Source organism: Larus michahellis, chromosome 9 (genome assembly GCF_964199755.1).
Source record: "Larus michahellis chromosome 9, bLarMic1.1, whole genome shotgun sequence".
In the NCBI taxonomy this organism is placed as follows: domain Eukaryota; kingdom Metazoa; phylum Chordata; class Aves; order Charadriiformes; family Laridae; genus Larus; species Larus michahellis.
This window is the reverse complement of record NC_133904.1, coordinates 16,451,857-16,587,445: the sequence shown is the minus strand read 5'-3', so window position 1 is coordinate 16,587,445 and position 135,589 is coordinate 16,451,857. Positions and strand designations below refer to the sequence as shown.

General features: G+C 39.8%; 3 protein-coding genes across 8 annotated transcripts; 1 reads left to right on the top strand and 2 right to left on the bottom strand.

Annotated features, from left to right (window-relative positions):
* Positions 1 to 11,044: 11,044 nt before the first annotated feature.
* FAM81A (family with sequence similarity 81 member A) lies at positions 11,045 to 38,336 on the bottom strand. 4 transcript variants are annotated; one of them, XM_074601017.1, is made up of 10 exons: positions 33,300 to 33,529; positions 30,720 to 30,743; positions 29,298 to 29,365; positions 27,764 to 28,037; positions 26,867 to 26,985; positions 20,940 to 21,069; positions 19,597 to 19,703; positions 18,320 to 18,455; positions 17,743 to 17,938; positions 11,045 to 17,327 (listed from the first exon to the last, which is right to left on the bottom strand). In XM_074601017.1, exons 3-10 carry the CDS (start codon positions 29,342 to 29,344, stop codon positions 17,188 to 17,190), a joined length of 1,149 nt encoding a protein of 382 aa, XP_074457118.1. In that variant the 5' UTR covers positions 29,345 to 29,365; positions 30,720 to 30,743; positions 33,300 to 33,529; the 3' UTR covers positions 11,045 to 17,187. The 4 variants fall into 4 exon arrangements, with proteins under 4 accessions (XP_074457118.1, XP_074457120.1, XP_074457117.1 ...); XM_074601019.1 differs by lacking the exons at positions 30,720 to 30,743; positions 33,300 to 33,529 and adding an exon at positions 38,314 to 38,336; XM_074601016.1 differs by lacking the exon at positions 30,720 to 30,743 and having other exon boundaries at positions 33,300 to 33,554.
* Positions 38,337 to 40,235: 1,899 nt separating this feature from the next.
* On the top strand, positions 40,236 to 128,474 carry MYO1E (myosin IE). Of its 2 annotated transcripts, XR_012588933.1 has the most exons (29): positions 40,236 to 40,510; positions 73,233 to 73,376; positions 76,089 to 76,178; positions 77,096 to 77,190; positions 84,759 to 84,846; positions 85,753 to 85,842; positions 86,809 to 86,940; positions 88,411 to 88,545; positions 89,768 to 89,900; positions 93,395 to 93,591; positions 94,619 to 94,699; positions 95,081 to 95,167; positions 96,453 to 96,539; positions 97,714 to 97,881; positions 98,642 to 98,727; positions 99,328 to 99,409; positions 100,214 to 100,320; positions 104,191 to 104,289; positions 108,075 to 108,219; positions 111,248 to 111,362; positions 112,067 to 112,236; positions 112,689 to 112,834; positions 117,378 to 117,524; positions 119,135 to 119,292; positions 120,125 to 120,217; positions 123,048 to 123,252; positions 126,076 to 126,281; positions 126,697 to 126,866; positions 127,400 to 128,474. XR_012588933.1 is itself a non-coding variant. In XM_074599633.1 (28 exons), exons 1-28 carry the CDS (start codon positions 40,508 to 40,510, stop codon positions 127,474 to 127,476), a joined length of 3,330 nt encoding a protein of 1,109 aa, XP_074455734.1. In that variant the 5' UTR covers positions 40,236 to 40,507; the 3' UTR covers positions 127,477 to 128,474. The 2 variants fall into 2 exon arrangements, 1 of the variants encoding a protein (XP_074455734.1); XM_074599633.1 differs by lacking the exon at positions 126,076 to 126,281.
* On the bottom strand, positions 121,107 to 135,069 carry CCNB2 (cyclin B2). 2 transcript variants are annotated; one of them, XM_074599635.1, is made up of 9 exons: positions 134,951 to 135,069; positions 133,908 to 134,036; positions 133,701 to 133,823; positions 133,169 to 133,339; positions 132,936 to 133,094; positions 132,364 to 132,600; positions 131,332 to 131,472; positions 130,625 to 130,735; positions 121,107 to 121,450 (listed from the first exon to the last, which is right to left on the bottom strand). In XM_074599635.1, the coding sequence occupies exons 1-9, from the start codon at positions 134,975 to 134,977 to the stop codon at positions 121,430 to 121,432; spliced, it is 1,119 nt and encodes a 372-aa protein (XP_074455736.1). In that variant the 5' UTR covers positions 134,978 to 135,069; the 3' UTR covers positions 121,107 to 121,429. The 2 variants fall into 2 exon arrangements, with proteins under 2 accessions (XP_074455736.1, XP_074455735.1); XM_074599634.1 differs by lacking the exon at positions 121,107 to 121,450 and adding an exon at positions 130,005 to 130,289.
* Positions 135,070 to 135,589: the final 520 nt, after the last annotated feature.

The window sequence follows — 135,589 nt, the reverse complement described above, 5'->3', positions numbered from 1 at the left end:
CATATCAGTTTGTTTCTCATATACATTGGATGTAATTACACACGGCCAATTCTGTGTCTGTCTATTTGTGAATACCCAATATATTCATGGAGATAACAATACGCACAAATCATATATCTTCACATGAAGGTCAGGCATAAGAAAATGTTTGTGGTAATAGGATGTATCTAATATCAGCATGCTGTCTACTGTTCCTTTTTCTGGTAAGCAAAGAAGATAGCCTTGTCCAAAAGGCAGAAGTCCTCATTCAAGTACTATTTCAGATGTATTTTAAGAGTCTGAGGCACAGACCTATTGGAGAAACAGCTACAGGATTCTGAATTAGTGAGTCTATTGAAAAGACCCTCATCATAATTGTAAGATGTTTGTTTATACCCAAAGAGTATCTTCCTGGTTTCATTTATAAAACTAATCTCATACATTGGTCAGTTAAAAGAACCAAGGACTGAAGAACATTCAGAATGGCTTGTGCAGACATTACAAGACATTGCAGTTGTCCAGGGGTTATAATATCCTGGAGTGTGAGGAATAGCCTCTTTTTCTCTTTGCATGGATTTACACATGAGCAAAAGCATGCACCTTCCTAATGTGACAGAAGGTGATAAGATAGCCCTGAGATTAGGCTGACAGTGAAGAAGTGACCATGTTATACTATATGCAACTAAAGCGACTGCAGCGCTTTGTTTGTGGCAACAAACTGACTTTGTTCTGACTTTCTGACTTTGATCTAATTATCGTGCAACTGCAATGACCCGGGACTTCCATATCAGAAAAAAAATCTGCTTTTCCTTCTTTTTAGAGAAGAAGGTAGAATAGGCTAGGATTTTAAATGGTAACTTCCAGCATATGTCAGATGAGACATACCCACATTTATTTGAATGTTATTTGAATTAAATTACCTCTTTAATTGTTACCTTTTTTTTAAATTTTAGGTAGCGTTAGAAATTGCATCTCATGCTATTAGTTGTTTATTTTGCACAACTAGTAGTCTCAGTAGAATGTATATGTGATGACCTTGATTTTTTCTGTAAAATGGCCTGAAACAATATATTGCGTCTTCCTTGCCAAGAGATAGCAAGTAGTTTTTATGTTGAGTTTTCTATTAAAGGACAAATTAGTGATCTGAAATCTGGTTAATTTTGTAGTTAAACTTTATATTCTATACATCCAATCTTGAACAGAGGTTCACAAAGACAATCTCTTCCCGAATTCTTAGCTCCTACACCAGTAAGTGATTTCCAGAAAATGATCCATTCCCCAAATGGCCTTTTGTTGGGAAGAATAAAAAAAAGCACAAACTATTCTGTTGTTTAAAATTAATAAAGCTGCTGCCCTCACACTTTGTAAAAAGTAACTACAGAGAGAGCATTTCTGAACAGTGCTCAGATGTGAAGAACAAGGATTTGTAAAATTTGCCTAATGAACTTGCGTAACTAACGAATAGGGCCCACGGTCATTTCTAGAATGCCAACATCTTTCAAAATTCATTCTTGCCTTTTATTACTGCTAGCATACACTCACGTTAAAGTGTGAGCATAGTTATTAAATGACAGCAGCACCACCACTGTGGTCTTGTGAATGAAATATCTCAACTGAAATAACTGCAGAGATTTCTCAGTGTATCTGCCCTACAGATGCTTTTCTCTGTCAAAAGGTATCACAGGTTTTCATTGACGTCATGCGTAGCACATTTACACTTTGCTTTCTGTATAAGGAATTAACTCGTTCCTTCATTCCAGCCTCTGTTGGGTCCTTCTGAGTCATTTTGTAATTCCAGGGCTTGGCATTGGTTTCTCACCGACACAGAATTCACAGCATTACAGAGTCACTTTGCCATCTCTTTGCATGAGTGTGAACAACAGAAACTTGGCAAAACTGCTTTTCTTCACCCTGGTTAATTTTAAATAACTACATAATTTAGGGGTCTCAGAAGCTAATTAAAGTTGACAAGAAATCTGCATTTTAGGCCTGCAGCTTTAACAGATCCTCATCTATAAGCATCTGAAGATCAACGTTATTTATCTTGTCCTAAAGCAACCCACTAGAAATTTTTCTTTGCTGAAAAAATTACCATCTGCTACAATTTAAATAACTAACATGAATTCCACAAAAATGGTCATTTGGTCTGTAAAGACCGTGTTAATAAGGGGTTTGACCATAAAGCTAAGCTCTAATTCTTTCAAAGACAGAAATGTTTGAAATGTGACTTTTTTTCCTGGCAATGCTAAATAATGTTGTATCAAATCTGAGGGCAAATTCATTTGAACTTCGGAGTTATATCTGAGGCAGGGAATATGAAACAGGTCAGTCTTACAAAGCCAAATTTCTACAGATAAGATTTCTAAAAAGAAAAGTAGTCAGGGTGCGCTCTTCTGCTGGAGGATACTGAATTTTGTCCTTTAGAATTCCAACGGTTAAGTTTCAGTTCATCAAGTACATACATTTTTAATATGGCTAAGGGGAGAAAGAATATTTTTTTTTTCACATCTCTGCATTTTGTCTTGGAATGCGTGGATTGCAAATTTACAGCTGTACTTCTTACATTGCATAAACCCGGCATTCCCTAATATTCCCTCCCAGCTTCTCCTGCAGAGTCTCAGTGTCACTCCTAAAGTCAATCAGTGCAGGCCATGTATGATTTATTTTAACTAATAACTGGTGAAGGTGAAGCTGATGTTTTCCAAGCATACGGAACAACAAACATGATGTATCATCTTCTATTTTAAATTAGATCTTGTCCTCTCTCTGTAATTGCATCCTTTATACTAGCACAGCGTGCTGATGACAACAGCAGGCTGCAAGGGGGCAAATGCCACGGTGAGCCACTGGAGACAGGAGAGGAGCCCATCACTCTCGGCTCTGTAGAATGGCAGCCGTGGCTCAGAAAAAAATGCTGTTTGTCTCTAAACGGCTGGTGACAACTCCTTCAAGGAAAGTGTTGCAAACAGTAGCTTTCAGAGAATGGAAACAAAAATGAATATTTTTTGTTGTCAGAATACAGCATATCTGGAGGCTGTGGATCCTTCAGAGACAGGGAGATTTTCAAAATGCGATTCCTCACTGGACCCAAAGGAACTCTCAGAGCAGCTACAGGATTGTTTCACCGATGAGGAGCTGCGGACCTCCCGAAGGAGGAACTGAAACTACTTTAAATACAAGTTTTGATGGAAAATTCACTACAAATAATTCAAACCTCTAAATGTGATCTATTTTATCTGGATCCCTCACACAGAGAAATTCATACTTAGGTATTGTGTGTCCAAAGTGCTGCAGAAGGCCGGTTGTGGTTTTGCCGTGTTTAGGAACACCAGCCAGGTGTTTCCGCACGGCCCTGGGCAGCCCCTGCTCTGCTTCCAAACGTGGCAAGCAAAAGTGCTGGCTGGCTCCCAGGCTTGCTGAAACGGCCAAGTGCGGGGGAGTAGCGGCTCCCTCTTCCAGCTGGACTGCTGTTCTTGTTTGTGACTGAGTGGGGCTGTTCCCTGCTCATTCCTGGCTTAAAAGATGACCAGCCAGTCTATTCCTTACATCGCCTGCAAAGCCAGTGACCGTAGGTGGGTGTACGAAATGTCAGCCGCATAAATCCTGAAGCAAGGAGTGCACACGAGCAGCTCTGGCTGTTGTAAATGAAGGTGAAAAAGACAGTCTAAAACCAGGTGGCCAAGAAGGCCAACAGCATCCTGGCCTGTATCAGGAGCAGTGTGGCCAGCAGGACTAGGGCAGAGATCGTCCCCCTGTACTCGGCACTGGTGAGGCCCCACCTCGAGCGCTGTGTCCAGTTTTGGGCCCCTCACCACAAAAAAGACATTGAGGTGCTGCAGCGGGTCCAGAGAAGGGCAACGGAGCTGGTGAGGGGTCTGGAGCACAAGTCTCATGAGCAGCGGCTGAGGGAGCTGGGGGTGTTGATCCTGGAGAAGAGGAGGCTGAGGGGAGACCTTCTCGCTCTCTACAGCTCCCTGAAAGGAGGGTGTAGTGGTGGGGGTCGGTCTCATCTCTCAAGTAACAGGCAACAGGACGAGAGGAAACGGCCTCAAGTTGCGCCAGGGGAGGTTTAGGATGAATATTAGGAAAAATTTCTTCACTGAAAGGGTTGTCAAGCACTGGAACAGGCTGCCCAGGGGAGTGGTGGAATCACCATCCCTGGAGGTATTTAAAAGATGGGTAGACGTGGTACTGAGGGACATGATTTAATGGTAACTTGGCAGTGCTGGTTTAATGGTTGGACTCAATGATTGAAAAAGGTCTTTTCCAACCAAACTGATTCTATGATTCTGTGAATCTATGAATCTATTCTAAACCCTGTGTATCTGCCCCCAGCACTTGGCGCTTGACTAAACAGAGCCCCTGCTGAACAGCTCGTGACAGAGAGCTGGGCTGATCACCAGAGTGGGGATGTGTATTCGTATGAACGGGTGTCTTACAATCAGATAATTAAGTAATACATAGAAAATGTAGCCCTCAGTCATATGTGACTCACCTCCTCAGCACTGAAGAACGTGACAGAACAAATAACTGACTAATGGTCCCACGTAGGTATCAGAAGTAACCGTTTTATGAGCAAGCTGTGTGGTAGCAATGAAAATTGACACATGCACAGAGGGAAGACTTTTCCAGTAATAAACCTGCCTTTGATTTCAGTGATAGTTAGTTCTCAGAATAAAACTTCCCTGTTTTCCAGTAACATCAAAAGGGTTTTTTTGTTACGAGTGAATGCAAATTGCTTTCAGTGTGTTTTTCTTGAACTAGATTTAAAAGACCGCAGTTAGTTCATACAGTTATTATGGACATTTTTTTCTAAAACTTCCTTTTAATATGACAAAGAGGATGAAAAAAAGGGAGAATGGGGCCATAAAGTACAGAGAGGAGGGAACTGCCTGGGTTTTTTAGTGATTTTAATTAGGTTGAAGGATTTTTGAAGCTTGGATAAGCTTTCAGGTATCTCCTTTGGCATTTGTTTTGCAGGAGGAAACTTAGACCACTGGTTGTTTTAATGACTAATTATGAAATAAAAGATATGATAAAAATAAAGTAAAAACCTGACCTAAAATTTGTCTATCAATTAGACCAACATACGTGGAAGGTCTTCTTACATTCAGAGATAATCTTCCTTCACACAGCTCTGGGACTTTCTTCTTCTGCACGTCTTGCTAGCGCAGATACAAGAAGCCAAATCTCTCATTTTATAACTCCATTGGTATTGAATTTGATCCATTTGGTATGTTACTAGAGCATGAGAAAAATTATCACGGCTACCTGAGCCAGGCAAATAAAGCGAGAAATGTACAGGAGCTTTTTGAAAGCTTTTTCTTTTCATATTTCAAGTTGATTTTTTAACCAGAGATGTTTGGATACCCAGACTTTTTTTAATGAAACTAAACCTTCAGAGATTTGTCTATTTTTGCTCTATATACAATGTCTACCTAACTAAAACTGTTTTCCCGCTTTTGCTAATTTACATAAGTGAATCGTAATTTTTAATTGAAGCTATTGCTCCTAATAAATCCCCTGGGATGCCTAAGTAAAAATGCCAGTGGATCTCTGTAATGGCTGTAATTCAAGGCTATCTTTATATCACAGTCAGAATTATTATTCTGGATTCCCACTTAATTATGAAGGTAATGCAATGTGGCAGGTCAGAGGCAACAATGACATTGCTAATGCCAGGCTGCAAGGATAGCTTGTAAGTAGCTGAGATGGCTTGAATATTTTAAGTAAGAATTTAATTTATCAGTTTGCTGATGCATTGTCTGTGGTACTGATTTTTATAACCCAAACATTTCAATGTTTTCACATGATGATGGTCAGAAGATAGAATATGTTAATAGTACAGTTTTCAAAAGCACTGCCATGATTTAGAGTCTATGTCTTTTAAAGAGATTCTGATCACCTGGGAGCTTAAGTCTGATGGGAACCAAATGAGTTTATATGCCTAAGAGTGGGTTTTCTAAGCAGGCAGCTGCATTTTATTGTTAGGAATAAAATAAATATTAAATCACCAGAATGTTTTTGAAAATTTTACCCTATTATTTGTTTTAATTTTAGAATTTAGAGTTTAAATATTGTGTAAAAAAATCTTTTAAACTGTTGATTTTGAAAACTGTGAATGTCAAAGCACAGAAATCCCCAATTAAATGTGTTGCAAGAACACGGTTTCCCCAGATTTCTCTCTCAGAAGGGAGATCAGCTGAAGGTGTCTTACAGAAGCCAAGCACAGGTGCTGGCTCCCTGCGGATCGCTCCAGGGTGTTTTGTGGCAGAGGGCTGGTGACTAACTTGTCAACGTGATCCTGAGAGTTCACTGAACAGCGGTTTGGCAGTCACACATTTTTATTCACTGTTGACCTGGTTTGAAGTTGAGTCGCTCCGGTAAATCATTCTGTTTCTCTAATAGGTTCTGGGCTGGCCTGGGCTTTCTGCTGCTTCTTTATCCCTGTGTAGCAGTTCGTTTGATTTGTGCATTATATTGCTGGATTCAGCCCCAAATTCCAGTTTTATTATATCATTTTTCTAGTTTTTAGGAGGAAGTGGCAGGATTCCTTTGAGGAGAAGGAAATAGAATTGTTTTGTGAATGTGGAAGTGCCCAGGTGATAAAGAGCGGGATGTGATAAGATTCCCACCTGAGAAAGACTGACTGGGTTGTAGGATTAAGGACAGGAGCAGGAGAGAGGGGTGCTGTCTTGAGGGTGTTGGCTTTATTAGAGGGGTATTAGTGGTATTTCTCTCTCTCTCTTTTTATATATATATTTTTATATATATATATTTATATATATATGTGGCTTTCCCCCCAACCCCCTCCTTTTGAAATTAACTGGTATCTGCTTAGCCAATATGATTTAGCTTTAGTGGAAGGATTACCTGAATTTTTGATGAGATTTTAATATGACATTTGCTTTGTTAAGAAAGTGAATAGTTGTAAAACTGCTGGATTCAGGTTTTTTTTCTCTTTACTTTTTAATGAAGCCTGGGGATTCATAGAACATTTTGTTGGTTGTGCTAGCACGCATTCAGGTTAGCTATTTCATAAATGTGCTTCTGTAATTCATAATCTAGTGAGGATTATTGAGATATTCAATGCACCCATTTTCTTCAACAGGGACTGCATAGACCATGAAGAAAAGAATATTGTTGTTGAACTGATGAGGCTGAGACACAGAGCAAGTTAGAAGATAACAGCCAGGTAAGTTTTGCATTTTTCTCTTTGAACATTGTGCTAGAGCCACATGATTCTAAGACAGTTTTCCTTTAGGAAAATTCCACTAAATTCTAACAAAATAGGATTAAAATGAAGTATGGTAAAATATTCAGCAGAGCTCTGCTGCTGAATCTCTGTTTTCTTAGGCCCACAAAGCTTAACTGTGTTGTTCCGATGTTACCTTGAGCTATGTAGTTTAACTGAAAGTCCATTGCTTTAATGACCAGGAGCTAACAAAAGGAACCCAGGTTAATAGAAAGCTGTGGTACTAACCTGCAAGGTCCCCAGTTTCATTCAGGTGCCTGTAGGTACATGTGGAAAACTTGGAGCGGGCTCTGTGAAGAGCAGTATGTGGGCAGAGAGCTGGCCAAGGCAAAGCGGGGAAGAAATACTGGGAATATACACAGGGCTTAAATGTGTTTCTCTCTCTCCATGTGTGCTAAAGGCTTCCATGTTCTATCTGTCTGCAGTACCTTATAGAAAAGAATTCAAAATCCATTAGGAAACATGAGTATGATCGTTTAAATTGATGCTTGTATTACTGGTGGAATAGAGTCTTAATTACAAGGCATGTTTATGTGTATGACATGAACCATCACTAGTTAAAGTAAGTTGTGCCATTACTAAAGCAGTATTGTCTTTTGTGTTATTTTAAACTGCAGATTATCCTATGTAGAATAATTTTCCTGACATTTCTGAGGGACTACTATAAGGTTTAGGTATCCCTTCCTGAATACATTTTTTGTAAAACAAACCAAAGAACCTGTTCTTTCAAAAGGTAAAAAAATAACAGTTACTGTCTTTGAAACAATTATTTCCCCTGGGAGCCAGAAGATTTTCTTGTCATAAGTTCCTCTTTTTTCTTTTTTTTAACATAGTGCTATTTATAAAAATTCTTGAAGTGAATCACTGAATTCTGAGCTTTGAAATTCTTTGCAAATAGCAGCAATGAAACTTGCCTAAAGTGTAAATGAGCAGCAATTTAAATATTAACTATCAGTTGATATTTCACAATGCTTCCCACATAGTCACTTATAAAACACTCTAGCTGCAAGCTTTGTATAAATAGCATTTATTTACTGCCATGGTATTATTGAAAGTTTGATTTTTGAGGGAGGTTAACGCTGGTAAGCGGGAGTCAGTAAGGACTGTTACATACTTGCTGTGTGATAGCTTTGCCGTGTAATCTCGAAAGATGACTTTAATGGTGTGCCATTTCCTCTAACTTGAATTGTGATAATCCCTGTCTAACAAGGATATTGTAAAACTGATCATTATCTTATTTTACAAAAAAATGGTATTGGTGTGCTTAGACATAACTAATGTGCAGCAAGAACATCTGTTTACAAAGCGTCCTTCAGCTTCTGGAAATATGAAACCATCAGGTTCAGTACTTAAGGATGATAGATAGCCAGGGTCCATTAATATATTAATTTAACTGCCTTGAATGAAGGAAAAAAAAGTCAGCACAGAAAGGCCATTACTTGTCTGGAACACTATCTTGCAATGGTTTTGTTTTCTATCAGTACCGGACTAGGAGCTCAAATTGGTCACAGTTTACAAGAGCTAAACTGCTGCATCTTTCTCTTGCACTAACTCACTCCATTAATGCTTATGTACATTTTATTATTTTTTTTTTTGTACCTCACATAAAGACAGTGATTTGGCTGATAGTAGACTGTCACAAGAAGCCTTAGCATGAGCACAAACTGTTCTGGGACTATGGGGTATTAGCTAATAGTATAACTGAAACCACAGTCACGGAAAGATGTCCCACGTGAGCCAAGCATTTAAAATACATCTTGTACTCATGTGAAAACTAGGTTCATCATGCATGAAGCTGAAGATTTGTTTAGATGCAAAATGTAAGATGTATTTTAGATGCCGCATATGTAGATATTTCAGTATTAACTGCTACATGCTTCTGTAAGCAAGAGTACAAATAACAATTAACCCTGTTTATCATTTGCAATTAATCATGGCCTTGAGCTGAGAAGACTCTGAGAGCCAGATCCTCTGCCACTGTTCCAACAGGCCCCTCCTTGTTTCTCTGACCACTCATGAAGCGAAAGGCTCTCAAATGAGCATAGATGCGCATTTGGTTTGTTTCTCCTTCTTAAACTTCTGAATGATGATTAAAATACCTTCTTAGTGATAACCTTGCTGTTCTGTTTTTAATACTATAGTATTCCATTGCCCTTTGCAGATGGAAACACAGATGATTACCTTGCTGTAGTAGAGAGAACTCCATTCCTCTCCCCCTTTTTTTTAAATCTTGCCTTGAATCCTTAGTTGTTCCCCTATCAGCTCAACAAGGACTCTTTCCAGAGCCAATGACAAGCTCCATAGTCATCATGAAATGTATGAGGTTCTTGGTCTCTGCTTGGGCTTAGATTTTGTGTGTCAGACAACTGTCATCTTATTTACAGAGTTTCTCCTACTTTATTACACTTTATTGGGAACCAAGCTGTAGTAGTGCAAGTGGAGGAGGGCTCGTTCCCCTGATGTGGTGTTTGCCCCGTGGAGTTCCTGCCTGTTTGTGTGGCCCAGGGGTCAGGCAATCCCAGTCTAGCCCCAGCAGACTGCAATGAGACTCACACTTAAGTGAATATCTGAATTTCCCTTGGTTGGTGGATTTGTCTTAACAACCGACCTCCATACGGCATGTTCTTTCAACTTACTGAAATAATTTGTATGACTTTGCTTAGAGATGCTTCCCTGGGTGCTCTGCTGTGAAGACAGGCTGAAAGAGTTGGTGTTGTTCAGCCTGGAGAAGAGGAGGCTCTGGGGAGACCTTATAGCCCCTTCCAGTACCTAAAGGGGGCCTACAGGAAAGATGGGGAGGGACTCTTTATCAGGGAGTGGAGAGATAGGACAACAGCTAGTAGTTTTAAACTGAAAGAGGGGAAATTTAGATTAAATATTAGGAAGAGATTCTTGACTGTGAGGGTGGTGAGACACTGGCCCAGGGTGCCCAGAGAAGTTGTGGATGCCCCATCCCTGGAGGTGTTCAAGGCCACTTTGGACAGGGCTTTGAGCGACCTGGTCTAGCAGGAGGTGTCCCTGCCCAGGGCAGGGGGCTGGAACTGGATGATCTTTAAGGTTCCTTCCAACCCAAACCATTCTGTGATTAGTGCTTCCTACCTGCTGAAATCCTTTCCAGAGCTGACAGTTCCTGCAGACACACAGCCTGACTGCCTCCCTTTACCTGACAAGAATAGTGACATCAGGTGGCAGCAGGGCCTCAGGGACAGAATAATACTCAATTCCTTCCTCACTTGTTCCTCATTATTTGTTAAATTTAACATGGTATGGGAGTTACTACAGCCAGGGCAACCTAATGAATGTAAATAATCCATTTACCACTACGTAGTTTACTGAAATGAAGGGCACAAAGCTATAAATAATGGCCCCAAACTAGCCAAGATCAATGAGGAGGTCCAGTATCCCCCCCCGCTGTGCTCTGTCTTGTGGTGTCAGTATTATTTGGATTTTCCTAGTCTCCCCTTACTCTGGAAAATGGAGACACATTGCTACAAATAAACAGTGATAATACTACACTATTCATTTTTTGTCTTATTTGTTTATGATGTTAAGTAATCGTTGATATCTTGCTATTAACGTGAGAAGACACCGGGAGACCATACCAGAGACCAGCAATGCCTTTCGTTTTGCAACATAAAACATTATACATGCAAAGAGGTAAGCAAGCAATTTACTATATGCTGTGAGCTGCCACGTCCATTTTAGAGAGATTCATCTCACGAAGGAAAGCATATGTGGAATTGGGTCACAGCGCTTCACATATTTAAACTTGTGTAAGATACAAAGTGATCAATCCCCATAAGATCTTGGTAAAGTAAATAAGATTTATTATTTATAGTAGTAAACAGGTTAGCATTTATCTTTTCAAAGCACGGCAGTAGCATAAAATATGTCTTAACTTCTATTGTTTTCAGTTATTTGCATTTTAAAAGCTCTACTTTGAGTTGTTACACCTTCCTAGAATTTCATGGTTTATATAAGATAAGATACTTGCAATGTACTGAAATTACAATTCTCAAAGCTAGTGAAGAAGAAAAGAGCATGGCACAACATGGAAATTCAGTGTTATATACGCAGACATATATATTCTAATATGCAATTATTGAACCCTTTAAGCTGTTCTTAATGGAGATAGCAAGATCACAAAGGCCACCTAGCAAAGTGGATGCCTGCTGTCATCAGGAAATGGTAGCACAAGAATGAAACAGCACAGTCAGTAAAATCTGTCTTCATTTATAGTCTGCTTCAACTTCAGTTGCCTCTAATGGAATCCTGTTTACTGCAGTGGCATTTGAAAATGACCCTTAGCAGAAAGTTGGGTTTAATGAGCATAGCTGTTTGGAGTGCGTGCAGCAGTGCATGAGGTGTGTTATTTTCATTCCTGCCACTCTACTAGAAGCAAATCTCCTTTCTCCTCTCATGCGATTTCTACTCATCCTCTCATGCAGTTCAGGCTTTTTGTAATACAGCAATTACTACTTCAGTTTTCTTCTTAAACTAGGTCCTGGGTTGGTATACATCACTGATGCCCTTCTGAGCTCAACACGTTTTTTCACTGATCTATGTCAGCAAAAGTTATGGCTCTCCTGCATATGTTCCAATGTTTGAGGCTATTCTACTGTATTATTTACCGAGATAATCTTTGCATGGATTGAGAGGAGCTTTTTGTGCTAGGCCCAGGGCTTCACCTGGTAGGACCTGTTCAGGCTATCTTGTGGTCTTTCAGCCATAGTCATTCTTGGAGGGGGAGGCAGTGCTGGGAGAGGAACCTCTTCTGCGTGTCTGCACCAGCTCCTGGGACGATCAACGTGAAATGCACGTTGCTCCTTGAGCTTTGTTTGATTTAAGATCCTATGCTTTAGAAGGACTGCCCCTGAGTTTTTTCTGGGTTTGGAAGTTTGGGTTTTTTTATGTTTCGTGTTGACCAAAGTTCTGCTGACAGAAAAGGTGGCAGAGAGCTTTGGTCCCCACTCAGCATTCCTCGCACATTGCCTGAATGACCATCGCAGTCACCCTCAGAGAATTTTGCTTATCTAAACATCTGCCTCTATTGAGATTTTACAGAGCAATGTCATTAGAATGTTTTTTGGTTTTATTTTCTTTTGCCAAAATGCATAATATTGTTGAATACTTCCAGAGCCATGGCAGTGGTATTGCAGCACTTATGGATCACACAGATAGGAGAATCTTCCCTTACTTGTCAAGAGTAACAGTGACACCCTGTGGCAAATTCAGTAGAGGACTTGCATCAAATTTCCAGAATTGTTTTCTTTCAAATTCGCCTCTGAATTTCTTACATTGTGGGGAGTATCACAGGAGGAATCTCTTCTCTAGACATAGAAGAGCTTCATTGATTTGTCATGTGTCTCTTGTTAGACATTTACATTATCGGAATACATGTCTAATGAGCGCTTTAATTCTAAGATACAGAGAACACTTTCTGATCCTGATGGCTAAATACTTGAGAAGGTAGAACAGGAAATGTAGAAATTGAGACAAGAAGAAAAAATTACATTTCAGTTTAAATTGGTGTTACAGCAGTATCCTGCTGTTCGTTATCTTTCATATCATCTTTCTCTAATGTGGAAACTGCCCACTGAACTGTGTCGGTACATAATGACAAAATATCCACGGTGTAAAAATGTACTACACAAACAACTAGATGTTGAAGTCAGGATCATCCTTTTAACTTCTTACTTGCATCATTACTTTGGTTTGCTTAATGAGTCTAAATAACCCAGTTGCTGTGTAACTACTGACATAATTCTGTTTCCAGTGAAGTCCTTCACTGCACAGTACGATAGTTCTACTGTGTTATCACATGCTAATGTAAAAGGCACGTACTCCAGTTAAAAATTTTGTAATGAGTTTATCCTTTGACACTTGCTATGTCATTCAGGCAACATAGCTGACTGAGTACTATGGTCTGCACACTGCAAGTGGTTCAAGCCTCATGCGTGCTAAATAGCTGACAAAAGAAAGTTTTTAAAACTTCCTGAGAAGAAGTGGTCTGCTTTTGGCTGGTTTTGGTGGTGGTGGTTTTGGGTGGTTTTTTTTGTTTGTTTTTGGTTTGTTTTTGGGTTTTTTTAAGAGGAATAGGAAGGAGAAAAAAGTTTAAGAAATATTGGGCAAAGATCCCTGTGAAACTTCATCTCAATCCTCTGTAAAATACAGGTTGCTTTAAAAAATTAATGGACATGCAGGAAAGAATGTAATAAATTACATTTTGTGTCCTCTGCACTTGAAATTTTAGTCCATTATGTCTTGTCCTATCAAGAGTCCGTTTAGGTTAGGTGTTTGGGTGGCAGGGCAATGTTCTTTAAGCATTGGAATAGAGTGCATTAGTCAACAATTTATGCTTGAAAGACTTTTGTAAGCAGGTTAGACGAGTGTCTATGACAAATGTTTTGGATAGAGTTGGCCCTGTCCTGAAGCGGAGAGAAGGAGCAAATGGCTTCTCAAGGCTTCTCCCTGTCCTTCCTTCAGTGAGTTTATGGTTATGTCAGTGTGCTTTGTGTTCTAAATAGTAATTTGTGCATATTCAGTATTCTACTTTCCCAAATAGACTAAGTCTCATTCTGTTTGCTTGAGTGTCATCCAGAAGGACACTGTCTCTCCTCACTTTCAGGCTCTGGCACCCTGCGTTTGGTGCCCTACAGACAGTTACTCATAGCGTGAGTACTTATGTTGAGCAAAGAAAGCACATCACTGCCGCCATCAGAAGCCCTCTCTGTCTCTGAAGGACTGGCACACGGGAATGCCACCGGAGACCAGCACGGAAAGGAAAGATGAAGGGGCAGCTCCGCTTTCTAGCACAGCTATTTAGGTTTTATGGGATCTCTGCAGGTCAGTTTTTCAGAATTAGTTTCCGCTTTGAAAAATCAAGCTTACATAGACTGTTGTGTCTGTAATGCTGTGCTCCCAGCGTCACGGTTATCCCTCTGGGCACGTGCTGTTCCTGAGGAGAGGATTTTGCCATATGACTACTTTAAGACGATTGAAAGATAGAGGGACTCTAATTCTCCCTTGACTCGGCTGTTACTTATCAGACATGAGGACTCCCTGACAGTCTACGCAGACAAGACATTGTTGACCTATTTTTGCAGAAAACTTTAAAAAAAAAAAAAAACAACAAAAAAAACCAACCAAACAAGCAACCCCAAACCAAAACAAAAAGGAAAGTAACTGAAGGGAAAACAAACAAAAATAATTTATTTTTCCAATTGTTTGAGCAGAGTAAAATGCAGCAGAGGAGTAAGGAGCATGAATTGTGACAAATCAATCAATGTGCCCATCCTTGTGGGTTCTGTGTTTTGTATTAAATATATTATTGTTTGTAACTTTCAGCTCTTCCTAAAGTCTTCAGACCTGTTCTGCACTTCACCAGCAGATAGCTACTCTTCCTTGCCTCTGCCCCTGCTGCTACTGTTCCATCGCGCCACTTCACTGGATTGCTCTCTTGCCCTGTCACTTCTCCAGATTTTTCAGTCTTTCTTCATATTACTTTTTCCCATTCTGGCATTTCCTCAATTTTTCTGTAGAACCCTCTTGGTCTGGAACATGTGACTTCTTCCACAGCTGCCCAGTTAGAGCACGGGGTGGGAAGGCTGGATGCTGGGCAGGCTGCGCTTGTGTGTGTCCACCTAGAACTGGCTCCCCATTTCTGCTCTCTCCTCCCAGCATACCAGTCCCATAACCTGTGCTTCCCTCCACACAGCACTGGATATAGCTTGAAGGTGCTGCTTGACAATAGCTCATGTTTCAATATTTGAGCTTTTTAGTTATTTGTTTTAGCTGGGATTTAGGAAAAAATATTTTCAAAACAGCAAAAGTAAAGTTGGGTAGGGTTTTTATGTGTTGTTTTGTATCTGGATGAATCACACAAGATTTTTAGAAGAGAAACATTTTATTAAAGTCCTATATAAATTGTTTCTCTGATTTCTTGTATGGTCTTCGTATCATACCAGATTCTCTCAGCTACAGATTTCTAATTACAGAAGAAAAAAAAAATGTTGGGTTTTTGTGCTGTCTCTTTTTGCTTCTTTCTCTGTTCTTTTCCTTTTTTTTTATAAAACACCAGTGATAGCTTTTTCACTGCACATGGCTAAATATCGAAGAATAGATAAGAACACAGACAAGAAGAAAGAATGAATTTTTAAGACGATTCTTAAGAAATATCTGCAAGCATTTCGTTGTCTCCCTTTACTGAACTGGGCTTTCTCCTTAGCTGCCATTGTAAATATCTTTTACAGCACATGGATAATACAAAACAGGAGTAACAGAGGCAGTTTTGTTACCAGAGAGCATTGGGTGCCAGAGTTGCAAAAACTTCATGTATCTTTCATACATTAAATTACTTTCAACTATCTAGGAAGTGAAAATAAACTTAGGTGGTCATCCTGTAAAGATGATTTTCTTGATTTTTACACACTACACTGTTCTACCAAAGTTAATGAGTTTAAGTTTTTGGAGCAAATATTTTTTTTTATTTTTTTTATTTTTTTTTTTTTAGTATGGTGACTGTGGGCCAAACCCTCTTTCATGGAAGTGATGAGAAATTGGCCACTGATTTTCCAAATAGGAATACAGTTTTGCAATACTGGCCGAAAGAAAGGTCCATTAAAGACAGTGCAGAGACATCCTATTAATTTATTTGCTTTAACAGTAATGCTTGTGTAAATTAACTGTATTTTTGTATATGAATTACTGTTAATAATATAAATTAATAGGATACTGGATGAAGTCTCTTATTCTTCATGAGTGCTTAATCCTGCAGGATTTACAAACATGAGGAGCAATATCAAGCTATGAATGAAGATATAAAATCAACATATATCTTTTCCTGTCTAGATTAATATGCCATATGGGTGCTGATTTTTCATTATGTACTCTGTTCTGGGAATGGAAATAAGCACCATTATTATTGGGAAATACTGTTGACGCAATTAGCAATTTGAATCCACTAAATTATTAAAGTCGTCTTAAACTGGAGGAATCAGGTTTTTTACTTCTATAAAAATTTTGAAACAGATCATAAACTGCATTTTATTTTACATTACATTCTCCAGACTATATTAGATTATCACCTTCTCTTCTGTTTTGAAACCTTTGAAAGTTTTTACCAATACAATGAAACAAGTCACAGGAACACATGCCCAGTTATAAAATACTCTATATACATCTTTTACCTTGTCTCAGCTCCACTTGGTTATTAATTTAAAAAGGTCACAAGACTGAAGACCACGCGAGTTAAGTTTCTTATGTTGTTCATGAATCATCTTAGTCTACAACTACATTTGATAACACTACTTAGTTTACGCACGCACACAGAGGATATTTGCAAAACTAAATGAAGATGTTCTGATGGTATCTAGGTTTTGAAAATTGGCCTGTCTAGTACCAATTCTGTCTCCCCAGGAAGTCAGTAGTAGAGAAAGTCACTGTAAAAATGTCCGTTTACTTCAGTTAAGTAATTTGTATCAAGGTGGAGAACCTTGCCAAACTGATGTTAAACAAATGATATCGACTTCTTTGTTGGTTTGGTTGTTTGGTTTTGTTTTTTTTTTAAAAAAAGTGGGTGTGTGCAGGTGCTTTTTTATATATATATATATACACACCTGCCTGATCAAGCCTGCAAAACTGGGGAGCACTGGAATGCCTTTAGTGAATTAGGTGCCAGCTTCACCAAATTATTACTCCAATTTTACACGGTGCTTAATCTCCTGAGAGCAACTGGAGTAGTGTAGTGGCAAAGCAGCACCTCAGCCCATAAGAGCTTGTTGTGGGTTGGTCTGTGAAGAGCTTGCGTTTACTGCTTTGAGCAATCACACGGGCCTGTGCAACAGCTGCATGTCATTTGGTACATGCATTTAATTTGGATTACAGACTGGAACAAGATTTCAGTCTGCCTGTTTAGCCAGGTAAACGTTAATCTCTCAGACCAAATCTTGTAGTCACGGTCCAGCCTCTCCCCACGTTGGAACCTCCTGCTTCATTTGGTGGATCTGCTTCTGTAGTTCATCTCTGTCCAGCTTCATTTTCGCTTCTAGAACTTGCCGTAGAGACCCAATGCTCTCATAGATAGCTGCAAACCCTGATTGCAGGTGAGAATTAAATTAGTTCATGATCAAAAGCAAGAGTATCGCATAATTAGTATCAGAATGCAGTTCCTACCGTAACACTCTGCTCTACGCTAGGAAGACAGCAAAAGTTCTGAAGACAAATAGGACTCTAATTGTGTGCTGATGGCAAAACCGGCCCCGATGGCAGCCAAGCTGTGCCTATGTGTGCTCTGGGGAGAGCACTCCCAAGCTAGTAAGATGTCACCTCTTGTTGCTGTGAATTTCACACTTAGTGAAAATCCTTCTTAATGCCACAGGTGCAGCCATTACATCTGGCCCAAAAGTCTTTAAACTGCTTTGATACAAGCAAAGGCATTTTGCATGTTATTATAGGTTGATCATTGTTACCACAATTCAGAATAAAGAACTTGATAACTATGGTCCTACCAGCATTAACTTCAGCTTTCATTTCTTTTATATCTTCATTTATCTCATTTTGAAGTTTTCCAATGCGAATATTTATCTTTTCTTCAGTCTGTTTTGCTTCATGTGCTTCCATGGTTATCTTCTGTATTTCTTCTATTTTGTCAATTTTCTCTGCCATTTGGTTGAATTTCATCTCTATAGCTCTTTCACTGATTTCCTAGAGCAGGGAAAAAGAATTGTAATGATTTAGTCTCCATATGAAATTACGGTGGTCTTTCCCAAACATGCAACAAATATTGATTGATCATCTTTTATGTGGAATTCAAAAGTGTAAGAAATTATAATTTTTTTATAAAATGGTTTAAACTGACTTGATTACTGTAGGCTAAAATACCGATCTATTTAGAAGTGATCACATTTATTTGAAGACTCTCAGGCTGTGGGGATGTTATACTTGACATCAATGAAAAGTTATACAAATATTGAGGAGGTCTGAAAATCTCACTCAAATAGTATCTCAGTTACATCATCTTGGTTATTACTAATGCTTTTGAATACTTCCAGCGAAGTATTATTAGGACCTTTTAACGAAACTTACAGTGTTTTCCTTAAAAGTCAATGAGAGTTGGTCAATTTTTTGCACAAGCTCTTTTTCAGTCCTTTCATGTTCCTGTTCCAACCAGCTACGTGCAGACAAAATCTGGCTGCTGAGTTCCTCAATAGCATTTTTTAATCTAAGAGCATAATAGAAATTAGCAGATACAAAAGAGCAGAACTTTTGGTCATTCAGCAGTGACTTTTTTTATGAACATGTTCATAAAAAAAATAATGACAATTTAATACATTCTTGACACTTACAATGAATCTTTGAACTTTAAGGCTACTAGACTGGATAAGGCAACATTGTTTTAGAAAACAAAGATGAAAGAGCACAACAAAACAGGAGTTATTTATACGGAACACAGTATGGCATTTTGAGGCATAGTAGATGCAAAATCTTTGCAGCATTGAGAACAGAATATGGTCATCCATTCAGATTATAACCCTTGTGTCCATAGGTCTTGAATCTGAGCACAGATTTGGTACCTGTTTATTTTAGTGGCAATGCTGGTTCATAAACCCTGCTTATGTTGCCTATACCCACCTCAAGTTTACGCTAACTGAAATTGTTTTCTTTGGGCAGTCTTTTTTCCAGTCAATATTTGACATCTGGATCTATTCTTCCATCTGGTTTGCAAACAGTTTCACTGATTTAAGTGATGGGATTGCGTGAGGATAGCAATAAGCAGTAAGGACGTGGGTGGCGTAAGCCAGGACTGCCACCGAGTGAAGTGCCTGGAGAGGAGTTAATATCAGAATTGAATATATCCCCATATGGTGTCTAGTAGGAGCACAGTAGCTTATCATTAATAATTTAGGTATTTGACTTATATATTCAATATTCGAAGCCAATTAAAAGCAGTAGCACTTTGTGAATGCTGTGCCTTGCTTGCTGGTTGCTTGAGTTGAACTTTTTGCTCTGCTTTTGACAGTCACCTCCAGCATTCGTTGCTTCCTGCAGTTCTTCCAAAAAGGTGCCAAGCCACTCTTATGAAGATCCTTAGTTGTAGTCTTTAACATAAATTCTACCTGAATATTTAATTAGGGACTTAAAGGGCTTTTAAAAATTATCTAACCACATTAGGGGCAGAATTCTTGTTGAAAGTGAGTCCCACTTGACAGACCGTTGTGCTTTTGTAATACCTATTGTGCACACATACGTATTTAAACAGGTTCATGCTTTTGTAGGCCTGAAGATTACAACAGTCAAACTTGGAAAATTAAGGCCCTGTCTTCCGAGGCACATGGCAGCAGCAGGGTTTCCCGGGCACTCACTTCGTATCCAGAAGATGGAGCTGTTGGTTGCTCTCTTTGTAGGCAATCTTCAGCTTAGCTTCTTGTTGCATTATTGATTGCTCTACTCTGCTCAGAAGATGAGAAATCTGAAACAAAATTCAGAATTTACTATTTCTCAACAGCATTTCATCACAGCCTCATTTGGGATGTTTTCATAACAGTAGAGAAGATCTTAAAGAAGGGCCATTTTTGCTGACACTTGAAAAATTACTGAATTTGTACATTTTACTTAATCATGAAAAATATAACATTTCACAAGATGAAAATACCCACATTGTGAAAACTGTAATTTTTCAGACATAAATAATTTCAACAGTCTTGCCTTGAGAGTGTCTGCCTGCTTGCCCCCCACCCCTCCTTGAGAAAGCTCTATTTACATGATCCATACATCCCCCTGTTGCCACATAAGCAGAGTAAACAAATGGCAAAGCACTCCATCAATACTGAGTGATATTCTTCATCACTTCATGTATCATGACTATTGCAGTGATAAAAGTGCTGGATTTAACTGGGGATAGGTCATTACTAACAAAATATTTCTCACCGAAACAATTGTCTCAGTTTTACAAAACATACTGTTCTGTTTTACAAGATTCATGACAACATGCTCCTTGCATGCTGGCATGCTAATATACTGTACTGAGTCTTCTGAGAAAGGTAAAGTGGATTTTAACCTTTACCTACCGCAAAATGAAGAAGTAAAATACTTTTGTTGCCCAAGAAAATGGGAAGGCCGTGAGATGGAGGTATGAAGAATCCTTTTCCTTAATGTCATAAGTCTCTGCTTGTATGTAGTCTCACTTCCATTCTCATACCCAATGGAAGAGAAACCTGACGGACAGATTAATGGATTCACAGAACCCAAAACCAGTTTTGTTTTGCAGACCTTCAAAAATTGTGTTCAAATACATATAAAGTCATCCTGGGAAGGCCAAAACATACAGGGAGAGACACTGATGCTTGCACTGCGTGGCAGTTTTGTAGAGCGTCTATGTCATGTTCACATTCCAACCTCAAGAAGCCATTAAGGCCAGTAATCACTGACTTTTATTCTTTCTTGGAGTCCGTTCAGGTGCCCATAAGTACTAGCCCCTTCTAGGTGGCATGCTAAAGGCAGCAAATTAAGGACCTTTTTTTCAGTTAGACCAGTGCAATACTGAAGCTAGGTACCAATATTCAATCTAATAAGGACTGTGAGCAGATACACCTCTCCATTTGTAAATCTGTGACCTCCCAGGATAATAATTAACAGTAATGGAGTCTGTGTGAATTAGACTATAACTCTTACCCATACGTGGATCGCTTTGGTCCAAATACCATACCTGTATTTCTGCCTCTTTGATTTTGGATTCCAAGATCAGCTTGGAAGTGTGTTGGTCTTTACTTAGGCTCTGAAGTCTTTCATATGTAATTTTATGCTCTGCAGACAGTCGGGCTAACCCAGCATCACACCTGTTTGAATAAATAAATACCAAAGCAACAGCTGAATAGAATACGAAGTACAAGCTTTTTAAAGTATTCATTTTAGACTGGGCATTTCTGTGAAATTGCTGGCTGTCTAGCGAAACAATGTCTTATGAGACTGTATGAATGGAGATATAACTCACAGTATTCAGCAAACTGCTCACAAATGGGACTAGAAGTCAAATAGTCTGACATATACATTCCTGTTTTCTTGGTACTGACATAATATGTGTAGACTGTGTTGTTATCAGTCAGGGAAATCACATTAGAAATGCAAAGATGCAGAATTTCAATAGCTCGTATTTTTGTCATACTCCAAAAGACATCTGTTAAGGTGTGTGTGATTTCACCTACATGATTAAAAGCCTAAATAATTGAGGACTATTTTTTCATTATTATAGCTGTGTTCCTCTGAGTCTTACATTCTTATTTTTATTTGTGAAATAGCAGTATACAATTAATATGTGTAGTAAACAATGTGGGGCAAATTTTACAGTTATTAGTCTTTATTTACGTAAAACTATCATTGAAAGCAACAGAAATTTTGCCTCACAAAAGACTATGAAATGCAGTTCTGCAACATAATAATTATTGTTTCCTTTCTTCACATTGGAACTTTTCTTGATGCTGTAACATTTTCAAGATACATGTGCTATAGAATATGTGCATTTTCTACCACGTTTCAAAAATACTTTTGTCAGGTGGGTTTCACCTACAGTAATACAATAGGGACATTAACTGAGCTGTAAAAATGTAAATGCTGTAATTTCAGGAGAAAGACCTCTGTGAAGTATGAGTCACGTATATTTTTTTGCTAAGGGAAATATGTAATTGGCAACGTTACCAAATTTGATCTATGAAACTGATGGAGAACAGACAGCAGTTACAATTTGAGGAAGAAAAAGAGCGAAATGGAACAAGTTAAGGCACGTTAAGTCATTACCTAAACCAACGACACGTTTTAACCTCTTTTTAGTCACATTTCAGTTTGAAGGTTTTCATTTCAGCATGCATTTTCATCACCTCGGTTACAGTAAGTACCATTATCATTAAGTATGAAGGGAAAGTAACAGCTAAAATGACAGAGCATCTGCTTAGTGTTACAGTACAATTTCAATACGAAAATAATCAGTAATGGAAAATAACACAAAGAAATTATAAAAGTTGTAGAAATTCATTTATAGTTTAGCAGTTCATCGTTGTGAGAACAATTAGTAATGCCTGTAGGAAGACCAGCTAAGGTTTACATAGCAGTGAACCATACTTGTAGGTCCTACAATCAGGCAGTTTCTGTAGAAAGATGAGAGAAGCCAAATCTCTCCGTGTTGTTAGGATCAATCAGAGGAATGAAATCATCTTGCTACTAGTCACTAAAAACCTAGGGACTCAAAAATTGCTTAGTTTTGTTTCTCTGAGGCACGACAGAAAATATAAAAAGCAATAGCTTTGAAACTACTGTAGCAAATGCAAATGGCAGGCATCTGTAATTGTTTTTAAAGCAAATTAGTGTTTTGGGTTTAATCACAGTGCATCACTTCTTTGTGGAACGCACTTCTGTGATCAAAGAGGTCATACAGTTGCATGGGAACTGAAATATTAAAATTCTGACTTATGCTAATTTAGTGTCAGCATGGTATGTATTAATCAGATTATTTCATTTTTCTACAGGGATACTGTAATTGGCACCCTTTTAAACAAAGTCGGAATAAAGTTTAAATTCCATTGTCTGTAGTTATGGAGTATTTATCCTCCTATGTTGTTGGGGTTTTTTTAAACAGTATTCCATATATTGAAGTGGCCAAAGAGAAGTCTCTTTGCTAAATATATTGTACTCACTCACAAACACCTGATTAGTTTTGACCTGGAAAAAAACATTAGTGTTCTGTAGACACAGAATAAGACAGAAGTTAAACAATTTTTGAGATTTGGTCATCTTAAAAGCAGAAGCAAAAATGAGATATAGATTAAGATTTCTAGGAAGAATACTAGCTTAAAAATATAAGAGCTCTATATAAAACCACTTTGTGGCAAACAAAGAAATGCACAGTAAATAATTCACATCTGAAATGCTGAAGCTGGCCATACAAACAACCCAGTGCAGTTTTTATGTGCAGTTGCACACATGCTCTGTTGAAATTTGGGCCAAAGATGCACTAGAATGTGTGCCTTTTACTACTGTTGCATTTTGGAGGACATTTTCTGAAAGTTCTGATTACCAACCTGTGTGCTTATCTGAAATTAGTAAATGGAGAATAAATGGAGAGATTTCATAGTGCCAAGTGTTATTCTCAGATTCAGAATACAGTATAACTTTAGAAACCAGTAATGTTTAATATAAACAGGGAAATTATCAAACAACCACCTTCCAAGTCATAGTAAGCGAAAGCAAAAGTTATTTTTCTGGCACACTGGAGGATATTTTTGTTGTCTTTGATCTCTAAGAAATTGAAACACAATGGTTGCTCTATTCAATATCACCAAGGACTAGATAAAGCTGAGAACTACACCACTACTCTGCAACAGGTTGCTACATAAATATGCTATAATGGTACATACAGATTTTTAATGTTCCTGTTTTATTAGAACAGGAGATGTTTCAGTGAAAGGCAAGTTGAGACGTCCGGGGGCTGCACTGGGCAAGGAGAGCCGAGCTGGTAGATTCCGTGTAGGCTGGAGGAGGGAGCCCGGGGCAGGCTCCCCGAGTGCCCTTCCTGCATGGCAAGTAGCCACAGGGCAGCAGATTTATTGTACTTAGGAACTTCATAAATGCAGTGCATCCCAGATGCATCCAACTCATCTTCTGTGAGGTGTAGGAAAATCTGCCTACGTGTAATGAGTCCAGAGTGTCTGAAATGAATCAGATCTATAATGTATATAAAAATCATCTATATATGCAAAGTAGGCCCAGTTTGAACATGCATAGTTGCCATTTCTCCGGATGTTTCAGCTGTCAGGAAGCTTCTAGAGACAGCTACTGCTATGGTTCTGACCAGGCTGCTGCATTTAAACTTTCCAGATAAATGATCATAGTGCATACGTTATTCTGTAAACAAATGATAAGGCACTACTCGTGAGTTTTATGATCTAATATAATGAGAAATAAATCTGATAAATCTCTGTTTGTTTTGATAAATCAAATTGCCAACATCAGCGACAGCTGGCTGGAGTAATGGATCTATAGGCACATATCTAATTTTCTGCTGAACATATCACTGAATTTAATAGAGGTAATATTTTTCTTAAAGTTAATAATAATGCTGAGTCTTCGGAAAATGTACAGCGTCATTCATGATGAACATTGCATTGATGCGTTACAAATTCATCAATAACTTTTGCTTAATGAGAAATGGCCCAGAGATATGAGCTGTAATGTATACTCAGTCTTCTCCTGCTGGGGAATTTGGTTGATTTTGTGAGGCAGGTGAGCTCAACTGTGAGGTCTGTCTGAACCTCGCTCCCGTGGGTGGCGTGGGTTTGGAGCTGTATGTGCGTGTAGGGATCCCTGTTCTTGCCATTAAAAGCAGCAGCCCTCAAGAAATAAGGAGACAGTTGTTCAATGATATATTGACACGTTACAGAACAGTTGGTGTTAGGAAATAAACACCGCTCTCTCCAATATTGAAGTTGAATAGGATGTAATATAATGCATGTAATTACGGCAACTGAAATTTGGCCAGAATCCTGAGTTTGACACTGAAATTTTTACAGGCCCAAAAGGCTCAGACTTAAGTGATTTCCTATTACGTGGCGTGTATAAACTAATTCACACTGATTGTCCATCTGCACACTTCTAGCCTAGAGCAAATGTGATGTACTTGGAGTTAAATTCGCCTACCGTGACTGCAGCCCGAGCCATACGTAGCACCCTGCCTGTGGCTGAGAGCTGATGTACAGCAAATTGGTAACCCACGGTAACTCGGGCATGTTTCTAAGGTTTCCCTCTTTGAACTCATCTGACAGCTAGCAGGACTAGATGTAAAAGTAAAATTACATTAGGTGAGTTTGGCTCATTTTATATAAGGAATATTGCTAGAGTGATCAGAAAGCGTTTATCCCAGCAAAAGTTTCTGGTAAGTATCTGTATAGTGCCAACAGTGTAACAGACAGGCATCTTGACTGCAATCTCCGGATATTACTATAATCATTATTCACAGGAAAACTCATTTTCAAAGCAGAATATGTCTGTAAATAAAGGCAACTAGCTTTCTCCCATGGAACATTGCTTTAACTTGATTTCTGATAAAGGGAAGCTTATTTTCTTCCTTATTCAGGGAAAATAAATGTTTATGTAGAGAGCATAATGCTGAATAGAAGGTTACAGTTAAAAGACAATAAACTGATTCTCTTACGGTAATGAATACAAATATACAACATTCATTGCATAGCCTGACATAAGGCAGATTAGAATAATCTCACGCAATTATCAGATAAATTGCAACCCCAGCCCAGTACGAGGGTGTTGCCTTAAGTAAATAACAGAAGAAATCCTGGCAGAGCCCACCACTGATCCCCTTACCAACCCCTCAGCCAGGCAAGGGCCCCCTTGCAATGCTTCATTCACTTCGGTTTTGTTATTGGTAGCAAAGGCGCTATATTTTGCTTCACAAGGTGCCAGTAACTGTGTTGCTTCAAATACGGACCTCTGTCAGGATGTAGTATGACCTCAGAGTGGACTTTTTATATAAAGAAGCAGGAAGATCCAGGCATGTACATTGCTCAGGGATTTCTCAGTTGGACAGCTATATATGTGTGTGTATATATTTCTCCCTTTCTATATATTTCGATCGATTTTCTGATTTGACGAAACAAACTTGCCTAGTTTATTCCTGTTTACTAAAGGATAGTGCATAACTTAAAAAAAAAAAAAAAGTATGTAAAACCTCTCTAAAGCATTCTTTACAAAATGGGCTGTGAAAGTTACAGTGGAAACGTCAAATAATCAAATAATTGATGAGAAAACTTTAGTTCAAGGAAAATCCCTCCCTGATTATTTTTGTAGGGTGTTGAGGTTATCACTAAATCAGTTGAAATACAAAAAAAAAGAAAAATCTTCTGGGAAATATAGACAGTAGGTCAAATTCAGGACAAGTATAATTCCAGCAAAGTTGTTAGCCAAACTGCTTCAGGCCAGATTAGGTCTTTTTTCTATAGGTGTACATATCCTTTGTCTTCTGTGTTCTAGTTCACAGACACTTAAGCAAGTGTTGTGGTCCTGGGGTTTGTAAACATGTCATTGATGGCGCAACCTGGAGTCTGTGTGGTTGCACAATTGGAACCGGGAGTTCAAGCAGCCTGTAAAACCTCTACTATTTTATAGTTTTCTGTTCCTGACGTGTCAGGTAGCCTATGTAGTTTTTAATATGGCTAACCAATAACTGAATGCACAGATTTTTACTTCTAAAACATATGCAAAAATGTGCAACTATTCTGTTCTTTTACAAGTGCAGATTGTTCCATGCTGCCTTTATAATTGTGCTAATTAATTTGTTTCAAAGATAGACCAGTCTACCCATAGTACTTTTAAAAGCTGAACCAAATCCAAATTCCTAAGAAATTTGAGGTAATTTGTTAAAAACTGGTTTCAGAAATTAAGGGTGATATTGTTAGGTTTAATTTGTAATACTGGAATGCACAGGATTATTATTCATTTCCTTGAAAACACCGAGCAAAACTATCCTGGGAATTTTGCCAAGGTGGAATTTAGCCTATTATCATTAACATTCATACTTCAAGATTGAAACAACGTTAGCAGGTCCCGAAAATATCCCTCTGTGTTGACTTTTACCTTGCAACTCTTCCCCGAAGATCTCCTAACCCAGAAAGCTGCCGCATTTCCAGACTCTTCAGGGTAGAATTTGTTCCATAGCTGAGATTGTCTCTGACACGTATCTGTTCCTGCAGCATCTACAAAACATTCATATGCAAATATAAACTCAGTATGTCACATTTATGTACGCTTAAAATGTCACTCATTATTTTCCAGTCTTTCAGTAACATCAGATAGCATTTCATTATTACTTTAGTAAAAGCTTTGCCTTGTTTCGCACTAAACCAGGTACCTTTTAGGTCATTTATTATTTCTTATTCTTAGTGTCCAGTCTGCACATAAATAGCATAATATGTATAAAGTATAACTTGACAATGGAATGGAGACAGAAATACTAATTTTTGCCCTCTCGTTTTCCCCACCACGCCCCTGTTGCTCGTTGCAGCAGAGGGCAGATGTGAAGTCACGTATCTGCATACGGTTAGGTCATAAAAATGAGCAGTTGGGTTTGGCTACTTGGTGTCGTCAGTTAGTCGGAAGTGAAGGAAAGTTTATTATAGAGCTAAGGCATTTCCTGGTGTTTATACAGCACAGCCTTTGGGCTGCCGTTGAGCTGGGTATTAGTGTCGCGTTAATTCATTTTTTCAAGGTTTTCCAGTGCGGCCTTTGAAAGCAAGCTTATTAGTACCACAAAAGTTTCTGTGTTTATATGCTAAGATCCTGTGCTGTTTTCATAGCCACCGAAAGAATTTTGTAATTTGCAAACAGTTTTTCAAGTTATAAAAACAATTTACAAGGTTACAGGATCTTCAGACCTTGTCTGACCTTTAGTTGTCCTGCGGTAAACTTTCTTACTAAGTTAGAAGGAATAAGAGGCTGAGATGGCATTAGTCCTGTGAAAAATTCTTAACATACCTCAATGTCCCGATTAAGCTGCCTCACTATTGCCGTTATGTTTCGGATATGTTCCTCCAAGAGTTGCCTAGCCAACCGGTCGCCCCCCCCTTTGTTCTGCATTCTGTGCAGAGTGGAAACAATGTCCTCCTTAATGCGAAAAGCGTGTTCCACAAGAGCCGCCGTTGTTTTCTCATGGCTTAGGATTCTGTCTTCCAGCTGATCCACCAGGCTTGCAGATGCCAACGGGACCGCTGTCAACGCCTGGCTGTGCAGCGCTATGTTTCGAACCCGTCTAGTGAAGAAGAATATCCAGATATTGTTAAGTTCTCACACAAAACTCTGCAACGTCTTTCCGCTGGAGACAGTGCGATCCTATCTTAGTAGCGACACGGGGAGAAGCACCAAAGTACTCGCAGAGAGGGAGCCCACTGCTATAAATAAGTGGGTGCTGTGTTGGCTACTGTGTGTATCTTGTGCAAAGGCAGGTCAGGCTCTTTTTCCTGCTCTTTGAAGAAGCTTACAAAAGCATAGGATCTTAAGAATAGGACATTAGCATTACAAAAGTAGTTACAATTCAGAACTATAATTTGATTAAGAATCCAAGTTTAAAACCCCTTTACCGAGTTTCAAAAGTAGTGCTATTTGTCTCTACAGTTTTCAGGCTTAATCAAAGCAGTAACTGTAGAAGGTAGATACTGCAAATTAAATGGAAACAGACAGAGATTAAAAAGGAGTAGCTTGTGTCCATTCCTTTTTTCAGTCTCTACAGCTATGCTGTAATACCATACAGAAGCTTGTCCCCCCATGAACTGGGCAGGAGCATATGTAGCGGTAGAAACCGAGGAGAGACCAGAATTATGACAAGCTTTTCATAGTCTTAGAAGTCAAATTTTCCCCCCAGAACAGCTTACATTTGGGTTCCTTGAATAATTGTCTAGATTTTTCAAGAGAGCTCTGCTCTGCATAGCTTTCATGGAAAGTGGCAGAGCTCATGGGTGCTCAAAGTAAAAAAATTAGGCTGCTAATGCATGCAATCTTTTCCTGCCTCTATATGTTGTAAAGAATAAAGAAAATTTTCAGAAGCATAAGTGGAAGATACAAGTTCAACCCCACTTTGAAAAAGGAGATCTTTTTCTCAGAACTCTGTTATTTACTGTGTGTTCTCCATGTCATTTCCTGGTAATGAGCCAAATTACCGGTTTACTTTCACCATGATGATATTGATAGAGATGTATGAGGGCTCCAACATAGGTCACTTCTGGCTCTGAGTTTTTACACTTATTCCATGCTATCAGAAGACTGGCTAAAGTATAGTATTCTTGGACTTCTACTCAGTTACAGTTTAAACTATTTAATTTCTTTGGGAAAGGGTTAAGTAAAAGCTGAGTAAGGAATTGCTTTAGGCCATGATTTGAATGAGTCTGCAGTATTTCACTTTGCTTTGCATCCTAATGCCAAAGTCCCAAGTCACAGCATTACTACAGGTAGGGAATTGAGACACACATAATACTTTGCAAGATGAAGATTTTATTTTTTACAATCCGAACTGTACCTTTCAGAAGGGGCAAGAGTTGGGAAGATTGGGCTTCGCTGGGCCATTCTCTGGTCAATAATTTATGTCTGTTGAAAAAGTACACATTGAATTATTCAATAGTTTATATCTGGCACTGAAATGATTTAATGCTTCTGCTTTATGTGAACCTTTAAGTAAAGTTTAAGATTACGCTGACAGCTCTGATCTTGGAGTTCAAATATTGCTTATGGAATAAATGCAAATAAAAATCAATACAAAAGAACAAAAGAATGAAAACCAAAAACTGCTAAAAAGCTTTTCATAGTGAAAACGATACTCTTGGAAAAAGGCAAGGTTGACAGCCTTGAAATGAAATCTGCTGTTGACCCACAGAATTGGTTTGGCAGGACAGAGGGAAACAAACTTCTTGTCCCCAGTCTGCCTACTGATCTCAGACATCATCAATCAGTGAATAACAAAGTAAAATCTACAGGATTATCATAAAGCTTAAGAAAGTATTGGCTAGAGAAGGAAATAAAAATATTTCATGACAGCAGATGATTAGGGTTAAGGTGTTTTTCAGGTAAAAGCATTGGCAGACAGAAACCCAAATAAAATGTGATGGACATCAGCATAGTTTAGCAAAACTTAGTTTTATATTAATTTGTCTTCAAATCTAAATGACCACACTTTATGTTGTAAGTAAATTCTTCTCTGGTAAGAATATAGATTCTGTTTTTAATTTTTAGACATAGCCAGACAGACTGTAACAGACGTTGCAGCCGGGTAGCTCTGTTAAATAGCTTCAGAAAGACATTTTAGATATCTTACTGTGAGACCAGTATCTGGCTCAGTAGCTTTGTCCACTGGCAGAAACTAAATTAATGAAAAAGATGGTAGCCTAAATCAAATCCAAATATTCCACCCTATATAAAACAAATAAACATTTTTAACCATAAAGAGAATGAGCATGGCCTGAGTCTGAATTCCTGGGGAACCTAAAATCCTCGCTGAAAACTAAAGGCTGATGTATGAAAAGAATTTTGCAATGGCTGATGAAATCCAGTGCAATATGCTATACAAACAGAGAAAATTAGGGCTATTGAAACAAAATAGTCAAATATAAATTGTAAAGAGGTGATCGGACTATCGTCCGAGATCTCAAAATGCAAAGCATGTTTGTGCTTTAGAAACGTATGAAAGCACTGCCTAAAAGCAGAGAGCAAACATTGTCACAGTATGTGAGTTCTATTTATAGTACGGTGCTTCAGAAACTACAAATTAGAAAAAAATAGTTTTAAGAGAAGCTGGGTTGCTGAGCAGCAATGACACTAGACTGGAATTCAGAAGGTCTGATTTTAATTCCTTGCTCAGTCTCTGATCCTGATGACTTTGGACAAGTTATTTCCATGCCTAATGACTCAATTTGGCTATTTGGAGGACAGAGATAATGATACCTACCTCCTTGTTTAAGTTCTTACATGCCTGTAAGTAAAAAGCGCAGTATAAGAGCTGGGTATCATTATGATGACTTTGCATTCAAAAATCCTGTGCAGACACTGAATGTCCAGTCCTGCAATCTGTTCCTCACACTTGTAGTTTTTCCCAGTTGTTTTTTTTAGACAATGCCACCGCTCTGCGGGGCGACCCTCCTGGCTGTACCGCACAGTTAGACAGTAACTGGGCACCCAGTTCTCAGTAGCTCTGAGCTCATTTACTCTTACTCCTCTGGGCCATAACACATTTTAATGATCTTGATGCCGTGATGCATTTAAAAACAATTTAACTATAAACATGGGAATATCCCATTGGTTTAAGGAGAGCTATGTGTATCACAGCAGCAAAGCACTGGATGCTACCTAGAAAAATGAAGAACAAATATTAAAGTCTGTACGTCTAGCAGTTTCTCAGTGAAATACACCTTATAAAAACCAGCCAAACAGAAAAATCCTCAACTCAAGTCTTTTAATCTCATGGCTTTCAGTATCCATTTAATTGAAACAAATGTTTGCAGCAGAGTAAGCATAGGATTGCTTGAAGTGTTTGCTTTTTCTGCCAGACTACCATTAGCCATGCAGCTAAATGCAAATGTCTGGAGAAATTGTGCGCACAAAAAAAATGTTACACAGATGGACTTCTCATTCATTTGTTATTGCTTCCTTAAGCACATCACTTGGTATGCAGGGAGATATCAATTTTCAGGTTTCTTGACTGATCCAACATCCAGAAAGGACGCATTAAGATGTTGTTCAGCAGTTGTACAAAACTTTTCTGCAGTTTGTAGGTATTTGCAGCAAACAATAACAGACAGCTGTGAGAACTAATGACAAATTTCCTCTCTATGACTGTGTGTAATACTGATGTAGACTAATAAATATAAAACAAAAGAAAAAATAAGATGTTCTGATGACTAGATTCAGAGGAATGTAATTTCACATAGCTACAATTTTAACAGCAGTAAACTGGGATCAACTTAGATAGCAGTTGAAATACTGGCTTCAGGCGCTTAATTTTTTTTCTTAATGTTGTTGCCTTCTGTTGATACTACTATAGCCATTTAAATGATTATATATTAACCCAGTAAATTTTGGTTTATTGATTTCATCTATTGAATATTACAAACGTACTTGTCACACGGATGAGATAAAGATTTTTCCCAGTTGTAAATGGTATGCCTGATTGCCAAAAATAACAGTTCACTTCATCGGTGAAGGCAGCTTTTCCATACAAACAGGGGTACTTCTTTATTGTTTCTTTAAGTTACTGACATCAGACATGTAAAAGCTTGGAAAAAAAATCATACGTGGGACATGTTGAAGAAACACTTTTAGCGATGCAAAGTTCACTCCTTGTTATTTGTACTGTGGCATCCCTTCCCCACTTCAGCAGACTGCCTTGCGTGTTTATTTTCTGCAGGTTCTCCATTTCTCCTGTTTTGAAGGATAATCACATCTGTAGTGTTCTTCATCTTCCATTATAACCTATGTCTAATACTTGCTGTAATGTCTGTACAGCTCAGAGCATTTTTCACATTCATTCTCACAATATGCCTGTGGGTTAGGAAAGCATTATTATCCCTGAAAATATTATTTTCCTTACGTAGGGAAGTGAAGCACAGGGGAGGGGGGGCTATGTGACTTGCCACAAGTCACATGGGAATCAAAGCAGACTGAAATACCTGCCTAGGCAAACACTTTAATCACTCTTTTCTTCTTAAAATAGAAACCGCTTTGGTTGCTGTACAAGGAGCATATGACAGCACCGCCCCGGGAGCCGCACGATCCCGGTGTGACTCTGAAGCGCTTCGGGGCAACATTTTGGAGTAAGTGGAAAAGTCCCTGTGTTGCAACTCAGCAAAAAGATTGGTCAAAACCTGACTGTGTCAGTGAGTCACAGGAAACAAACCATTGCATACCCCCTCTGCACTGCTATGACATTTTGTGAACATGGATGAACGTGGAGTGCAGGGAGAGAGGTGGGGGAGAGGTGACCATGGGAGAGGGGTGACTGTGGGCGAGGGGTGACCATGGGGGAGAGATGACCATGGGCGAGGGGTAACCGTGGGAGAGGGGTGACCATGGGGGAAAGGGGTGAACATGAGGGAGAGGTGACCATGGGAGAGGGATGACCATGGGCAAGAGGTGACCATGGGCGAGGGGTGACCATGGGGGAGGGATGACCATGGGCAAGAGGTGACCATGGGCGAGGGGTGACCATGCTGGCACGGCTCAGAGCCCAGGCCAAGGGTTCTCTCGAGACATAGGTCTGGTTGCTCAGGTGCTGGGTTTTGCCAGTGCAGCTCTGCAGCGCTGGGGTCCGTGCCGGTGCCATGCCGTGCGGGTGGCCCGACCCGGCCCACGGCTCTGCTGTGCAGGCCGGCCCCGAGGGGCCCGCAGCGCTCCTCCGTGGAAAGGCCACCGGCACGCGCGGTGATGGCTGTGGAGACACGGGGTGCGCGACAGCCGACAGGACAGGACAGGACGGCGCAGACGCCGCTCGATGGCCATGCAACACGGAGGGACAGCGCTGGGACAGACTCACCAGTGCTGGCTGCGGGCAGGACGGGGCTGCCCCTCTCTCCCCCGCATCCCGGCTGCGCCCGCTCTCAGCGCGCTGCCGCCGCCACGGCAGCCGCTTGCCGAGCGCCGGGACCTCCTTTCTGCGCCCGTCCGTCCGTCGGTGGGCCGTTCGTTCCGTGGGTCGGCGGCGGCGCGGCGGCCTCCGGCGGCGGGGAGCGGGGCGGCCGCAGGCCGGGCTGCGGGAGCGGTTGCCAGGACGCCGTCACCATGGCAACGCGCAGGGCGGGGGGCGGGGATACTCCCCCCCCCTTCCCCGTTAATCCCCGCGCCCCGCAGGTATTGCGGGGGTTGGGGGGGGGGGCGGGGGAGGAGGACCCGCACCGGCCCCCCGGGTGCTGCAGTGCGGGGGGGACGGACGGAGCCGCCCCGGCAAACCGCGGCGTCCGGGCGGGAAAGTTCGGCGGTGGCCAAGGCGGCCGCTCGGGATTGCGGGTGGCGGAAGGGCTGCGAGCGTGGCTCAGAGCACGGGCTTTCCCTGAGCAGATAGCAAATGCCGGCGGAATGCAAGACTGTTAAAATCAACGGCAAATAATAGTCTTGTTTGTAAGATTTCCAGGTTATATTTTCAGACAAGAGCTAAAGCTAACACGTAGCTTCAGTAAAAAACATCATCTATCGCAGAAAAGATGATCTGTCCGTTTGCACAGCAGAGGCGCGTGAGCTAAGAGAAAGTATGACTGGCAGAGCAAAGTCCACAGAGGGTGTGTCTGCCGTCGCTTTTGTTTCCTGCTTGTGTCATTCTTTGGACTTTGGTACAACCACCTTGGGTAAACAAAGGGTAAGTGAAATCGGAGGCAAACTTACTGCATCAGCTCACTCTGAAATAGCAGATTGTCTCTGACTTTGGTTAAAATATATACAACATCCCCTACTGTTGTACAGGCAAAACAGTTGCAGGACTGGGTATCTGGCAGATGCGAAGGCTGAAAGTGTTATTGTGTGTACATGCTATTGTAAAAAGCAAGACAGGGTCTGAATCCACACTCTGACCTGTTTATTTTAAATAATTCCTACATCAAAGGATCGGGACAGAAAAAAAACATGCCATAGGTGCTTTCAAAATAGGATGGTAACCAACTGAGAGTCACAGCATTGTGGAATAATTCAGGTTAGAATGGATCTCAGGAGGACACTTGGCCAACCTCCTGGTCCAAGCAAGGTCATGGATTAGGCCAAACGCAGTTGCTGAGTGTTTTCCTCAGCCTGCTCGTGAGAACCATCAAGGATGGAGAGTGCACACCCCTCTGGGCAGCCTGCTCCCATGCTTGACTGGCCGCCAGGGCAAGGACCTTTTCCTTATACCTCGTCTGAACCTCTCTCATTTGCATTTATCTTGTTGCCTTCCCACCATGCGCCACTGTGATGGCTTTGCCATCTCGATGACTTCCTCATAAGGGGGGATCCTGTTAGGCCCCCCAGAGTCTGCTCTCATCGGGCGGAGCAGGCCCTGCTCCCCCAGCCTCCCCTCAGTATTTTTGTACTTACTTCCTTGATGTTTCTAACTAAAGCAGTACTAAACTGTTGTGTTTTATATAATTACATCTTCAGTATAATTGATAACGAACACGTAGATTCATTTTCTTAAAGGCAAATTCAGATCACTTTCCTTATCAAGGCACACCTTCAACAATAACGTTAATTTATTCTGGAGCGTTCAACTGTCTCACTCATGAATGAAGCCCCCTTTTAACTAACCACAGAATTACAGAAAGGAGCAATTTAGGCTGGAAGGGACCTCAGAAGGGAATCTGGTCCAACTCCCCGCTCAAAACAGGGCTACTGTTGATGTTAGATCAGGTTGCTCACCATAATATAAAGTTGTGATCTTAAAAGCTTGTGTAATGTTTCAAAAAATCTCCCTCTGAGGGAAAAAAAAATGCGATCCTTGTACTTTGGTTGATGTGAGCCTACAGAACTTAACTGAAGTCAGTCACAGGAACACAGGAGGCAAAACTTCTCAGTTACCAAGTCCTCGTGGACTTCTTCCAGATTTATACCAGCCTTGCAAATAACAACATTATTCATACATTTTGGTTTGCAGTTGGAGAAAAATTCAACTCCATGAATTCTGAGTATCTCCTACGTCTGAGGCTTCACTTAGTCAGATCCAGAGTAAAAAAAGCCACATGCTATTTTTGCTCAAAAAAAACCCCAACCCCAAAGCAGTGGGTGAAAAAGGGTTGTTGACGTTGTTACTGTAGTTTTTACTGTAATGATATTTTGATGCAAAAGTTGAACATGTTAATAAGCATGTTTCCTGAACAGGTACGCTTCTCTAATTTAAGGCCAACAAAAGAGAGGAAAGAAGGAAGATACTGTATTAGGTACAGAGAAAGGCAGTGAAAGAAAACTAAAATGATTATACTGTTTTCCAACATGGAAATCTGTCCTAATCATTGACGTGGTTTCATCACATTTTAAGTCATAAACTTCTGCCTTTGTTTTGTACGTGCCATTTTGTTTCTCCCTACGTTTCACACGAAGAAATTGCCGAATCCGTTTCTTGTTTTCTGGAAGTAGAATTCTACATTTGCCGAGTGTAACTGAAGGCAGAATGTAACCATCTGCATTTTAGCAGAAAACATTAAGATTATAAAGTGTCTGTTTATTCTTTGAAAGCAGATACAACAGAAATTGCATTGAATTTTTAAAGTTTCCTTATTTTATAGCATTTGTTTTTCTATGACACAAATTCTTTGTCTTTCTAAGAAATGCCAGCTTGTGTGGTTTCCTAACTAAATGTATGATGTCTTGTTAGGGGTATTAAGCCTTATTTTAGTAGCTTTCAGGCATTAATTAAATTATTAATTAAATTATTCTGATCAACAGAAGACAAATATGTGGCTTATAAAACTTATTCTAAATATATTTTGTAAGCATGAGAAAAGCAGTAATGCCTTTTTTTCCCTTTGCTCGCAGTTTTAACCAATTAGAAAGCAGTCAGAGCAGTGCTTATTTCATTCAAATTTCTAATCTTTTCCAGATTCATGGACTTCTCGTAAGAGTTAATTCTTTCTGAAGCCACAATAATGTTTTTGGAATGGAGGGCAAGGGAAAGTTGTATTCTGTGGTGTTTCCAAAGGTAAGGGCCATGTTCTTTTTTCAGATGGTTTAGTCTTTACACATTTCAGCCCCGGCCCAGCGCTGGGTCGGTGCTGGCACCCAGTGCCACCCGGGCAGTGGGTACCTGGAAACACACGCAGGCGTTACCAGCCACAACATCTCTCTTGTGGCACTGCCCGGCGCGGGGTGGCTCCAAATCGGGGGATGGCAGAGAGGCTGCAGTCACTCCCGTCCACCCTGAGCCTGTCCCCCGCTCTGAAATGAGCCCTGGATGCTAAGGCAATAAACCTCCTTGGGCACTGAAGCGAAGCTTGTCCTTGGATGTTTTCCTGAAGCTTAGCACTGGTGATCAATGTCGGGAGGACCAAGCGTGGCAACTGCTCGCAGCCAGAAAATATCCTCAAATTAATTCTTGATGTCAGCACTTCTGTGCATGAGCCGGTACGTGTTACTAACCAAACACAACCCTGTCAGACAATACACGCACTGAAAAAAATGATGGAAGTTCTCGACGCAGGGGATTTTTCTTAAAGCTTTTCAAGGTAGATCTTTTGAAGGTGACCTGTCCATATGAATTTTATGACAGATGTGTCACCACCTCTAAGTTTTGTGTGTCATTTGAAAGTACAGAGATTCCTTTTTACTCTGCTGGAGCTCTTCAGGATGAAAATGTGGGTTCTGCCTTTCCCAGAGATGACTATTACACATTATTGGCTGGAGGAGCCCAGGCATGCCGACCGTTCAGGCACACCACCACTGATGTTCGAAGGGAAATGCCTTCCCCTGCTTCTGAGCATGGATGTTGAATAAGTGTCATTCACTTAATATAGTCAGCTTGGGAATTAGATGTTTATCGTTAAAATAAGCAGAATTAAATGACTATGTTTAAAAGCATGAAAAGAGTTCATTGTGAATTAGACTGTGCTTGGTACACACAGTGCTGAGCAAAGGTTTGTGCAGATGCAGAGCACTGATGCCTTCAGCCCTAAATTTTTTGTGGAAAGTCTTCTAGTCCACCTGGAGTAGGTGGACCCTGTAGCACATGTAAAATGCTGTGAATTCAGGACTAGTTTCTCAGTTAGCTAGCTATCCAGCGTGAATGCACTTTCTTACTCTTCTTCTGCAACCTCGTTTCTCTACTTTTTTCATAATTTGTTATAAAGATGTAAACACACATACATACAAATACATATGTCTTAAGAAAATGAACCTGGACATTAAAAAATACATACACCCATAGAATCATAGAATTGTTGAGGTTGGAAGGGACCTTTAAGATCATCGAGTCCAACCTTTAGCCTACCCTGACAAGAGCCACTTCTAAACCATGTCCCTCAGTGCCCCATCTACCCTTTTTTTAAACACCTCCAGGGATGGTGAATCCACCACCTCCCTGGGCAGCCTATTCCAATGTTTAATAACCCTTTCAGTGAAAAAATGTTTCCTAATATCTAATCTAAACCTCCCCTGACGTAACTTGAACCCGTTTCCCCTCGTCCTATCACTTGTCACCAGGAAGAAGAGGTCAGCCCCCATCTCTCTACACCCTCCTTTCAGGTAGTTGTAGAGGGTGATAAGGTCTCCCCTCAGCCTCCTCTTCTCCAGGCTAAACAACCCCAGCTCCCTCAGTCGTTCTACCCCAGCTCCCTCAGTCGTTCTTCATAAGGTTTGTCCTCCAGACCCCTCACCAGCTTTGTAGCCCTGGTGTAGCATCCAAAGCAAACAGAAAAACCTACAAAACCTGTATAGAGTCTTTCTTTTGTCGGCCCTGTATACGCTCTCTGGATTCTTACAGGGTTTTTTTTTCACCGCTTTTTATCACAGTCTCATAAATTTATGTAACATTTCCATGTTCAAATGAAATACTAGGCAAACTATTTTTGTCCTATTTCCACAAAACTACCGTTACTCACCTTCTGCTGGGAACCGAAGTGTGAAACTCGTCTCCTGTGGAAGTTCTGCTCACTTTTAGCACTATCAGATATATTTTTTGCTTTAATAGCTATTGCAGCTCATATTTACCACCCAGCTACTTTCTCAATGAAAATACTTCCTACCCCTCGTATCGATGTCAGTTGACATCCCAGCAGCCCACTGTGGAGATCCCAAGCTTCGCATGATCAGTGATGATACAGCGTAAACCCAGCTGAGATGAGGAAGTGTTTTGATATTCTTCAAAACCAAGGATGACACGTGCCCAAGGGGCCGTTGTGTTTCATCCAAACCACCAAAGTTTGTGCGACCTAAGAGGGGGTCAGGTGAATAGTCAGAGTTTTGTCCCATTTCTGTCTTGACTGCATCAGGGTGGTTTGAATTTGTAACACTTTATTGGCTGAGGTAAACTAAAAACCAGTAGTACTTAATGATGAGAAACAGGAACTGTATCTCTTGAGAGTGCTTTTCAAGGTAGTTTGGAAGGAGTGTTCACATATGACGCGGGGTCTGGCTGTTATTATGATTAGGTTGTTTCCATTTTAATTATATTCTAGCTTAGACGTGGTGGTTAGAAATCCATTAGAGTCAACGCAGGGCTTCAAGCGCCAGGAGCAGCGTTTGCTCGCTGGACGGCAGTCCTCAGCTGTGGGCGTGTTAATTATTTGGTGCCTTAGAAAAGAGAGTCCCATGAAGTTGTACTGACCATGTTCTGGTTAGAGCCATATGGGCAGCGTGGCACAGATGCCAGCTGCCAGGCCAGCGCTGCATTTGGATTTTTTGCATTTGTGGTTATTTTCAGTACCCATTTTCAGCATTTTGGAATCACAGAATTGTCTAGGTCAGAAGGGACCTTTCAGATCATCCAGTCCAACCATCAATCCAACACTGCCAAAACCACCACCAAACCATGTCCCTCAGTACCACATCTACCCATCTTTTCAATACCTCCAGGGATGGTGATTCCACCACTCCCCTGGGCAGCCTGTTCCAATGCTTGACAACCCTTTCAGTGAAGAAATTTTTCCTAATATCCATCCTAAACCTCCCCTGGCGCAACTTGAGGCCGTTTCCTCTTGTCCTGTTGCCTGTTACTTGAGAGATGAGACCGACCCCCACCACTACACCCTCCTTTCAGGGAGCTGTAGAGAGCGAGAAGGTCTCCCCTCAGCCTCCTCTTCTCCAGGATCAACACCCCCAGCTCCCTCAGCCGCTGCTCATGAGACTTGTGCTCCAGACCCCTCACCAGCTCCGTTGCCCTTCTCTGGACCCGCTGCAGCACCTCAATGTCTTTTTTTGTGGTGAGGGTCCCAAAACTGGACACAGCGCTCGAGGTGGGGCCTCACCAGTGCCGAGTACAGGGGGACGATCTCCGCCCTAGTCCTGCTGGCCACACTGTTCCTGATACAGGCCAGGATGCTGTTGGCCTTCTTGGCCAGCTGGGCACACTGCTGGCTCACATTCAGCCAGCTGTCGACAACACCTCCAGGTCCTTTTCCACCGGGCAGCTCTCCAGCCACTCTGCCCCAATCCTGTAGCGTTCATGGGGTTGTTGTGACCCAAGTGCAGGACCCAGCACTTGGCCTTGTTGAACCTCACACCATTGGCCTCGGCCCGTCGATCCGGCCCGTCCAGTCCTCGCACTCCCGCCCAGCTCGGTGTCATGTGCGAACTGACCGAGGGTGCCCCCGGTCCTCTGGCGCCGGTGGTTGGTAAGGACATCAGAGAGGCCCGGCACGCTCGGTGTCCCCTCGGGATCCAGGCGCGTCGTCTTTGCCGCTGTCGCCGGGGCCGAAGCGCCTCGGTGCGGCGGGGGCGGGGCGCGGCTCGGGGCGGTGCCGGCCCCGCGCCGCTCTCGCGCGTCACGGGTGGCGGGTGCCCGTTCCGCCGGCGGGGCGCGCGCGCGGGGATTCCCCCCGGGGGGATGACGGTGCCGGTGGCGCGCGCGGTCATTGGCTGCGCGGGCGGCCGAGTTTCGCCATTTATGGACACATCGCCCGCGCGGCCGGGCGCGGGACAGCCGCTGCCGCGAGCCCCAGCCCTCGCAGAGCCGCCCCGCCCTGGCGGCTGGCTGCGCGCGCGGGGAGGGCGGGCCCGCACCCTCCCTCCTCCCCCTTCCCTGGGCGGCGGGCGCCGGCCTGTCTGAGGAGAGCGGCGGAGCGTCGGGGAGCCGCGATGGTAGGCGCGGGGCCGGGGGGGGTCCTGCCGGCCGTGTTTGCTCACTCGTCGCCGGGAAGGGGCCGTGGCGACGGGGCCGTTGTGTTACCGGAGCCGGTGTGTGTGTGGGGAGGTGTGGAGCAGGCCCGGTGGGCTCCGCCGGTGGGGCACGGCGGCTTCGCTCCTCAGCCGCGTCTCGGGGCCGCCCGTCCTCTCGCCGGCCGGCGTCTAAGGAGGTCTGGCCTGTTGGTGTCCTCCAGCGGGAAAAATCCTGTGGGAAGGGGAGGCGGCGGCGTTGGGCAAGAGGTGCGGGATCTCCGCCGCAGAGGGGCTTCTCCGGGGGTTTCTGTGTGGTGGTCCCTGGCACCGTGTCCGAGCGTCGGTGTCGGGCGCGGGTGGCCCGGTGGCGGGCGGCGGGGGCAGCCGAGCCGTGTGCGGCCAGCGCAGCTCCCGAGCCCGGGTCCCGGGGCGCTGCGGCCGCCGGGTGCGTGTGACGCCCGGGGGGACGGGGGATGTGGTGTCGGTGCTGGGTTGGGGAAAAAACTGAGGTTTAGCAGTTGAACCTGGTCTGTCTTTAGTGATTGGCTCCTGACGATTGATTATAGCTTTCATCCTGGAGTAACCCAAATAATGGTTATGACTACCTGTTACACAAGAACTTAAGAGTAAGTGGGGAAAAATCTTATGTGGTAATAAACTAGGCTAAAATTCATAACCTTTAAACCAAGTTATTTATTAAAAACTGTCCTGAAGTGAAGTGCTGCAGAGTTAAGATACTTGGAAAACTTTTGCATTATTCCTACTAAAGCTTAACTAAGGTGAAGTTTTAAAGACTGACCAACCTGGTCCTTGTGTATTCAGAGCTTTACTGACTTATGTGGGTTGTTAGGTTGGGCCCTTTGCTCCCAATATCTTTTAAAGGATGCCTTTCCCATTACCAGTGGCTGTGCTTTGACTTTCTGAGGCAAGTGCACTTGTGCCTGCTTATGCCTATGTTGAGCACAAGCCTTTACTTTAAATAAAGTATTGCAGAGGTTAGGAACCTGAAATTTCGGTCACACTCAGGGATAGTGATACCACCAGCTGATCCAGTCCTGTTGTTGGTAAGGAGCTTTGAGTAAGATATGTACCTGTGTTGTTCTCTATGAGTTGATTGTTTAGCCAGGTGGCTCAAATTAACTCTTTAACCATAACCTTTGCACCTTAGTGTTTGCTAGTTCACAGACACCTGTGGCAGTTACGGACTTCTGCTAGAGATTACGTATTGTTGCCTAGGCTGCTGACATGTTAAATGGGATTGTAAGTCCTTGGTGCAGGTCCTTCAGAGATGCCTACCTGTTAACAGTAATACTTTGAGATCAGTGAGTCTGTTAGTTGATCTGCTGTGGGCTCCATTAATTCCTTTTTAATGAAAAGTTTTAGTCAAAATATAGTTCTTCTACAGACACATAACTAATTGTTAACATAGTTGATGAGTTTTGCTTTATCAAACTAAGACAACTAGCTTCTTTCACACAATATCCTTTTCAGGGAACTGTTCAGGCAGTTATTCTTCAGCTTTTAATTTGATACTGAAGTAGTCTTGAATTAATCTTTTCACTGTGAGATCTCAAACTAATGTGAAGTGTGTTTTTAAGATTGTCCATAAGTAATGATTACAAGCAAACCAGAAAGGCTTGTTTTTAAAAGCACTGCTCTTCTTGAAGACTTATGCCCAAACAGTTGTTTGATAATCATTAGAATGTAGTCTTTTGTAACTTAAAAAGCTGGCAGAAGGATTGCCTGTCAGGACTTAAAATGATTGCTTACGAACATGAATCATGCTAGTAATATCCTGAATCTTTATATTCATTCTGTGTGCTGTATTAAAAAATTCACATTATTTCCCTTATTTTTGTCTTGGCAATTTTGATTTCTTTGGAGGAGGAGAAAAGGCTGAATGTCATAGGACTGCTTTCTGTTCTTTAAAGTCTTCTCTGACATATCGTTTCTGTAGACCTTAGAGTGAACTTGTCCTGTTCTGGCAGGGTCCACGGTGCTGAGTTACCACTGACATGAGTGGTGGTAGTTTCATGCTTCTCAGGCAGTCGGATACAGCAGAGTGTGTAAAGGTGATGCTGGTGTAAATGTGCTGCCTTCTCTAGCCTCAGTGCTGTGGTGCGTTGCGCTGCTCAGGTCTGCTGGCAAGATTGTGCAGCTTGGTGCAACTTAGCAATATGCTTGTACTTTTTTGCTGGTTTATTTTTAATCCAGATCAATATCTGTATCCAGTTAACAGTGTGGTTTCAGGAGGAGATCTGCAAATGTGGAATGGGTGAGCTATTTTGTGGCTGTATGCGGCAGTACAAGGTGGGAATGAGCAACAGTGGGGCAAAGCTGCACTAAAGCTGATAGGTTTAAGGAACATATGGCAGCTGTTGAAATTTTTCTCTTGAAATGCATCCATTTTGTTAACTTTGTGTTTTGATATTTTAAATTCAAAATAAACTAGAACCTCTAACAGCTTAGCTGCAACTTATAAATCTTCACAAATGTGTATTATGTAAGTGTAAAGTAGTCCCACTCCAGTGAAGGACTGGATCCTTAATGTTCAGGAAAGCTCTCAGCAGCACTAAGCTGAAACTTGCTTGAAATGAAATGTAAGGTCAGGTGAACTTTATGCAACTTTTGCTTTTATACTGTGAGTTTGAACCTTCATCAGGTAGTGATGCATTACAGGATCTTATCTGGAGATGGATGGAGAATCTGTGTTAGGTTACAAAATTAGTCTTGTCATGTTAATATGACAATCTGATCTTGAACTTTTCATTTAAAGTAGCTCTGTAGTCTTCAGGGAAAGATTGTTCCCCTGAGTACTATCAGCTGGCTTTGACTCTCTTATGGATAAAACATTGAACACTAATCAGCAAACTTAATACTGTTTCTAAGACATAAACTGCTACCATATTCATTAAAAAAAAAAAGCCCTAAACACAAACCAAAAGAAACACACCAGCATCAACCCATCAGTAATCAGTTTAGCCTGCTTTTGCATAATCTCTGTTCTAGATTACTTCTGCTGAAGTTTCGTACCACTTAGTTAGTGAGACTGAGAAGCGAAGGCTCCAAGAGGAAGCAGGTTCAGTAGTATCTGAAGTAACTCACAAATTGTCGAGGAAGTTGGGCTTGTCTAATTCACTTATGTTAAAGGCAACACACAAGCTTTTTTTTTTCCTTAACCAGCTTTTCAATGCTAAGCATTTTTCTGTAGCACTGCAGTCAGTATGTGCATTTTATCTGGGCATATTTGGTGTCTTCCTGTTTCCACCTCTTCCACAAAGACGGAAGGAGAACCAGTTGATTCTTAAAAAGGAACCTTTTTATAGCAGTTCAACATAGCTTGACATCAGTAGAGGTCAGATACTTGTAGCCCAGTCCAGTGAGGTGCTGGGGATGTCTTGATTACATATAGTGCCTACGAAAGTCTGCAGAAATGAAAATGACTCAATTAGCCTGAAAAGACTTGCTGACCTTTAGGATTTGGTCCTCAGATAGCTTATGTGTGATATGAGTTGGGACCTTATACTGTCTTAAAGTCTTTTTTCCTGCAGGAAAGTCACAAACAAGACACTGATGCTTCTGCATTTGAAGGGTGCTTTTCTGTCTGGTGCTGCAGACAGTAGCATAAGCTCAAACCTTGCTCTCTGCCAAATGTGGAATAGTAGAGAGGGTAACAGCATGTGCTTTGCATTATGTCTAGAGGTGCATTAATGGAAAAATCTTCCAGCTATATGGTGTTTCTGTCTGGCAGATACATAAAATATAATAAAACACAGTAGCATGTTCCATAGCAAATCTAGTCATTCATACTTGGTGTGTTTTGTTTAGGTTTACATTGTGTGCATGCTTGTCTCTGTTTCTTTCAAGTTTAGACCTCTAGAATGGTTTATGGATATATTATGTATGTTAGCACACTTTTTCAGAAAATACTGATGTATGCAGAATGTTACCCAAATGCAGCTGAAAATATGATTGTGTATATATGTACATCTTAAGCATTTTTCTCATAGTTTCTTTTGCCTTCCAGGATTGCTTTTTTTCCCTTCTCCATACATAACTAGCTTGTAGTGAAGGAAATGGGGTGACAATGCTATTAGTAGTTTAAGTAAACTATTTGCAGCCACTTCTTAACTTGAAGGGATAACTTGCCCCAGTCTTACTGCCTCATCTTAAAGCATTCCTGCATATGTGGCATAGGGGAAGTTAAAACAGGCCTTTGACAGCTAGCCAGTGAAGTGTTGTCAAGCTTTTACTGAGTTCTCAGCAAAATCTTAGTAATATTCTCATCTGAACGTGAAAAGTATATTTCCTTGCTTGAAACACTGAGAAGTTATGCATCTCTCTTGAGAAGTCTTCTCACCTCCTTTTGTAATAGTTTTAAATATTTTTCCTTCATAAATACCAGTTTAATCTATTCCCAGTTTTAAGAGTTAGTGTAAAAGTGACATCCATCTAAATGGCCATGTACTGCTCTATCCAAGTTATATCAAAGAATAAATGTTTTTGTACTTTTCCAATTCCTTATGCTGAAATTAGGAATAGAAATGCCTGCATGTTTAGATTTGCCTTTTAATATAGTATGTGTGTATTGCTAACGCATAGACAGAGAACACATAAATAGACATCCTCACAGCTACAAAAGCATCCTATATATCAATAAAACCTAGTTAGTTTTAGTTGCTGCATCTGATGAGGAAAGGAACAAAAAGGTAGGAGGCAATCTTTCCTCCGAAGCTCCTAGCTCTTGCACTTACTTTGCCAGGGACCCTGGGTAGCCCTCGGAGTGAGCTGACTGGAGCTGCAGGGAGAGTTCTGACAGGGACTAACCTGTGATCTGGCTCACTGTATTGGCCTGCAAATTGTCAGGTTTTTGCTTACCCTTTGCTTCTGGTTGCTGCCACAGTGCATGGCTTATAACTGACAAATTGATCTGCTTCCCTTTTCAGTTTTCTAAAACGCTATTGTAATGCAGTACTTCAGTTTGCTTTTTTTAGGAAGCTGGATTCTGGATCTAGGAGGTGTGTGGGCACTGGAAAGCACAAGAGTGATGTTAGAAAGGGATTTTGTACCTAATTAAAACAGGTTTTGTTCTAGGAGTTAACAGTGCAAGACTAGGAGTAAAATCAAAGTAGTAGTTCTTAGAACTGGGAAGAGTGTGTGTGTGTATGTTTTGTTTTAAAAAAAAAAATAAAATAAAAATAAGGATTTGGAAAATAGTTCAGTCCTTCCGCAAACACAGAAATCACCAGGCACAGGCTTTGGCAAGAAAGGGTTGGCTTGCACTATTGTTAACTTCCTGAATGAAGCCACTTTGTACTATCTAAAATCTCACCTTGAATATGAGCAGCAAAGGTTTACATCAGTATAGAAGACTAAACCTTTTGGGAAAAATAATATAAAGGCTCTCTTACCCATTTTTCTCATCTGTTAGAGATCATTAATTTCCTTGCTATCCTACTGTCTGCCAAGGAGCTTTTTCTGGTCACTAGCGAATGACCAGCATTCCTATTACTCCTGTGGAAGTGTCTTTTTGTACTGCGTGTGTATGGATAAGTACTACAGGTGTATGGTCTGCTTACTAATTTTTGAAACCGCTGTAGCCAAAGGACTCTGTTAGCTGTTGTATGTTGTTTGGCTTTTCTTATTTCTACTACATGGGTGTAAAAGCATTTAAAATACCAGAGAAACATAGCAGGAAGTAAACAAAAAATTTCTCCCTATCTTAAGATCAGAACCGAGAGCTGTCTCTTACTCTGACAAGTTGTTTAGACCTTTGCCTCACCTGATGGTTATGACACTTGTGCAATCATCGCCTGCTGTTGCACTCCTGGGGGAGCTTGGGTGTGAGGTCTTATCCAGACCTACCTGGGCTCAATCAGTCTTTCCCTTAGCCTGTTCCCTTCTCCCACGTTCCTGAGATGCCGATCACTGTCCTGCCCAGGAAGTACGGCTATCGCTCATCTCCTGACTCATGCTCACCTTCCAGCTTTCCTGTCCTCCGCTTACTGATTTCCTCCCCTTCTCCTACCCTCACTTCTTCAAAAATGTGAATACCCCTTGGGGAGACCAGGTGTGCAGTCATGTCCTGGCAGTGCATCAATCCCTTCTCTCTGCTTGACTGTCATTACTGTGGTAGGAAGAGGTTTCTTAAAGCATTTCCACATGCTGAACCTTACAGGTGTGTTCTGCCTATTTTATTAAATGTGCTTCATACAAATGTGTAAATGGCTTCAGAGTTTGACTGCTTTGTTTACAACAGCAAGCACATCTAAGCTCAAGATTACTTAATGCAAATAGCCTAGAAAGGGGCTGTGTGGTCAAGGATCTTTTTCCAAAGACATAGTGGCATTTAATTGGCATTAAAACCATTGGTGGATTGGATTCATAAACTGTAAAGTGTATTTCTAAAAAACACTTCTGAATTTAATTTTTTTAATTTAAACTGAAAAGGCTTTTTTTTAAACAAAGCCAATGGGAAAGTTGACAAGGAAAGCAGTATTGGTAATTGGAGCATGAGTCAATTATCATAAGTAATGCTTATTGGGAAGCATACTTCAGAGGAGCTTTTAAGTATGAAGAATTATCTACTGACATAAATTCAACAACTAGATGTGAACTTTAAAGCCAGATGTTATCAGGTCTTCAGCATGCTTCAAGATCAACACCATTCTGTAAGTGTAAAAAGGACTCTCCTGTCATCTGGGTGATTCTTCAGCTGCCAGAAGCATCTCCGGTGAAAGCCACTTCTGCCTCACAGGGGAACAATGCGAAAGGCAACAGCTTTATATTCTTGGTGTGGGATGATGATAGATCTCTTTCTTTAGCCTGCTTTGTCAAAAAAAGGAACATAAATGGTTTATGCAAAAGCATGTGTTTCTAGAAGCTATTTTGATGCCCTGTTCAGCAATCTGAAGTCTAAATGAGAGGGTTTTGTTGGCATCCTTCAAACCGGGCTAGCTGTCTTGCAGTGACTAGCTACACTTGTCCCTGTACAGGAAGCATGAGGGTTTTTTCCTTGCCAGCTCAGAACCACTTGCTGAATCACCTTCATCAGCTGAGCCTGAGTCTGTAACCAGTTCTCGGTCAGTCTTGTCTAATTTAAGTGTTGAAGTCATATTCAAGTCTGAACAATGCAGCCTGATATCCTTTATAAAACATGTCCTATGTTCTTAACGCTCAGGATTTTAAATCTTTCATGCTTGTGTCTTATGAAGTAATATGCTGCCAGATGTTTGATCCTGCACCTAGGACAGTCTTCTGTTTTCAATCTGACATTCCACAACATTTGTGAGGTTTTAAATTCTAGGCGGTTTACCAGTGTATGCTGTTATCTTTTGCAGTGATTTATGTCTCTTCCTGTGCTTTGAGTTGTATATTGCTAATAGCAGAAATGCAGAAAGATGAAACTTGGGACCTCTTGTCAGTAATATATTTGCAGTGCCAAGCAGTAGTCAAGAATTTGTCTCATCTTGTTTTGGTTTTTTTCCTGCCTTGAAGGATACAAGTCTGCACAAATGGCTAAGTTGCTTCCAAATTTGCTTTTGCAGTAACTCTTAACCCTATGTTATTCCCAACTTTGTAAAGAAGGATGCTGATACAAAGTGTATTTGAATTTCTTCTAACAAATGCTGCCAACACATTTGAAGTGCATTGGGTTGTGACCCCTGTACACTCAGATAGCTCATTTGGTATGAAAATATTACTGGTCTGGAGGGTTAGTAGGAAGATTTCAAGGACAAAAGTTTACCTAGGTATATGTACAGCATTAGCATTCTCTTAGCTGTTGGGCTTTGAGCTATTGTGGTGGTGGTTCTGGCATGAACTGAACACCTTTTAGATCACTCAGGTTTTGGACTTACTGCAGATGTTTTGGTATATGAGCTGGAAAATATTTCATTTACTAAGTGAAAAAAGCAGTGTTCTTGAGGCCATATTGAAGGAGTACTTTCATTAAACCTAATCTTAAAGGCCACTTCATGGTACTCAAAAACAAGTGCATACTTTTGAGTATTTGCCTTTTCTTTCAGTATTTGAGAAGAGTTTGATTTGTCTGTTTATCAATAATGAAAGAATTTGTTTTCCTGTACTGCATCCCCAACTGTACTCAGTACATACCTAAAGAAAGGGAAATGTGCAAAAGTGTTTTTAACAGTAATTGAAAACAGTCATACTTACAGTACATCTATACTTAATTTAAGTGCGGCATTTTGGATTTGGTGAGGTTCATTCCAGAAAGGATATAAAGCTACAAAGTCACTCATCCTTGCTTTCTGAGCACAGAGGTACTAGGTGTCTACATAGTCTGAATTAATAAGTGATTCTATAAATATCTTCTGGTAAAGCCAATGAAACATGGATTTTGCATAAATACTTCTGCTGTCTTGGTATTGGCACTTATAATTTGCTGTCTAAATATAGGTCAAGAAATCTGATGTTTTTGAGGAAACTAGTGATAGGATGCCATCATATAGAGAAAAAACTACTTAGTCACAGGAATCCATCATTTTATTAGATTCTTGTATCATTTAGTTCTATAATTTTTGTTGATTCTTGATAGTACAGTTTTTATGGAAGCAAGTTAGACTGATACAGTATTCCTGCTTGGAAATTTCTGATATCTTTCCTACCATAATTTGAATTAAGAATTTGGATACTGTGGAAACGGATGTATTACAAAGCATTATTTTTTATGTATAGCTTCTATACCATATAATATCCTGCTGACACAGTTCTTCTGTAAACTTGTTTAGTTCCTGAATTCTGAATTGCTTTAATCCACGAAAAAAAATATTTGACTTTACTGATTAAAATACAGTAGTTCCACTAAGAACAGAATTAGTTCAGCTACACTTTTTTTTTCTCTCCACTTAAAAAACTGTGCCTTATGCACGGTCGTGTTTCCAGGACTTGATGCTGTATTGTTGGTAGTCTTCAAAGCCTTTTTCAGTGCTTCCCCTCAACTTTAAATATATGCTGGGAACTACTATATTGGTCAATAATTGCTAGATTCAGGAAACCGAAGGTTCCTACAAAAACATCCTGGTCTCTGCAGTGGAAAAGTCAAAATACCCTCAAAAACTGAAATTGTCTAAATTGTCCTACTCTGAGGAGTTATCCTGGCTGTTCTTTGTGTAACCTGCAAGACTTGAATCAACTGGAGTAAGGTGACTTTCTGGAATTGATTGGCCCTGGTGGAAGGGGAATTGTAGGCCTATTGCTGCTGAGCAGCAGCTTAAACCTGCTGAGATATCTATGGCAAAAGAGCTGCAGCTGCATAAATCTATCCTGAATTGTATCCAAACTGTTGTCTGTTTACTTGCTCTGCAGTGACTGTTGGCTTTGCAAAGCATCTCTTCCCCTTCTTCCTCAGGTAGCCAAGAGTTCCTAATTACAGATGCTTAAAGCCCACATTTGCTTGTTGCGCTTGGAAGGGGTGGCATTAGCATGCAGTGCTTGTGTGAGGAGGAACGTTTTTCTTCCAGCTAAGTGATGGGACTAGGTGGGCCCCTCAGGGTTTCATACTTGATGGCCAGTGACACATTCCACTTACCAGCGATTGAAGGCAAAGTCCCTGCAGGAAGAGTGTTTCAGAGCCCTGTAAGGACCCAGGTCCCATTCTGTTGGTGATTCTCGTTTGTAGGAATAGACTATTGGCAAATAGACTTTGCTCTTAAAGTTGGAGTTGCAGTAACTTCTACATACTATGCTATTGTTGTTTTTTAAGATGTGTTAGGCTTGACACAGGGGAAACAGTGAACTTGAATGTTGCTTGTAACAAATGGAGGTCCTGTTATGACATTGTTTACGTCTATAGAGGTATGCTTTGAGATTTGGCCTTTAATGAGCAAAAACTTGAGTTCCATTTAAAGCAGAGTTGTGTGGGGGAAAGGGAGAATGACTTCATTGTAGGAGGGGCCACTGCTTTTGCTATTTTGCTGTGTTTCACCTGCTTTTTTTGTCTCAACGTTGGATTGCAACCATAGAGTTCATTTTCAGATAGGGGGATAGGGGCAGGTCTTGAGCAGAACAAGACAGATTAGAAGTGTGCCTAAGCAAGTGAAAGAGGACTTGACAATGCCTGAGTATCGAATATGGGGAACTCAAGATATATGTTGAGTACCTGTTTCTAGCAACGAAATCAGGTTTCTTAAGCAGCTTAGATATTTGTCTGTAACTGTCGCGCTTGTCTTACAGCACTATGTAATAATGTACATCTGCATGGCAATAAAGGACTAGATCCAAGGTACTGGAGAAAATAAAAAATTTGCCCAGTTTGATACTTGCTTTAGATAGCAATTAAATCGGCATATATGATGCTATGTGGTTAACAAAACTTATGTTTGATACAGCTGAAATGGGTTCTGTTGTAGTTTAAAAAAGAACACACAACAACAGAGATTAATCTGTTCTATCTAAAGCCTTCAAACACACAGAAAATGTATTCTCTACAGAACTTGCTACAGTCACCACTCACTTTGTCCTCAGTCTCGGGAATGTGTTTAACAAAGTGCATGGGCCTCTTATGAGGCTATAAAGTGGTTAAACTTCAGTGCACCATAGTAGAGAATGGGTTATTTAATGTAGATAGTACTACTGTTAACTGTCAGTTTTAATATTGAAAGGAATACTTAGTTTACCAGTTCCTAGTGCTGGTTACCCAGCTGACTTCTCCAGAAGTCTTAAAGCTGTTCCCATGAGTGCTACTTTTTAAAGCTTTTTCTAGTGGTAAATAGGAATTCTTGTTCCAGGGCTCTTAATGCCTGAAATACCAGCACACCCAGTCCATAGAGACCTGATCTCAATATGCTGATTAAGTTCATGACCAGCAGTGGTTTCTTCCTGTAGTTTACTTTGTGTTTTTATTCTTGGTTCATTCTAGGAACGCTTGAGAGGAAACTGAAAAACAGTGGCTACTTATTCCCATATTTGGTATTGTTCTAGGCAAAATGAACAGTCTTCCTCATTAAAAGAGAGGGGTGGTACAGTGTTTCTGGATAATCTAACCTTCCTCAAGCCATGGGTTAATCTTGGCAGGGTCTGTTTTCTTTGTAGCTGTGTACAGTGCAGTTTTCTATGCAGAGTTATAGTGATGTTAAGCAGTTAGGTGGCACTAATGGGATGGATTAAGGTAAGTGGGCCTGCATCTTTACAATGCTAAAAGTTTGTCTTTACATAGTTACAAGTGCTTGTTCTACAGCAGAGCTTCCAGTGGTCTATACATCAGTAGTGGTGTGTCTTAAATTATAAAGAATTGGAATTAGTGGAGGTTGCAAAGTACTTCTAGCAAAATGAACACTCAGCCTTTAGTTGGTGATAGTGGAAGAGGAAAGAATAATTAGAACATCAATGTCAGTTGCATCTCCTAACTTGCTCCTTGGTGTGTGGTTTTTTTTTTTCCTTGAGACGTGTACTTGGGTGGGCTCATGTTGTATTGTGGACAGTACAGAGTATGGGAAATGTGGGGGGAACTCCAAGCCTAAACCTGGTTTCTTAAAACAGTCACTAATAAAGCCATATTGAGAAAGAAGTAAATACAGTGTACTTCAGAAAAGCATTGCAATCACTAAAAATGTACTCCCTACTTCCTGCTGAAATAGCTAGCTGCCTTACCTGCTCCCATGCAATTCACCAGTAAAAATACAAATAAGTTCTGTAAGAGCAGATTTTGATCTTTAGTTTAGGAGTCCTGAGCTTGACCTCTTCTTGTTTTTAAGTATTGCAGCCTGTACTTAAACTCAGACTAAATAAAGTTCAGCTGCATGTGTCAGACTGCCCAAAACTAAGCCATTATGGATACAGTCTTGACAGAACTAAAACCTTCCAATTCTGGATAAGAAAGGAATATCTAAAACACACCCAGAAGAGCAGAACACAATGCAGTATTCTAAATCCCTGTTTCAGTGACATAGAATAAGTTGAATAACTTTTTTTTCCAGTCCTGAAAGTTTCTTTTGTGGAAAGGAATTTAAGGCTTGTTTATTCTGAAAACAGTCTTAACCGTGTGAAAGACACAAGTGCTGAAGCAAGTATATTTGGGCTGTGTTGATGGTACAGCCTGCACCTTTAGTATATCAGGCAGATGCTTCTTAAACCTTTTGCCGTCACTAAGGATGTTCTGACGAATCTGTTCTGAAGGTGGTAGTTTGAATGTAAGAGAGAAGCATGTTGTTACCGCAATTAATGAATTAGTCATGAATAGCTATTTAGTCTGACACACCTCGAGAGTGTTCACCTACTGAAATCAAGTTTTCTTTTGTTTGGATAATTTCTTAATGATACAGGCTGAGGCATTTTTGCACCTGAGGCCATTAGGTAACTTTTCACTTGGCTCTTCCACTACATGGGTCTGTTCTCAGACCAGAATACGTTGAAAATTGAACAAGCAGTTAGCAGGCTTATCCTGCTGCTATATGGTAGGATTTTTCTTTGTGCTGAGTGTGGCTGAGTCCAGCCTGGGACTGCAAGGGACAAAGCGAGCTGTCATTTGTACTGGATCTCTCATACTCAAGAACAATTTAATAGCTCATAACTTAGTGTGGGGGGGAGAGACTTCAATCAGGAATACCAATGGTAACTTTCTACTGTTCTAGAATGCACTTAAGACTTTGAGCAGTTCTTCCTAGTCTACGCTTCAAAATATGTAGCTGGAGAGTCAGTAATTGGGGTATAGACTACCTGTTGTGAGGTAGCTATGGTTGTGAATTTTACATCTGAAGCAGACAGTATTTTGTAAGAATATCCATTTTTTTATTTCAAAATTATTTTACTTGGGGACTACAATTAGATCTTAACATTAAAAGTCAAGGTTATTGTGATTTTTACCCAGCGCTTTGAAAGTATTTTGTCATTCTGCTCTCTACAGATGTAGAGTAGTAGGCTAACTAGAAAATACTAGTCTTGTTGCTGTTTGCTCATTGGGAGTGCAGGTGTACAAACAGGAAAAGAAAAAACAAAGGGGAAGTTAATATCATCTCATTGCCAAAACAAAAAAGGCCCAATTCAGTAGCTAAAATTATGTTCAAGCTAGTAACAGGATACAGTGAACAATGAAGAATGTTTTTTACATTCTGTAGATAAATGTGTCCTTTTAGGGCTTGTTTTGCATTTATTCTTGACCAATTGAAACTCTCGAGATGGGTAGAAGTCCACCTCATTTAAATGAAACCACTTACTATTATTGGCATGATATATCAATGAGATGCCTAGTCACTTATTTTTCATTCATGATATTTTTGAAGACTTGGGGATATACTCAAGAACTAGAATTGAGTAAAATTCTTTTGAGTCAGGGCAAGTCAGGACATCTAAGTATTAGAACCGGTAGGTGGGGGAGTACACTTTATTGTTCTATCCATTTGCTATTGTAATAAACATAATGCAATTAAACATACTGTTTCCCCCTTTATTCCTGTTGCTATCTTACCGTCTCTAGTGTGACAGTGTGTGAGAACCTCACTGAAGTATCAAAGCTGTGCAGAGCCTCTGTGATTGCACTCTCAGTGGATGTGGTTTTGTTCTGGAGCTGTTTTAATAAGGAAGTACTGGGGAATATATCTAGGGGGCATATTCCTAACAGCTGTCGTCGTCTCTGTGTTGTGATCTGCTAGGAGCATCAATAATCTATAGTGTGTCAGAGGGGTTTTGGCAGACAATGTATCCACACCACATTGTGATTGGTCTGCAATAGACTGAGTGACAGATCCTACCTTCTCAAATAGGAAAGAGAATAAGGGCAATAAATCTCAAGAGGGAATGGTGGAACGGCCTCAGTTGGCGAGATGATGGGAGCCTAGCCTGATCCAGGCAGGTCTCCAATGTGTGTGTGAAGTTCTGCTCCTTCAGTTCTACCTTAGTACTCTTTTCATCTGTTTATAAGCCTTCAATATTGCTGATGAAAGTGGTTCAGCCTAACACCTTCTCTGATTCTAACCTTGTGTAGAAACCTGTGCTTGTCCTCATTCCCATTGATCAGCCATGTGACTTTGAAATACTTGGCTTGACTCTGGTTTTACCTCTTGGCTTCTGCACTTGTCTTCCACAAGCTTTCCCTTCTACATCTGTAACTTTCTCCAAGCCTTTACAGAGGTCCTCTGTCTTCATCTGCAAATCCCAAAGGGCATGCTCCAATTTGTTACAGACTTCCAGTGTGATTTTGGGGTTTGTCCATTAAATGCTATCTGTAATAGTATATAATGTGGTGTATAAGTTATGCTGTTACTAGTTCTAAACAGGCTTAACCTTGTCCAGACAACATTTCTTAAATGGTGTGTGTAAATATTGGAACATTTTTCTGGTCCCTTTTAAAGTGCAGATTTCTGTGGTAGTGGATGCTAAAGGGAAACTTGCAGTGAAATACATTGTATAAAGGCAGAGAAGTTCTATTTTGTATTTTGCGACAAGGTGATGGAGATAAAAATAGATGTACAAATGTTATCTCTACTCATGAACCTAGTCATGAATAAGTCATGTTATTACTTAAATGCCTGTATATGAAACATGTGACTTTAACATAGATTAAAAATTAATTATCTTTGTAGTACTCCTTACAGTTACTGCTACAGGCTGTTGGAGAATTTTAAAGAGTGCAATAAGATATATACATTATTCAATTTGTGCATTAGTACTAAATTGGCAAAACACCACTGAGGATAAATCTCCATAGGCATCTGTAGAATAGCTGGTGTTAGGTATTGCCTGTGTACCACAGGCCACAAGTGTGTGTTAAAAGATACAGAAAGCCTTTTGGTCATGCTAGCCTTTAAAATGTATGATTTAAAATGCAGAGTATTTTTTTGGAAGCTGCTGTTGACACTACCTAAAAGCAACACAACTGCTTCAGAACTGGAGTCCAGAGTAAAGAAACCTCTTCTTGCAAAATGTTCCATGGCACCTTTAACCACTACAAATACCTGAAACCTCTTTGACACTGTATTTGAAAGGATCTGTTCCTTGTGATAGCCCATCTGCTGAACTAGGCCATTACTGACTCATCAATGACTAAATCACTTGTCTTGCTCTCTTTAGAAACTTGGGCTTTATCTGGTGCTCTCTCATGCAAACACTATGTAAATCAACCCTTGCTAAACATGGAGATTTGACAGGAGCAAACTCCACGGCAGGGTAGCTGCGGGCTGCCTCCTGTTCTTTCCTACTCTGATTCAGCGGAAACGAAGTGATTCTGGCAGTCAGACGTTGCATAAGGAGTATGCAGAATCACATCTGCATATCTGTAATGGTCTAATTCTTTAATCTACGCATTTTAAGAGGTGGTTTCATTAACTGGATGAGGCATGCTTAGCTGCACAACGTAGGTTTTCACAAGGTTGTTCAGATTGACATTTTGTCGGGGGCGGGAGCGGGGGGAACCACACAGGCAGAGGGCTGGTATGGTGAAAGATCACATGCCTGATGTGTGATGTGTTTTTCCACTATTGCTTCACTAGATGATATATAGAACTGTGCATGTTAAAGGAACCTTGTAGAAAACAAGCTTTCCTCAGTTAGTGTACTTCAAGTAAACCAAAGCATGTGGTGGCATCAGTGGAGGTTTTGAGAGTGGGAGTGCGAATCCCAAACCTATATCACTTAATGACCAACTCTATAGCTTCAAATCCCGCCTGATTTGCTGAAATGGTTAAAGCGTTCCATGCCTTTATCCTCTTTTCCATCCTATGCTTTAAAGCATACAACAGGATAGCATGCTGCCCTGGATGGGGTGAATGGCCCACCCCTTAGGAACAGTGGTGCTATACCCCGCAGCATTAGAAATAGCAGGAGGTGACACGGCTGTGACCCGCGTGCTCTCGCTGAACTTCATTCCTGCTCTGCAGCTACTTCTGAATGCTACAGTAATGGGAGGAGAAGGTACAGGTCAAAACCCAACACATTTTCACTAAATTAAATTGAAGTGAAATCAATAGACATCTGAAATGATAGAATGAGATTTTATGTTACTGCGTATAAAACTTAAAGATTTAATAGGAAATGGTGAAGTGGGTTATTCATCTTCATATTTAAAAACTTAACTAGATGAGGCATTCTAGTGCACGCATGATTTTTGATGAATGCTTCTGCATTTAAATGTGATACAGCCTACAGGAGAAGCATTTTGTATTGCTTATATTATAAACAATTTGCAAATTTTACTAAAGAACAGTTTCTACTCATGTATTCTTCTGTATTGTGGAAAACCTAAAGAACGAACCCTGAGGCTTTCCTTAATTAACATAGGTGATTCTAATAGCTTTTATTAACTGGATGTATTAACAATGGAGTTAGTCCGAAATACTAAAAAATTGTATTCTCAATAGTAAAATAGCAAAGACTTGCAGATTTGTTCAGTTGCTTGCAGCCTTTGTACCTTGCTTGTTTAAAAAAAATTAGATCTCTTTATGTAATGAGTTACTCTGGTCATGTTGGATTTGGTCTTACTGGGCTTAGTTTTGTTGATATTCTTTTGTGTGTGTTTGTGAAAGGTTACCTTGGAGGAAGTTTGAGGCTCCGATTCCATAAGCAATGAAACAAATGTCCTTCATTTCAGTGTGGCAGATTAGATGGGGTCTGTAATTTAAGGTTTCAGCAAGTCTCCCAAAGTCTGAAATGTGGAGACAAGGAGGAGAACTGAAGATGTGTGCATTATGTCCTTTTTTTCTTAAAAAAAAAAAAAAAAGACACTATCTATAAAAATGGATAGGCTACTTCAGAATTGTCTGTCCTTACAGTCCTGCAGGGACAAACATTCTCAATTGGCCTAGGTACTTCTCAAAAAAGCAAGGGGAGAATGGTTTTATTTTCAACAAAACCTAACTAGGCATAAATAAAACTCGCAGAATAGGTTGCAAGTTATTACAAATACCTGCATATCTCATATTCTTTGTTCTTTTTTAATTATGTGTTCATAATTAGAATGATTTTGCATTTGAAAGCCTTAATGAGTTTCAGTATTTTAGGTGTTGAATAATTCATGCTAAACTTTGTTTACATGTTGTTTATGGCACCAAAGAACCTCAAGCAACAGATTAAAAAAAATTACCACATCCCTTTATTCACAATTATCTTCTGGTTAATAACACCATTTAGACACAACTATCTTGGCAAAATCTTAGCTGTGTTTACATAAAAACTGGTACTACTCCGAGACTCAGCATTGTGTTATAAGGGCTGCCCAAATCATTCCTGGATTATTTTTTTGGTTCCATAGAAAAATGTTTCAACACACTTTGTTTCCAGTTTGGCCTCTTCTGTAAGGGTCCTTTTCTTTATTTTCAGGTTTGTGCGGATTCTATGTCCAAGATACAAGCAGCTTGACTACAAAATGAGCTGTGCTGAAGTGTTTTATTAGGTTTATTCATAGAGTCTAAAGTGATGTTTGTCTCTGTCCTTAAGAAACTTTCTGAGCATTGACTTCTTCAGACTGTGCTAGAGTGATGGTTTGTGGTAGTATCAAGGAGTAGCTTAGTTTTCTGTAAATAATTATTTAATCCAGTAACTGACGCTGATCACAAGAATTGTCTGGGAATACACAGAGGAGAAAATCTCATCTGAAATTACTTGGAAGAACTTGCTTGTAGGTTCATATCTAAATCTTTTTTCAAAGGAAGAAAACAGATTTTTATGAAAATAGTCTCATAAATGTAGAAAGGTGTACTGCATCAGTTCCTTGGCATCTTCTCATGCGTATTCAAACATTGATGGTGAATACTACAAAATTTTATGGCATGGACTTAAATTCTTGGTCATCTAAAAAGCTCGCATAATGATACTGTCACAATATTTTGTGTTTGTCAAAGTTAATGGCAGCCCTGTGCAGAGTAATTGGAAATAATGCTAAGCTGATCTCTAGGGGGTACCTGTTCTCCCAGTGTCTGTGTCCATCTGCACGCCTCACTCATGGTGATGGTGCGCAGTGGGGGGGTGTGTGGCAGAATACACTTACTGACCTGGTACAGCCTAAAGGTGTAGCCACTGGTACTGCATTTGGGTCACACTTTTAGCACACCACTTTAAATTGTCTTTGTTTTCAGCAAGGTAGAGTCAAAGTCAGCATTTATAGCACGGCTGAAAGACCTTGAGCCACTCCTGTGGTCCTGATGGGGTCGTAAGGAATATGTTGCTTAGCAAGCTGCCATGTAAGCTTAAAGGAAAGCTGCTTGAGTGCAAGCTGGTTTTTGAGCCAGGACTTTTATTTTAAAAGGATCACAAATGTTGGCTTTAATATGGAGTGTAGCGAAAAGGGTAAAGCTGTCTCTAAGGTCTTCAACAGTGTGATGAATTGCAGCAGCTAAAAGTTAAGGGATATTGACAATCTGAGCATCTGATTTGTGTCCTAGTTGTTCAGGGATGGAGGGAAAGAAACAATATTCACCTAACAGCTGTCTTTTCTGAATCATGAGTGCTATGCTTAGATGAAAAGTCATTCATCTGGTTTTAGTTTGCATTTAAAATTATTTTTAGTTTATATGGGCCTGACTTGGAGCTCAGAGTTTGAATAAACCCAGAGGTCAAAAGCAAGGTATGTCACAGGCATTTAAGTTTATTGTGGTTTTGTGTTGAAGCCCTGCAAGCCGAAGTCTTCAGCTACAGTTTAATATCTGAGACTTAAGTTTTTCTCTTGATTTCCTTTTTTGATTTCTGCACAATCCCCCCAAATTTTGAAACCTTGTCATTTAGCTTGTTTCACCTGTTCTGAATTTTCATTATAAAGTTTAGTGTTTTGCTTAAAGATGGTAACAGCTAGCTAGCCTTTTATTTTGGAGATAAGATGCTAAACTGTTTTACTGCTAAGGAATATAAACAAGTAGCTGGATTAAACTTATTTAAATTATCTAACAGAGAAGTTCTTTGAAGACTTAAATGAGACTTATAAGTTGATAGTGATACAGATGATAGTGATGAGGGGAACTTAATGTAGAATGTAAAATCATGCTGAATACAGATTTGCATTGATAAAATTGGTGGGGAGAGAAACACTCGGTTTTTGGATGCTTTGCATCTTTTCACTGTACTTGAGTGTTCAAATGAAAAAGATCTTTAGTTAAATGAGGTGTCTTCAACAGAGAAAATGTTAATAATTTTCTGACAGGAAGCCAAGGTCAGGCATAGAAATGGAAAATTAAAGGGGAAAGAAAATGCAGCATCACACTGCACCTCTTCAGAGATCCTTTTAAATAAAAATAGTGTAACTTATCTGCAGTGGTATGCAGCTGTTTTTCTTCAAAGTTGATACTTAGCTTTTCACTTGGTTTCTCTTTAACAGAAGTAGTTTGAAACCTATGCATATTTATGATGCTGATGGTGATTTACAAGGTGTAACAGGCATTTAAATTCGGTCTCTTGCGTAATTCTGTGAAACCAGTGTTAAAGTTATGGGTTTTGTGACATAGAAGCAGTTTAAGCCTACTGGAGTGTATTCAGAGCTTCTTTGGCTGACATCTCTGCTCAAAACATTATTATGCTAATATGACTTCTGAGAGACTGAATCTAAGATGTATCCTGATAGTTTCTTATAGCAAATATATGAAGAATGCTTAGTTTGCAAATAAACTCGCTTGTTCACACATCTGGTAAAAGTCTATAGTTACGAAGGTAGCTAAATGTCTAAATTAATTTTCATTTAGCTTTCTTGCTCCAGAAATAATTTGAATGCTAGATATCAATATTAAACATTCGAACATACTAAAAAAAAGTGGGGGGAATAGCTGTTCCTGTGCTAAAATCTATGTTGTGTAGAGTAATAGACTCTATTACTTTACCTGTTAAGTGAACCTCTGCCCATAGTTAATAAGACAAAGGTACTGCAGATGCAGGGATCATATGCATGCATTAGAGCAGCCTTCCACTAGAGTTGGATGAACTCTTCATGTTCCCAATACATTTCTATGCTTCTGCTTTTTGGGGGCATCAGCTTTATTGGCAGAATGTAGCGAACTACTTAGCCAGCAGAGATCATGTATATTGATTTTTAGTTTTATTTTGTTGGGTGTCTTAAGAATTATCATGGAAATATGAAAGTCTACAGAGCCATGATACAAGCTTAATACAAATTCGAGTACAGAATCTGAAGCATGGAATCCGACAGGAAGAAGATATGACAACCGTATGAAGTCTTAAACAGGCTGGGTATTAGAAAAAAATATTCAAAGAATAGTGTTCTTGTCACACTAACTAAGAAGATACCCTGTAAAAGCCAGTGAAGTAAAACTAACATATACATCAAACGAATATAAGACAATTATTCTATACAAACATGCTGTATTCTAATGTAATTTCTTCTCAAAGCTGTCCTGGACTGAATAATCAAAACTCTTTTAGTATTTGCCATCGCACTAATTTTCTAACTTTATTAATAATGTGCATGTGGAGGATAATCTGGTTATGAGAATGTCTCTCTGTTATGGACACTCAATGGGACCTGCTTGCCCTGGCATAATGTAATTATTGGTTAAAGTAAAAATCAAACCCTGATAAAGGATGAATGAACCTGAATTGTCCCCTGACTGTTAAGCACTTTCATGATCCATTTGCGAAGTTCCCACTTTTGTATCTTTACTTTGAGTAGCTTAGACTTTTCCTGCTGTCAACATGCACTTCATGGAAGATCTCTCTGCTCCTGGATGTTTAGGTTTGGGCCTTACACGCATAACTGAAAACCTGGAGTGGTCTTCAAAGTGGTGTGTATTGGGTTTTTCTGTCGTTGCTGTAGGCAGAGGGGGGGAGTTGGACTGTCAGACTGGCAGGAGATGTGCTGTTCCATGGGGCTCCCGTGAGCTGGAGAAAGCACATGCTCCTAAGCTGCAGCGTAGTTGTGTAGCTGTCTGCAACCCTTACTCTGGAAGCAGATAGTAAGAGCTTTGTAGGTCAGGCCAGAGATTAATGTACAGCTGAGAAAGTGAAGTAGTATTTGTTCGAGTCTCCTACACAGTGCAGGAGATTTGTCGGGTCTGATGTATGCTGCTTTTCCCAACATTTTGCTCCCTGTTGCTTTTTGATTAATGCAACGTTTTGGGAGTTGATGTGACCTTGCAGATTTGGTCCGTTGGAAAGATGTATAACTAATTCCTGAGGTGGAGTGCTCAAAGGAATTCTTGTTTGTATTTATGTAATAATTAATCAAGGAAGTGTTTGTATCTGTGTGCACTGAAATAAATATTATGGTTGGATTCTTCAAAGAGTTAAAATAAAGGTTTAATCAATGTATCAAGTAGTCTATCTACCACACAATATCTGAAATAAATCTGACTTCTTGCATGAATAGCAAAACACGAAAGCTAATAAAACGGAGTTTGTGGGTTGAGCCACATGCATCTTGCCACCCAGACGTCAGCTCCACTGTAGGTGAGCAATCACCACTCCCTGAGTACACCTTGGAGTACTGCTCTGAGTCACAACTGCCGAGGTAAACAGGGACCTGCTGTAGTCCTGGAGCTTTTACTCTGTTTACTCAGCACTCTGTGAAATTAAAATAAACATAGAAAGCATTTTTTACATTAGAACCTCCCCCACTGTGGAGCTCCTCCTGGCCCCCCAAGCAAGCTTCTCCAGCTCCTGTCACCAGTGAGAGGAGTTGACGGGTCCCACATGCAATGGGGATATTGGTGTGGGGGAGCACTCATGCCTCTCCCTGAGAGAGCAATAAAAGCTTTTCAGCTCCTCACTGCTTGTTACTCCTCCCAGTACCACAGCTGTCCAGCTGCAGGGATGCCCTTCCTAGGGCTCTCCTTGTTCAGGTAGTCCCCCCCCCAGTACAGTGACCTGGATGGAAATCAAGTCACCTGAGCTCTACTTTGGAACACGGTCCAAGGACAAATTATGCAACTCTAATCCAACATGAAAATAGATATTCCCAAAGCCCCCTAATTGGGAAAATCCCAGATAGACCTAACAGCATACTTAAAATTCTGCAAGCAGGACTTCAGCAAATGCACTCTGTTATGGGGCACCACCCTGGTACGACCCAGCAGCGACTATCTTGTACTGCCCTGCTTATCCCTGTTGAAACAACACTATGCGCACAAGAGGGCAGGTCCCAGTTACAACGATTGGGAAGATCAAAGCAAATGGCTCAAAACCAGGTTAATTTGAAACTAATGGCCATGTTAAGAAATAAGCAGTTGACTGCATGTCTTATTTTTGGCATCTGAGCAGTTAAATGTTATCACTCTGAGCACTGTATTACGCTAATAAAGTTTTGTGGTGTCAGCACAAGGGTACTTTTTGTACATAATGTTGAAAAACCTATTTTGGCCACAGTTATCTGCTGTGTCGCAGCTTTTGTTGTTTTAGTGTGCCTAGTACAATAAAAACTGTTTTTCTTTAGCCTGAATTGCCATAAGCATGTGACTACGTGACAATCAACACTTTAAAAAAAAGTTTATATTTCCTCTTGTTTGTAAATAAGTTCAGAAAATGGCTATATTTATAGCTAAAGGGGAAAAAAGAACCAAAAGAGACTCAACTATAGTTTTTCAAAATTATTTGAAATTCAGATGTGATTCAAAGGGATGAATTAGCTGATGTGCTTATTTTATAAATCGTCGGTTTTCACGAAATTGCTACATGCCTCTACTCAACTAGATGAAGCTGTTGGCATAAAAACATCATTTGTTATTCTTGGTTAAAAACAACAATAATAAAACAAGGTCCATGCCAATTTCTATAATCTGCCCAACCTATTTTATTCTTACTTACAATCTATTAGCAATTGATGAGATGAGGACAAATACACCCAACAAAACTGGAGCTGCTCAATAACTTATTGAGAAGAAAATAATATAGTTTTATGCGTAGAATATAATATTCCTTGCTATTGCTGAGTGTGCTAGTGTATCACATTGGAACTAAATTGGTTTGCATCTAGAGGTCCTATGAATATGTGCCAAGCAAATGAAAAAAAGAAAAAAAAAAAGTAGGTTTGAGGTGATAGACAAATAAGAGTGTCTCCAGAGGTAGTGTATTATTAAGTTAATGAAGTGGGCCTGTTGGGGCATAGATGTTTTTATTTTTTAATTAAATCTCTAAGTCAACTAAAAATAATAATTTATTGAGATTGTTTCAGCTTGTTTACATATTTGTGAAGGATAGTTTTGCTATTTCTAAAATAATACAATTTGAAAAAATTCATTCTGTCATCTGTATGAGAACCTGATACACTGTATTAAAACTATTTTTAAAGAGCTTTTTTTTTTTACTGGACTGTTCAGGCAGTAAAAATGGTGGCATATAGAGGTAAAATTTTAGAATGCACGAAAAGGAGAAGAAAATTACACTGAAGTTGTTACACTGCTGTAACCGTTCATCCTTCTCTAGGACATACACTGGGCACGATCTTAAAAACAGGACAGATAAAAGCAGTCTCGGGCTAAGTAGTAAAGGTCATTGCAGGGTTCGAAAGGCTGTCATAAATAGTTACTTGGTGACATTAGGGGTGGTTATTCATGCAGACTTCCTCCCCTTATGCTGCAGGGCAGAGCCGGGTACCGGCTAGGGCTCAGGGGATAGGCCATGGGGCATTTTTGCAGGAACTGCTTTGCTGTTAATTAACCAGGTAACAGAAAGTTAGTTTTTCTTGATCTTCTAAAAGTAGCACGCTGCAGATTGAAAACAAATTACTAGATTTTGATTATTCTGGTGTCATTAAGCTTTTTCAATGATTTAGTATTTTTAATGGAAAAAATAGAGCTTGTGTGTGTGTGTACTGAATAGAGAGGGGGGGAAAAAAAAAACCTGAAAGCCTTAGCAGTCTGGGAAAATAGCTTCTGACCCAAGTGTAACATATCCCATGCGGTAAAATGTGTTGAAATGTGTTATGATCTTAATGAAAAACCAAAGCAAAAGTCATACTGTTAGATACATAGTTCTTAATCTAAATAATATTTCTGTGCAGTACAATATACTATTTAAGAGGTTTACTATGATTTTATTATGTAAAAGTTTCCTTTGGGAGTGTTATTTCAATAAAATTCATTGCGAAAAGTAAATATTTTATGACAAGAGAATAACGTTACAGTTACAAGAGTTTTATACTAAACTCAAGGAAAGATTCAAAACTGTGATAGTTTCTTGTCATGCTTCATGATTACTGCCGGTATTGCTATTGAGCTCATGTTTTCCTAGAAAAGTCATGGTTTATTGGGATGTAACTAAGATTGTGAGCTATCAGTATTTTCTTTCAGAGAATAGTATCTTCCTGCTTATCATTAAAACATTGGACTGATTCTGTAAACATTTGTTGTTGGAAATGAGATATTTTTAGTCATTCGACAGTGCTAGTGACCATCATTGGAAATGGATTCAGTAGATGCAGACAGAGTAAATTTGCTGTAACTGATACTGATGCTCTTCGGTTACAACAGAGTAGTAACTGAATGGTGTTTTAACAAGAGTTTTATTCCCTGGAAATTCTACAAATACTATAATGGCTTCTACATCTTCAATACTTGCAAAAATGTATTGATTTATCAATTCATTTCATTGTTCATTGAACATTTCATTGTTCAATGTTGTCTTGTTTACTTATCAATTTAAGTACTAAGTAATTAATTCAGAAATATTGCTCTCCTCTTCGTTTTCCATTCTGCATAGATAAAAAGAAGCAAAACCTGCAGGTAAAAATAAGGCTAAAATAACTGCTTTTCTTCTCTTGATATTTGCTGGTACACGTGAATCCTGTAATCTTTTGGGGGGTGACTGCATGTCTACAGAAAGGGAAACTGGGACAGGAGGAACAGGTAGCATTAAAATCCAGTCAGAGACCAGGTCTTCCAGGAGGCATAACAGCAAGTATTTGGTCCTCTTGTGTAGATAACAAAGAAAAATTGTATAATTCAGTTTAAGACTACTGAGCGCGCACACACGCACCCCCTCCTGCAGCAATTTTGTATTTGTCCGTGCAATAGCAAAGGCAGATTCTGTGGTGCCCAAAGCAGTGAGCAATAGCAGTTATCTCCTGCTTGTGCTACTAGATGTACGCTTGTATGCTGGGTGATTAGATCTGAGGAGATACCATAGCCATTGTCTCATTAAGACCTCTGTACCGTTGTGGAAAATGGAGCTGTGTGATGCAGGGAGGTAGGGAGTCTGGGTTAACCAGCCATTGAACTACCCTCACCAGCTAACTTGGTGAGCTGCAGAACCGCTGTGCCCCGGGTCTGCTCTTGGGAACAGCCATCCTTGAACTGGCATTGAGAAAGGATCATTGGAGGCTCCAGGAGCAGTCAGACTGTGCAGAGAAATCGTTTCCCAGTAAGACCCTCTGTGTCAAAGTCATCAGGCAGGGGTTCTGCTGGAGACAGACTTAAACTCTCAGGTGAAGATCTTTGTGGTATCAGCATGGTCAGGCAACAAAGACCTTGATTTTACCATGAAACAAAAGGGTCAGTAGAAGGGGGGAAAAGGAAGAATGACTTCCAACTGCTGTTCATGTGTGGCGTATGGAGGGCTGTGACTGAGCAGAAAGGAATTCACGAGGATGGTTGTGGTCTGCAAGCACGGTTTGGTGCTAGAGCCTGAGATTCCAAAAGCTAGGAGACAGGGCAGGGAAGTGACCATTGACATCAGCTAGAACAGGACATGGCTGGGATGGCATTGTTGCAATGTGCCATGGGTTTTACTTTCTCCAAAAACTTCAGCCTGCACCAATACAACGTATGCCACGCAGCATCAAGATACTGTCTTCTAGCAGTGCGTATGTGAGACCGTGGTCCATGCACAGAGCTTCTGAGTCATGCTGTTCTGAGATTTGTCTCTCTGGAGAACAGATGGTAAACTCCCAGTTGACTTCAGCTTCTTTCTTAGTTTCAGGATGATCAAGGAAAAATATTTTCAGTCTGATAAGAAAGGAGAGGCAGTGGCATTTTGTCTGAATTTACTGATTGAGTTTTCAAACTACGTATTTCAATTAAAGACCATAAATAATATTTTTTATAAACGTGACACACAGAGGAAGACTCAGAATAAATAGACAAATTGTTTTCTGTTGTTTTAAAAAACAAACAAAACAAAAAAGAAGAAAAAAATATTGTGTTCTTGTTCCCAAAGGGGTCGAGGAGACTTTGGGGGCATTGCAGCTGTGGAAAATCTTGTGCTCTTTGGCCTCTGAGATCGCAGTTGCTGTGTAGTATTTTGAGGGAGGTAGCACGCAAATAATCTCGGAGCATCTCTTTTCCAGGGAGATAGCAGGAGGAGGGACCAGCACCCATTTTTTTTTTATTTTTTTTTGTAATGATGGTGAGGGAGGGAACAAAAAGTTCACATGCGCATATATGCTCCTGTATTGTACTGGTGCCAAAATGAATTTTAATATTCTATGGAACTGGGATAGAAAATTTGGGTTAAAATGTATAGTATTTTGTATTATTACGTGCAAGATGTATGATTGCACAAACCCCCTTACAACCTGTTTTTAATGGAGAAGAGTGACAGATATAAAAGCTTTATTATACATTAAGGACTAAAAAGGACTAAAACAGCCAAGGTGAAACTTTTTTGTTGTAAATGTTCTCTTGCTTTTCCTTACCTTGCACAGTAAGTATATACAGATGTAAACTGGCTGTACAATTTACAGATCAAGAGTTAGTATGTGTGGATGCCGCTCAGTGAAATGATTGAAATGGACTGTGTGTATATATAAAAAATACATACATACACAGTCATCGACTAAATTTGGCTATTGCAAGGCCTACCCTTAATCCACCACAGTCACAGAAAATTTTGCTACTCAGGCCGTGAGGATCAACTCAAACTTATAACAGCTCTGGAGACTGCTCAATAAGTCAAGCAAGGCAGTTAATATCTAAGAGCAAGTCAACCATATTACGTAGTTAATAGTATTGCATTTCCGTGAGAAGATTATTTTGTGGAACATTAGGCCACAGCCACCCAAAAAAGGCTGTGGCATAAGCAAACATGCATTTACAGTTTGTTAGCTGCTTTCTGGTATCTGCCCACTGTCTCTGTAAATTGTGTCAAAAACTTCTGCGTGTTAGCATGATCTGCTCTTAAGCTCATTCCCATCTTTATTTTGTTCTGTCAAGTTGCTGTGCCTTATTAAAAATATTAGTGAAAATTAGTACTGATGCAGTACATGATCATCGCAGTCAGACATTGAAGTAACTTTTATTTTGATGATGTTCTGTTATTTATCTTACAAGAATGCTGATGTCTGTCCTGACTCCTGAAAACGAGCATAATGTGTATACCCTGTAGACATCTCCCGTTCCCGTAGTTTGTATTGTGTTACAAGTGTGCCTTTGCTATTCTGGTGAGCAGGCTTCAGTTTCTGCCCTGGCCCCGGCTGCGGGGAGGCAGAGCCATGGCGGGAGGTGACAGCGGATGGGATCTGGTGGGATCAAGGCTTTGGGCAACTGGGATCTGTTCAGCCTGAGCCACCTCAGAGTCAGTCCTGCTGGCCACATTGGGCTGATTCAGCCTCAGTCTGAGAGCACACAGTAAGAATTGACGAGTTTTCCCCACAGAAATCTTTTTCTCAGTATTTTTATTTCCCTAGCTGTGGTTTTCAGGATATTAACCTGCTAGTAGTTTCCATTCCTTAATACATTGTTGGTATTTTTAGTTCTCTGTATAAAACGTCTGTCCTGCCACTGGATGCTCAATATTTTTGCTTTGCTATTTCCGCAAATCTTAAAGCACTGTTTTTTGTCTCCCTTAATATTTCCCTCATGTTAAATTTAAATTATTTGCCTTTTATCTTTGTCCATCTAGCTGCTTCTGCCATCTTCCTTTAATTTCCTTTCTGAAGTATGGTCACATCATTGCAGCCAGTATCTATTTTTTCTAATGTTAGGTATACAAGAGCTATATTGGAGCACTTTTGTCTACTATGGCTTCTCAGTTTTGATTATCCCAGTCGAGGACCGAAATTCATGTTAAGTATTTCTACTTATTGAGAACAGCAGACTCTTTCATTTTATAGAAATATGTGAAAGATTGCTGTAAATGGATTATAAAAGTTTGCTATTTTAACGGATGATATAATTGCAAAAAGTTGTGTTTCTTTTTTTTTTTTTTTCTTTTCTCATTAAATGGAATAACTGGTACAAATGATGCGCGTATGAGACTAGTGATATGCCTCCATTGGTAGAAGCATTGATGTCAGGTGTGGAGTAAATGGTGTGCAGCTTTTTCAGTTTTGTGGTATCTTTGGTTAAGATAATAGCTGCATATCATTTAGTATTGTATTCTATTCATAATACTAATCTGAGTAGGTGGACACATGCCTCCAAAACTACACAGACTTTATGCAATACGACTCTGTATATATAGCTGAAAAGGGAAAGAAAAGGTCGTGCTTGTGATCAGTTGACACTCATACTCCCTTGTGGAGGCTGAGAATCCCTTCTGCACTGTGATGGAGGATTGATGTTTGCTACCGAAAAAAACTGTCAGAAATTCAGGATGGCAGTTCTTCCCTTTGTGGGAATGAAGAGTGATTATTTATGGCATGTAGGTTGTTGCAGCTTAGACAGTTCTGATGGAGAGAGAGAAACAAGGCTCTTTCTCAGAGGCAGAATATACAGTCTCTTCTGATCCCTTGTTTTTAGTGCTTTATTTTTAGATGTACTATTTTTAAACAGCTTGAAATACAAAAATATTTGCTTTTTTCCCCAGTTAAAAGAAAACCCTGTTGTGACACAGCATGACTCAATCTTTTTATAGCCACATCAAATACGTGTTGCTTAGGATAATGTAAAAGTATACAAACAATAATAAAGGCAAAAATAAGAAACCAGCAGTTGCTGTTGTAACACAAGGTGGAGGGCAGTAAAAAAATAAATCTGTAAATAAATGTCTCATCAATATTCATTATTCATTCCAAACAAAACAATGATATGTTTTAACCATATCATACCAAAAGTAGTACAGAAAGTATTTGGTACATAGACAGTATTTTACATCCCCTCCATTGGTATTAATGTAGCAATTGTCTTAATCTCTTAATGAGTGGATGTTAAGGGAGAAGTACAAAGTGAGAGTAGAATTAAGTTTTTAGGTTCTTTGGCGTCTTGATTGTTGTGATGCTGAAGACAATGAAGTTGTTGAGGTGGAGCGGGCAGTGCTGCCTGGTCTCCAGCCAGGGGGTGACTGGATGCGTGCTCCTGGAGCAGTACAGCTCGGGAACAGCAGGCTCCTAGCTCCCAGGGCATCTTGTGACTCATAAATATTATTCTTGTCAGTGCAAAGCAGATCTGATTTGGAGCCTAAACCAGCCACCAGATGAATAATAACAGCTGACAGCAATGTGGTACACGCCTTTAATTCCAGCGTCGCCCGCTCAGCCTCCGTTCCCGGTGCAACGCCAGCACTGGGTTTGAAGCTGGGGGAGAGCCTGAAGGAGGCCTGGCAGCCAGGTTGTTCAACACCCGTGTTTCCACTCCTGTGGCGTTTAGCAGGCTGCTGATGTGTTTTTGTTTTTTGTATTCTTCCTAATCTGCCAAGCTCATCTTTTTTCAGATCCTTAGGCATTGCTAGTGCTGACACAAAGACTTTCATTTGCTTATTTATTGTACAGTCAGATCACATCTTTCACTGAGAAAAGAGAAGCCAAGTTGCTATTTGCTGACACCCGGGTGTCAGCAGGGGTAGGCGCAGGGATGGACCGCAAGCTCTGTGCCTCTCTGTTGGCCCAGACCTGGCCAAGCCGCAGGGGAGCTCTGTTGGAGTCACTGAGTCCTCACTGGGGCTAGTGCTGCCATGGGGGTGAGGGGCATCTCCACCCACCCTTGTTCTGCTGGCTCTGAAGGTCCTGGTCAGTCCCAGGAGACCCAGCCTGTCCCTGGAGCAGGGGTGGAGGGGAAAGCCTGTTTTGTGAGCGGCAACACAGGACAATTAGCAGCTGAGTGAATTAGTGAGTCCTCCCTGCAAAGCAGGATCAAGTTAAGGTGGACACCAGGTAACTAGCTCAAGTGTAAATTGTCTCCAGATTAGGGTGCTGCATTTTTATGTGGATGGTAGAAATCTCTAGCTAAACTAAAGGTTAAATTCTCAAGAAATATGCAATAAGCACAAATCTTTAGTATTTGCAATGTGGGCAATTGAAAGGCATTGTCATTGTAAAGTATATATCCTTGACCTTTAGGAAATATGGGGCCTGAAGAAATATGAAGAGTTACTTTTACAGCTGCAGTGTTGTGGAGTCTTTTCAGATGATTTATGAAAGAAATAGTTTTGGTTTTTTTAATTATTTCAAAACCATACAAAAACCAGTTAATTGTTAGCTGGACGTGTGTGGGTGCTGGGGAGAGCTCTTGGGCAAGCTGAGCCTTCCTGGTGCTGCCCCTCTCGCTCATGTCCTGCTTCGCATTGCTTTTGGGAAAGAACCCTTTGGCCTGGTAGTGTGTGTGGCTTAATCACAGCCAGCAACAGTCACTGACTTTTATAAAAACTGCTGTTTTGCAAACTGTGTGCACGTTTTCCATATCTCCTGTGGTGTTGTGAGCTTTGTCCTCTTCTCTTTGAATTTACTGAGTCTGATGCCATAGCTTCCAGTGGGAAGCTTGATTGTTTTCCCACACTCATTTCTTACATGTTTTGTGTACCTTACTCTATTATCTGATACTAAAGCACATTCTGTATAGCTTTGTGAAGAATGTAATTCTTGGTTTTTATTTTGATACTGTACTTTTTTGTCCATCCTGCCAGTTCCTTTTTCCAAGTGTAATATCACAAATAGCTGATGAGTACTGCACTGAAGGAAATTATGCTTCTGTTGGACTTCTGCGTTGTCCGATAACCTGACCTTCAACTGCTTTTTTTCAGTCACATGTTTTATAACAATTTCCAGAAATTAATTGGTTCCTTCATTTTCTTAGTGCTTCCAGATCACTACTTCCATTGTGCAAATATAAAATTGTCAAGGTTCACACAAACTAAGCTATTTAAGATTACTAGTTTACTGAAGCTCATGTAAGGTATTGGATGTTCAAGAAAATTGCTGTGATTGTGTGTTTTCAGACATATTTGCCTCTGCTGTACTGTATTTACAAGCATTCTTTTCATTCAAGTTTGCAACTATTCTTCGGTGTTACTAGCAGTGATGGAGTTGCATCAATGGTAGTAGTGGCTGGAGGCTTAATAGAAGACACGCACAAAGCCTAGAAGTCCGCTGCTGTCTGCAGTAGTAAAATGGGTCTGGGTTTAGTGCCAGTTAATTTAATTTGAGATAAAAATCCAGTTGATCCTTGATTTGTCAGTCAAGTTGTGATGAGGCTAGCCTGTAGGCCTGACTTCCTTTGCTAATGCACATTATGCTTTAAATCTGTGTCTGCATTAGTTTTTGTTAGGTTTTCCCACTAATGGATGCAGTGAAGGTTGTGGAAAAATGTAGTCTGAGACTGGTTTAATGAAAACTTTTAGCCAACCCAGCTTAAAATAATAACCGTGTGCTGCCCGACTCCATTTGTAGTTCCCCTTCTTGTGCCTGGTGTCAGTACGAGTCAGTACCTAAGGACACAACTGGGCAGACGCGCTTTTGTGTTAGTGCGGTTGCCCAGATCATTTGTTAGCACAGACGGGTGTATGTACAAAAGCTGCACCTCTGTGAATTGCTAATGTCCCATTTCAAAATACTTGGAGTGCAGCCAAAGTGTACAGAGTACCAACATTTTCTCATTTAATCCGTATAATTATGCATTATTTTACTCTGCAAAATACTTTATAATAATAAATTGCTTGTATTCTGATGAATATGACTTGAATCCGTAACATACATGAGAGCACTACAGCTAAATCTCATTGTTTGAAACTGTGGTATTAAAAAATGAGGGGAATACACAGAATTGCCATTTTGTTGGCCACATCTTTCTTGACAGCATGTTTGATAACTTCCCATTGTAAAATCTGTTAATTCCAGCATCACTAATTTCAGTATCGTGTAAACAAAAATTGAAGTATAAAAAGGCAAGAGGGCAGAACTTCGTTAGCGTTATCTGCCAGGCTGCAGAAAATTGGTTTGGAGAGCAGATTTATAGCTGAATTAATAGCATTGATCTAGACTGGATTTAAATTTGTTTGAGGGTGTTCAAATCAGCTGGAAAAAAACAGATTTTGATTTCAAGTGGTACAGCTTGAAATGTCACAAGTTTTCAGGAGCATCCTGAAATAGTAGTCTCTGTGTGTGGGGAGCGACTCTCTTGAGATGTCAGCTAAGCATGGTGACTAACGGATCAGAAGGGGCTGTGAAGACGTGCAGCCGACAAGCTGTGTAACGTAATCTGCAGAACATCACGGAGCGCCTACTGCATCAGGCTCACGGCTTCCAGTTGAGTAACAGCGTATGTGCAGCTTTGACTTTTCAGTCAGACTGTAAACGATGGAGAATCCACCGTACCTGTTGCACTGTAGGGGTGTAATTTTTGCATCCTTGGCTTACAATAACTGCATCTCAGTTGGAATGATTGGTTTTTTTCTGCTAGATTTAGAAATGTCTGCCATCTGAAATCCCTTCTGTGTGTAGACATTCACAAAGCCCCATGGAATTACCCTCTAATTTTTGAGGGCAGTGCAGTTCTTTAATAGTTCAGAGGCCAAGTCGGTTGACATCATTTACATATATGTAACGCCTGGATCAAGGAATAGAATTCAATGAAAGAAAAATATTTTGGAAGTTGGAATTTGGATAGATTGTTTTCTGTTATTTGATGCTAATGAGAGACATGGTAACCTTTTTGATGCTTATTGTGCTTTCCTGCAGGGCAGCAAAGGACACTACAGATACCACTGGCAGAGCCACAATGTCAAGCACAGTGGAGTGGACGACATGGTCCTTCTTTCCAAAATCACAGAGGATTCCATAGTGGAGAACCTGAAGAAACGATACATGGATGACTATATTTTTGTATCCTTTTATAGTGTTGTTTTTAGTGGGGCTCTGTGGACTTGCTGAGCCAATGTGAAACTAATTATATGTATGTATTCTATTTAAGCAGATTACTCAAAGATGCTGAGCATTTTATGTGACAGTTCACCTGAGATTACACAAAATGCTTTGTAAACTGAGCTAATTATGAGGGTTGAAATTAAGATCTGAAAAATTATTTTAAGGTATTCTTTTTGAGATTTGGAATTGCTTTTGCCATTGTTGAAGATAGGCCTGTAGCTCCATGTATCGATATATCCATGTGACCCCTGAAGCTACTACGGTAATGCTGCTTCTAAGAGCAAGAATTAATGGGTTTAAGGCCTCTATATATGTCTTGATGCCATGTTGTCTTCTACAGCTCCCAGATTCTAATGCTTTCAAAATAGCATTTCTTCTGTGACATAACCCTATTTACAACTTATTCTGGAATTGTTAATGCAGTGAATCATGGTCTGGTGGAAACAGGTGAACATCTGTAAATCTACAGTGTTCGCACTTAATTTTCTTTTTCTATGATTAATGAAAACACAAAAGATTTAAATACCTGAACATAAAACCTAACAAGAAAAACAGATTTCAGCACCAAAGCTTTGCTTTTTTCTTTTTTTTTTTGCGATTTCATAGGAAAGGAATTCCTTGAGATAAGAAAAGTCACTATTTAATTTTTAATTTTTATCTTTCACAATATAACATGAGCTGCAATAATGAATTTGGTAAACACTAGTCAATATGATATGTACTAGAAAGTGATACTGTTTCTTCTGCTGCTGTAGCCAGGTTTTCATACTTCCTAGCTGTATCTGGAGAATAGCTTCCTTGAAGAGTTTAACTTTTTTTTTTTTTAGCAGAAGGGGAAGGAAATATAACATCTCCTGGCTATTTGCATGTATTCAGATGATTAAGAGCTAAGTAGCAGCTCAATTTAGCAAGGACTGATAGCGGGAAATTAATGTTGCAGTTGTGCTGATTTCCATCCCAAACAACAGAGGTTTTTAATATGTGCATGCATATGCATTTGGATCCCCTGTTCAATAAAGTACTACACCATTATTAAATTTCCCTTATAGAAATGTGGTAAAGTTGCACAATATTTGTCAGACTGTAGTATTGGGGCAAACTGTAGCGCTCTTCCTCTTAGTAACACGAGCGCTTTTGTCCCTGTGGGACAGGACTTCCATCTTCTATGCAGTACATTCACAAAGTCTTCAGTGCTCTGTGCTGAAGAAATGTTTTTATGCTTTTTTTCTTGTAAAAATAAGTGAAGTTAATATGGAGATGGTCTTTATACTGAAACAGGAATAAGTATGTTTTCCAAGGGGACTTGGGGTCACATAAGGGATCAGAGTCTTCTTTTGAAGCATTTTAATTCCTTTGTGTAGGGAGAAAAGACTCCTTTTGCAGTTCTGAGAAGGCTTTTCATTCTAAAATGGAGATCATCTCTTGAATCTTTCAGTTGTTTGTATGTCCACCCATGAATGAACATTTCTCTGTGCTATGTTGCACAGAGATTAACGAATCGTCCCGGAAAATGCTGGTATTGTTTACCAACAGAATACTGTCACTTTGGGTGTTTATACTGACACAATGTATGCTTGATTTATTATATTTGAGACCCAGATGTTGTCACTTTTCTTTGAATTAAATTAAAAAATGTATGAAGAAAGCATTGCAAATGAACAGTACAGAAATTACGTTCACTGAGTTACACTTCTCTAACATGTTACCATTTTGTGCTGTGACTCCACAATAATAGATTCTTACATAGGATAATCCAGCAGGATAAATTTGTTAATTTTCCTACATTTGCACAGAAAGCTTACATAGTAAGTTTGCCTATGAACAATTCCAGATTGTTAAATGAAATGTGCAGTACAACATTTTGGATTCACTGACATGGGTACGCTGCCAACTCCCGGCTCCATGAACCAGTCCTGCCTGTAAAGTAGTATCAGTTGCTTCATATGTGTACACTGCAATTCGAATTCCAAAGGTTTCTAAAGTGTTTTGTAAATGTGTACGTGTGCAGCACATTCAAAATCTTGCAAAAAAGCTTTCTGGGACTAATAATAGCTTGAAACTGAGTGTCTTCTTATAGGGCAGCCTGCAGATAAGACTCCTAGAGACTGTTAATAGTTACATTCATAAAATACCACCACATACTGCATTACCTAATTCCCTTAGCTCCTCAGCTAGTACATGCAGCTGAGTAATTGTCCAATTTAGCTCAGTAGTGGCCATTTCCATCTGACTGTGCGTGCTCAGCACTATCTCTGTGAGATCAGAATGTGTCACTGTAGCTTATTCTGCAAAGGTCAAAACAATCGTTTCTAATACAGACAATATGACCTCCTCGGTTACAAAGGAGTAAAACAGTTTAAATGTGCCATTTCCTTTATGTATTTTTATTCAAGGTGTGTTGTGTTTGCGCCTCTAACACATGTTTCTATACTTAGCTTGTCCTAAAATAAATATTTTGGTAATATGAAAGTATCCCATTGAATGGTATGTTTATATTCTTGTAAGCCTGCTAATTTCATTTTTATTAACAATTGTTGTAAGCTATGGGGGTTTTACTATTATTTGAAGCGGTGCTGTATTATGTAATAGATGGAAATGTTATTTGGCGATCACTAGTGGTAAGGTAATACTTTTGGAAACTGTAGTTACCTTAACTTCTTTGGAATACAGACATATATTGGCTCTGTATTAATCTCTGTGAATCCTTTCAAGCAAATGCCATATTTTGGGGAAAAGGAAATTGAAATGTACCAAGGAGCAGTAAGTAAAGTTGTCTAAAATGTGCTGCAGTATTCAGGGGCATGTAAATATTATTCTATGTGCTTGAACTCTTGGAAGCATTTGTTTCTGGGTTTGGGTAGTGTTGTACTAGCCTGGGAGAATTAGATTGATATCCATTACCATATATTGACTCTTCAAACTGAATTCCCTGGAACATAGGATTAGGATTTCAAGAAAATACTTGTATTGATTAACTCTAATCCTTATCAGGTTTCTCCTCTTGACATGTCCCTCTTCCTGCAAAGGCAGTTTTTAAGCTATTGTATGCTTAAAGTGTGGTGCACAACACAAAATAGCCATTAGCGGATTTGGAGGCTATGGCTTGAGAACTCTCAAACTGGACAAGAACAATAAAAAAATTGAGATGCCAAAATTAGATCCAACTTTTGAAAATCTAGCTTGAAGAGTGAGTCAACACAAGGGTGTTAGGGACTTAAAAATTCAGTTTCCCACTCTGCTTGAGTTGGGCATGTCCATAGACTTGGGAAACCATTTGGTTTGCATGGACTCAGTGGGTAAAAATGAGATATACAGCACCAGGCTCTGTCTAGCAGATTGGGTGGTTTATTGTTAGCATATGACCAGCGGTGGAATGGGCTTAAATTATGTGAGTTTCTCTTGGACAAGTAATATATTTCAAGCACAGACCATTTTTAGAACAGGGTGTTTTCGGTAGTTTAGAAGATGGATGAGAGAAAGATCAGTAACAAAACCCAGAGAATTTGGTTGTTTTTATTAAAAGAACAAAAAAATTCCTGGGACAAATTCAGTATAAAGTGGGATTCAAAATTGTTTTTCCAGGAAAAGAATTCTTCCAATTTAAATAAAAATTTATATTGCTCTTTCTGCATTGTTTAATACTGTGTTGAAAAATGATTCTCTATTTCCCCTTCTAGGCACAATATGAAAACCCACCACATATTTATGCTCTTGCAGACAGCATGTACAGAAACATGATTATTGACAGAGAAAATCAGTGTGTCATTATTAGGTAAGAAAGATATTTTATCATCTGCTGTTGGTGTTTTAACTTCAAGAAGCAGAAAAGCTGTTTTTTTATTATATCAATAAAAATCTTCTGTGTCCATGACCACTTAACGTTTTTGGGTTTTCTAGGATAGCTAAGTACTTTCTGGCCCTCCCTTTTATTTTCCAGTGCAATCCTGATAACTTAACACAAGAAATCTCTTTCCCACATAGTCAGCTTCATTCCCAATACGAAAACTGCAGTAGCTTGAATGACTACATGAGGGAGATGGATTAACAACTATAGCAGCCACAGATACTGTTAAATCCAACATTCTCACATCGACTGCATTTACCATGCTCTGGTTTTAGTGGTTTGGGTTTTTTTCCCCTGTTAAAAATAAATATACTTTTGTTCCTTTTGGAATTTTGCTTGCATTTAGTCAGAGACAAAAGGAGGAGAGAGATACTGGAAAATTAATTTTGTCTTCACTGTTCTATTTTAATTATTAGGCTGAGGCAATTCACTGAAGAATTATTACTGAACTTTTTTAATGACAGGTATTACTTAAGTCAAAATCTAAGTGAATTTTGGGTCCAGAGGTATGTTTTGTTCTCATCTGTGGGTTTATAGATGGTGTATGATTGATAAAAGAAATTGTGCAGAAAGCGAGAACTGTGGGGTATTTGAGCTGGTACGCTATACCTCTTCAGACTGTCCTTACATAGAAAACTACAGAGGTTCGCTGGAGTGTCCCTGGAACTGCAGTGTACCTGTGGCAGTGGTCTCCAGAGTGGGTGCATGCATCACATGCACAGGGCATGTGCAGTGAAATTCATTGGGATGCGGGAAGAAAATATTAGACCTTCAGTAGTAGATGTATGTGATTTATGAACAGATAAATTATATACATACGTTGGGAGGGTGTGCGCTCAGACATTTTTTAATGATGGTGTGTGTGATCGAAAGCATTTGGAGACTACTGGCCTATGAGACTTTCCCAAGAACTAGGGAAAGGAAAGAGGAGAAAAAGAAAAAAAAAAAAATTAAAGGGCAACTCTCATTATTTTATTAATAACAGCTTTTCTTAAGCTTTCTATCATTTCTGTGTGGAACACACTGAGAGGCATCACTATGAATTTAACTGCTGTTGAATTTAACAAAAGAGATATTTGAAGACTGAGTGTTTTCTTTGTCCAGGAGCCCCTCTCTGGTCTTCACCCTGGGGTGTCTGCGTGCCCTGCAGTGTCACAGCCCCGTGGGGACAGGGTGTCAGTGGTGATCAGATGCCGTGTCACTTGTTGCGCTCGATCCCTTGGGCTGGGACCTGCCAGGAAATGGGTGGTCGCTGATGTTTAAGCTTAAATGCCCTTGCACCAACCACTTACTAATTTAATGTTGTTGCAGGAGTATTATAAAGAACTGAGCTTAGTGTGTGGGTCTTTCATGTGGAGGTGCTCCATGTGCAAGCGTTCCTGTACCCTACTGAATGGTCCAGTGTGAAAATAGATTTCATATTAATATATCTGACCAGTGAGCTGCCATGAAAGCTTGTGAGGAATAATTGTTTGAAAGTTATATTCCCTGTTTTATTTCTTTGAATCTGTGCCTGGGGGCTGTCCAGGCAGAGCTTTCCTGGGTGACATATTTCAGTGGAAAAGTGCACAGGTGTGTCCTTCTTAGTATCAGCAAATGTATGTAGGTATGGGGAAACAGTTGGTTTTCCATGTAGGAAGGTCAACCAGGCGTTCAGTTTGCTACGCTGAGCTGTACTCCTATAAGAGCCTCCCTGTTCCTGTGCCCCTGGGTAAAGCAGGGTGCCATATAAAACAAAATGTCCAGAGCTCATATTCCTGTCCCTCGTGTATCTGGATTGTTCCCTGAGCTCAGTCTTCCTTTTTGGAAAACTGATGCCTGTTGCCATTCTGAAGTCAGTAGTCCCATTTAGTCAAATTCAGACCTGTTAGGAATGGGTAGAATTGGGATTTATTTTGCTTTTTGAAAAAAGTAACATGCCAGAGCCTGGGATATTTCACATGAAGCTAAATTTATAGTGAAAATCTTTAAACTGTAGTGAAATGTGATTTTTGATCCATTGCTAATGCCCCAGAGTGCACTGAATGCAGAGTGTCACGCTTTTCAGAGCGTTGAGATGCAGACTTACAGCATTAAATTCACATGAGAATTCTGGTGCTTGAACAATGGATGATGTGCTCTTTGGAGTGTCTGCATTTTGTATGTGCAGAGTGAATTTTCTCTCAGCGTGTGCACAGCCTATTCAAAATCTGCTGGAGCTAACTGAAATCTACACAAAACTGAAACAAGAAAAATCATGTTTGCCAGGGACGTTTCAGAGAATTCGTCTTTCTTTCTACACATCTATTTTTCTTATAATTCGTATTACAAACACTGTAAAAACAGACTGGGCTTACAGGTAATTTTTGTGTTGATATGTTAATTTTCTTGGGACATTTAGGAATTATTTTTATGAAATTGAGTAATTCAACCATTCACAAAATTGATTTTTTTTTGGTTGATATTTTAATCCTTTCGACCACGCTTCATTTAAACTGTTTACATACATCCCATATTTTCTGATTTTAGTGTCATCACAATTTCTAGCAACTAGAGCTGGCTTGAGAATGAGGTTTAATGAAGTTTGGATTTTGTTTGCTTACGTTTTATTTCATAGACCAGAAGGCATTGAACTTGCTGGCAGACTAAAAGCTCCCAAGATGCTGCAGCTCCTGAGTGAAATGAATGTTCTAGCTAGCTTCGTATCTACTAGCACACCATTGGTTTCACTTAATAGCTGCCAAAGACTTCACCATTTCTGCCCCTGAACTGGTGATTCTCAAAAAATTCAGATATAGTTCTGTCTGTCTGCAGTTCCACAGAAGTCTGCTGAACCTAAGCGGTTTCAAACGAACATTTGTGTCTCAGTGAACCATAGTTTTTGCCATAAAAATCTGTCCTGTGGAAAATGAGCGATGATAACAGTATGGTTATTATGAGGTGCCTGTTGAATGCTTCTCTACTTCACAACTAGTCTGAATTTGGAGTGTCTTCATTGAAAATCCCTGGTGGAACAGAAAGAACAGAGCAAGCTAGTACAGAAAGAAACCCATGTTTTTTCCTTCTTTTCCTCCCCTCAAGATATCAGATTTCCCCCCTAAAAAAAGGTTTGCAGAAAGAGAAGGCAAGAAATAAAATGTAGACTGGAGTGATTCACAGATCAAAAAGGCTACGACTGGCTTACGGTGCGGATGGAGTCTCAGGAGTGGAGAGATGAGGATGATGGGGAAGGGGTTGGTGCACACCCGTGTGTTCCTACAGCATGTGGTCTGGGCACCTGCAGCATCTACCCCCAGACCTGGGAGGGGACGTGCATTCCCAGAGACTGGACATAGATTTCCAGGCAGGTGAAGGAAGGTCTCTGCAGTGTCCTGCTGTAGTCAGGACCCTCTGTGTGTGTGTGTGTATCATGCACCCTTTTGCCAGGACATTTAGTTACAGAATTCCAAATTAGATGCTGATAGAAAAAGCTCATTCTCTTCAAAAAGGCAGCGATTGAACTAGGAAAGCAGATCCAAAAGAAAATACCATTCTCTGGAAAGCCGAGATAGCAACCAAAAAAAATCTTTATGTGATAATACTGATTTAAAAAGAAAAACTGTTGCCAAAGAACAAACCCATGGCCAGGGAAGCCTGTTTCATTAGTGGAGTAATTGCAGCATGTACATGTTAAGAAAACAACATGTACGCATGTGCAGTGGTAGTTGGGGTGCTGTGAGCTCTTTTGGGTGGCTGTCAGCAGCGCAAAGACCGCGGGCATTGCTGGGCTGGGGAGTGATCGCAGGGGCAGAGCCTGTGCTGGGTGGGAGCAGGGAGCAGGACCCACAGCCATCCTCCCGCCCTCCGTATCCACCAGCCGGAATTGCAAAGGAAGTTTACTCATATGAGTAATGCAGTTACACCGGAGTTTGATTTCTCATTAAGTTTATGTTTTACTGAGGCATGGTGATTAATTTAGGCCTCTATTGAACCAAGCTCATAAGTGTCCACCACAGCAGGCTGTTCACATTTCTTCCTCACTTGAAATGGCAGCCCTTCCACACTGTCAACAAGGAGTTGTCCAATCGAGATTTTAATTACGAAGGTTTCTCTGTTGTGGCTTTTAATTCCTTCTGGGCTGTTGTTGTCCTTTAATTAAGAGAGTGGAGGCTATGATTAGTATTTTTCTAATATGCAGCAATAAATGTGTTTCTTCAGAGTTTTCTTAAGGTTTTACCTTTCTATAAAGTCGAGGACTTTGTTTTCCCTTTCTGTGATCTCTGCCGGGAGAATTTGCAGTGGCTTTAAAGCAGTTTTTCAGTCCTCCTTGTTTGTAATTTTAGTTTACATTTTACATCCACATGGCAATGTTTGAATACAGTAAAGCTATTATATGATGACTGCATACCTGAAAAGACAATGCATCTTAAATACTACAAATATATGTTAATGGAAAGATCAGTTACCATCCCAACTGTTTTTAGTGAGCAGCTCATGCCTATTTTAGGTCTATTAAGTTCAGAATTTAATGTGAGATTTCTAGTCAGCTTCTGTATTTCAACTTCTCAGAAGACTCAAATGACTGATCGTTCTAAAACATCTGTACAGAATCTAACTGGAAATACGGTTGTATTTTAATGAGGAAGTGGTGGAAACATAAGTCTGATGCAGTAAGAAAAGTTAGATAAAAGCTCTCATTCAGAAGAGAAAAATATTTCACTGAAATTATGCTACCAAGGTTTCTCTGAACATACAGTAAATTTTCTATGTAAACAAACTAAAAAGCTTGTCGAGTCACATCACAGTATTTTACATATGCTGTGTTCTTTACTGGCAGATCCAAGAGTTGATTATAAATATTTGTTATTAAAATTTCTACGTTGGCCTGGCGATGTAAATAAGTATTGCTTGTATTGTTCTACACCCAGGGATACTATATTAAATGTCACTCAGAAAATTAATTTTAGAGAGAAGGGTGAGGCTCTGTGTTGGATCTTGCTTCTCTACTCTAATCACTGATTATGTTTCCTCTGGGAAGGAAGGAAGGAGGAAAAAATTTTCCCTCTGTGTTTGTAGTCTTACTCTGATTTCAGCTAAATGTTAATTGACTTTGCTGAACAAAATGTCACTTTTTGGAAGTAGTACATAATGCTTGAAGAAACAATATGTCTTTCAAAGCCTTATCTTTTTTGTTACTGATGGAGACTATGTAATGTTTTTATTTTTAGTAAGAAAAGTCTCTGAGAAAATTGTCAGTACTGCAGTCCATGTACTTTAATAATTTTTCAACCTTTAAAAACCTCCTTACTTCCAACATATTTAAAACTACCAAGCTAGAAAATGATTCTTACATCTGCGTAAGGTAGTTTTAATAGCAGCAGAGCAATAAGATACATGTGAAAAAGTTTCTGTATGAGAATCATTTGGCAGGAATGCCACAATTTCCCTGTTACAGTTGGCTACCTGAGCTTTACTGGGGGCAAGATCCTGTTCCATCAGATCAAGTTTCTTTGGTTGATAAATAATGCATCATCCTGTTTTATTCTGGTTTAATTGTAGCAATTTACTGGTCTCTGATCAATAAAAGCATAAAACTGAAAAAAGCATATGCATGCATAAATCTAAAGCAAACTCTGAAATGCAATCTTTTGGCCAAATTAATTTAATATAAAGGACCACTTACATCGAAACAGAGACTAACAATAAAATGGAACTATATTTCTCCAGGTCAATTTCCATGGCAGACGCTATGAAATGAGAAATATAAACCACATTTAATTTGATCAAGGAGGAGAAGGGTAATTTATGCATCAAAGAAAATTTTACAGAAATGCGTTATATTTTTACTGTGTGATAAATAATACCTGATCAAATTCATTCAGTGTTTGGCCCAGGATCCTCCTCTGTGTTCAGTTGAAAACTGCATATATAAACTCAAGAGTATGATTTGGTTTAGATTGGTTTGTCTGTCTTGTATTACAACAGGATGAGCAAATTTACTGCGAGCAAATTTTGAAGAAATGTTCTTTTAATTATTGAACTATTGCTGATTTGAGCTTCTAAGTACAGTTTGCCATCCAGCAAACTCTGTCTGTCCCTGTGAATGTAGTAGATAGCAATAATACAGGCTTTCCTCTTGATGCTTGGGAAAAGATGACTCAGAGTAATAAAAATCATGGTCCGCGTTTCAGAGATGAGATGATCAAGAAGTATTTCTTCACCTTTTCAAGTTTCCTGTTTGATCTGTAAAACTACAGTCAGGAGAAGACAAAAGCATGAAGACATTCCGGGGGGGGAGAGGGGAGGAAGCCTTTCAGTACTTCTGTGCTGTTTGGAAACTTTAAAGATGCAAAATGATATTTGCAGCTTGGCAGTTTGAGAAGCTTTTTCAGAATTAAACCTTTGAAAATGTGTCCATTTCAGCTCCATGATAAGGAGCTGTGAGTTGACATTCTCAGCAAGTCCTTTTCCTGGGCAGGACATGCTGATGTTTCTCTGGCAAACGTAGCTAAGATTTGTGCAGGAAAAGATGTGCATTTGATCCGTATCCAGGAAAAAGTAGGCGCAGGATAGAAGAGTCAACAACATTCACTGAAATTATTCAGGAGCTTAAAGATAGCACAGATTTTCACACAAGAAAAAAAAAAATATTTCAGATAGCTTTATAGTACTGAACCAACATCCGTGTGTTGTTTTTTGTATTAGTATAGTTGTCTGGGTCAGGGTAAATTCGTTGAGGTCAAAACTGACTTGCCACCAGCATTTATGTAAGGCTGGAGGAATTCTCCAGAAACGAAGTTAGCTTTAAGGTATGAAATAAAGCGTGAGGTTGGATTGTCTGGCATGCCAATCTTCTTTCCTGCTTGAGAAGCTTACTAATTGTGAGAAGGCAAATCTACTGATGTTGTAAACATTATTTGCCATTGAACTGAAACATTACAATGGAAGGAAGGAATTGTGAAAGCTAGTATGGGATATTAAGACTTCTTGTACCCTCTGTCAAGAGGCATAGGAGCAGGAAGGTAGTTCTTCCGTCATTCAGGATGTGATTAATAATGTCTCATTATTTCATTCAGGAACACCTAAAACAAAAGACTCCTGAACTGAAGTAGGTATCTGGTGTGGCATTCAAAGCTTGGATTTTCAAATGAGTTTTTGTATTAACATCTGAAATCCCACTAAATTTAGATGTGAATTGAGTTCTTAATACACTCGTTCTCGTTTGAGCATCTTGGTTTAAGTATATTTATTTCTCAATTTACATAGTTTTCTGACTTCGTAGAGTCCCGTAGAGATTCAGGTGTCCATGCAAGATGATGTATTCAAAATTATTTATTCACAAATACATCCAAGTACCATGCTACAATACTGTATCACAGTCTATATTACCAGTTTACCCAATGTAAATATGGTGTATGTTTACTATTATTCATTGTTAAGGTAGCTATTCAAGTCTGAACAAGATAAACCACAAATTACTCCATTTGAGAATTATTTAAAAACTTAACAGGTACATTTTTGTGTTCCTTTTCTCATAGTGGGGAAAGTGGTGCTGGAAAGACTGTAGCTGCTAAATATATCATGAGTTATATCTCCAAAATTTCAGGAGGTGGCCCTAAAGTACAGGTGAGTAATACTGAAGCATAAGCATAGCCTAAATTTTTACTTCAGAGGTAGAATGACAAAGGTCTGTCTTGGCAGACACTGGCAGCCAAGAGGCACTCCTGAAGAAACCTGTGGGTGAGCAGCTAGAAATACATACAAGCCTCAACAGCAGAGAGACAAATGCAGTGAAAAGTGAGCAGATTGCTGGGCTGCCTGCGTGATGGGAAGTCCACAGACCCAGCATAATCTCTCCTAAAAGTTCTGTTGCTCTTGTGCTGAATTATGTCTACAAGCACTTTTAATTTTTTTTTTAGCTAAGGGGTAAAAGGTACTTTAATTATTGTTCTTAACCAGATTAAGAACAACAACCAGTCTTTGGTTTGTCCCAAAGCTAATCTCTTGTCCATACTTCCAACTCCTAGGATCAGACAGAGACAATAGTAACACGCTTTACTGCTTTCTAAGACAGCTAGATAGCAGCAGCATCGATCCCAAAACAGGTTGCTGAAGCACTTGCAGATTCCTACATTTTTTGCTGCTCTGACTTCATTGGTTGTGGTTCCAGAGCCCAAAAAAGATTTAAATGCTCATGTGTAAGAAGGAAATGGTTTAAAATCGAGATGATGAAAAAAACAGATCAATTTATTGGCTGTGTCAGTTGAGAGAACAGTGAAAAGGACTAGTTTTTAGCCTCGGGCATTTTGTTCAGTTTTATAGGATTTTCTTCAAAATATAGGAACTAGAAGGCCTGAAAAAAAAAGATGGTTAGATTCTATTCCTTATCTGATCAAAAGGACTTCTTACAGATGCAAGCTTTCTTGCTTTTTTAATACATAATTTAGATGTCATGGTTTTCTAGAAAATCTGTAAGGGCTTTAGAAATGTCTATTTCTGAGTCTCTGTTTCTCTTGTTTCCTAAAATTTTAGCATGTTAAAGATATTATTCTACAGTCCAACCCTTTACTGGAGGCCTTTGGGAATGCAAAAACTGTACGGAACAACAACTCCAGCAGATTTGTAAGTCCCTCTGCCTTAGAGATTTCTTTATTCTTCCAACTTTTGTGCTGTTACAAAAATGGTGTTCAGGAGTATAATACAAATTGTCTGCAAGTGAGGTAAATCTAAATAAAATACAAAGTGTTTTTTAAAACATAAAGTGTATGTTGAGAGGCCTCTGTTCCATTCTGTATAGGTTGCGCATTTGTTTCTCTTACAATATGTCCTGGTCACAGTTTATTTATAAAATGTTCGGTATGCAAACAAATAACTTAATAGCAACAAACTGATCAGTTTTCTAGATCAGTGAAATATATGCAGTAATATTTTAAAAAATAATATAAAAATTGATAGCTTTTTCAAAAATAGATGAAACCCTCCTTAGAGTTGTTTGATGGAAAATGCCTTTACTAATATGTAGAGAAAGTAGGCAGGAATTATTTTCAATCTGTCATTATAAAATACTCAAAGTATTGTGAAATGACAGTTCATTAGATGATGTGGTGTATGTTCTGTTTTTAAAAGTTACCCATAGGCTTTACAAATTTGAGATCTGCTCCTCAGCCAGCGTGAGTGTTAATGCAATTAACGTCTCCCTGACAGAAAAAGATAATTGCTTTACCTTGCTTCCGAGCAGAATGCTATGTTTGCCGTTGGTCATAAATCTGTTAAGTTTACTTCCTATATACGTGAGCCTTATGGTTTCCTTTATACTAAGCAAGAGTTTCAGCAGTGAAAAGAAGCCACTCGTTTCCTCTCTACATTTGCATTAACATATGACTTATTCCAAGTCTAGTGCTGTGCAAATGCAGAAAGAAAGATACATGATAGTTAGAGACTCTAAACTTAGGTTACACCTTGAGGCAGCTGTGTCACTGCATCCATAAAGTTTAAATATCCTAGTAACCGTCCTTGAGATACGGTACAAGTGCATGATTTCAGGTTTGTATTAACTAATCATTCAACAGCTTTAATTATTTATTGCAGGGGAAATATTTTGAAATCCAGTTTAGCCCAGGTGGAGAACCAGATGGAGGGAAAATCTCCAACTTCCTACTGGAAAAATCTCGAGTGGTAATGAGGAATCCTGGAGAGAGGAGTTTTCACATTTTTTACCAGGTCAGAAGTGTATAGGTCCTTTCCGAGTTATTTAAAATAACTGGTACCAGTTTTTCCTTTTGATTTAATATTCGTTCTCAACACAGTGAGATTACTGAATGCATACTCAAGAAGGTAATCTGGATATCGCTGGGAACCTTGATAACGTGTTAAAACACCATCTAACATAGCCCTACCTAGCTGCCTTCCAGTTTGAGAACAAAAGTACTTCGATATTTCAAAGGCCTTGCTTGGAAATTCACTGTGAACTCCCATATGGAAAATTCCAGTAGAATATAATAGAAAATTAGAACTTTCCAACAGATTTCTTTTTAAACTGGCCTATATAATTATACCTTCTGCTCTGGAATTCCATAGCACAGCTGTGAAAGAGAGATTTAATTCTCAGTTAAGTTTTCTAGGATGTTTAGGATAATATCTATTTGTTGAATTCTACAAGCATCCCTGCTTTTTTTGTGTTTCAAAAGGCTTTTCTGGCCTTCATTGGACCTTGACGTAGGAGTTCCTTGTCTGCTGAAGTGCTGTTGATCAAGCTCTACAAAACTAGAGTAAAGACAGCACATTGTAAGTGACTGTAAGCAACTTCATGTAAAGTTGCTTTTTTTGTGCCAGGCTGGAAAGCTGAGTTGGAGCTGGAATTGCTCCAGGAGCTGTGTGTTCTCCTATTCCAAGGTCTATGAGCAATTTGCTCTGTCTTGCTGATTTCCCTTTGTGGTTTGGAGAGGCTTTTTTGACACAAGAGTTAAAAGATGATGGGGTTTTGACTATTCCCTTCTGATGTTAGTTTGTTCAAGTCTCTCCTATTGCAGCCATGTCTGTGCGCAACTGCCAAGACTTCACATAGGTCTGAGGACCCTCTTCTCTGGCATCACAGAGAGTCCAGGAACCTTTTTTAACTACTCTGTTATTTATTCTTGGCCCTGTTGGCCTAAATGGTGCAAAGAGGTGTGACTTGAGCCGTGCTTCAAATAAACATATTATTGGAGCCGTTCAAAACTTGTTTAACGTATGGGACATAAAGAATACTTGGCCTCACAGTTAGAGTCACAAATGATGCTTTCTTCATGTGTTCTTTCAACTCTGCCATCCTTTCAGTAGGCATGGAAAACACATTGCTGTGAAGATGTAGATAGTATATTGCACATTGGAAAACCCACTTTGCCTTACCTTTTTGAGGTAAAGATAATGGAAGGCATTCAAGTCAGTCACAGTTTTTGCTTTTTATTAGATGATGGAACTAGTCACAGTTTTTGCTTTTTATTAGATGATGGAACTAAACCTTTCATAGGAATGGGAATGAAAATCTGTTCTTTTGGGTTAAACAATTAACAAGTCATAGGAAGGGTACATACCTGGCACAGCACTAGCCATATCTCTGACAGTAGTTTCAGCCTCAGTCACCTGTTTCCAACCTGCCTCATCTCTGCTGAATATCGTGTGATACCTAATTTGGGGATTTTTATTCTGCAGCTAATTGAAGGGGCCTCCGCTGAACAAAAAAGCAGTCTTGGCATTACCAGTATGGACTACTATTACTATCTGAGTCTCTCTGGGTCCTACAAAGTTGATGACATCAATGACAAATCGGATTTCCAAGAAACACTGGTGAGTTTTTCACTCTATGATTTGCACAGTGGTGGATGTATGTTCATTTCACTGTCCATTTGTGGCAAAGACACTGACGTATTAATGTGGGAATGAGAAATTAATGTAGATGTAACTTATTTTAATTTTATTTTAGCCTGAGGAGGAGTATGTTGCCCTGAAGAGGTCCTGTGTTGCAGCCTAACAATCATGAGAAGACAGATACTTTTTATAGGAAGGTGTTTTGTTTGCTGTTTGTTCTTTTTCAGAAGGGTACAAATTTAATGAAATTTAATTGGGTGCAAATAATCTGCAGTAAGAAAAATGTAAAAATGCAAACACAGTGAGGACCTTCCATTAGAAGAAAATGTAAAAGAGTGCCCTGTTTTAGCTGAATTCTTAGTGGTGACTGATCTCTGTGCCTGTTTAAAACAGTGCAACTGAGAGGCTGGAGAAAGGGACTTAGAAAGCACAGATCAGGCATCTTTATCCATTGACAATGCTGTTGCTTTATGCAAGTCATGCTAACTCGCTGGTCTCCTGCTATTAAAAATTTACTATTTAAAATAAGGATATTAATACATCTTCGGTTTTATATATTTAGCACATCTAAAGGCCTAACAAAAAATAAATCATTACTGTTGTATTCTAGCTAACTTGGTATTTTAGAAAAACAGTCAGTCGAGAAGACATTTTATAAGTTACCACGTGTTCTAGACTCCAAAAGCTGATTATTTTCTAATCTGTGGATTATTTTCTAGTAAGTGGCTGGAATTCACAGCCTAAGACAGATAGACTGTTCTGCTTTTTTGACTCATTCAGTACAGCTTCACAGTTCTTAGTCTCAGTGGATAAACTGTCTTGTGTAGAAGGAATAAAATCATTGTCTCTTAAGTTCATTGTTGCCCATTTTTGCAATGAAATTATTTATTTTGAGTGTGACACTAAAGAGCAGGTGCTTGGTTTTTAGTAACTGCAATTTTTCCAGAATTTATTTTGCTAGCATATCTTCTAAATGGTGTAGATGCTTCTGTTTTTAATTAAAAAAATACAAAAATGCTGAAGTAGGACATCGGGTACCTTTTGAAACTTCAGTGCAGGCTATAATGAAATTTGGTTGCCTTAGGTATTTAAACTGTTTTGAAAACCCCAAATTTTTCACATCAAAAATTTAAAAGGACTTCTATGACAAGAGTCATTGAACAGATTCTTTCACTGATTCAATTTTTTTTTTTTTTTACAGCATGCAATGAGTGTGATTGGGATCTTTGCAGAGGAGCAGGCATTGGTGCTGCAGATTGTGGCAGGAATACTGCATTTGGGAAACATCAGCTTCAAAGAAGTTGGCAACTATGCAGGGGTGGAGAGTGAGGAGTGTAAGTACCTCTGGAAATGGTTATAGAATTAGCAGTGGGCTGAAACCCAGATGGCATGAGGTGAACTGCAATCTTGAGATGCTTATCCAAACACAGTGCATCATTTCTTATCGTGCAAGGCTGCTCATTTAGATTCTCTTCTAAACCCAGTGGTACTGAGGCCCCTTTTTTGCCTTATACAATGCCACTGACTTAATAGGATTTTGAATTTAAGAAATGCTTTTCCAGCCTTTGAATATGAAGTAACAGAAATTGTGAGAAATGCTTTCAAGCAAACCTGAACTCTGCTCCTTTCAGTGCATCAACCACCTGTTTCTTACGTGGTTTGTCTGACCTTGTTGCCGTGTGAAAGCAGCTACCAGCTTGTGGAGTACCCCCAGTCTCAGGTACACGGTCAGCGCTCAGGCATACATGTGTATGTAGATACATCCTGAAGAAGTGCCTTGAGAACAGAAATTCAGAATTGAATTGAAATGCAGAATTTACATACTACAGTTAGGTTTCCTGTCTCAAATTTCACAACCTGTACCTCGTTATTAGGTACATCTGCTGTGTAACTGTTTCCTTATCATTTCCTTATCCGCAGTGCACTGTCCTTGCATCCTTCACCTCTTGCTGCTGTTTTATATCAGCTAGGTCCACATCAGCAAGATGTTGAAAGATTAATGGATCTTGAGTTTTAAACATTTTTGTCATGATTTATACCTTGCATCTAATGTTGATTTTATACGACCTTGATAGTTTAAGGACAGAGTGCATAAGCACAACATATGTAGTAGCTTATATGTACTGTTCTCTTAACTGTTATTTCAGAATGGCCCTTATGTTTAGGAAAACTGCATTTGTTTAGTTTTTGGTAAGTTAAATATGAATAAAATACCTTGTGCAGTCAGCTTCCCATTCAACTGTATTAGTACTCTCCTGCTATTTGTTTAAGAAATCGGGAAATAAAAATTACTAATTTTAACCTTAATTTCTTAATTTGAGAGAATAGTAAGTGAACCCAAAGAAAAACATTTTCTGGCATTTTATACATCCAAAGAAAAGTATAGGATTTTTTTATATGCCTTACGATTCCAAATGAGCTACTGTGCTTCCATTTAAATCACAGAATTAAATTTTTCAATGAAATCAAGACATTTAATAGCCAGACAAGATAGATACAGTGTGTTGCATCAAAAAGTAACAAACTGAAATGAGTTGCAAATAAGTTGGTAAATGTGAATGTATTTCTTTGAAGAGCCATGTACACCATATTTCTCTTGCTCACTGGGATATAAATACAGAAGTTGTGTATGAATAATACATTGAAAAAATCAGCAGATAGAATGAGTATAGAACTTAGTTATAAACATACTGCATTTTAAAGAAACCAGAGAAGAAATAGCAATGTCTAGTACAATTTCTGCATTATGAAGCTGAAAGTTGGGTTCATTTTTCGTTCCATTAATCCTCCCCCCAGTTTACTGTTTGTCCTAGCCAACTAAATAGTAAAGCGTTTGTAGCCCGGATAGCCACAAAAGATAAAACACAATAAAAGACCACTGATAAGTCATGTTTTGTGTAAGTCTGAAATAAAAAAAAAAGTTTAAGAGTTTGGTCAATAGTGTTCTTGTTATTATATAGCCAATTGCAGAAAAACATACCAAGGCCATTCTTTTAAGACACCAAAAGCTCTAGTCTTACTCTGAGTCAGAATTAAATCTGTACAGACCATTCTTGACCAACATCTAGACAAATGCTTCTTTAAAACTGCCAGTGATTATTGTCTGTTACAGTCCTTGATTATATTAATAGATGAAAAAAAAGTTCTCATTAATTATTCTAAATAATAAATTTAGATGTTGCAAAATCATGCCAAGTACTACTTGTTCTCTCCTAGATGCAGAAAACAATTTAAACCATCCCTCTTTATACTTGCATTGTATTGAAAGATTTGTTTTACACTTTCAGAAAACCAGTGAAGTGAACCTAGTCTTCTTCAGCTTTTCGTCACAGATTGTATTTAAAACTATTCCACAGAACCCTATTGATTACTCTTTGAAGATCATTTTTTCAATTACATGCGTATCCTGCTTTATATTAATTTCTAGATGGGAACTCTATAGTCCATAACTAGGGAAAATAATCAGGCATCTTAAGAATGGGAAGTTATATCAAGTCATGTCCAACTATTCTTCCTCTACAGTAAATCATTGTCACTGGGAAGGAAGAGAGTCTGAGGTATGCATGGTGGTTCTTACCATTAGACTATCTATATAAACTCTTACAGTAGTATTGGCTGAATACTTATTCTGGCACTTTTACAGTATATGTGGGCATACTTGGTCTATAATTATCTACATTCTTTTCCATTTTGAAGCATATGATATTTTATCTTTTCACGTGCTTTTCAACCCGAGTTCTCAGTGAGTTACCAGAGATGTTGCCAGTGGCTGAACTTTGGTTAGTTGTGTGATTTCTAGTACCCTAGGGTAAATTTAATCAGATTACTGATGGTAATAAATCAGATTTCAGAAAGCTGGCGGTTATTTGCAGTTTTAAAAATAATTTTGGATTAACGTACTGAAGGGTTTAGCGAAATCATGCTGTGACATTACAGATGCATAAAGCACAAGTGGCTGCTGCCTTAGTGATTATTTTACATCCTCCTCACACCAGTAAAGTAGATCTGAAAGCAGTGGAACATGGAGGAAACACTGTTAGAGGATTATGTGGTTTAGCGGAGGTGCAGTACCAACTCCCAAGAACTGCGCTTGGGAGCTATTTCCAAATGCTTTCAAGCCATTTCTCTTTTTCCATTCCTCAAGGTGCATGACACCTGCAGCTGACATCTGCACCACATGCTAAGAATGCAAAGAATACTGGACTTGTGGCTGCTTATTGCACAGAAGTATTTTGCTGCTTTACTTTTAAACAAGGGAAACCAGAATTTGCAAAGTACTCCCAGAATAACGATTAAAAAAGTGAAACCAAATAAATGGTGAAGCAACTGAAAACTTTTTTGCAGTATCTTAACTTAGAAGAAGAAAGGGAAAGAATATTAGGAAGCAGATAGCATATTTTTATTATATTTTAAACATTTCATGTTTTTGCAAAGAATTTTCAATGGTGTAAATTTTATTTAATGTGTGAGCTCTTCATCTTATTTCCATCTCCTCCATAAGTGATTTGTTTGAACCACATAGTTCAAAACTATGACCTAAGCCAGCTTTACATGTTTGAAGGGCTGAAGGTACAGAAATAGCTGAATATTGTACATCAAGGTGGTTTATCTTAATTGAAATCCACATAACTAAAGGATTGAAAGTGTCCTTGGGGAGCTTAGGGAAATCTTGAAGACATAAATCCATCCTCTTTTTCTTTCTAAGCTGCTTGCCCCGTGAGGGTTTTTGCTGTTGATTGTTATTAGAGATACAGCTAATTTTTCTTCCTTCATTCTGTATTGGTTTAGTCCGTAAGTCATAATCCAGCAACTCTGATCTTTCTTGCAGTTTTGGCTTTCCCTGCTTTTCTCCTGGGAATTAACCAGGACCGCCTAAAAGAAAAACTGACCAGCAGACAGATGGACAGCAAGTGGGGAGGCAAATCTGAGTCCATTAATGTAACGCTAAATGTGGAACAAGCCTGCTACACCAGGGATGCACTGGCCAAGGCCCTTCATTCCCGTGTTTTTGATTACTTGGTGGATGTAAGTTGAATTTGCTTGATTCTACTGAAGTATCAAAACAAGTCAAGTACACTAGGAACGTTGCTTGCAGCGCTTTTCTTGTCCCTCATTTCTTTCACCCAGTATGGTTCTTTGCCTAAACCTTAGCAGCAGCACTGGGTAGTGCAGTGGAAGCATGACCACAGGTGTCAAATACGAGGTACTGATTATATGACAAATGATACACTTTCTTTGAAGCAAATGAGCTGGTCTTTCGTCACTATATTTACTCAGTCTCCTGCCACAACTGTCCCGTATGATACTCTGACATCTCTTTCCTGTCAGCATCCGTACTGCTGAGTCCTGTTTTCTCCTACGCAGTTGAGCCTTTTCAGGTGAGCAGAATTAGTGGGTTATGTTCCCCTGCTCTCTCACCCTACTGTCTTGCAAAGAGGCCTTCAGCATTCCGTTGTTGTGGCATCTGAGCAAATGGTCAAATTCCCTTCTCCATGCTGAAGTACTCTCTGTTCAGAATTAGACCCTAGGCTGGATTGGTGACATAGAAACCTTACCTTTGGCCATAGATGCTGGCTAGATGAAGCAGAAGTCTCCTCCACGGTGGCACTGCTAGTGTCTCAGTCTCCCTCATCATGACAGCTCTGTAATTCCCACTATGTGCCTGCACTGACACTGCAAAGTAGGGGAGTACAGACATAGGTGAAAAGATTCGTGGTACCATCTGCAAAATGCATCAAATATCAGACTTAAGGCTGTTCTTTCTTTGTTGGCTCCCTTTCTTTAACTGATTCAGTTACACAAAAGGGGAAAGATTTTTACAAACAGTAGATCCAAAGGCTCACTAACCTGGAAAACAGGATAGTATACTGTTCATTTCCTAGCTGTTAATAACACTTTATTAAAAAGTGAAAGTAAAATACCCCATTACATATATTTGTATTCCATTCAAATATGTTCTTTTTGAAGAAACTCAATATTTTTATATAAAGATTTAAGGATACTAATATATAAAACCTACACTCTGTTTTACATTTTGTTTCTCTTTTATTAGTCTATTAATAAGGCTATGGAGAAGGACCATGAAGAATATAACATTGGTGTCCTTGATATTTATGGCTTTGAAATATTCCAGGTAAGGCAATGCAATACTTAAGGATTGAACTGATCTGACCTGGGACAGCATTTTTGTTATTTAGAAGGGAAAAAATTCAAAACAGAAAAATCCCAAGTGCTGTGGCCAGAATAAAAGCCAAAAAACCCCAACCCAGCTTCCTGGACATTGAGTTCTCACTGGTAATGTCTCACTTAATAAACACGAAGTATTGAAGAAACTTCAAAGAAACTAGGTCATTGATCTTAAAAGAAAGATCTGAGATTACACAGAATGTCTATAAAGTCAGCAACCCATCCATCATTGACAGTGTTTCTTTGAAGCTTATTGCCAGCATAAGAACTAGGAATTATTGTATATAAAGCATGAGACTAATTTTTTAAATTGTTTCCTTTTCTATAGAAAAATGGTTTTGAACAGTTCTGCATCAACTTTGTTAATGAAAAACTACAGCAGATTTTTATTGAACTGACACTGAAGGCAGAACAGGTAACCAGACACTTATTATTTTTGAATTCATAAATGAGCTATTGCTTTTTCAATTAGTGGAAAAATTGAGATTTCATCATCTGCTAACAGTAAAATTTGCCTTGTTAAGCAAGACAAAAAAACCCTCTTTGTTGTTGGATAACCCTAAATCTGTACACCACAGCAGCTACAGACATTTATTCTCTAATACAGTGGTACAGAAGCAAGTCCGTCATCTGGTGTTCTAATGCAGTCATATGACTCTGCCCAGACTTGCTGCATATTCTGACTCATTGACAGAAATGGAAAATTGCAGCTTGGTTCCATCCCTGTGCTTTCGTTGGACCTGACACACAGTTAAATGGGAATACTTTCCTTAATTTCCTCCACGCCCTTTTTTTTTTTTAAATATATATATATGAATGAAATAGATTACTGAGACAAATGCAAAAATACTTGTGAAAGTATTTGCAGTTCTCTGCTCACAGTCTTACTGCAAAATCTTACTTTCCGTGAATGTGAGCTTCTGCATGGGAGGGCAGACAGAATGCGGCTGAGACAGAAGCATTGTGTACGCTATGAGCTCAGGCCTGGCACCAACTTTAGGACAATGTTTTCAAGAATGCACATGCACAATAGCCTTTGTCTTTATACAAAGACAACTGCGACTGATCGTTGCAGTTGAGCACACAAATGGCCTGCTAAGTGTCTATCTGAACTCGTATGTATGCAACCGAGTGGGTCAATTTAATCAAATTTTAGTATGATTTTTTTCCCCAGTCAGTCTCTAGATGTCTTTATGGTTACAATAATTGCATGCAGAAATAAAAAGTAGAGCTGTGTCTCCGTTTCATGGGCATTTTTAACTGTGGTGTTTTGGGCGGGTCTGATCCTTGATATGCCTGTCACAATCTTAATTTTTAAAACAGGTTAGGATATGGATGCTTAGGTGCACTCTCAAGATACTGTAAAAGCCACTTTGTTTCTATTTGTGAAGTGCTTTGACAATGAATGCACTGACAAAATATTCCTGCTCTTCTCGGTAACTGCTCAAGGGCTATGAATGACAAAAGATTGTGTGGGGAGAAGAGAAGGATTCGGATTCATCTCTTCGGCAGCAGAGAGATGGATTTAACTATCATTAGGGTCATTTTTCTCACCTCCCTCCAGTCATACATTTCACAAGTCTCTCTGAACATGAGTAGTGCAGAGTTTGTGTATATGTGGTGCATTGTAAATCCAGTGCTACAGCCACAGCAACACAACTACGGCAAAAAATATTTGCATCTTTCTTTTTACTTAACAGGAAGAATATGTGCAAGAAGGAATTAGATGGACACCAATAGATTATTTTAACAACAAAATAGTATGTGACCTTATAGAGAACAAAGTGGTAAGTATTTAGAACAAACAGATGGAAAAAACAACAAGATTTTTCTTTAAAATATTTGGGCAACTGCTTTGCTGTCAAGAACGTTCATAGGAAAAATGCGAATACTGTTGTTCAGTTACTGAGTCATACTAAGCCTATATATAAATCTTATATAAGATGTCTTATAAGAGCTTTAAGATATATGTAATCTAAGATATATATTATCTAAGATAACAACCAAAAAGAGAACCATAAGATAGCATGATTGATGTGTGACTAAAAAATATAGTAATGGAAATTAAAATTTTATACACATAAATTTATCACGAACTTCATGACACATCCTACTGTACATCAGATAAGGCTGTGTCCCTGGGGGATGTATTTCAGTTTGGGGAAGCTGCAATACCAGCTTCCTCTGAGGTACTGTCACAAATTAAGCAGAAAACAAGTGAAGAGGAAGTATTAGGAAGTGTCGTACATAAGAGAAATTTTGTGCCTTTTCTCCACAGAAACGTTCTGCAGTTTAAAGTCTTTATGTTCTGATTTGGGGTGACAAATGTTGAATTGTCCTTTAAGACAGAAGTAGGTTGTTTTTCAGCTAGTTCTTTGTCCTTATGTAAGCCAGGTAATTTTAACAGTAGTTCCAAGTACTATACTGGCTTGCGCTCAAATGCACATCAGATTTTGCCCATCTCCCATTTTTGTCAGGATAACTAGGAAGAGGATACGATTTCTGTCGCAATCTTAGGTATTTAGCTCTAAGTTTGTCAAACTACAGCATGTGAGTTTAAATACTTACCTCTGACATGGGTTTATTTTTTGGTGGAATGAGAAAAAAGATTGCTTTGTGAAGGAATGAAAACCTAAACCAAATGTTGGGCATTTGTTTTTTTTGTTTGTTGTGGTTTTTCCTTTTTTAAACAGCAATCATTGTGTAATGATAAGGACAGTGGGAAATGCTGGGGAAAACAAAGTGGCATCTCTCCTTAAACTATTTGTATGCTTGTGGACAAATTAATCTCTACTGTGAACTCTACCAATTGGGGGAAATTCTTCCTGCTGTAACTTTGTGCTAGTGTTTTTGTAGCAAAGATCATTTTCTGTTTGGGGGGAAAAACTGGCATCGTAATTTCTTTATTTTTTTCCTCACTTCTTTTGCTGGTTTTGTTATTCTTCTCTAATAATGCATTAGAATCCGCCAGGGATTATGAGCATTTTAGATGATGTGTGTGCCACCATGCATGCAGTGGGAGAAGGAGCTGACCAAACATTGCTTCAAAAACTCCAGATGCAGATTGGGACTCATGAACATTTCAACAGCTGGAACCAGGGATTTATCATTCATCATTATGCTGGAAAGGTAATGTGGAAAATCATCACTGAATTCTGCATAACGTATTTATAAAGAAAAAGAACAGTAATGAGAGGAAGGGGGAAGCCCTGTAGAGGGCTGTTTTGATTTTAAATAGCCAGATTATCTCAGGAGACAGTGTCCTCTCACAGTGTAGGGAGCTTAGAACAAATATGCCCTAACATGTCCCTTACTTTGGACAGCTGCATCTGGGCCTTGCCGCTATCAAACATATTAACCAGAACTTAATATTAAATGTAATAAATAAGTGCCCCTGATCTTTTATTAATTACAGTCTTAATTGTTGGTTGTAGCAGCAGTAAATTTAAAGAATTCAGATATAAAAATGATACTTAGGTGATGATATACCAATAAAACTGGGAATATACTATACAGTTCTATCTTCTTTGGGTATATTTCTCAGACTATTCATGATTTCCTGCAGTTATAGGTAATAACTGTAAGCCCTTATTATGCAAAAATGTTTCATCAGTAAAATTCAGTGCTAAATTCACTTGTGTTGTATTCCAGTCACTAGCTCCAAGTCTTTTTCACTGAATTTAAATACAGGGATGAAATTCCTTTATGTTCGTTGTAGAAGAGCTAACTAATAATATATGCAAGGATTTAGTGATCATTGTAGTATCTTGAAGTTATACCAGACTAACCAAAAAGTTCAGAACAGCTACTGATAAGGACAGAATTTAAATTTTCTTTAATTATTGGGTTCTCAACTTACCACAAACAATCAATTTCCACCTTGGCCCAGGTATCTTATGATATGGATGGATTCTGCGAGAGAAATCGGGATGTTCTTTTCATGGACTTGATTGAACTCATGCAGAGCAGTGATTTGTACGTAAGCAAAACTTGCTTAAAGCTAGGAATAACGTGTTAGTTCAGATGGATGCAGAGGGCCTGACTTCTCTACTTCGCAACTTGTGAACTCATTTGTTTAAAAGTGGAAATAAAACATCGCTGTGGTAGAGCAGTATCACTTGCATTATATTGACCTTCATTTTCTGCAAATCTGAATAAGTAAGGTACTCCAGTGTCAGAATCAAATGGTATAATGACAGCCATTTGTTTTGGCCTCAAACAAGGCCATCGGTGATTTGACATTCTCTCAGAACAGGCACTGTTTTAGCATATAAAGTAACATTATTTTGTTATGTATTTTAATTAATTGATGCTTACTTTTTAAGAAGTGCGCGTTTCTTTGAGTCTAGAAGTCTGGTATCATGTCTTCCAAGGCTCACTAAAATAGCAAGGGATCTCTATAAGGAATGAAACTCACGGAAAATACTAATCTTAATACAGATTTGATGTAACTCCAGATTAATAGAAATAGCTATTTATATTCTGCTCAACTATCAACTTTTACAGCATATTCCTTGACATTCCTGCATTGAATTGTCTTTCTATGCCAACACTATTTTATTAATTCTTTCCTAGGCCTTTTATAAAGGCTCTGTTTCCTGAAAATCTTCAAGTGGACAAGAAGGGCCGTCCTACCACTGCAGGCAGTAAAATCAAAGTATGTCTGGTTTTGCTGTGTTAGTATGTGCATATACGGGTGTGTAAATAAATAAATTTTAAGAAAGTAGTCTTTCCGGTTTTTTACTGTACAGACATTTTTAAAGATAGACATCAGGAGTATCTTGATTGCAAAGTGATGCATTGTTTCAGCTGTTAGAATCATGTTTTGCCCAGCATTACTGTTCATTAAACATTTTGTTCAGCTGCATTCTACAGCAGTGAATTTTCCAAACGAGCAATTGATGGTAGCGATAATAGTACTTGCATGTGCATAATGAATGAGCCCCTTCACTCAGCCACTTGATGTCCTACAATTAACTACACATAACTGGTCTCTTTATACTGCAGAAATGCAGCGGGGCCTGATCCAATCCCCACTGAAGTCAACAGAAGTCTTTCTACTGACCATAATGTGCGTTGAATAAGGCAACGAGTGTTCGAAGGCGAGCATCTTTTTGGAGACTGGTTGTAAAATATATGTTTAGATTACACACTTGCAGACTTTTGAAATCAATATTTTATCAACCTCTCTCCTTATATTTCACCCTGACAGTCAAGTTCACCTTGTCACTCATTTTTTTTATACAGTATTTTAAATATTTTTACATAGCTGGAGATAATGGTGCCTTCTATTTACTGATAAATTTTTCATGAGGAGTGTATCATCCTAAGACACTTTGGTTGTTCTGGAGAAAGACCAAAGTCAACTGAATCATCAGCAGATGGTTGATAATTTTTAGAATTCTCTCACAGTATTTACCCTGTTCACCTCAGATCCTATTGTTTTGCCTCAATTTTACAGAAACAAGCAAATGACCTTGTTGGCACCCTGATGAAGTGTACACCCCATTACATCCGCTGCATCAAACCAAATGAAACAAAGAAGTCTCGAGACTGGGAGGAGAGCAGGTATGGATAAGCAGAGTACATGATGAGAAACAGTGCTAATACTGAAAAAAAGCCACAAAACCTCATAATTTGTAATCATACAGCCTACACACAAACAGAACTAGGTACTCTAACACCTTCAGAAATGAAATCTGGCATGACCTCTCCTAAACTTTGCAGATAAGCTGTGGTCACTTGGTCTAAATCAGCAGCTAGTATATGCAGTTCTTAGATTTTCTTATGCCAGTTGCGAATAATCATCATTTGCATAACACTAACACAATCAGTATATTAAAGACTTAGTTTTCCATGTAGAATTTGCACACCAAATGCATTGTACATCCATTATAATTTTTGCTTTATGCTTTGAAAACAGCTTCTGTTAGGTAGCTAAAAAGCCAGCGGGATGTCTGTATCTGCTTTTATTATCAAACTTAACAAAAAGTCTCTATAGCCAAGAACATACAAGATTCCTTTTTAACTTCTGAACTTTTAAGTTGTATTAACTAGCTCTTTAAAGAGAAGTCACTAGAATATCATATCAGGTGGTTATATAGACATTAAATAGACATCAAAATCATCAGTTTGGTTTATCACATCTGTTTTAAGGCATCTTCAATCATACAATGCTTTATAGCATCTTCATATTATCTGAAAAAAAATACTCTTCTTTTTTTGCACTGAGGTAGGTGATCAGTATGGTATATGTGTCCTGATACAGATAACATTTATTACTATATATCTGGTACTTTTGGTATCGGTACAAGTGCTGATAAAGCAAGTGGTTATTTTTATCACAGTGAAACAACTTGCAAAGTCTGATAAAAAGCATTCTTGACCGTATCAACACACATCAGAATTCACTTCCTGCCACTTGGCATGCAGACTAGCACAATTGCATGCAGATGTAGAGCACTTAGAGAAGCCACAATTGGGACTGCACTTGAAAGTGTCATTTAGGTCTTGGCAGTAAATGTAGACCCTCTTTCTCTAGCTTTTCCACCCCTGAAAATGCTACTATGCCGCTCTTAATTTTCCACTGACACTGGGGACCAAAGGAGGAAAGTAGGTGATCCTGGAAAAAGTATGTCTTAAAACTTTTAACTATAAGTTGAGGGGCTCAGTCATTTACATATTGGAAAACAGGCCTATTACTGTGGAAGGTGTTGCTAGGAAACCAGCAAAACAAACAAACAAAAACCTAGTCCTGAGAAAAAAAACAGCTTTCAAGAAACCCCTTTTGGAGCAAAAATGGTCAAGATTTCTTCTTGTTTTCCCATAATGAGGATGGTATTTGGCAAATACAGCCGTTACTGGTAACAAATGAAATACAAAAGATTGTATACTATCAAACTCAGACACAAATGGAAATAGTTCTCATAGTGGTAATCCTTCTTCCCTGTTTAAAAACCTTAACATTATCTCCTATTACAAGCTATGATTTCACATATTTTATATTGGGACTTCACATAGGATACATGTGCTGTAGCAGTTAGTGATGTGTCTGAGGAAGAGAATTTTATATGCATGTGACAAGTCAAACTGAAGTTTAATTTTGTTATTTCATGATTTTACTGTGAGAAAGTTCTGTGTTGAGGGGAATACAAAACAACTGAGTTTATGTGGTGTTTTGCTGACTGTTGGTTTAAGGTTTCTTTGTTTTCTTCTGGGATCACATAATCATACGCATGCTGCCATAGTCAATGTGATGGGAGTAGTATTATCTAATCTGCTTATTAGTAGCGTGTTACTGGACAGTGAAAACGTTACTGAAAAAGGGAAGAAACCTTGACAAAGCTTGTCTTACTTCATGCTCACAGAAGCCATGTCACTCCAGCTTTGTACTGCTGTTGAATAATTCCAGAATATTTAGCATTTAAACATAGACCTTGTGTAATATCTAAGCCTTGTATAATACCTTAGTTATTCCAAAAATTGGGGTGTTCTTGAAATGTGTTTTTGTTCAGGTCCTGGCACAGCCACTTGGAGTTGTACTCAAAATTGCTGCATTAGCTGAATTCCCAGACCCTGACCTGCTTGAGGTTGATGCCTGGAGGGAGAGTTTCAGTGTGCCTTTTCTCAGAAAGAAAAGGAAAAACAGAAAAATGTCTCAGATTCTCTGTTGCTGGACACTAATACTGGCAGGACAGTAAGAAAATGGGAGTAATACTGTTGCTCCAGTGCATTATTCCAGATGTGAACAGGAGGGAAAGCTATAAACAGGAAAATGTATTTTTGTCCACCAACTTTCTACTGTACCAGAATTCTTGGAGTGGGTACAAAATACACTTTATTCCTTGAACACAGCAAGATTAAAGTGTGCAATATTCTTTACTATAAGCTAGAAGAGCAGTATCACTCATTATTTAGTAAAATATCTCTTGTATGTGTTCTTCAAAATGAAGAAATAACTGAAGAGCTTTTCCCATTTGTAGCATGGGATTTCAAAAGTTTTCTCCCTTTATACTATGAGTCATGTGAAAAGAATGTCTCAACCAAAAAAAAGAAAAAAAAATCAATGGATAATAGACTTTATGTTGAAATTTAACATTTCAAAATAGCTAGAGAAATAACACTGAATTAACCAAGAGTTTTTCAGGATTTGAAAAATCTTTTGTAAAATCAGAGAAATAGTAAGCAAACCAAAATTAAATGGCTCCTTGCAGGCTCACTTTTTTCATTATATATAAAGAAATGCTCTTTTATATACTGTTTGTTAAACTTGCAGGACTAAAATCTTAACTCTTATATTTCTGGCTGAAAGCCAAAGCTTCTACAATTTGTCATGTTAAAAAGAATGGCAACAACAGAAGCCCCCAAATACCACAAAACCTGACATTGCGTCTTCCAGCCACATGACTTAGATGAGGAAGTTAAGGAAATGCAAAGGAAAACTGCAAGAAACACACATTGTTAAGGAAGCTAACTGAAATTCTTCAAATCAAATCTCCAAGCGTTAAATAGTAGAGTAGCAGGATGTGTAACAAGAAACATAAAATAATGTACCACTGCTCCAGAAAGAGGAAAAGGTGCCAAAAGGGAAGGTTTATTTTCTTTTGCTTTTTTTCTGCTTTGAGATTTGTGGGGGCATATTTGTTCCCTGTTTAGAACCTAAACGAACATGTTTTGTATGAGGGAAACATAGTGCTGTTGGGATAATGGTGTTTCAGTTCACATGTGCAACAGAGTCCCTCCACAGCCATTAACACTTTCTGGGGGACTGGTACCAGCTCAGTTTTTGTTTGTAATTTTTTTTGGCTTTTAAAGTATGTCGTGAACAAGCTTACCAGGGATGATTCGGCCAGTCTTCTGCCTATCCTCAAATCCTTCCTTTGCAGTATGGTAAAATTAGGAGGAATGCTAATTTTTCATGAATATGCTGGCCTAGCTTTCTTCTTTCTGGTTCTTTGCATAATGGAAACATAGCATCTAGGGCTTTCTCCAGCCATCAGGTTTGGTTCTTTCTCCAGAACAACCAACTGTTGATGTTTGAGCTATGTAAAACATAGGTGAAACCCACAATAAAACACAAAACAATTTCCCACTTCCTTGGATAGCAGCCATGTAGTTATATATAGTTACTTGGTCTTTTATGGGTAATAATGCTAGTTAAGAAACTTATACATAAATTAGTTAGGAGTTGGGAAGTTAAACTTGGAAAAAATGCTAAGGTAAACTTGCTACATATATTTCAGTAATGTAGTCTACCTGCCTTGAATATTTTTCCTTCCATGTGGCATGCATGCTAATGTGCAAGAATAGATTCTATACCTGTGCATGAATTTTAGAAGTTAGTAGTCTTTAAACGCGATATGGACTTTTAAGGATACTTCAGTCCACAAAAATGCTGAAATAAAATGGATATAAATCTTGCATTGTTTTTGTCCACAGGGTAAAACATCAAGTGGAATACTTAGGTCTGAAAGAAAATATTCGAGTAAGAAGAGCTGGCTATGCTTACAGGCGGATTTTCAAGAAGTTTTTGCAGAGGTAGGGTAATATTAATTTTGAAATATTACAGCACAGTTGTTTACATGATGAGGAAAACAAGAAGTTGCAAGTTTTGAAAGCTGCTCATTTCTTACCTACCCCTTCTGTTTTCCCCATTTACCTTGCTCTCGATCTAGGTTACACAGAGATTTGAAAGTGTGTCAAAGACTGGCCTTGTGTCTTTGAAAGTCTTTTCATTTTTCTGTAAACTAGCCTAAGACCTCGGTTCTTTTTGTAGCCCTATGAGGGAGTTTCTCAAAGAGTTACAGGAACTTAGAGTTATGAGCTAGAGAGCCTGGAATCTGAGTGTCCAGCAGCTAGCCTTTGTTTAAAATGTTACTGCTCTAGCTCTCCCAAGGACAGAAGAGAGGTGAAGAAATACATGCCTGCCATTCAAGTGTTAAGAGTAACCTTAGTTTAAATTGCTTGTTGTATCATTCTATGGCTGTTCAAACAGCTGGGAATGGTTACAACTCAAACCACTGCAGCTGCTCACTGAATGAAAGCAAGTCAGAGCTCTTTATCCTTTTTTCAGTGTCCTAGGACCAGCTGTTAAGATGATTAACTACCTCCACTAGCTAATGAAATCCTCTTAAATAAGAGCAATTTCAAGATTTATACAACATTCAGCTTCTGGTTTTTTAGAAAATTGAGACATACAGCAAATAAATGCCCAGACTGGGGCATTACATGACAGATCAGCTTTTGTTGTAAGTCTTTGTGTTACATTTGAGAACAGAAACCAAACCACCCAATCAGTTGTTGCAAGGAATGGAGTATAATTAATCAGACAGCACTGAACAAAGCCACTGATAATACTTCATGATAACGCTGAGAATGTTCTAATCATCTAGTACTAGGCAGACCTAAAATACCGTAAAGTATGAACTCAATTTTCATTATGGAACAATTTTAAATCCCTTTTTCTTCAGAAACTTCAAGCCCAGACATAAACATGATGAATGTGCTTCAGGTTGCGTTACTTAACACAGACTTGCTGAGACAGAATAACAGATTAATAATGTGCATTAAATCTGGCCTCCGCAGTTGTTGAACATGGATTGTGAGGGCTGTGCAGGTCTAGAAATTTGCCCAAGAAGTCTGCACAAGGGAAAGCTGCATGGTGCTTCTGGAAGGCGAATAGATTTCTGGACTTCACTTTATATGTAGAGATCCAAAGGCAACTGAAACCGTTCTTTATGGAATTCAGCCATTTGTTTCTAATTAGTCTTGTTAAATTTAGCATTTTGTTATGAGTAAAACTCTTCCTGCAACCTTTCCATTCACAGTTCCCTAGCATCCAGAACAAGCTCTGTTCTGACACCCTGAGTCAGTGTGAGTAGAAGCGGGCTGAGGCATGGGATGGACAGGAAATGCATGCTTGTACACTTGTTTTCATTGGGAGTTCCTTGGCAGCTCCATATAAGTGGAGATTTCTGGGCTGAATAGACTTTTATGTACAAAATCTACATTTGCATGCAAAAAGCCACAGTCACTAAAAAGGCCTATGTGTTTCAAAGCATAACCAGTCTGAAAGCTGAACTCCACACTCCCATATTTAGACATAGGACCCAACTGCTTACTGTGAATTTATAATAGATATTTGGGGGGGGCAGTCATCATTTGAAATTGTTTCAGAAGCATTTTAAGAACACAGTACTTGTGCCAAAACCTTCTGTAAGATCAAATTCCACAAGCCTGAAAAACCTAGATACATGGATATTGACATGAGCAGTTTAATAGGAAGCATGCACAAGTACGTTAGAGGGAGGTGCTGTTTCTAAACAGCAGCAAACACCGATAGAATTGTCACATCATAAAATTGTGAAATGCTTAATTGGTGCATGTTATAAAATAATCTGTTTCTTCTGCCCTGTAGACTTGTCGTACCAGTAAAATGTATGAAGTTAATTTGAGTTTATGAAAAAGGAGAAGTACAAATGTATTCTCATTTTGTAGCTGAGAGTTTTAGATATATTAAAAGGTCTTAAGTCATGTTTTTCCCTGTACCTTCCTTTGCAGCTCAGATGTAGGAAAGAATTTGTAACATACTGAAACGTAGTGTCAAATTCTGTTGCGTGGAAGGTAGCAGTTTCAAATGCCTTTATTAACATCAGACTTGCTTAGACCCACCTATAGAGCTATACTGTTGGCAGTACGTGATGAACCTGCAAAAGACGCTGTTGAATAAGGTGGGAGTTACTTTAACTTACAACTCCTTACTAGGATGCATCTATTTACCCCGTAATATTGATAGATTACATAATACATAAGCATACACATTTTCTGTAAAGATAGCTTATGTATAATATACTTCTATGTTTAAGATGGTGTAAGAGCTACTTTGTTACAGAATCATGCATAGTACCTGAGCATGTGTTAACTAATAATAGATTTGAACATGAGAACATCAGTAGACCTTTTTGAATCCTACTGAATTAATCCTCAGTTAGCTTTCACTTTTCATATACTTGCTATTCAGAGGTGTTTGGGTTTTGTGATATGTACCCTTTTAACGGTTTGCTATTTTTCTTTGTGTGGTATTATTATTTAAGTTGCATGACACTGTTTCTGCTTCCTGGTTGGATAGCATTTTGGATATGACAAGAATGAGTAATGAACCTTCCCTTAATGAATTTTCTAGCAATTCCTTGAGTGATTTTCTTGAGAACATTTTATTAGGAGCTGCCTCAATCTTAAGAAACAAGAGCTTGGGAATTAAACTGAACTCCATACTTTATCACTTTTTTCATTAGTTGAATAGTTTTACTAATAAGCATGATTTAGTTTATATAGCTCAATAATGCTTAAGGCATTAAAAAAAATATTGTCAAGACTAAAGAACATAAAAGATTTGGGGAATAAATTCATCACAACATATTTAGCTGCTCTCCAGTCTCATTGTCCAGGAGTCTAAATAGCTGCTGTCAGAGAAGTTACTTATCCATAGAGACGCTGAGACAGCTAAAACCCATCGGTGCTCCTTGGTGGGCAGTGGAACAAGGCAGCTTTGTAACTCCAGCCTGGCAGTTCCAAAAGCCCAAGTTATGCCTGAAAAAGTGGACAGTTTAAAAGGGGCTGCAACCTGGCATCCCTCTCATTTTCAAGGCTTAAAGAGACAGAAGACTACTCACCTCTTCCTATAAAAGACATGGTATTATCTTTGCCTAGCCATTTGTGGTCAGTGCCCAGCATTCCCTCCAGGTTACACCACCATGGCTGTATCTTCCCTCTTGTACCAGAGGCCAAGCCAAAGGTTTTCTAGGGTAAAGCCAAGAATGGCTCCTTGCTAAATGCCCAGCTGTTGAACAGGTGGGTTAGGAGCATGAGCCGGCCACTTGCTTAGAAACACAAAATGCCTTTGTAAGAATAAGATGGACAGAGAACGCTTGAGTGGGAAATTGGCCAAATGCTTGGGAATGAATCTAGAATACCAAGGGTGTAGGTACTTAAATCTGGACCATAAGTCATTGCTAGTAAATAACCTTGACCTGGACTTAAGGAGATCACAGCACAACTTTCTGTGATTAACTACCACAGTTACCAAGTGTTAACTTAGCATCTGGAAGTGGGAGACTCCTGGACGCTGTTGCCCTTCTCATTGCAGTTATTTGGTCTTGCTAAACAAGTACCATCTTAATACTGTGCATCTTCCCACACTCCAAGCTTCTGTAAGTCCTGCCAAAACTGTTAGCCCTCCCCCCAGGGTAATATTGACTGAGTTAGTGGTATTCTGCTGCTGCTGTTTGATGTCAGATTTTAATCTCCTCTCCTTGGTGGTAAAGGTATGCCATTCTCACCAAAGCAACCTGGCCTTCCTGGAAAGGAGAAGAGAAGCAAGGAGTTCTCCACCTGCTTCAGTCAGTCAACATGGATCCTGACCAATTCCAGCTTGGGAAATCCAAAGTCTTCATCAAAGCTCCAGAGTCTGTAAGTGTGTGGCAGAACATGAGTCTTTAACTATGAAACTATTTTGCTGAAATAAAAGTCTCAGAAGTTGAGCGTCATGATACCTGCTAAGGTGGGAGAAGCATAATAACATAAGTTAAGCTGGGCAGGTCTGTCACAGGTGCCTTGAAGGCTATAGAGGGATTCTAGGCACTTTTATAACAGGCACAGTACATAAGGACCCTGTGTGATTTTAACACTAATACAAGGAATATTAAATGCGTCAAGAAGAGGAGATGGGATATGAAGATGCTTTGGTGTCAGGTTGTACACGGTGACATTCCATCAGGTAATCTGTCATATGATGGAATATCATGGCATGAAAACATATCTATGACCATTAGCCCAAGAAAATGGTTCCTCAGAACAAGAACTAGTCAAGAAAGTAGAATAACCCCCAGTTATAGCAAGGATATGTTGTGCATCATTGATTATAAATCAATGTTCCAGAGTGACTGCAACTTGAAATCCCATTCAAAGATAACATTAAGGAGGCATCATAAGGCTGTTTTTTTTCCTTGTGGCTGCTAAACTGCACAAAATCTGTTGGAAAAAGTTTTCTTACATCACCGTTCAGGAAAGTTGTCAAGGAAAAACCTATGCTCTACTTGCCATCATGTATTCCTTACTTACTTATCCGAAGCAATTGTGCTTAGTGTGTATAGCCTACCTTGCAGTTGAGCATTAGGTGGTTTCTTAGTACTTTACCTGAAGTTACATGTGAAAAAAACAAAAAGCAGAACGCTTCTGCTGCTATCATATCCTTTTCCAGAAACATTTTTTTTTTTTTTTGCTTTGTAAAGCAAAAGTAATCCAGGCAATGACACTGTGTCATTTCACTGTGTTTGTCAAAGAAATGAAATAATTTTCTGGTGTCTGTCTTCTGTTTAATAGCCAAGTGGCAAGTGCTCACATAAGACTGATGGCTCTGGTTCCCCTTCACTCTGAGGTGGACAAAACATTAATAGTCTGTACCCCAACATCACCTGCTACTAGGTTGTTTGTAAGAGGAACAAATTGTTTCCCAATGGATGCATCTTCCCATTCTAATTAATTTTTTTTAATACTTAGTCCTGGTTGCATGTATATGCTATTTAATGGCACGTTTGTTTTACTGAAGGGCACTTCTGCAGGTTAAGACAACATGAGGTTAATTGGAAATAATAAAATGTTTTTGAGTTGCATTTTGATTTTAATTTAATGCTTTCAATTGCTGTATACATTTTCTTTAAAAATTTATTTTTTGAAAAGCCATGAAATCCATTTTTAAACAAGTACTAAAAATATGGCTTTTTTCATTTTAAGTTGAAAAACTTTCTATCAGCTGAATATTCTAAAGCTTGATTTATATCTTTTAGTTTCAAAGACAATCATCTCTCCTCTTACTAAAGTATTGGATAGTGATACATTACTTTTGAGAAAACCAATCTCTTAGATGATAAATAATTTTTTTTCTTCCTACCAAAGAGAGCACCTGTTGTGGTTGACCAGATGAAAAATACTTTATTTCCTCAGGAGTGTGAAGGGAGGTTTTATAATACATATTTTAGGAAAGAATTTATGCAGTATTTTTATTTTACAACTTATGAACCATATCTTAACTCAGCATTTTCATTGAACTTCCTTAATTGTGACCTTCAACTGCAGGTGATAGACTATTTTGCATTGAGATTTTGCAGTTAGCATTATTGTTAATGAAATAAACCGTGAGCGTTCACGAGAGACAACATCAATATTGTTACTGTAGCCTGAATTGCAGAAGGGTTTGATCATGCTCCTGCTGAAGCTGAGGAAGTTTTTGCATCAGGAGGACTCAGGCCTGTATGCTGAAACCCTATCTAGTGCTTGCGTGTTTGGGAAGAGATTTTTTTTTTTTTTAAGCAAGTTTGCTGTAGATGGAGAGCTGCCAACTGTGAAACAAGGTTTTATGGGTGGCAGAAAGGAGGCTTCATTATTTACATTTCCATCAAACACCTGAATAAATAACTCTGTACAAGAGTGAGTGAGGTTCTACGGAAATGGTTTGCACTAGATCAAGTTTCCTTTTTAAGATCAATATGAGCAACAGTATTTTTCTAGATTTGCGCGGTTTAGGACAGCAAATTAAAAAAAGGATCCTAAAGCCCAAGTTTGCTTCTTGATATACCTGTTTTTACTAATTTTATCTCTTTTGAAATCTAGAAAAAAGTCCTTATGAATATTTAACACACACAGTAGAGGGAAATAGTAAGCAACAGTCATGTCAGTGGACTGATTTAGTACTGTAATTGTTAGCCAAATGCTTGTGCTTCTGATGAGACAAGAAAACATTTAACTAAAGTAGGTAAAAAGGCTATAGTGAAATATGCTGTATCCTACAATAATCATGAAGTTGTTCTAATGCATTAAATTTGCATATATTTCAGTGAGGCCTGGGAAATTCTCAAAAAAAGGAGATGCACCTTCCATTTGTTTTGATAAAACAGCATTTCATCTTGAATTCTGATATTAGACCCAAAAATCTTATTATGTCATACTGAAATACAAGACCATAGTTGTAAATCCTGCAGCCAGCCAACATTCACTGCTGGGAAAGAATGGGACCATATGAGAGTATGAAATTCAGACAGTGTGTTATGTTACACATTGCAGATCCCCATAGACATGGTAGCATTCTGACAAGAGAAACATGAATTTTGGAGAATGTAAAGATGGAGGCCAGATGGATGTCCAGTGGAGAACCTTGAGTTCCGCCATTAGAATGTTTCAGAGAGAATCCATATTCCTCTTCCTTCATCATTGGGTATCAAGAGTAATGGTTAGACTGGTAAGAGCCAGAAACACTCAAGCATCAGAGATTCTTCCAGGAAAGTTTACCTTAACATTCTGATCTCAGGTCCCATAGTTGTGGTAGAGGCACCAGCTTGGATCTAGAGAGAAATGCACTGGAAAGTTGTTGAAAGTAAAATATGTCTTTTTCTTGAACTTTTAATGTAAAATGTTTGACCCACCCTACTGTCTCTTTGTACAGCTATTTTTATTAGAAGAGATGAGAGAGAGGAAGTATGATGGATATGCCAGGGCCATCCAGAAGGCATGGAGGAAGTATATGGCCAGGAAAAAATATGTACAGATGAGAGAAGAAGGTAGGTCATAATTTCTGATGACAGATATTTCACACATGGTTCCAGGAACAGAAAGAGTGCCACAGGAGATGAAGGAAATAGCACCCTCTCTCTAGAGCAAATCATTGCATTACAGATGACTGTCTAGGTTTGACTGTGAATTGTTGGACCCCTGAGGTACCGCTGACGAGGTTGGCTGCTTTGCATACGTGGATTTCTTGGACTATCCAGTGTTTTACTGTCAAAACAAAGACAGACCGAGTAGGACAGAAATCAGCAATGTTCCAGGGGAAGTGAAAAAGGAAAAGCTTCTTATGGTTATATAGGACCTGGGTGGTCTGTAGATGACACAAATCAGTCCAAGGACTGCAATGCTTAGTTGCATGTGTGACCTGGATTATGTGAATGAACAATATTCTGGAGTTGGAAGAGCTAATCTTTGATTTCCAACAATGAGCGAGCTATTCCTTACTTCCAGAAGTGCTCCTGATTCATCAGAGCTGCTGAGCTTGCCATCAATGTATTTCATTAGGAATGGATTTAATAATCACATGGATCCTTATATAAAAGATTAGTAGCAGTGCTTCACTATTTTTGCATATTATAAACAATTTGGTTATCACTTCTTCCCAAAAAGTTCTGCTTGAAACAGTTAGCTCTCTTAGATCTTGAGTTTAGAAAGTTTAGTAAATACTATTAACCAACATTTATTTTTGGTATTTAAGCATCAGATCTATTGCTAAACAAGAAAGAGAGACGACGGAACAGCATTAACAGAAATTTTGTGGGAGACTACATAGGCATGGAAGACCATCCAGAGCTACGCCAGTTTGTGGGCAAACGGGAGAAGATTGATTTTGCAGACACTGTAACTAAATATGACAGACGGTTTAAGGTAGGTTTAAGAGCAATGTCCACTAATGATCAGTTCTGCTAGGGAGTTACAGATGTCTTTACTATCTTTTAACAGAAACGCCACCATGTTAGTGTCCATTTAGGATAACAGCTTGGAAAAAGCATCTTTGACCCAAGGCACCCATAGGGATGCAGTTATACCCTTGCGATTGGAACATTGTCATGTGTCAAACCTCTTGTCCCAGGATGAAGGCTTTATGGGACTTGCTGGGCAGAAAGCTACATTAGTTAGGAAACGGGGAACAAAGCTACTTTCCTGTCCAGTCTGACTCTGGGGTCGTGTGATTAATCATTTCTGTATTTTGTTTTCACTTGAACCAAAGACAGTATTGCCCCAAATCATAGTACATTATATATCTTTGGAGCAGCATCACAACATTAGCATATTGATCGCCACACGGCAATGTATTTTCAAACAATTTTGTGTTTCAGAGCGTGAAGCGAGATCTTGTCCTCACTCCAAAGTGCATATACCTGATTGGGCGTGAAAAGATAAAGCAGGGTCCAGAGAAAGGCCAAGTGAAGGAAGTCTTAAAGCGAAGGATAGAAGTGGAGAGAATTCTTTCTGTTTCTCTAAGGTCAGTACCTTGAAAATCTCTTTCCACTGACAGAGAAATTTGCGTAGGATGGGGGAAATAATTTGATTGATGAAGGGTGAATTTCTTAAGCTGTATTAATTGAATCTTGTAAATAAAGAAAGCTGAAGCCTTATTTTCACTCATGGCCCTATTAAGTGTGTTATAGCAATAGATGTTTACGTTTGTAGTCACACAAACGTTTTCTGACTAGTTGTTAAAATGTGTCACTTGCATTGGATCTCACCTATCTGTTGAGTCCCACAAAATGTATTCTGCGAAGCATATGCTCACAATGCAGGTTCTAGTAAGTTTTGGCTCAAACATGTATCCCAGAAGTAATTCTTACTTACGGAAGTACACCTTGTACATGTCCACTGCTTCCTAAAGGGGTGTTCTCTGGTGAGCTGCTAAAACCTTTATTTGTACTTTGATTTCACATCACTTCTGGTGACTGAATGTCAAGCCAGTCCCAGATTGCAGGAGATACCTGACATGTCCACACAGAGCTGTCTTTTTAGTGCTCCCACTTTGGACTGTGCACTATGCAGACCTCGAACAGATTGCACCAGCCGCTTGAACTGGGCCAGTGCATTCCAAAGGCGGAGTCACACTGAGTCAGCTAAAACTATGGCTCCCCACCAAGTTGGTGAAAGCTGTTACACTCCTCTCACATGTAAATAACAGTTCCACAGAGCCTTCCAAAGCAAAACCAAATGGGCTTAGTTCAGAGGGAATATATATGTTATGTTATATCCAGTAATATTTTGATCTTAGCTTGTTGGTTTTATTTTGTTGTAAAAAGCATTGCATTTTGTATCTGCTAAAAGTAGATTCAGAATTACAAGCTATCAAACTGTCCAGGTATTCTTCCAAAAATAAACCCTAAAAAACATGGGGACAAGAGGGCTTTTCCCTGATGCCATGTTAGAATGGCCTGAGTTCAAAATGGGTCTTAATCAAGGGATCTCTTAACTCAGTATTGAAGTGACTTAGTGGTAATGCAACACTCCGTCTGCAGAGGTTGTAAAAGTTTCTCCTTCTCTCAAATCCGAGATAATCTTGTCTCAGTGACAAGAGTTAGCTCTTGTAATATTTAACAGTCTTCAATTAATAAAATTAGACCAAAACCTTTATTTAGTTTATGTATTACCTAGGATTTATTTTTTGGGGAAAAAAAACCCAACAAAAACCCCCAAAGCATTCTTTCAGACGTCAGGCTTAGAACAAAAATTGTATTAGCTCTAACTTGCATTCTCTCATGTGTTTTCAAAACGCCAGTCCCTATAATTTAGATTTTCTACACCTCTAAGATAATAGATTTCTGACTGGTTTTGAAGTGATCTCCAACATCTGCACTGGAAGAAAATAATTGCAATAACATTCTTCATGAGCTAATCCAGAATGGATTTAGCTCTATTCTGTATTGTGGCCTCAAAGTTTTATAAGTTTCAGTTCTTATTTGTACTATTTTTCAAGCAATATTGGATTTTAGCTAAATCCATACAAAATTGGCTACATTTTTAAATGGAAGAGGGAGAGAGGATAACTGGATTCTTGCGTTGCTATCTAAACAGTATGTCTCAAGAAACCCATGTGCAATATATTGATGTAAGCTTGTATCAATACACTTCTACATGATAAAGACAGAATAATCAGCACTATTAACATGTATTAACAGCAAATACCGATATATAGCAATTTAAATTACTAAAGGAGTTGCAATTTAAAGTGCAAGTGGCCAACTTGGAGTTTGTTCAGGGTACTGAGAACGACAACTCATACTCTCATGGAAATGTTGTTGCATTTTTAGTAATGATAAATAACTGAACTTTATAATTCATCTGATAAGGAGTGACACAGGACATCCTAACGGTATTGTGCAGTCAGACTCTGCCAAATCAGCAAAAATAGTACCACTGGCTGGATAATGTTTACTGCAGGTCTTGGGCTTTTCTTACATATCTTGTTCAGAACCTTGCTGAGGCTCTAGATTTGCTTGGCAATACAAAAGGAGGTCATGCTCTTGCTGTATTTTTATAGATTTCTTACGGCTGTTTTGAATGCAATTAGGTAAGGCTGTAGTTTCATACACCCTTTTCTGAACTACGGGCAAGATTTCAGAATTTTTAAGAAGATTGTGGAGTGCGCAGGTGGTAGGTAGATTTTTAGAAAAATAGGCAGTGATACAGCTCGTCCTTTACCTAAGTGTGTTAGAATTGCATTTTCATACCTGACAGTCAAGAGCACCTCTAGCAGCACTAAGAAGCTATTTTTAATTCTGCATAAAAAGGTACTCACAGTCTGTAAAGGAGCCATGCGTAGCTTCCAGTAACCAGATGAAAAGCGGGGGTCAGAAAGCTAGGCCTTTTCCCCCCTTTCAGATTTATAGAGTCAGCAATCAGGCAGACCAGCTGTGGAGGAAAAGGGAAGGGCATGCTCAGAGTGGAAATCCTTGATTGCTAGGTAATTAGGATCAGAAAACAGTGATGAGGGCAAATAGACCTAATTTTGCCTCTGATAGAAGGTGGAGGCTTTTTCTTTGAGTTCCTTATGTGCTGTAATTAATTTACTTTTGGAGTTACTCTGAAATGCGGAAGCAATACATAATAGATTTAGGTGAGATATTGGCACCTTTGCGTGCTGTATTGCTATGCAAACCATTGAAAGAAGCTGTTTCTTAGTGATAGGTATGTAACTTTGGCTTCTTCAGGCGCTTCGGGCCTATGTAATGGGCCCTTCCCCTGCCTGGTTTTGCACAGCTTTAACCACTGCAATGCAGATGTTCATACTGCTGAGTTACATATACTGTTTTTCGGAAAAACTGGTGAAAATTTGTAATGAATATTAATTCTAAATCCAACACAATTTGAAAGGCCCATTTCTCCAGAGAGAAATGCAAACTGAGAGTGCCCTTTTCACTTGGTAGGTGATATCTAATGTATTGAAAGAAATTGCTATTATAAAATAATATTTTCTGATATTAGATTACTAATATCATCAGCAGAACATTGACCAACAACATTGACAAAAGAGCAGAGAAGCTTTGGCTTCATACTCCCTACAGTGGCCTAAACAACCATGAAAAGGAGCCACACATTTTCTGCCAGGAATACTTAATGTCGAACTAATGCTCCTTCCTTCACTGGTTGTACTCCATTTTGTTGAATAACGTGCTGGTGATGTGGTAATTGTTTTATGATAAAGTTAAGCAATTCTCAGCTCTGGACAGCTGTCAAAAGTCCTGTGCTGTCTCTTCTCCCAGGTTTCCCTGCAGTAGCTAGCACCCAGGGGCTGCATGGGGCTATGGATGAGACACTAAAAAGTAAGGGAAGCAGAAAATTAATCTACCAGGGAAGGGCAGGGGGTGGATCCTAGCACGAGGCAAGGAACAGAACTGCGGTGAATAAAAAGGGTGAGGGGCAGAAGAAGGCTGCCCTTTCTGACAGCACAACAGTGTTAACTTGATTTAAACTGGCTATGAAATCACACGTGAAATTAGAGGTTTCTTGTCCCTTCTAATCCAATGCAAATGTGGGGGGCTGCCCAAGGGGCAGCCTTTTCCCTCTCTCGTTATGCTCCCACCGTTTCCTTGTGTCTGAGCTAGCATTGCGCTCCCATGCTGTGACCTGGGTCCAGAAGCTCCTCCAGCGGGATGTTAACCAGCTTACTGTGGGATAGCAACCTGAACCCGAGTCTCCTATGGCTGCTTGTATGCTATTCAAGCTAGGAAGTAAGGGGGGACCCATGGCCTCCATTTTCACATCTTACAGTTTTATTTGGAAAGCTTTGTTTATACCTCTTTGTAGAGAGGATGCCAAAGCAGACAGGCACCAATGTAGTTGCAGCTAGGAAGTGTGCCAACATGCTGTTAAAAGGAAGAACAATACACATAGAAACATATTCCAAGTGTGCTGGAACAATAGTAATCCTGGCTAGGACGTGGCAGAACTGCTTTTACTGCGGGGACTCTGTAAGGGCCAATCAGCCTTGCAGGGTACCGGTGTGGACATCATTTGCTGTGAAGTGGTTTGCAGCATCTTCAGCAGGTGTAAAGAGGAGTTGAGCCAAAGGTGGAATGGGTGGCAACCCACCATGTGTGGGTTTTATACTGTGCTAAACCAGTCCAAGCTAAAGCCGATGGAAAGTTGAAAGTTTTCATTCCGAATTTGCTTGTGTTGGGTTTCAGTCTTTCTTTAGTTATCTTCAGGTTTCCAGTTCACCGCTAATCACAAGTTTCACCATTATTGAAGAGATGGGCTTTAATTGTAAGAGTACATGTTCTTTTGATAACCATAATTACTGTAAAATGACTAAGTAGCATTCCTGTGTCTCAAAAAGGATTGTTTCAGATATTCCACTATCAACTTCTGAAAGAAAACCCCAAAGCTGTTCTCAGAAAGGAAGACTCTGTAATTACTGCTGCTTGGACTTTCTTATGTTTTTAAAAATTAACCATGAGTACTCTGCAAATGTCATTATAATGCTGGCTGTATTTGCTGATGAAATTTTAATCTGAATGGTATATGCTCTGATTTCTTTTCAGCACAATGCAGGATGACATTTTCATTCTACACGAACAGGAATATGATAGTTTGCTCGAATCGGTCTTCAAAACTGAGTTTTTAAGCCTCTTATCAAAACGATACGAAGAGAAAACACAAAGAAAACTACCTCTGAAATTTAGCAATACGTGAGTTTTGTTTTCTTCAATGGGCTTTTAAGAATAAATAATCTTTGTTCTTGCTGCCAAGGCAAATGAGTGAGTGTTCGTTGTTGAGCTCCTGACACTACGCTTTGTTTTAAAATAGTAAGAGGCAGCACAGCGTAAAAATCTCTATGTGCAAGGAGACCAGACTTTCTGACTAGCTCGTCAGAGTAATGAGGTAGGATTGTACCTGGGCCATCGGCCACTTTCCACTGTCTGTGTGCATAGAAGAGTTGCCTTCGTTCTACTGAGCATCAGGCTCCAGGCTCTGCAGCTTTGTGCCCCAGAGCGGCTCTGGCCCCACAGCAAGGGCCCGGCCAGCCACTGCACGATTCACCTGGCAGGGCAAGCCCTCGGTCCCTCTGCAGGCTGCTGCTGCCTGTCGGGAGAAGGGAGCGTCCTCTTCCAGCTCCTTAACCTTGACCTAGGAGTGGAAACATCGTGATGAAGAGTTTGAAAAACAATTCCAGAGACAGAATGTAACAATCTGAAATGCTGAAGTTTGCTGTGGGGACAGAGGCCTGCAGGGTGAGAGGATAATTCTAAAGGAACCTCGTGAAGTAAATGATATTGGGAGCGTTTTTTAGAAACAAGCCGGAAAAGCTACAGAATGTGTGATGTGCATTTTAGCTGTAACGACCTGCTGGAAACTATCCCAACAAACATGTGCTTTTGTTAATACTTCTACCTGTTAAGCAGATTAACCTCAGCAAGCCTTGGATTTGTATGTTTATTTTATTTCCTTCGAAAAAGTGGAAGAATTTTAAAAAGTAACAGGAGATTATTTTAGTTTGGAAAGGGCGTAGGAGGACAATTGGAGTGTGGAACATTCCTGTAGTGTATACTCCTATAGGTTGGGAATCCAGAGCCAGTACAGGCATAAATTTTTTGTTCATATAAGATGTAATGTATTGTACTTTTGGGGTCTTGCCCAAAACCAAACCACAACTTCCTTAGCTCATAGCTGATCACAGTTCAGAGCAGATGGAGAGTGTGGAAATGCTGGGAAAGAATATTTATGTGTGTGTATGCGCATGCAGAAACAAAACTTACATCAGAAAGACTGAAGTATATGTATGCAAAAATGTTTACTCCCAGAACACACACAAGGCCCACTCCTAACGCATATATTGGCATATACATGCCAATGTATATACGTATATACATCTAATGTATACGTGCATCTAATGGTATATATAGAAGAATGTTTAGGAACGGAGCTCTTTAGCTTGCTCCAGTAGAGTCTGCTGCGGTGACAGTGATGTTTGGTGGCAGACACATCTCTTACTCAGACCTTTGCACATGTTTCCTCAAAGCTCACTGCGCTCTCCCTCCTCTCCAGGGCATCTTAAACTTCCTTTGAGTAGCTCTACCAGGAAAGTTAAAACATCAATTAAGAAGAACATTTTAAAAAGCATGAGAAAGAGATTTAATTACGTGGTTTATGTCAGCTAAGTCAATCAGGGAATACAGATTCTCAGTCTAAGCTTTTTATTTTTCTATTTCTAAGTTACCTGCTGCCAAGTGATATTATCCTGATTTGACATAGAAGTGCTTTCTGTTTTTTTATTCATGTGTTCATGTTCTTATATTAGACTTGAAGTGAAGCTGAAAAAGGAGAGCTGGGGGCCCTGGAGCAGTGGTGGTTCTCGACAAGTGCAATTTATGCAAGGCCAGGGAGACATAGCCATTCTCAAGCCAAGTAATAAAGTCCTGCAGATCAGCATCGGACCAGGGCTACCAAAGAACTCCCGTAAGTATGAGTTTCCTTTAGAAATTAGGGAATGGTTTAGAAATTTAGAGAATGGTTGACTCTCTCTCTCCTTGATTGCTTCTAGCCTCAGCATGTTCTGTATTATTTCTCTGTAACACTTAAAAGAAGATCCAAGTTATAGATTGTAATAATAGAGCAGAACTCCCTGCTGCTCTACAGTCGTGCTGGAATTTTGTTACTTTCACTATATACCAACTGTTTCTGAAATGGTGAAATTCTTTGCCCTGCAGCAAAGGAAATGAGGGCATTTAATCATGTGACATAGTACAAATGGCCCAATTAGCCAAGCATTTTGGGGAAGAGTCTGTCACTCTGCTCTGAACTGCTGCAGTTCCTACAGCCTTGCTGGTGAAGAAAGGTCTCATCAGGACAGGACAGGTTGTGATATGATGAAAGGTAACCAAAGATTGAGCTGCAAATATACCAGCCTCTCAGTTTTCGCATCCTACCCTTTTCTCATACTAATTGCTGATCAGAAACAGTGTAGTCAAAAGTACTGCTGTGCCAGCTGTCTGTTGCTTATAATTAAGTTTATAAAGCTAATGGTCTTTTGGGCCTTGTTTACTGTAGTCTTGATACAGCTTCACTTTATATCCTGCGGCTGAACTGGATCACAAAAGGGAAAATATACTTAATTCATCCTTGTCACACCTAAAGCTTTAGCACAACCTAGCCAGTGCTGTAGGAGTCAGGTTCATTATTCCTGAAGATCGGCTCTCTCTGATCACAAAGTAGGGGTCTGACAGCCAGAAGGACTTCCCTAATTAATGTAATTGTGAAAGGGTAACAAAATGTTGCTGGTTTCTTTTAGGTCCTACTAGACGGAACCTTACCCAAAGTAGAGGGTATTCCAACAGGTCTCAAACTCAGACTTACCCTATGAGAGCCGCACCGCCGCCTCCTGGTAAGTCCCTTAGCCTCAGGCAAAAACGAAATTCCAAATTCAGGCTTTCGTTTTTCTCTTGTCATCTGGTAATTTTTACCCATTGAAAAGTCATAGTAAAGGTTTAAAATCCTCTTTAAAAGGTCCTGTCTGGAAAGCATGCATAGTAGGCATTTTCTGAAGTGTATTGTTGGAGTCTGCAGACATTAAAACTGGTATTCTACCAGAGATACCCTGCTTGTCATGGAGGCTGGCATGTTCAGCCTCTTGGTATAAGACACTGAATCTAAAAGTAAACCCGTAGCCTTCTCCACGTTCCTTTTGAGGGTAAAAGCCATACCACTTACCAAGCCATAGACGATGCTTTGCAATGAAAGTGCTTTCAGTGCCAGTAAACCATAGAATGCAATTTATGTCTCATTGTCCTGCCCTGTTAGGTAACAACTCTTGTGGGTGCTGAATGTTGAGACGTATCAGCAGTGCCAGTAAGCAGCATGGCTTTGTCTGCGTGGGATTGATGTCATCAGGGTGTTTCACTTCTGCTCTTGAGAGATACGATTAATTTAGCCTGTGAACTCAGAGGGAAGAACAATAGTCCATTGACCCAGCAGTTCCCAAGTGTTTTTCTTTTACTTATACTCCCAGAGTACTTCTTTTTAACAAAGGGTTCTCTTTCAGTCCGCTGCTGTTTATTGAGAAGCACAATGCTAACGGTGTAAATTGGGTGTGCAGCCAGTCTTGGTCACAGAATTAACTAGACAGTTCCCAATCCTAGTAAAACCTCATAGCCGTATGAGTCGAATTAAGACTGCATGATCTGCAAGAACTGCTTATAGGACAGTGGGAGATTACTGTAGTTAAAGGAGTTAACCTGTCTGCAAACACAGAGTAAATATTCATACAGGATGACTTAAAGCAAGGAAAGTCTGTTTTAATATTTTCAAAAACTCTTTCAGCAGTTTCATAGTTACATGAAAAAGACAAAACCATTGGCTGAAGAAGCCTTGTGCCTGCAGACCAAGCCCAAACTTACCAAACCTTGGTAAGGTAGTTTGGATGTAGCTGTGCACACAAGTCCAAGGCAGCAGTGGGTGCCCATACCTGCAGCGTGGCCTTCTGTAACAGCTTATGGCAGCTCCTGGCCAGACATGTCAACAGGGAGCCCTAATTAGAAGAGCCTGCCTCTGTGTGCAGCAAGACATTGAGCTAATGGGCTACATGGCATTGATGTCATCAGGGGGTTTCATCTCTGCCCTAGAGAGGAAAAATTAATTTAGTCTGTGCAGTCCAAGGAGAGAACAATATTCCATTGACCCACCGTTTCCCACGTGTTCGACTGTGGAGTTGAACTAGATGTTCATGGACCAGTGAAACCACGCGGTAGTGTCCTGGCAGAACAAGTGTAACTACTGAAGTTAAGTGCTGTGTTGACCCTTATGCATTAGGGTATCATGTTTAAAAGGTGAGAAGAAGTCTTTAATACAGAACTCAAACCAATTACCGTAACATGTTTTGGAGTTTGTTTTGTTTTGGTTTTGGTTCAAACTCTTTTGTAATGTAGCCAATTATAGCTGGAAAAATAAGATTGAAGACAGCTGTTACAAAAGAGTTCCAGTTAGATTGCCCAGACTTTCAAGGAGTCGGCGGCAATTGCATCATTTGGGTACATTCTTCCTTGAAAGTCACAAACAGTTCTCTCCATCCTGCTCTCCCAATGTGGGGAAGTAACACTGTGGGCCACAATCCTTGATCATGTGAAATGTATTTTGAAATTAATGGTCCAGTAGCTGAACAGACTGTGATGTATATGTTCAAAATAAACAAAACCTTTCTTTATATAACCCTAATGTATGTACCATACTAGCTTGGGTCCCAAAGTGAGTTTTACACTTAAGTTTATGATGACTTGAGCTCTGCCACAGTAGCAAGAGACTATCAGAAGGGAAGAGAAGCTATTGGATGCAGTAAGGTTTTTCCAAGAGTCCTGATGATGAATTCTCTCTGCACAGCTATTCATTCTGCTCATTTTCAACAGGCGTAATCACAAGGGAAAAGGAGAGGATCACCCATACCATTAGCCAATCTGATTCTTAATATAAGCGTAGCTCCCGTTTTATTCAGTGGGGGTTTCAGGAGTGTAAAGCATGCAGAATTGAGCTCCTTAGACCCTCCAAGTAACTCAGACGTGGACGGGCTTGTTTTAAATTCAAGTTAGAGGCATAATTACTTAAAGGCATTCACTTACCCTTCTTGTCACCTAGAAAATTCAAAATCCTTTTGAGCTATCGAAGTAGCAGCAAGGCTTTTTTTTAAAAAACAAAACAAAACCCAAAAATCCACCAAAAAACACCCTTGCTTGTTAAAATAGAAAAGTATTTATAGCAACTTAAAAAAACAGTCTACCCAGTTATTCAGGGAGTTGTATGGAGTTTGAACTTTAAAAGAGAGGCAGACACCTGGCAATTCCAGATAGCTCTACATCAACCCTTCTCTGGATGAAATCTTGTGTGGTGTTTTAACTGGAGGTGTGGTGGTTACATGCCAGCTAACATTAGTAAGGTTGAATTCAGCTGAGAGCTAATCTTTTTGGTTGCTTGTAACATTTGAGGCACGTGGCTTAAACTCGAGCACGCGTCCATGAAGGCATGAACCCAAAATAGATTGCCAGCAGACCTGAAACTGTATATAAATCAAACTTTTAAGATTTCAACATTGTTTTGTTTTCAAGTTCCTTGGTAGCTGAGTCTCGCTGACAGCTGAATCTGACAGCTGAGCCATCAGCACAAGGAAAGGGTTAGCTTTATTGAGCTGTCGTTTAGACTGGATGCGTTCACGCTTTATTTACTTCTAGGTCAGCAACAAAATGGAGTAATCAATCCCCCAGGGTTTGTACCACTTCCCCATGGCCCAGGAAATCAATGGGCTACTCAGAAAAACCTGTATACAAATATGACACGACCAACTTTACCACGGCAACTGTCAGGAGGATCAGGCAAGATTTCACAGCAACCAGAAAGCTTGGATTTCCTGAAAGTACCTGACCAAGGAGCAGCCGGGTAAGATTTTTACATTAAATCTGAAAAAAAAGTGTTGATTTTTGTAAATAGCTTCACACGCTCAAACTGTTCATGACTGATAAACTTATACTGCGTACATAGATGACCACATTGTGCTAATGCACTGTAGTCAAAGGTATCATTTTCCGTAGGATTTCAAAACACATCATAGGCCTTTAAGAATGAAGGAGAACCAGTTCTATTTTAATATCTTAAATTTGCATGGTACCTTTTACTTAAGGACATTAAGACAGTTGGTGGAGTTTAACTAGGCCGTCTTTGCCTTCTTATTTGCAGATCACAGAGAGTAGATGGTATTTCACGGCAGCTGTCATGCCCAGAAACGCTGGCTGATAGTCCCTTTTGTTTCAGCTGTGACTCCTGACTCAGATACCAGACTTGTACTGCTTTTTAGGAGGAAAGCTTGGCAGCGTGGCATACAAGATTATTTCAGCATCATTGTTTGCTAGTATTAGACTTCTACTTTGTCTTGAGACTACAGTTCCTGTAACAACCCCATAGGCCATAGGATAAAGCCATTGTGGTTTCCATCAGACACCTGTGACTGCCGTGTGCCTTGCCTCTACCAAGTACACAACGAGATAGGAACTATCACGTTGGATTAAAAAGATCAGTTGCACCATACCACAGTTCCTAATGCTATGGGTACACACTGACAACCTCATCTGTTTCAGTCTGATGAGTTTACAAGGATGATCAGCACATGTTAAGGGTTCTATTACTTAGTTACCATTTTAAATAGCAATTGTGACAAATATATTCCAAAGGAAGAAAAAAACCAAACAACAAAACACAATGTATTAGAATGATGTCTTCACTGTCTGCCGATTTTCACTGGTAACTCTGTATGCTTAAGAGTGGTAGAAATTCTCCACCACACCCCCCCCAAGCCAGCCACAGCAGTAATTGCCACCGAACAGGCCAGGAACAGGCATCCATCGCTCCCCTCTGGAGGGGTTTTGTGGAAGTCCAGCTTCTCTATAGGAAGCCAAAAAGTAAGACAAAAGAGCACTTAGTAACAGAGCTTATGCTTCTGAGGAAAGAGGCAGGGAGGGAAGAGGATGTTGGGGAGCGAGGGTTGCTTGGTTTGTTTTGTTCTTTTGGTTTTGGTGTGGTTTGGTTTTTTTCTTTCAATGCATACGCAGCTGTAGGCACACGCAGTAGCAATAAGGATGCGGCTGTGTAAGGTAAGGGAACATCTAAAAAGGGCCTGGCAAAGTCATTTCTTAGACCTGAACATTACGATGTAGGAGTTCCAGCCTTTCTGGTACACCCTGCAAGTTCACTGAATTGTGTTTCCTAAAGTGTAAACTAGTATTTTGGTCAGAAATGGTGGGAAGTGCCCAGCCATTGAGGAGTAGAGTGCAGCCCAACGAGGATAATTTCAGGTAGGCATTGAAATGAGTAGGTAGTAATTTGATTTACATCTGTGATTTCAGAAAGTGCAGGGCTAGTCTAGGCACGGGAGCATTTTGACTCAGCGTATTCAATGCTTTGTTTAATGTTAATAATACCATACTCTGAGCACACAGTCAATCTGTAATCACCATAATATTCATACAGCACAGTTCCTGTCCCTGCCAGCACAGACCATTGCTGAGGCAGATTTCAGTAGGCGTTTCTGGGCCTATTTTATAACCCAAGTTTCCAAGCAGAAGAGAGCATTGCACCACTGGTGGTAATGTCCCTTTGTGAGCACAATTTCTGTGAACAGCTGTTGCACAGACAAATTGAGGACAGTTTCCTTGGTGGGGCAAAAACCCCAAACCACATGAGCTGGCCATCATGGCCCTGGTCCTACACTTGCCCTGCCGGCACACGGGGTTCTGCTTGTTCTCCCTGGTGAGTCCCTTCCCAGGATTGCTGACCTCAACCTGCTCCAATCCATTCACCACTACGAAAAACAAGCATCCCAGAGGAGTTTTACAGCAGTAACAGACCAAAGGCAGTGCTCACACAAAAGTGACATTTGCAAGACTGTCTTCCCAAGCATTATGAGCTCCTTTATTAGCGTACTAAAACCCATTATTACCGTATTCGGCAGTGGGTTGCATGTAAGTTTTTCTCTGTGACTGTTCTTTTTCAAAAGGAAAAGCTCTACTGTTCCCTGTACACAAGGAGTGAGCTAGACAAGGTGTGAATTTAGTATTTCAAAACCACAGCCATTATAGATAAAACTTTTAACAGTTAGAATTAGGTTTATTTTTAGCCAAGCTGCTGAGAAGGATGCACTGGTGGTGCACAACTTTAATTTCTAGCTATCTCTAACAATCCAATACAAGCCTGAGTTTGTCAAACCCACCATGCTCTCACCAGCAAATCATCTCATCTAAGATATTCTTGTTCTACTGGGGTTGCAGAAAAGCTGAGCTACTTTTCTAAGGCTTGCTCTGAATTCTTTTATTTCCATACCGAGGTCTCGGTTTCACCACATACCCTGTCCCAAGCAAAGTCAATACATGCTGAACAACAGGAGACAATCCTCTCTCCCGGTAGATAAATTTAGAACTGAAATGCTGCTAACCCAGAAATGCTGTTAATCCCTACTTCAAATCTCGTGTTCTGGTGCAGTTCACTGCGCAAACTTAGAACTAGACAGAGACGTATTGACAAAAATTAAATCTAGGACTCCATGTAAGTAACTATGAACCTTTTCTGCAAGAGCTGTGTAATGTTCTCATGGCATTACATGACATGATCACAGTTCAGTCTCCTCCACATCACTGCAACATTTTTAGTCATTCAGTACATTTATTTATTATTTATTTTGACCTGACATCTAATACCTCTTCTCTCTTCCAGCCTTTATTAGCTGATGAGCTGGCAGAATTTCTTCCCTCTTTCCCCTTCCTAATCTTTGGAGTGGTCACAGCTGTGACAAAGAGTCTGTGCAGCATCTCCCCTGCTGCTTCAGAGTTGACTAGAACAGAACAAGTCCATAGACGGCCCCGGAATCTGAGGCAACTTAAAAGAGATGCAGTCTCTCTTACAGCTTAGTCACACGAATGGTAAAGTAGAACCCTGTGAGCTAGAACTTTGTTTTTTAATACTGGAAACTAAATCCCTGCTGAAGTTGGGGCACGGGGAGAGACAGGCTAAGCTGCGTAGATGCCAAGATATGCATGAACTGCATGTGCACATTTGTTTACGTTCCAGCCTGAGCACTAAGTGTCTTCTCCTGTGCATTTGAAGTGCTGTGTGAAGTACCTGTTCATCCATTGCAGTAAGAAAGAAATGACAACTCTGTCCCTTTCCGGGGGAAGTCTTACCTTGCCATCTTTAACTGTTGTGACAATTAAAGAGAATCCTTATTCCCTTGTTCTGTGACATTCTTCAGAATCAATTCATTAGGACAGAGGGGTTGATAAAGCTTAGGTTTGAGTCATAAGCATTAAAGCACATTAATATTTTTTCTCCCGTTAGTGTTCGCAGGCAGACAACAAACCGACCCCCACCAGCCGGAGGAAGGCCTAAACCACAGCCCAAACCTAAGCCTCAGGTACCGCAGTGCAGGGCACTGTATGCATACGATGCTCAGGACACAGATGAACTCAGCTTTAATGCCAACGATGTGATTGATATAATTAAAGAAGGTATGTAGAGAGCAAAGGTTTTGTTATTTAAGTACTAATCTTGAACGTACGCTGTCATAAGTAATTAAGACATGCCATTTTTCAGCCACCCCACCGCTATCTTCCCTCATTAGGCTTGCAAATTTCTATGATCATTCTAGGAGCAGATAAGTGTCTGCACCCACACCAATCAAACCTGTTCACTTGAAAGCATGTCAGAGACAGATCAATGACATATGCGTCACTGCAGATGTGTAAATGTCATTAGGAGAGTAATTCTATCAAAGGCTCTGGCTGAAAATTACCCTAAACCACAGCTACAGCATGAGAACCAAAAAGTAATACGGCAGTTCCAACTCTCTGTGTCTCCAAAGCAGCCTCATAAGGCCAGAGTGATGTGGCCACAAGAGCAGCAAGCTCAGGTTCTCCACATCATTTCTCCTCAGTCCTTCACAGGGCAGCTTTCACAGGGCGGAACAGCTTTGCAAGGCTGCCTCAAAAATATACCAAAAGGGTTATTATAGAACCTCATGACTTTGCTTTCTTTGTCATAGATCCTTCTGGCTGGTGGACAGGAAGACTACGAGGGAAACAAGGGCTGTTTCCCAACAATTACGTCACCAAGATATAAAAGACTATCAGACAAAAATTGGGTTGAAGATGTTTTCCCTTGCCTTCAGGACACTGTTCTTCTGAGAGCTGCCATTCTCAGCAGTATCTTCAGTAGAGTTATGTATGAGAAGGAAGAAAATTACCCACAGCACAGACTTTGATCTTTTGTCTCAGAAGCATACACCAACGGATACACTGACCAATTATTTATTATATTTAAAACCTGGTTTTAACACCTAGTAAGTGAAGAATGCTCAAACCTACCATCTTCCTGAAACAGAAAGGTGCTTTGCAGTCTGGGGCCGGGGACTTTGAAAAGGGTGTATTTAATAAGTGCCTTCAGCTGAATATCAGTAACCTTTTAAATTATCTACTGAAGATAACGTTAAGTGCACATTTCCTCTAATGCAGCTCATTCTGGGGAACATGTTAAGTATGCTGCTACACGTCCAAAAAGATTTAGGCTCATTTGGGATATTACCATCTAAAAACCTACCGTGATGGTATATTTAATTCTGTACAGAGTTGTAATGGAACTGGTTTGTGTTTGCTGATGTGTTTAGGGACTCCAACAGGCACTGTAAGAAGTTGAAACAGAAAAGCCACGTTGTACTGTATGCTAAACAAAGTCGCCTTCTTCGAGATTTATATTATAATATGGCTGGCCCATGTTGGATTTATCTTTAGTGTGCTACCTGTTATAAGAAGTGTCTTTATGCAGAGCTGTACATTTATAGAAACAGATCATATACTGTATATAAAAACTGAGTATGATAGAAACATGTATGAATGTATAATGTAGTATTCCACTGTTCTTATTCATGAAGTAGTTCTACTAGAATTTTTATGCCAGGTACTTACAGATATGCACTACTCCTTTTAAATGGCAAAAGCGTTATTGCTTAAGTCTGATCGCCTCCCACACCAGAGCAGCCGTTGCTTGCCCTACAGTTATCAGCATTCATGCTTTGCCTTCTGAACCTCCATAAAATAAACCACAAGCAGTAGTTAGCTGAACACATCTGTTTTCTGTGTGGTTTGTTACGTATACAAACAGATCCCTTCTCAACAATGTCTGTTGGGTTTTACTGCACTCTTTTCTAAAGAAAAAAAATCCCCTTCCTTTGCTCAAAGCCAAACCATTTTCACTGTGCCCAGATGAACTGCTGTGCATTACATTTTTTTCTTCATTAAGAACAGTTAAATAACCTGCATTTGTTGAGATTAAGAAGTTGCAAAAGCTTTAAGATACAGCTGAAAGTCTTGAATCCCTTCCCCTCCTAAGCCATTGCCTAAGCCTAATTTAGGCACACTTAAACTCCATCTCCATTAAGGGATGACTGACTGTAGAAGCTGTTTCTGGAAGCCTCAGTCCAAGGGAAATCACATACACAGCATGGATCAAGCATGGTTTTCAGAAGACCATTTGCACTGCTAGGCTTACTTGTCCTGTGGGAGAGAAAAGTCTGCTCGAGAAGATAAAAACCCAGTAGCTTCAACGTCCTTCCCACAGGGGGAGCACTGAGGTCCAGGCTGCTTTTGTAGAATTGGCTTCTTGCCTTCTAGCTCAGGGCCTGCACACTCCTGGTCAGGAGACACTGGGAGAAGCGAGGCAATGAGGTCAGTACAACGCAGAAGGTACCTAAGGGTCTGTAACTTAGTAGTACTTGTATAGGACTGAGTTAACAAATGGGCTTAAATAAGCTACTGAGGCAGAAAAGCTGCATTACTTACATGCTTGTGTTCTTTGAGCATACAGATACCAATGGTCATTAGAAACAACGACAAAGGAAAGCAAAATGTTAAGTGATATGGAAGAATCTACTTATGGTGGGTTTGAGTGTGTTCTCCCAGGTACAGAGATTTACTGGAGAGGAAAAAATAGAAAAGGAAAAAAAAGAAGAAGGGGGGGGGGGGGTTGGTGAGTGAACAGGAACAGCAATGGAAAGCTAGGTTTGTTGGGTTTTTTTTGTCCACAAAGTGGAGCAGGTTTTAAGAACTTAGCTGGTTCAAAAGGTCTCTTCCCCTACAGTTTCACACCTACAGCCCCTGCACACAGTGGTTTGCGTCACAGGAGCCTCAGAATCGTCCTACCTTGGCTCCCTTAGTTCAGGTACACAAAGACAGAGACTGCATTGTCTCATGTTCACCTAAACACAAAGATGTACAAGGCTAATAAGTCTTACAGCCAGCACGCTTCTTTCCTTAAACCTGAAGGCAACAAACTACAGAAAGTGAAATCCCTGACTACTTCTTTGGGGTAAGGCACTGAAATAAAGTACGTATTTAGTATCCTTTATGGTATAAAGAAAAGATGAAATGCCTGCCTGCGCTTTCTTACCTTAAGAGTGAAAGTAAAGTAAGTTACTAAATATAATCCACTATAAAGGCTGGAGAATCTTATTGGCCACAACCACTAATAAGTATCCACATCTAACTGCACGTTGTATGAATCAGCTATTTTGTCAAATGCCCTGCTTGGACATTAGCTTGCAGACGTCTAGGTACGCCTCAAAGAGTCACAGTACTGTTTTGTTTTGTTTTTTTAAAAGAAAGAGAGGAGCTTTATTTCTAGGTAGAGAGTTGTTTTACAAATCAAGTTTAAAATTTCACCTTCCAACTGAGTCCAAAATGGCTGTAGTAAGGCGGGAACGCTATGTACAAAGAGCAGTAGTTTTGCCTTAGAAGGCAAAAGTGCACATGCCAGCAGGATGCCGCTGCCTGGGATTAATGTAAGAGTGACAAAGCCAGGTCCCTGATGATGTCGCCGCTCAGTTGAGGGATTGTGCTGATTTTCAGTAGTGCAGAAGCTGCATACTTGCTCTTTACAGACTGCAAAGGTAGAGGAACAGCATTACAAAAAAACTTACTTACACATACAGTATTGAAGTTCAGGCAGATAATTTTGGGTTAATTAGCCTGCCTGCTTGGAAGACAAGTAAACAAACAAACAAGGTTAGAAGTGAACCAGCTTGCAAAGCAGCAAGAGCACAGTTTGCCTAAAATGTTTTGAAATTAGTAGTAATAAAACATCCTCTCACGAGCCTGTTTATTAGAATAGCATACGCTCTAACATACAGACCACTCACTTACTTACCTAAGGAGCCACAATATACAGCAAAGGCATTTGTAAAAAAACAAAAGAAGATTTAAATAGTTATACTTACAGTGTATTTGGTTAGCTTCTTATTTACTTTGACCACATTCTTGGCCATATGTTTCATAGTTGTCACAAGACTCTCTTCCGTATACCCAGTGTAGTACTGCTGCTTTGGACCCTGCAGCGTAATGGTAAGAAAGCTGAGATTTATGAAGCGGGGATTGCTGCTCCACGCACAGTCACTCCAGGCAGCAAATGCCTGAAGCTTCATGCTCTAGCCTTGAGTGCCAGGAACCGTAGTACCGTCAGTTTAGCCGACAGATCCGGAGTAACGGCTGGTGCACAGTGAAGTCTGGACACAACAATGCCAAGAACCACATTTCTATGCTGCAGAGGGTAAGAGCAGCGACCCTTCCAAGAGTAACGACTAGCTGAATTACAGTTCACTATTCATGGATCACGATTCCGTTAATCTACTGCGTAGATTATGTTCTACTGCAAGACTTATGAAAATCTACCTTTATTTACAGTTCTGTAAATACTTTCAAGAGAAAAATCCTTTCATACCACAGCGTTCACATTGAAAAAGATAGTAAAGTTTTTAGTGGTATATTCCTTTTTCTACCTGCAGCTATGCATCAGGCTGGCCAACTCTCATTTGATCACCAGCACTATTATTGATGTAAACGCAATTTTTCTCAAGCAGTTAATGGTTCAATTCAATCAACAGAAGGAAAAAAACGCCTTAACAACAAGTTTGATTAAAATCCTTACCCATTTGTCGTGTCCCAGAACCTTTTGTGACAAGCATAATGCAGCAGCTGCAATCTCTGAAGGACGATGGTGAACCATGTCATAGTCTATCAGCGTCAGCTCCATGAAATATTTTGCTAGTGTATGTTGCTTAACATCAGCCTGTCAGACAGAGAGCTTGTTAGTCCACAAAGTTTCACTTCACCTTTTCATAATAATTCAGGATTGTTTATAGTATTCATTATCTGACAAAACAAAAATAGTCAACAAAATATTGAGGTCTAGGGACCATACTCTCTAACAGGCACTCACCTCAAAATCGAGACCAGAGTCCAAACCAGTTTAGCCTGGCAGTCATTCAGAACTTAGACACAAAGTCAAGTGAGGGATTTTTAACAGAAAACTGCAGTATCAGGCACTGCTGTGCCCAAGTAGGGATACAAGTGCTCCCTCTGTAATACACTAAGGAGGGCGGAGGCGGGGAGAGCATAAAGTGACTTAAGAGGATGCTTATTAAAGCAGTCAGCAGTAACTTCAAGAGTTACCAGTGGTCTGCCTAGGCAAATGAAGCCCACTTCAAGTGTGGGCAGGTTCACTCGAGTGTAACTACTGAGGTGGGAAAAAAGGGTCAGGTCAAAAAGAAAGCTTATCTTTTGATTCTTCAAAAATACGACATTTGCAAATACGCAAATATTCCAAAAAATACGAAGAACTGCAACACTGCTTCCCTTTTACTAGGGAATACCCTGATCACCAGACAAGAGGTTACTCTAAAAACAAGGGTTCTGCTCCAGTTATGTTTAATTTACTCTAACAGTACAATTACTGCCACTGAGACTGAACATGGGCCCCGGTGAATACAAACATGAACCGCTACTGGCTGCCACAGTGATGTTGCCCTGTTACTCCACACGGTGGAGTTTCGTAGCTGAGTGTTTCTCGATCCAGCGTGTAACCAGAAAGCAAGTGAGATCACATGATAAAAATGCCAGAAGTGATCCTGGTAAGACTTTACACATATGGGGACATTCTACGACAAGGACAAGTACTCACCTCCCCAGCTTTTGATGCTCTTCTTAAAAAGTGAAGTGGAAGAGGTCGTCCCAAACTAAAGTTTAACTCTTTAAGAATCATAACCTCCATTTCTCTAACTTCATCACTGGTGTAGGCGTTGTCAGTAATGTAAACAAAGTCTTCTATGCACGGAGACATCAACTCTTCGTATTTTGAAGCTAGAAACATTGCTGTTACACCCACCAGCTGAAGGGTCTTACGAGGTACTGGATGACTCTGCAATATAGGAATTTAAAAAGCAGACCCCAAAATGTCAAACTCTAGGTAAACCAGATTCTAATTTATCAGTTTAAAATACCAGTATGACAGTGCTCATTCTTATAATGTAAATGAGATTTTCTGCTTTGAGTCAAAAGTGCCCCTATAATGACAGGCTCAAGGAGGTCCGCCGCCTCAGAGTTAACGCTACATTATACAGAGCTCTTACATAAAGAGTGGATTTCGTAGGTTCTTATATTTATAAAGAAAAGATAAATCTTAAACTCCTTTAAAAATACAGTAATTGAACAAGTCTCCTATTCCAAACACGAGCTGAATAACATCTCACTTACTTGTAAGAAGCGATCTAGAACTGCAACACACATATACAGTGTCTCCTGCAAAAGGTTGAGTCTTGAGTGGACCTGGACAAGCCAGTCAACCAAAAGTGCACGCATACACCCATTGAGCGTCTTTCCGTCAAGGTAATGCGGGCGGATCGATTGCTGCACCTGTTGGAGAAAGAGCTGTGTGAGCAACAAGAATCACCACTCTACTGCAGAAGCGCAGGCTCAGTATGTCATACCTCAAGCTCCCTCAGGTACAGATAGATATCCTTCACATAGTCACTACACAGCTGGGGATTCCCCCAGTCCTCAGCATCGATGTCTTCTACGTTGTTGAGCAACACATCAGAGAAGGCTTGGCACAAGTCCTTCTCTTGCATGCATACATCCATAGGGACAGGAGATGGAACCTAAAAAACAGATCATAGTGCTTACATATTTATTGTTAAAGCTGCAGTGTTCCTTCATTTCCAGAGTTTTCCAGTTACTAATAATATTTCTTAAGATAAAAGAAGTTGAAACTGAGCTTACATTCTAGTGTGACAAGCCTTCACCAAGATGCTGTACAGACAGAATCAGAAGACCTTCTAGTAATTGCCAGCTAAAGCATAAACTTCATCCCCTACCTCAACAGCTAGTTCTGCCACTTTAACATTAGCCTTTAAACATGCACTAAACCAAAACCTCAGTACAGAGGCTTTGCTTCTTCAGCAGGGAAGGGAAACAGATCTACAGATCAACTATTCTGAAGTTAGAGCTCTAAGTTCCTACCTTTGGAACGCCGGTTTCTTTGGACGTCTGATTCACAGCAGCTGGAGGTTTAGGCAGTAGAGTTACACTTGTCTTACTAGGCCCTTTCGTAGGCTTGATGGATGTTTCGGAGCATTCTGTTTTCTGTATCAAAAACAATTACTATCTATCAGTACAAAGCTAGTAATCTACCTTTTCCTTACAGATGACTTTCAAACATTCCTTTACCTTAGCTATATACGTTCCTCTTGTTGCAACTTTATTTCCAATTTCTTCCAAAGCAGCCCTTTTGCCAGTAGGGCGAGTTTTGGCTTTACTTTTAAGTTCAGTCCCAGCATTCTCCATCCCTCTAGTGACCTAAAACAATAAATTCGCAGTTTAAGAACCCCAGACCAACTTTATTTAATTTTCAGATGCCTAACTCCATTATATGCTTACCACCACTGTACTGGTGTAGCTCTGTACACGCTATCCATTACTCAACCTGTTTTTATTTCTGACCTGTTCACACATGCTCAGAGGAAGCAGTCTCCTCTGTATGGGTTTCAGACAGTACTGTACTCTGAAACTGTGATGGAGGATTAGAGCAATGCACCGCAACTCGGTTCTTCCTCACTTTTTAACGTGAGAGTGCTTACTTGCTACTTAGCTACTTATTGTATTTACACACTTTGTAACTACAGCAGTATTCCCATCAAGATGAAGAAAGCAATTTCTTTGTCACGCGCATACCACGTAAGTAAAAAAGTTATTTTAAGCATACAAAAATGAACACCTTTTGTTACACACAGCAAAGAAATCATCAAGTTTCAAGCATTTCTCGTGGAGCTTAGTTTAAACCGTTACACGATAGAAAAGAGGCTCCTGTATTCCACTCCTGCGCCTTCCCGTTAAGTAGCCTCGGGTTTCTCCCTTCCTCCCACACCCCCGCCCCGCACCCGAGGGCGGGGAGCGGGCGGCCAAGGCCAGCTGGGAGCCGAGAGCGGCTCAGGCGAGGCGCCCGCGCCCCCCAACCCCTCCCCATCCCCACCGCACGGCTCGGCCCGCCTCGCCTTCAGGCCCCTCTCTCCTCCCACTCCGCTCCGGCCACCGAAGCACAGGGGGCTCCCGGCCAGGTCCGCGCCCTCCGCGCCGCGCAGAGCCCTCGCCGGCCCGTTCGCGCCGCGGCCACAGCGTCCAGGCGCCTGAGGGGAAAGAGCGCCGGGGCCTGCGGGCAGCTCGCCCCCTCTTTCTGTCCCCCCCCGGCCCCTCCCGTCCCCCGCAGTACTCACGGCGCGGCGCGGCAGCAGCATCGCCATGGGGGCGGCGGTGAGGGGGGGCGGCCGCTCGCACCGCTCCTCACAGACCCGGCTCCGGTCTCCAGCCAAGGCACTAACCGCAGCTCCGCGCCGCCGCGCCTCCCTTTAAACGCTCTCCCGCTCTCCTATTGGTCAGCTTCGTACGATGCACGTCCTCGATTGGTCCACCGCCTCAGGCCCCGCCCGAACAGGAAACGATTCGAACAACTTCCGGCAATCGGGCCTTGCCGGGGGGCGGCCGCGCAGGTGCCTCCCCGCAGGGTGAGGCCAACCCAAGGCCGCAAAACAGGAGGTTTTACCTTGAAAAGCACATCCAGCCGTGCCGCCTATCGCGAAAAACACCGGCTGGGGAAAGTTTGGGTAGTTAAAAGCCGTCTGGCGCCGGCACTTCTCACCAAGGGCACCCGGCCCAAGGGGCGCGTCTGGTGGCTTTGGTTCTAAACTGCACACAGGAGTTGGGGGAGGGCCGTCAGTCAGTCACCCAGCAACGAGCTAACGAGGCAGTTTAGCCCTGAGATTCAGGAGCTTCAACTCCACAGGAGCTGCCTAAACTGACAGAAAAGTCTGGTTACAACTATTCTGCAGTCTCTCCAAACTGGCATTATGCGTTTA

Coding starts and splice junctions, on each gene's coding strand:
- CCNB2 (XM_074599634.1), bottom strand. CDS start 134,977: ATGGCGATGCTGCTGCCGCGCCGCGCC. Junction 133,095..133,168: donor TGTACCTGAGGGAGCTTGAG/GTATGACATACT, acceptor TTTCTCCAACAG/GTGCAGCAATCGATCCGCCC. Junction 132,601..132,935: donor TTCTAGATCGCTTCTTACAA/GTAAGTGAGATG, acceptor CCTATATTGCAG/AGTCATCCAGTACCTCGTAA.
- MYO1E (XM_074599633.1), top strand. Junction 95,168..96,452: donor TGACACTGAAGGCAGAACAG/GTAACCAGACAC, acceptor TTTACTTAACAG/GAAGAATATGTGCAAGAAGG. Junction 126,867..127,399: donor GATTGATATAATTAAAGAAG/GTATGTAGAGAG, acceptor TCTTTGTCATAG/ATCCTTCTGGCTGGTGGACA.
- FAM81A (XM_074601019.1), bottom strand. CDS start 29,344: ATGGCCCAGCGAAGCCCAATCTTCCCAACTCTTGCCCCTTCTGAAAG. Junction 21,070..26,866: donor CTTCGGGGAAGAGTTGCAAG/GTAAAAGTCAAC, acceptor TTATTCAAACAG/GTGTGATGCTGGGTTAGCCC. Junction 18,456..19,596: donor CTCCATCTTCTGGATACGAA/GTGAGTGCCCGG, acceptor TTATGCTCTTAG/ATTAAAAAATGCTATTGAGG.